This window comes from Phocoena sinus, chromosome 17 (genome assembly GCF_008692025.1).
Source record: "Phocoena sinus isolate mPhoSin1 chromosome 17, mPhoSin1.pri, whole genome shotgun sequence".
Taxonomy (NCBI): Eukaryota; Metazoa; Chordata; class Mammalia; order Artiodactyla; family Phocoenidae; genus Phocoena; species Phocoena sinus.
Window position 1 is genome coordinate 22,952,515 of NC_045779.1, and position 144,179 is coordinate 23,096,693.

General features: G+C 38.5%; 1 pseudogene; it reads right to left on the reverse strand.

The window, feature by feature from the left end:
- Positions 1-3,015: 3,015 nt before the first annotated feature.
- On the reverse strand, positions 3,016-77,424 carry LOC116742208 (annotated as a pseudogene).
- Between the last annotated feature and the right edge of the window lie 66,755 nt (positions 77,425-144,179).

Genomic DNA, 144,179 nt, shown 5'->3' on the forward strand with positions numbered 1-144,179 from the left:
TTAAACATCAGTAAAACCAGGCCACACTTCTAGAAGCTCAATGTCACTGAAACAAATTAATATGACATAATGGGATAAGTAGATTAGTAGAGTTTATCCAAGTAACAGTAGACTAGCAAAAGTAGATTAGTAGTAAGTAGATAAGTAAAAGTTTATCCACTAGCTAGCAAATGTCTTTAGGGAGCACTTGAAATACTGTTCATCCAAACTGAGATGTGCTCTTAGGTACTAAGCACATACTGGATCCCATAGATCTGCTAAGAAAAAAATGAATGAAAATATCTCATTAATAATTGTTATATCGATTACATGTTGAAATGGTAATATTTTTTATATTTAACAATTATTAAAATTAAAGTTACATGTTTCTTTTTTCCTTTTTTTTAATGCAGCTCTTAAACATTTTTATTACATATATTTTACATTTATGACTTTGATTATATTCCTATTGAATAGTGGTTATCCAACATTCTACAAAGGTACTTTTATACACCAACATCCAAAAAAAAAAAAGAAAAGGAAAGAAACACCTGAGGGTTCAGTCATCCCCAAAAGTCACCAAGATTGATCTCATCTTTCCATTTTCATGATTATTGCCCTAGAGAAAGCTTCTGTTATGTCCAACATGAATGAAGAAGCAGATCCCGAATGAACTCTCTGTCCACAAAATCCATGCACTCTATTGCTTCCTGAGTTGGTTTCCTTAAACAACAAACTTATGACTGCATCCTCTGTATATGAATACTGTATTGGCCACACAATAATGTCAACAATCTCCAATTCTCTTATTTCTAGACACTAACACTAATATAAATGTCCTGTGTCCTGCTGTAGCCTCACAAATCCAAATCCAGCCAGTTCAGATTACTCATCATTTTCCATAAACTTCTCCCCTACTATTATCCTTTTACTCTCCATTTTATTTGCTTGGAAAGCCCTCTCCACAAATTTACCTGTGACCCTCCTACTCAGACTAAAATAAATCACTCCAATTCTACCACCTTCTCCATGATCTCTGGGTCAGAAACTTTCTCAGCTCTAGGTCCCTATCAGTCTTTGTTAGCAACTTTTTGATGGCACTTACCACAGGATACCTTGTGCTACAGCTGATAGTGTGTATTTTCTGTCCCTTCCCAAACTATACGAACCTTGCAAGAAGAATAATTTATACAGCCTTCAAGACAAAACCTTACACTCAGTAAATATTTGAAAGTAGAATGCAATTTGAAGTTTGAAAGGCTATCAGAACAGAGAAATTCAGTTCTGTGATACTCACAGTTTGACCCAGAGTTCATAGCAATCTCAAATGACTTCTACACAACCAACTTTTCTGTAGCTAACCCACTTGCACGTGATGTGTGGTAAAGCATTAGGGAACTCGACAGAGCAGTCAATTTTCATCTCAGTTTTTTAGGTAAAATGATTCACAGGCTGGTCATGAGCAACACAGAAGCCATTAAAAAGATACTGACTGGCAGTGCAATCCCAACATCTCTCAAGGCCTGCTTGCTTATAGAGACTAGAATATGTCAAGTTGAAGAAGTGACCTATTTGGTACATACAACAGAGCAAATTGGAGCAAAGAAGTTATGGATTAGAAAACTAACCACCCCCCCAAAAAAAAACATTCTGGAAAAGCTAACTATAAAGAAGCTATCTTGAGGTCATGAATCACAGCTAATTTTATCACAGAGCCAGGATGAATTGTGTGTTTGTTTGTGCCTGTTGTGTCCTCAGTCAGATTATATACCCCGAGAGGACTGAAACTGTATAAGAGATGTCTTATACATCTCTTTGCTTACACATCACATTTATGGGTACATAGTAGGGTATATAATTATATTTCCATCCAGCTAGTGAGCATCTGAAATTACTTGAGACTTCACATCCGGGGTGGGGATGGGGGCTAAATAAATTTAGTTTAAATAAATTTTGGTTAGTTTAAATAAATTTTTGCCTTAATAGAGTGTGGAGAATGAACCACCATAACCCTAGAAATCTAAAAAAAAAAAAAAAAAAGGCAAAGATATTCTTTTCCTTGTTGTTCTTTGATGAGATATCAAAGGCCAACTATGAGGAGGTAGAAAATATGCAAATATCAAGACAGATTAATTTCTAAAAAGAGAGTCAACTCATCCAAATTACTGTCTCTATTGAGGAAATATGGTTTAGTTTACCTTTCCAAGGTCTCAATCTTACAGTGGAGGCAATTCTTCAAGAATCTGGTAGCCATGATAGGTAGATGAGAAAAATGGTCTTGGTTTCAGGGGAGTTATTTTCACCTGTTTTTTATGATATAAGCCAGTGGTTTCATCGATGAGGGAAAGGGAATAAAAAGGGCTTAACAAGGTATATGGGCTCAGTCAAGGAAAGTGAGATTTAAGCCAAGCTCCTGTCTCAGCAGGAGTTTGAAAACAAACAAGTAATGACACAAAACCCTTTCTTATGGCCTCAGTGAAAAGAGTGAGGGTTAGAACAGAATTATCCACCTCAATAGGCAAAGATAGAGAGAGGAAGGACATAATAAAATGCTCTCAAAAGGGCATCTTTTTGTGGGAACTCACAAAAGATGGAATAATTCTGAATGTGAGGATCAGAGAAATTTTCATAAAAGAAGCTCAGCAAGTATCCAGTACAGCAAAGCAGTCTTAATCTCAGCTCTAGACATTCGTCTGAGGGTAGCCTGGCACTCATTAGTGAAGGACAAATTCAGGGATTGGGTGAAGTCTTCAGAGCCTGCAGCCAGGGTAGGCCAGTACTCACGGTGGAGCTCCTCTTTGAAGGAGTAAGAAATCTGCACTCACAAATATGTGAGAAGAAGCAAATGACATGTGTCTTTCAATTCAAGTTGTTCATAGAAATTGCTTTTTCTCTTAAAGCAGTAAAAAACAAAAAAGGTTGAATTTCTTTCCAATCAACCAAGCTATATGAATAATGTCTAGATGGACATTGTCTTCCAGGAGTAGCCGTTATGAAAATGGTCTCGAATAGATTGTTTTGCCTTATGGAGCAAAATTACTCTTTCCCAAATAAAAGGTCTAAAGATTGGAAAAGAAGAAATACAATGGTCGCAGTCTCTGCACTCCCGCTCTGGAGCCCACAGCCTTCCACAGCCCATGCCAGTGACTCGGACCCCGCACCCTGAGAGTCTTTGTTAGTGGATGTGGTGGCCCAAGGCACCACAGGGGCGGGTTGAAAAGATCCGACGGTAGCACCACTTCGACCAGTTTCATCCTCAGACAGGAGGAAGACAAAATGTAAAAAGCCGGCATCTCTCCAGGTCAGCTGAGGGCCGGACACTGGGAAGGAGGTGCACCAGCCCCGAGTGACAGGCGGAACCCTGACAACGTTGAAACAGCCCCGGGCTGAGTGGAGGTGAGAAACAGGCTCAGGGAGATTTGGGCTGTGCCTGGGTTCCCCAACCAGCAAGAGACTGAGGCATCACTTCATCCAGTTCTTCTGACTTTAAACCCTTCTGTTCTCTCAAGTGTTAGGTGCATGCCACACCCATGTGGCTGACAGGATCTTGGTGTTCCCGCTGGGTGTCAGGCCTAAGTCTCTGAGATGGGAGAGCTGAGTTCAGGACATTGGACCACCAGAGACCTCCAGGCCCCACATAATATCAATTGGCAAGAGTTCTCCCAGAGATCTCCATCTCAACACTAAGACCCAGCTCCACTCAATGACCAGCAAGCTCCAGTGCTGGAAACCCCATGCCAAACAACTAACAAGACAAGAACACAACCCTACCCATTAGCAGAGAGGCTGCCTAAAATCATAATAAGTTCACATACACACCAAAACACACTACTGGATGTGGTCCTGCCAACCAGAAAGACAAGATTCAGTCTCATCCACCAAAACACAGGCACCAGTCCCCTCCAAAAGGAAGCCTACACAACCTACTGAACAAACCTTACCCACTGGGAGCAGACACCAAAAACAATGGGAACTATGCACCTGCAGCCTGTGAAAAGGAGACCCCAAACACAGTAAGTTAAGCAAAATGAGAAGACAGGGAAATACACAGCAGATGAAGGTAAAAACCCACCAGACCAAATAAATGAAGAGGAACTAGCAGTCTACCTGAAAAAGAATTCAGAGTAATGATAGTCAAGATGATCCAGAATCTTGGAAATAGAATGGAGAAAACAGAAGAAACATTTAAAAAGGACCTAGAAGAACTAAAGAGCAAGCAAACAAAGATGAACAAAAAAATAAATAAAATTAAAAATTCTCTTCAAGGAATCAATAGCAGAATAACTGAGGCAGAAGAACAGGTAAGTGACCTGGAAGATAAATACTGGAAATAGCTACCGTGAGCAGAATAAAGAAAAAAGAATGAAAAGAATTGAGGACAGTCTCAGAGACCTGTGGGACAACATTAAACGCACCAACATTTGAATTATAGGGGATTTTAGATCAATATTTTAGATCAAATATAGATCAATGGAACAGTATTTACACAATCATAGTAGGGGACTTTAACACCCCACTTTCACCAATGGACAGATCATCTAAAATTAAAATAAAAAAGGAAACACAAGCTTTAAATGACACATTAAACAAGATGGACTTAATTGATATTTATAGGACATTCCATCCAAAAACAACAGAATACACTTTCTTCTCAAGTGCTTATGGAACTTTCTCCAGGACAGATCATATCTTGGGTCACAAATCAAGCCTTGGTAAATTTAAGAAAACTGAAATTGTATCAAGTATCTCTTCCGACCACAACGTTATGAGACTAGATATCAATTACAGGAAAAATTCTGTAAAAAATACAAACACATAGGTTAAATAATACAGTACTAAATAACCAAGAGATCACTGAAGAAATCAAAGAGGAAATCAAAACAAAAACCTAGAAACAAATGAAAATGAAAACACGATGACCCAAAACCTATGGAATGCAGCAAAAGCAGTTCTAAGAGGGAAGTTTATAGCAGTACAATCCTACATCAAGAAACAAGAAAAATCTAAAATAAATAACCTAACCTTACACTTAAAGCAATTAGAGAAAGAAGAACAAAAAACCCCAAAATTATCAGAAGTAAAGAAATCATAAAGATCAGAGCAGAAAGAAATGAAAAACAAGTGAAGGAAATGATAGCAAAGATCAATAAAACTAAAAGCTGGTTCTTTGAGAAGATAATCAAAATTGATAAACCATTAACCAGACTCATCAAGAAAAAAAGGGAGAAGACTCAAATCAACAGAATTAGAAATGAAAAAGGAGAAGTAACAACTGACACTGCAGAAATAAAGAGGATCATAAGAGATTACTACAAGCAACTATATGCCAATAAAATGGAAAACTTGGAAGAAATGGACAATTTCTGAGAGAAGCACAACTTTCTGAGACTGAACCAGAAAGAAATAGAAAATATAAGCAGACCAATCACAAGCACTGAAATTGAGACTGCGATAAAAATCTTCCAACAAACAAAAGCCCAGGACCAGATGGCTTCACAGGTAAATTCCATTAAATATTTAGAGAAAAGCTAAGACCTATCCTTCTCAAACTCTTCCAAAATATAGCAGAGGGAGGAACATCCCAAACTCATTCTACAAGGCCACCATCACTCTGATACGAAAACCAGACAAAGATGTCACAAAAAAGAAAACCACAGACCAATATCACTGATGAACATACAGGCAAAAATTCTCAACAAAATACAAGCAAACAGAATCCAGCAACACATTAAAAGGATCATACACCATAATCAAGTGGGGTCTATCCCAGGAATGCAAGGATTCGTCAATATATGAAAATCAATCAATGCTGTACACCATATTAACAAACTGAAGGATAAAAACAATATGATCAACTCAGCAGATGCAAAAAAAGCTTTTGACAAAATTCAACGCACATTTCTGGTAAAAATCTCTAGAAAGTAGGCACAGAGGGAACTTACCTCAAGATAACAAAGGCCATATATGACAAACCCAGAGCCAACATTGTTTCAATGGTGCAAAACTGAAACCATTTCCTCTAATATCAGGAACAAGACAAGTGTGTGCACTCTCATCACTATTATTCAACATAGTTTTGGAAGTTTTAACCACAGCAATCAGAGAAGAAAAAGAAATAAAAGGAATCCAAATTGGAAAAGAAGAAGTAAAGCTGTAACTGTTTGCAGATGACAAAGTTTGATGATATTATACATAGAGAATAGTAAGGATGCTACCAGAAAATTACTAGAGCTAATCAATGAATCTGGTAAAGTAGCAGGGGTACAAAATTAATGCACAGGAATCTCTTGAATTCCTATACACTAATGAAAAATCTGAAAGAGAAATTAAGGAAACACTCCCATTTACCATTGCAACAAAAAGAATAAAATACCTAGGAATAAACCTACCTAAGGGGACAAAAGACCTGTATGCAGAAAACTATAAGATACTGATGAAAGAAATTAAAGAGGATACAAACAGATGGAGAGATATACCATGTTCTTGGATTTGAAGAATCAACATGTGAAAATGACTCTACCACCCAAAGCAATCTACAGGTTCAATGCCATACCTATCAAACTACCCATGACATTTTTTACAGAACTAGAACAAAATATCTTAAAATTTATATGGAGACACGAAAGACCCTGAATAGCCAAAGAAGTCTTGAGGGAAAAAAACCGAGCTGGAGAAATCAGACTCCCTGACTTCAGACTATACTACAAAGGTACAGTAATCAAGACAGTATGGTACTGGCACAAAAACAGAAGTATAGATCAATGGAACAGGATAGAAAGCCCAGAGATAAACCCATGCACCTATGGTCAACTAATCTATGACAAAGGAGGCAAGGATACACAATGGAGAAAAGACAGTCTCTTCAACAAGTGGTGCTGGGAAAACTGGACAGCTACATTTAAAAGAATGAAATTAGAACACTCCCTAACACCATACACAAAAATAAACTCAAAATGGATTAAAGACCTAAATGTAAGGCCAGACACTATAAAACTCTTATATGAAAACATAGACCAAACATTCTATGACATAAATCACAGCAAGATCCTTTTTGACCCACCTCCTAGAGAAATGGAAATAAAAACAAAAATAAACAAATGGGACCTAATTAAACTTAAGAGCTTTTGCACAGAAAAGGAAAACATAAACAGGACAAAAAGACAACCCTCAGAATGAGAGAATATATTTGCAAATGAAGCAACTGACAAAGGATTAATCTCCAAAATTTACAAACAGCCATGTAGCTCAATATCAAAATAACAAACAACCCAATCCAAAACTGGGCAGAAGACCTAAATAGACATTTCTCCAAAGAAGATATGCAGATTGCCAACAAACACATGATAGGATGTTCAACATCACTAATCATTAGAGAAATGCAAATCAAAACTACAGTGAGGTATCACCACAATCCAATCAGAATGGCCATCATACAAAAATCTACAAACAATAAATGCTGAGGGGGTGGGGAGAAAAGGGAACCCTCTTGCCCTATTGGTGGGAATGTAATTTGATACAGCCACTATGGAGAACAGTATGGAGGTTCCTTAAAAAACTACAAATAGAACTACCATATGACCCAGCAATCCCACTACTGGGCATATACCCTGAGAAAACCATAATTCAAAAAGGGTCATGTACCACAACGTTCAGTGCAGCTCTGTTTACAATTGCCAGGACATAGAAGCAACCTAAGTGTCCATCGATGGATGAATGGATAAAGAAGATGTGGCATATATATACAATGGAATATTAGCCATAAAAAGAAACAAAACTGAGTTATTTGTAGTGAGGTGGATGGACCTAGAGTCTTTCATACAGAGTGAAGTAAGTCAGAAAGAGAAAAACAAATACTTATGCTAACACATATATATGGGACATAAAAAAAAATTGTTCTGAAGAACCTAGGGGCAGGACAGAAATAAAGACACAGATGTAGAGAATGGACTTGAGGACACGGGGAGGGGGAAGGAAAGCTGTGACTAAGTGAGAGAGTGGCATGGACATATATACACTACCAGATGTAAAATAGGTAGTGGGAAGCAGCCACATAGCACAGGGAGATCAGCTCTGTGCTTTGTGTTCACCTAGAGGGGTGGGATAGGGAGGGTGGGAGGGATACGCAAGAGGAAGGGGATATGAGGATATATGTATACCTCTAGCTGATTCACTTTGTTAGACAGCAGAAACTAACACAACAATGTAAAGCAATTATGCTCCAATAAAGATGTTTTAAAAAAAGAAAAGAATAAAGAAAAAAAGAAAGAAAGCAAGCAAGCAAGAAAGAAAGAAAGAAAGAAAGAAAGAAAGAAAGAAAGGAAAGAAAGAAGGAAAGAAAGAAGGAAGGAAGGAAGGAAGGGGGAAATAAAAATGTCTTTGGCAGATGACATGATTGTCTATATAGAAAATACTTATGTATCTACAAAAGAAGGGAAAATAGCTCCTAAAATTAAGTAAGTTCATCAGGGTCACAGAATACAAAATCAACACACACATATCAATCATATTTCTATATGCAAGCAACAAATTTGTGGAGACCAAAATTTAAAATATAATGCCATTTACAAAAATCCCCCCAAATTAAATTCTTAAGTAAAGCCTAAAAACAAGAAAAATGTACCAGATCTGCAGGCTGAAAATTATAATATACTGATGCAAGAAATCAAAGATGATCTAAATAAATGGACATATTGTGTTCATAGGTTGGAAGATGTAAATTCTCCCCAAACTGATATATAGGTTTAATGCAAATTCTATAAAATCCCAAGATCTTTGTATGTATAAAAAATTTACTATAAAATTTATATGGAAAGGCAAAGGGACTAGAATAACTAAAACATTTTTGGAAAAGAATGAAGTTGGTGAAATCATTCTACCAGATGACTGACTTACATAGCTACAGTAGCCAAGACAGTGTGAAGAGGTGTAGATCAATGGAACAGAGCAGAAAACCCAGAAATAGACCCACACAAATATACCTAATTGAATTTGGACACAAGTTCAAGTAAATTCAGTGTAGGAAGGATACACCTTTTAGCAAATGGATGTGTAAAAAGAACTATGTTAGGAATGACTGAGACATGACCTGAGGACCTCCATGTTATGCTGCCCATACTGGACTTTTGCTGGACATTCTAAATTAAAACTGCAATTTAACAGTTGCTGAGTTGCTAAAAAGAAAGAACAAGGCTGACAACTGGAATTTTTCTGGACTAGAGAAAACATACCTTTCCCTAGCAGTAAATGAGATGCATTCCATAAGCCAATCGTATGGATAGAATAATTTTACCCTCCAATCCCATTCTTGGTAAACACTTGGTATAAGCCTGCATTAACTCCCCACTTTTTCCTATAAAAACCCCTGCTCATTTTCCTCCAGTGGAATACTATTCTGGGTTCCTCCAGAATCTGTGATCTTCGAATTGCAATTCAAAGATGAAATACACTGCCTTTTTTCCTCTTTAGAGTTTGTGGTCCTTTTGGTTGACAGGTGTTAAGAGGATGAGAAGTTAAGCTACAGACTGGAAGAAAACATTTGCAATCCACATATCTGACAAAAAAAAAAAAACAAAAAAAAACCCTTGTGTCTAGATTACATAAATGACTCTTAAAACTCAACATCAAAAAGATTTTTCAATTAGAAAACTGGGCAAAAGACATGAACAGACATTTTATCAAAAATGACAAGACAAATGGCAAATAAGCATGCAAAAAGATGTTCATCATCATTAGCCATTAGGAAAATGCAAAAATTAAAACCATAGTGAGAAATGACTATACACAAATTACGATGACTGAAATAAATGGTGGAGGTGGAGTGACATCAACAAGATGGAATTATAGGGATTTCTAGTGTGCATCTCCTCGCAGAAACATCAGTTTGAACAACTATCCACTCACAAAAATAACTTTATAAGAGCTAAGAATTTCAGCTGAAGGATTAGAACACCAGGGTGAAGCACAGAAGTAGGAAAAGACGCATTGAAGACGGTAGGAAAGGCAATTGCACATTACTGCCCTGTCACTCTTCTCCCAACACCAGGCAGCCCACAGAAACCCTCCCTGTGGAGGGAAGGAAAGTGAAGGGAGTACCAACCTTCATCAGGGACCCAGCACCAGGCCCACACCAGCCCTGACTGTCTCCCCCAGGGAGCCATTCCTGTGGTCCCAAGCTCAGGGCAGCTCCCACGAACCCAGGGTCCCCATCTCAGTATCACCAGGCTCCAGGCAGGCTCCCAAGGACCAAGGCTCCCGCCCCGCCCCAGTGCCAGGTGGTCCCTGCAGCCTCAGCCTCCAGGCCCATCTCAGTAGTCCCTGGCGACTGGCTAACTCCTGCCGACCCAGGATTCACGCTTGCCACGCCCACCATTCGGATTTCAGGTGAATGTTCCACCTAACAATTTATTGTTATGCTGACTTTCTTTGCCAAGTATTTCTCTCAGAGACCTGGTGAGGTGGCATCATTATATCCTGGGAAGAATTCATATACTTTGGGCTTCCCTGGTCATAACACCACCATAATAGCATTTTTATTTCAATGTTAACACAATCATGTGTCTTGTTTAAACCAATCTATTGTGAATTGTTCAAAACAGCAGTTTTGGGGTGGAACTTTCCCCTGAAATCCAAGAGAAGAGAACTCTGGCAAACTGGGCTGGGTACAGGCAGCAGCCAGTTTTCCTAAGTCATCTGGGTTATATTTCAGGGACTCCATCTCCTATATGACTCTCAAACTAGTATCTCTCCTCCTTGGAAAGAGGAATGAAAATAACAGAATGAGGAGCTTGATAGTATTTTTGCACTCAAGAAATTACAGAATTTTCTATTTGAGATTTTATTTAAAAAAGAGAGGAAAGTACTTACTTGAGTAGAATTAAGCTGCATTATGGATTGGACTGTCTTCATTTATTTTCTGTTCATCCATTGTAACTAGTCACCATCCACTACTAAATCTGAGCCTATATGTATCCTGGTTCCTTCTCACCACTCTTGTTCTGAGTCATTGTTTTGATCTGCTTTCCAGTCCTGTGCTGATCTATGTCCCAAGCTGACCCATGCTGGGTCCATTTAAGTGGATCAGAGCTGCTGTGCTTACTGCACTTTTTGTTTCTTCTTCCCCAGTTGCTCAGCATGCAGTCCTTAAATTGTCATGTCTTGATCTTCATTATTCTGGCTATATTTGTTAGGATCTATGCAATGCTGAATTGACAGAGGTACATCTGCATCACTTCATGTCCCCCTCTGGTAATGTCTACTACAAAATGCTATATAAGGGCGGGGTGGGGAGATTAAAGATTGTTAAGAATAAGCATATTTTGCGTGGAATTAAGAGGTCAGTCTTGTTAAATATGAGAGTTCTTCTTGATGAAAATGAAGGGGCTGGAAGATGGGTGGAGGTAGAGCTCCATGAATAGAGAGGTTACCATGAATTTAGAAGAAGGAGAGCCAAAAGATGAGGCTCTCGATTTTCTCAGTAAGGGGCAGGCAGGGCTGTATTTAGAGGTTTCTGGGTGTTGAGAACATGTGGAACATACATACCAGAACAGTTCCCTCCAATAAACTTTCTGCAAGGATGGAAATTTTCTGTATCTGAAAAGTACAATTTGGTAGCCACTAGTCACGTGTGGCTATTGAACACTTAAAGTGTTTTGTGTGACTGGGGTATTGAATTTTTAATTTAATTTTAATTAATGTAAAGAGCCACATGTGACCAGTGGCAATCATATCCAACTGCACAGTTCTAGAGAAAATAAACATTGCATGATTAATTGGGGCACTAGAAATTGCAGTTTATTTGATTTATATAGGCACCCAAGCCAGAGATTAAGACAGAATATTTACTTCTGTGGTTGGGAATTTTGTTTGGCAGGTAGTATGGTAAAAATATGTCTTCTAAAGCAGTTAATTTAAATACATTTCACTTCTTTTATCAGTACAATCCTGTCATCATTAAGAACACAAAACACTACCTTCTCTGCATTCTTTTATGAAAGTTGTTCTATGGTATCAGTTCTATTGATATTTAAAATACTACCTACTCAATAAAACACAAAGTTCTGTGTGGGCAGGAAAAAAAATGCTATATATACTGCTGGAGGGAAGAGTGGGGGATGGTTATGAGTTTCTAGATATGGGGAAAGTAAAATTACTTTGGATTCTACTTAGAAAACTTTCCATGGTCTTTGGAGGCAACTCCTTCCTTCCACTGACCCATTCTCCAGGTAGAAGCAAGGGAAGAAAATTAACCAAAATAACTGGTACCCATTTTTTTTTTATTTGAGACCCTCTTAGTTCTGTGTACTCCTTATGGTGTTAAGGACTGACTTCACCTTTTCTCATTTTCACCCTGGAAACTCTGGAGAAATATGAGCTGCTCTTAAGGTATCAGGTAACTCTGTACACATCCTCTGTTTACTCTGGCCCTGTGGTTGGCTAATGGTTGAAATTTACTAATAAGCTAAAGATATTATTAGTGATATTGAGAAAAAACTGAGATCCTGAATTTAACAAGGATAGAGGTCAAGTGAAAGGCAAAGACACTGCATACAAGACAGAGATGAATGACAACTATAGTCTTAAGAGTTTCAGAAAAGATTTTGTGTGACTTCTGACTCAGTCAACAGGAAATGTGACAGTTTGCATTTCATATCTGAGACAGAACAATCTGTCACTTAGAAATATTTGGGTCAATAATATTAGCTGAGAATAAAATCATGATGTGAACGTGAGAGTGATTCTAAATAAACTAGATAAACAGAAAGATTCCAAGGGCAGAAATTTTCCTTCTTTTTCTTCAAATTTATGTATAAATATGCTGCCACAATGAGACTGCTAGATAATATGTGGTTTATGAATTTCATCTGGATTAGAAAATCATTAGATTCTCTGCATCGTTACAATGTGATGACTTTTACTTTCAAACATTTAGAGCTGTTAGCAGGAACAAAAAAATGATCTCTTAAGGAAGCATACTGTGAGATGGAAAAAAGATGATTTGGGCATATACTGGTATAAAGAAAAAGAGAATAAACTGAAATATTTAATTTTTCAACAAAATGACTAAGAACTTAGATTCAAGCAATTTTCTATTTAAACTTATCTTTTAAAAAATAACATACTTTACAGACCTTTGGGCTCAGAAACAAAGGTTGTGGCTATGTACAAATATTCTGCGATAAAATAATTAAAATCACATACGTGTAAATATTTAAGGCAAAGTTGTCTCTGTTTACCATAAATCTTGGACCAAATTCATTTGTTCTAAAACGGATGTCACATTTCAATTTATTGTATACTCACAGTGTGGCTGACAGAGGTTTTTGCCCACGCCCAAAACTCTGCTGCACTGTCTAGGCAATGCTTTATTGTATCTTAAAGGGTTCCTTCTGCAGAAAAAAAAACTGAGCTGCCTCGTTCTGGCTCCTCTTGCAACTGTTCAGCTATCCTGCAGTTTTCTATTTGCACTCTCCAGCCTGGGAGGTTGCAACACAGCAAACAGCAAACAGTGCTACCCTGCTCAGAGATCTGCTATGTTTAAAGCTCCTTGCTCTGGATTTCCTGTTTAAAGATTAAGAGATTTGATAAAGATATATCGGTCAAGCTTTCATTTTAAATCTGTCCAAAGTCCTTGACAGAGTGGCCATTTTACTAACAGCACTCCATTTGTCTTAGGATCATAACATATGTTAGATTTCCAGTGTTATTCAATGATTATCCAGTCCAACACCCGCAGTTTACAGATGAAGAAACTGACGCTCAGAGAGCTGAAATGAAATGTTTAATTTCTGGGAAAATAAATTTCTTATATTCCTGAGAACCCAAACTCCAAGTATAAATTCTGCTGTCAAAAAAATCATCAGGGAGAGTGAGTTGCTGAGACCGTGTCGCCATTGGATAAAGGACTCTCTTGGGAATAAAAGTTCTTCTAAATAATCCTTCCTTTTTTTCTTGGTCTCAGATCAAGGAATGGATGAATGTTGGGGAAAAAATGCACATAACACATATGCATTTAAATTCATTTAAATTCAGAGTACCAAGTTTCTCTGAAGTTCACTGATAAATACTCTAGGTTAAGAATCCCTATTCTAAACTGTCTAGATGAATGTCAAGAACATTCATTATATTCTGAACTAATTATTGCTTTTTTCCTATTGATATTCATTGAGTTCTTACTATGTTCTAGGAGCTTTACATATATTTAGGTATTCAATCCTCTTAAAAATTCCACAGACCATTACTAATATAATACTCATTTTACAGATGATGACATTAAAACACAGAGACATTAAGTAACTTGACTAAGGCCACAGAGCCAATAAGTGGTAGTATCAACATATCAATTTGCTAATTTAGGTTGTCTGGCTCCATAACTGAAACATGCTTTTAACCACTAGGTAATATGATTTATCGAGTATAACATGTCAATCACTTTTGCTAACTATTTTAAGTTTTCCAAACCCTCTGAGGAGGTTGTCATTATTATTTCCATTTTTTAGATCAGGAAATTGAGGTTTATAGATATGAAGTCCAATGTTGATAAATCTAGTAAGTTATAGAACAGAGAACTGGGCACAGATCTTCTACCATATAGTGCAGTGTTATTTTCTCTGTAGCAATCCTGTCCAGTAGAACTTTCCACATTGATGGAAATGTCCAGTGTGATAGACACTATTCACATGTGGTTATTGACAACTTGCATTGTGACTAATGTTAACTGAAGAATTTATTTTAAATTGTATTTAATTTTAGTTTAAGTAGTCATACCTGGCTAAGGGCTGCCATACTGAACATCGGGGCTCCAGAGCCTTACTCCGCAGTGTGGTCCATGGGCCAGGACCATCAGCACCACCTGAGTGTTGTTAGAGATGCAGACTGCAAGCTTCATCACAGACCTATGGATTCAGAGTCTGAATTTTAATAAGACTTCCAGGTATTTTATACACACTCTAACATTTAAGAATTGTGGTTCTAGATCACTCCACCACTCATATTATTTGTCAAGGCCAAGAAAATAAACTATTTCATCTCAAGAGCCTTTTGCTCTCCAATTACTTTCCAAATTAAGGGTTTGTTACCTCTCTCCACTGCAATATGAATAAAAGCTTTAAAAGGAAAAAGAACATAGCAGATTAGGAGACTTCAGGCAAATTCATACCACCAAAGAGAAATCATAACAAGGAAATTAGTAATATTTGTAGCTGAAGATGTAGGTAAAAGTCAGATCACAAGAAGTCAAAAGTCAGATCATGAAGAGATGTATCACGTAGGAAAGTTGGACATTATCCTATTGGTAATAATCCCCTTTAAGGAGCATTAAGCTGAAGAGCTACGTGTTACATGTAGGTGATCCCAATGGCAGTGTGGAGAATAGATTGGTTTAAAGACCATCTCAAACCAGGTCAGAGGTGATGAGTGATGAGTGTTAAGAGTAATAAGAGATAAATAAGGTAGTGGTAGCTGGAATAGAGCATAGGGAACAAATTCAAGAAATACTTAGGAGAAAAAAATGGACAGGATTACATAATTGAATGTGAAAGATAAGAAAGAGAGAAGATAAAAACAAGGGTTTTAGCTTAGGTGACTACCTAGGTGATTGCCTCCAGGTGACATAGAGGATACAGAAGGTGGCCACAGATATAAGTTCAGTTCAGGAATACTGAAGTTTAAGTGACTTTTGGACAGGTAGGAGGATATATATACACGCAGCAATTAGGCAAGTTTAAATTTGATTAGACATATTTGGGGTATAAGATATAAATTTGGCGATCAACAAAGTTTAGGAGGAAATTGCAATGGATTAGTCAGGAAGAATATGCAAAGTGGAAAGAGTTTCCACAACATTTCTGAGGGACTGTGGAGGAGGAAGAGAAGTCTGCAAAGAGTAGCTACGTTATAAGGAGCACGTGGGATTTTACAAGCCAAGAGAGTAGTTTACAAGACAGTGTCAGTTGAAACAAAGATGCAGAGTAACAAAACACCAAAAATACCACTTTAGTTTGGTAATTACTTGGTCATTGGTGACCTTATGAGAACAGTTTCAATGGAGTGGCTGTGATGGAAACCAGATGTGAAAGAGTACAAAGTAAATGGGAGGTCAGGAAATCAGGGCAGTGAGTAGAGACTCTTCTTTGAAAACTTTTATGCAATTCTACACCAAGTATTACAGATCAAGGAGATTAAAGGAGACATGTAAAGAGTCTAATTAACCAACTTGTGTTATCTCCAAAGGGAAAACATTTTATTTGCCTGTGAATGGCCCTTGTACTGGCACTGCATAGAAAGGGAGATCAAAATGAAACCAAACCAAAAGCAACATGTTTTGAACAATGAAAAACAAAACTCTATTCTGAGCGATGGATATAAAGAGATGCAAGATGCAATCTGTGGTCCCCGAGGCTCATCATAATGTATAGGAATAACACCCCAAAAAATCAAGAATTAAGTGATCAGAGAGCAGCTGAGAGTCAGAGCTTAAACATGAATTAGGCACCAGTGAATGTTAACCACTTTGTTCGTGCAACCTAACTATTCCCACTTATCTCTCTGTTGGAGGAGGTCATCAAGAGGGTGTGACACCGGTTGAACCTCGAACTGGACCTGAACGATCAAAGGCTCCTTACTCCTTCCCCTGTACTTAGAATGTATGACTGGCCCACTGGCCCCATGCTAGGAGCCACTTAAGGACGCAGCCTTGAGAGAATGATGTGTTGAGGCCAGCTGAATTGGACAGTGATTGAACCCTGTTAATGGTCTCCATATAAACTATTACAGTTCTGCTGGGTAGGTGCAGAGATCTAATTACCTCATGATTGTCCCAGACAAGCCTCGAACTTCAGTTCCCTTGCTTATTAAAACTACCTCCTACCCATCTGGAGTGGCTTACCTCTTTCTTCAGTCTCTCTTGCCCTCCGTGTAGGGAGCCAGTGTCGGATTTCACCCAGGGAGCTCAGGTAGTGAGCCAACACTCTCCCTGTGAAAACCTGCCCCTCAACAACTAAACCTCCAGACACCTTCCCTTTCAGTCCCTAAACTACCAGGTAGAGTCTATACCATAAACCCTGGCTCCAGGGCTTTGAGGTCTCCCAGCTAAAGCCACTTAGCACTCCTCCAAGACCAGCTCATTCCCATTGCTGGGAACGTAAAGAACCTGAGGGCAATAGGATTGCATGTAGGTGATGAGGCTGCTCACCTGCTCTGACCTTATGCTCACATTTCACTATGTTGATTTCTATCTCCAGTAGATTATTTTTATTAAAAGTAAACTTCTGGTGGCCTATATGGGAAAAGAATCTTAAAAAGAGTGGATATATGTATATGTATGGCTGATTCACTTTGCTGTACACCTGAAACTAACACATTATAAATCAACTATACCCCAATAAAAATTAATTAAAAAAAATAAACTTATTATGTAGCAAGTATCTGTATGCAGAGTAGAAAGTTAAAGATAACAGATACCACAGTAAGAAGATTAGATGACTCTTTTCCTACAGTCAGGGATAACCACTAATACCTTATTGTAAGTTCTTCCACATTTTTTTATTCACAAATATAAATATATGCATGTTTACTGAGACAAGATCAAGCTGTAATGTTATTTTTCCCATAGATGATTAACTCTTTAAGAGACCAAATTTTACAATTCTATCACGGGAGTGTCTGGCTTGGTATCTGACTTAGAATAAGACCCACATGAAAGAAATTTAAAAGTGGCTTCTGTTTCTTGAAATTTACTGAAAAGATTTGCACCTCAAGAGCCATCTACGAGGTCCAAGACTCATGGGTCCCTCTTGACTAAAGAATTAATGCTCACTATGCAGACCTCTATCAAGATAATGTGATTGAGTTCAAACAAAAAAGAGAGATGGGTGATGGTCGAAGTTGGGACCAGGAGTTGGAGTAGCCATGAGTGTGCTCTTGCATCCCTCCCTGTAGATAAAATGACCACACCAAGAATGTCCACAAGCATGGGGGCATGGATGATATGGCCTAGCTGACCTTGAAGCCGATACCTAGCTTCAAGACCTTGCATATGTCAGAGATTCAAATTCTCTTCTGCTTCATGAAGAATATGGAATTATATCTCTTTCCATAAATCAAAACAATATGCATTGTAATCTTTCCATAAATCAAGAGATCAGTAGTGTGCATCCTTACTTTCCTAATGCTCAGTGATCCTTATCCTTTCTGCAGAGATATCTGTGCCTAAAAAGGTCTTCAGAAGAAGAATCTGTACATTATATGGAAAAGTAAAAGTACAAGAAAGTTTTAGATTCTATTACGGCTCAACATCACTAATTATTAAAGAAATGCAAATCAAAACTACAATGAGGGCTTCCCTGGTGGCGCAGTGGTTAAGAGTCCGCCTGCCGATGCAGGGGACACGGGTTCGTGCCCTGGTTCAGGAAGATCCCACATGCCGCGGAGCAGCTGGGCCCGTGAGCCATGGCCGCTGAGCCTGCGCGTCCGGAGCCTGTGCTCTGCAACGGGAGAGGTCACAGCAGTGAGAGGCCCACGTACCAAAAAAAAAAAAAAAAAAAAAACTACAATGAGATATCATCTCACACCAGTCACAATGGCCATCATCAAAAAGTCTGCAAATAATGAATACTGGAGAGGGTGTGGAGAAAAGGGAACTCTCCTACACCATTGGTGGGAATATAAATTGGTGCAGCCACTATGGAGAACAGTATGGAGGTTCCTCAAAAAACTAAAAATAGATTTATCATATGATCCAGCAATCCCACTCCTGGGCCTATATCCAGAAAAAATGGAAACTCTAACTTGAAAAGATACATGCACCCCAATGTTCATAGCAGCACAATTTACGTAAATCCATTGTGGTCTCAATGTTTCCATAATAAGGAAAACTCTCTTTAAATTAAGAAACTATCATAGCAACACTGTTTCCAATAGCCAAGACATGGAAGCAACCTAAATGTTTATTGACATATGAATGGATAAAGAAGATGTGGTATATATATACAATGGACTATTATTCAGCCATTAAAAAAATAATAATGCCATTTGCAGCAACGTGGGTGGACCTAGAGATTATCATAGTAAGTGAAGTAAGTCAGACAGAGAAAGACAAATATCATATATCACTTATATGAGGTATCTTAAAAAATGATACAAATGAGTTTATTTACAAAACAGAAATAGACTTGCAGACATTGAAAACAAACTTATGGTTACCAAAGGGAAGGGAGGGGAAAGGGATAAATTAGGAGTTTGGGATTAACAAATGCACACTACTATATATAAAAGATACATAATCAACAAGGACTTACTGTATAGCACAAGGAACTGTATTCAATATCTTGTAATAACCTATAATGGAAAAGAATCTGAAAAAGAATATATAAATATATGTATAACTGAAAAAACAATAATATATTATTTAACTTCTCTGTGCCTCAGTTTTTTACCTAAAAAGCAGAAATAATAAAAGCACCTACCTCATAGAGTTGTGGTAAAAATTAGTTGAGCATATGAAATACTGAAATATGTTTCATACACAAAGATATTTCTCTGAAGAAGATATACAAATGCCATCAAGCATATGAAAATATTCTCAACATCACTAATCATCAGAAAAGTGCAAATCAAAATCACAATGAGATATCAACTCATACCTGTCAGGATGACTATTATGAAAAAAGAAGGATTATAAATGGTGGCAATAATGTGGAGAAACGAACCCTTGTTCACTGTTCGTGGGAATGTAAAATGGTGCAGCCATTATGGAAAGTAATATGGAGGGTCCTAAAAAAATTAAAAATAGAATTACTGTATGATTCATCAATTTCACTTTGAGGTACATATCCAAAAGAATTGAAAACAGGATCTCAGAGATGTTTGCACACATAAGGTTATTAAAGCATTATTCACAAAAAGCAAAAGGTAGAAGAACCTAAATATCCATCAATGGATGAATGAAGAAAACATAGTGTATGCCTGCAATGGGTTATTATTCAACCTTAAAAAAGAAGGAAATCCTGTCATACGCTATGTGGACAAACCTGGAGGACATTATGCTAAGTGAAATAAGCCAGTCACAGAAGAACGAATACTGCATGATTCCACTTACATGAGGTATTTAAAGTAGTCAAACTTGTAGAAACAGAAAGCAGAAGGTGTACCAGGGACTGGGGGGAGGGGACAGATAAGGAGTAGCTGTGTGGTGGGTGTAGAGTTTCAGTCATGCAGGATGGTGGGCAGGGTGGCGCCCAGGGATCTGTTACACAACAATGTGCATATGGTTGACTATTGATCTGTACTCTTGGAAATTGTTGGAAAGGTGGATTTTACGCTTTTTTCAGCCACACTAGGAAAAAAAAAAAAAATGGAAGAAATAAACTCTGTGGCAGAGATTGACACTTGATTATATCTAAATCCCCAGAGCCTAGCCTGAGATTTGGCAAAGAGTAAGGGTTTAAAAAATTGTTTCTCAGAGGAGGAAAGCCTGAATGAATGCAAGAGTGAATTTGAGATTAAATTTTTAAAGGCATTCAGCTACTGAATATTCACTGGGGACCCTTGCCTCTCTCACCCTTGGGCTTGGTGTCTGTAGTGCTGATTGGAAGATTAATGGTCACCAGGGAATATCCTTGAGATGGTCAAAAAGATTGAAAAGTATCATTTTCACATAAGGAGCTCTTTGAGAAAAGTAGAAAATTCCAGGGTCACTGAATGCCCTTTTCTTCTAAGAAACTTTCTCTAAATTGTCCTACTTTCTGAGCCGTTATTGTCAGCAATTTTGCTTCTTCAATTCTTCATTTTTATTATCTTGGACTTCTGAAAAGTGATGTTTCCCTACACTAGGACAAGTTCCCCTCCTATTACATACTTAAGCTTAATTCTTAAGTTAAGAATTATAGGATTGGGAGATTGGGGTTGACATATATACACCAAATATGCATAAAATAGATAACTAATAAGAACCTGTTATATAAAAATAAAATAAAATTTTATAAAATATTTTTAAAAAAGAATTATAAAGTCTGCATATAGGTCACGCCTCTCATGTACTGCAAAAGCTAGAAGGATCTGAAGCAAAGGGGATCAGAAGCTGAATCATGCAAAGCTGGCCTCTTCGATGGAGAAAAACCTCCCCAGCAAGTTCACCCAGTGCTCCTGGACCAAGAGCACAGGGGGCTGCCCTCTTTTAAACCCATTCTAAGGAGAGCAAGAGGCAAAATATATTCATTCATTCAAAGACCTCGGCATTAGGCACTCGAGTGCTAGGACAGGATTCTCGCCCTAAATCTATCTAAGGTCTGGTCAGAGAGACAGACAAGAAAATCAGTGATTAATCCCAGAGGGATAAGTACAGGAGGGTAGATACAGGCTCTGAGATAACAGAAGAATTACCACTGTCTTAGCTAAAGATGGCTGAGGATAGCTCAGTTAATGCTCTCAATAACAGAACTAATTTTTAAAAGATTAACAGGGTTAGCCACTGACAGGGCTGGAGGTTGGGTGGGGACCAGGGAAGGAAGCAAGTATACTATAGAGGGAGGCAGCAGGTTGCTTATATCATTTATGTTCTAGGAGGATTGATACGGCTAGAGACAAGTGTCAAGATGGAGCGTGGCGGGAGATAGAAAGCAAGGGACTAATGCAAAACTCAGGTGCTAAAGTGCTTTCTGATATATTTGAAATTTATCTCGAAGATTAGTGGAAATGGAGTCATGAAGAGATGGGCTCTTCAGAAAGACAACTTAGTAGGAGTGTTCAGCATGGATTAGAGAGAAGGAGATAGAAATGGGGAGCCTAGTTACATGGCTATTGTGACTCTTCAGGAGAGACGTTATTAAATTCTGCACTCTGGAGGAGGTGGTAGGAATGAAAAAGATAGAAAAGATTCAGAAGTCTTTCATCAAGGAGACTGTAAAAGGCATCATTTAAGATTATCCTAGTGAGATATTATCCTGTTAATATCTGGTGCAGGATTTTTATCATAACGGTTTATAGAAAAGTCAAGTCCCTGATATTATACATAAACTTGTGGATGTATTTAGGTAAATTTTTTGCTAAGAAAAGTCTCTTTAATTTTCATCAGACTCTCAAACAGCCAATAGGTTAAAAGTCAAATTATTAAGCTAAGTATTGACAGTGGCCCACCGTACTACTAGGAAGAACCAAAGCTCTTAATTTCACAGCATATGTTGACAAGACATAGCCCACAAGACCAGGCTAGAAAAGCAAGTTGGTTTTTTAATGACATTTATCACCTTGGATTTTATGCAAGGCTACTCTTGCACTTCAGAATTGTTTATTGCTCTGAACTACACAGAATTTTGTCATGTAACAGGGAAACAATCTCTTATATTCTCAAAAATCTTTTTTAAAAGTAAAATCCACGACTTTCCTGCAAAACTTGAGTGAAACTTAGTCCATCTAAGGAGCCCAGAAGGGGCAGCTCAGTTACACATGGCTGTACACCCACCTAGAGAATATTTGGAGCACCTTTTCTATAAGCATTCACACATTTATCTATGTATCCTTGTAGTTTAAGAAATGGAAGCAAAGATGAATAAGATATAGTCTTTGTTACAAAATTATCAGTCATTTAATTTAATAAATGGACTACATAATAGTTATCCAAAGCAGGCCGCAATAAACTTTGTTATGGGATCAAGGAGTAGGAATATGGCCAAAGAGAGATGCCAAAGCAGCATCTCAAATACAGTGTAGGAGTTTGCCAGGCTGCAGGAGCATACGAGGCCAACTGCAGGAGAACTATCCCAAACTTAACGTGTTACCTTTGGCTTTATTTTGACCACGTCATATAAGTTTGTGTCTTTTTAATTGTAGGTCATGAAATCACTTTAGGGAGAAATATGTGGATATGCCACAGTATGTTTATCCCTTCACATATTGGTGGACATTAGGATGGTGTCCACTTTTGTCTATTACAAATAAAGCTGCTATGAATAGTTAGGTACAAGTTTTGAATGGTTGTATGAATTTCTCTCAGGTAAATACAGAGGTATGGAATGGCTGAGTGTATGTTCACTTTTTAAAAAACTGCCAACCTGTTTTCCAAAGCGGTTGTATCACTTTGTATTCCCATCAACATTGTATGAGAGTTCAAGTTGTTCCATATCCACCTCAACACTAGGTATTGCCAATCTTTTTAATTTTTAGATATTTTAATCAAAGTGTACTTGTAATTCCTTATGGTTTTAATCTGCATTTCCCTAATGAGTAAAGTTGAGCATTTTTAAGTGTTTATTATTATATATATATATATATATATATACACATCTCAGAGAATTTATATATATATATATATATATATATATATACTACAGAATAGATGTATATATTTATCATATATATAACATGTACACATATTCTACAGCAAAATGTTCAAATCTTTTTCTTTTTGTTTATCAAATCCTTCTGTTTATCAGGATGTTGATACTCATTAATAAGCAGTTATGTGTTCTTTGTATATTCTAAATAAGAGTCTTTGTTCCATTCTGTGATTTACCTTTTTATTTTCTTAACAGTGTCTTTTGAGAAGAAAACGTTTTAAACGTTGATGAAATCTAATTTGTGTGTGTGTGTGTGTGTGTGTGTGCGCACGCGTGTGTGTGTGTGAGCGTATGGGTATGTAAGTGCATGGGTTCTTTAGAGGTGAGTGGGAATGAGGCAGGTTAGATAATCCCTTCCCCAACCCAGGAGAGAAGGTTGCGAAATAGAAGGTAATAATGTATGATTCCATATAAGTATAAGGAGGAGAACTGAAAAAGCATGAATTATAGCCCAAATTGTCCCTGTGCAATAGTGTAATAGGATATGAAGTTGTGCTGCTATATAGGGGAGAGGGATGTGGGACAAAATTATAGCTATCTTAAGAATAGTGATAACTGGCATTTATGTACATTTATATGTATATATATATACATATATATTCCCTTGAAACTACTCTTCTGAGAAAATCAATCATTTTCAACAAATTATGTCTTTATAAGTTGGCAAGTAAAAATACTACCAAAAGTGCAAATCAAGGAACCAGAAAAGTCTAGGTTAAAAATCTAGGCCTCCCTGTGACCTTGAGAATTTCATTTCATATCTAATTGATTACAAAATGGTGAACTGAGCAATTGAAATGGAGTCTATAACAAAAAGTATTTCTTAGAAGTTTTTTGTTTTATTGAGGTATAACTGACATATGACATTATATTAGTTTCAGGTGTACAATATACTGATCCGATGTTTGTATATATTGTGAAACAATCACCACAATAAGTCTAGTTAATATCTGTCACCATACATTAGGGCTTTTTTTAAAGCATCTATGGATGCATACTTCCCCAGTCAAAATTCTGCAACGGGGCTTCCCTGGTGGCGCAGTGGTTGAGAGTCTGCCTGCCGATGCAGTGGGACACGGGTTCGTGCCCCGGTCCGGGAAGATCCCACATGCCGCAGAGCGGCTGGGCCCGTGAGCCATGGCCGCTGAGCCTGCACGTCCGGAGCCTGTGCTCCGCAACGGGAGAGGCCACAACAGTGAGAGGCCCGCCTACCGCAAAAAAAAAAAAAAAAAAAAAAATTCTGCAACGATTTTTTTTTAGAAATTGACTCTAAAATTTACATAAAAATGCAAAAGACTCGAAAAGCCAAACAACCTTAAAAAAAAAATTGAGGGCTTCCCTGGTGGCGCAGTGGTTGAGAATATGCCTGTTAATGCAGGGGACACGGGTTCAAGCCCTGGTCAGGGAAGATCCCACATGCCACGGAGCAACTAGGCCTGTGAGCCACAACTACTGAGCCTGCGCGTCCGGAGCCTGTGCTCTGCAACAAGAGAGGCCACGACAGTGAGAGGCCCGCGCACCGCGATGAAGAGTGGCCCCCGCTTGCCACAACTAGAGAGCGCCCTTGCACAGAAACGAAGACCCAACACAGCCAAAAATAAAAATAAATAAATTAAAAGAAGGCTCAACATTTAAAAAAATTTTTTTGATGAATTTAATACTACTAGATTCTAAGACATAGATATAAACCTACAGTAATCAAGTCAACGTTATATTTGAGTATAAAGACAGACAAATAAATCAATGGAACAGAATAGAGGGTTTAGAAATAGATTGACACGTAGAGAATCAATTGTTTTTCGTAATGCAATTCAATGATAGTAGAACAATTGGGTAAACAAATGAAGAGAAAAATGATTTTCTGCCACTCTCTCAAATAATGAAATTAACAATATAATAATTTGAGATGAATTGTAGATATAAATATAAAAGTTAAAACTATAAAGCTTTATTGACTTCCCTGGCTGTCCAGTGGTTAAGACTCTGAACTTCCAATGCAGGGGGGTGCAGGTTCGGTCCCTGGTCGGGGAACTAAGATCCCACATGCCACACGGTGCTATTGTACAATACAATAGCCATTAACCACATGTGACCATATAAAATTAAATTCAACTGCTTAAGATTAAGTGAAATTTAAAGTTTGATTTCTCAGCCACAGCAGCCATATTTCAAATGCTTAACAACCAAGGTAGCTAAAGGCTATGATATTGGATAAGGCAAATAGAAGTTCTAATGGAAAGTGTTATTCTAGAAGACAATATAGGAGAATGTCTTCACAAGCAGGAAAAGGTTTCTTAAATAGGGCACAGAAGTTGTCAACAAAAAAACTTAAACGTCAATAAATTGGACTTTCTCAAAACTTAATCACACATTCATTAAAAGACACTGTCAAGAAAATGAGTAGACAAAACACAGACTGGAAGAAAGTATTCACAACATATATATATGAAAGAGCGTTTTGCGGCTTCCCTGGTGGCGCAGTGGTTGAGAGTCCGCCTGCCAATGCAGGGGACACGGGTTCGTGCCCCGGTCCGGGAAGATCCCACATGCCGCGGAGCGGCTGGGCCCGTGAGCCATGGCCGCTGAGCCTGCACATCCGGAGCCTGTGCTCCGCAGCAGGAGAGGCCACAAAGTGTTCTGTATGCAGGATATGTAAAGAACCCTACAATTTTATTTTTAAAAAAACAAAGAAAAAGCCAATTAAATGGAGCAAAAAATTGAACAAAAACTGTATATCAACAGACGACTCACAAAGGAAAGCATGCAGATGACCAATAAGTACTCAAAAAAGTACTCAATATCATTGGTCATCAGAAAAATGCAAATGAAAGCCACAAAGACATCGCTAGACACCTGTAATTGCAGCTAAATTTAAAAGGAATGACAAACTTGATATTGATGAGGATGTGAAGCATTCAGAAGTCTCAAATGTTGCCATTGAGAATGTAACATAGTACAGTCATTTTGGAAAACTGTTTGGCAGTATCTTATGAAGTTAAACATGTAGTATAACATTTCTATGGCTTGGCAACTTCACTTGGGTGAAAGAGAAACCAAAGCACATTTCCACACATATATCAGCACACAAATGCCACTTAGCAACTTTATTAATGTTAAACCTCAAACTTGAAACAACCCAAATGTCCTTCATCAGAAGAGTAAATCATCAAATTTTGGTAGATCCATACAATGAAATACTACTCAGTAATTAAATGGGACAAACTGCTCACGTACAGAACAGCATAGATAAATCTCAAAACCTTTTGCTAAGATTAAAAAAAGGACTTCTAAAAAAATAAACTCTATATGAGTTCACTTAGATGGAGTTCTAGAAGAAGTAAAACTAATCTATGCCTCTGGAAGGAGGTCATTTACTGGAAAGGAGCATGAGCGAATTTTCTGGAACAAGGGAAAAGTTCTATATCTTGTTTGAGGTGATGAGTTCATGGGTAGAGGCATTTGTCAAAAATCCCCAAACTACACTTATCATATGTGCCTATCACTGTATGTATATTATCCCTTGATTAAAAATAAAAAGTTCTGGAGGGATTAAAGGAATTCTTGTATAAATGTGTAAATGTGTGTAGATGTGTATAAAGGTATATTCTAAATGCGCCTTTCCTCTCAGTATCTGCAGTGACTGCAGCTCTAGATACGAGTGCCCTCTGCTCACCCAAACCAAAGTGCCCTCAGAAGATATTCCTTATGGAATACCCCGTTATCAAGTACCAGTGCAGAAATAGAGACTTTACCTCTTGTGGTCTCCAAAGCCTCAGGTAGCAGAGCTCAGCCTCGTTCTTCATCCCTCTGCCTTTTGGTTTATTGACCATAACTCATCACAAAGAGTCTGACAAACTCAATATGTCATGGACAACTAGAGCTTTTCTTATTCCATCAGCAGCTGACTCAACTATTAGTCATCTCCGAGATCAAAAATCTATTTTCTCATCCTAGGCTTGTAAACCTGAGCCCAGACCTCTGCAGACATCTTAAAGCCTGCTGTCAATTGATTTTTTTTCTTTTATATTCTGTAAATCTAACAATAAATAAATAATAATGTTCAAACATCCACTTTGCATTTGCTTTATTTATCACATTTTTAGGCACATCTTTTGGTTTTCAAGTGACCTGAATATGCTCAAACATATATTGACATCAAGTAGGTTGCCATGGGAACTGAATGCAGCTGCACAAAGAGGTTTACAGGCAGGTAATTTAAAAAGCCCTGGAGCAAAGAATGAGTGCTTGATAGTGTCCTAGAACACCCCAGGGCATATCAAAATTAAATAAAGCACTAAGTCTTGAAGTAAGGGGTGGTTATTATACAGTAAACAGTAGCTGAAAGAAAAAAGCATTTTCCCCTAAATATGGTTTTCAGAATATGCATTATGATATTAACTTATTTGATGGGAAATATCAGGTCTGGGTTCTCTATATTTACTCACTAGATCAAAATACATAATAGTTTGAAAATCTTTGAGTATATGCTTTATTGATAATATTAGTGTCCTCAAAAATGGATCAATAGTGAATATATATAGAGAGAACCACAGACTCAGAATTAAAAGAATCCTTAAAAGCAACTCACAATTTAGGCTCCAGTGACCTCTTAATTCTGCGGAAGGGCCAAATCATGTATATTGTTAAGAGCCCCAGTTTGGAGACCACTGATATTGTCATTCTCCCTAAACAGCACAAGGCATCCATACCAAATCATGAAAAAGTGGTTTTCTGACCTCTTTATAAACACATGCCATTGGCGGCGTGAAGTTCACAGCCTCAAAAAGAATAGTTGTAAACTGTGACTTTTGTAAGAGACCTAAACATTGAGAGATTTGATCATCATTGTCATCTCTTCTGCAGATGAACAAAACTGAGGGAAAGTTGAATTTTATCCTCTCAACCTTCCTACCTAGTTATCAGCATGGCCATTTTCATAGTATTAGCTTAAAACACCCTCATTGTCAAAGTCAAAATTCTTTATGACGGTGTAGCTTCTCATACTCTGTGAAACGCTTCCTATAAGTTGTCCGATTTTCAAGCAAAATAGTGTTCAATTTTAAAATGTTCCATGGTATGAAAAATTTAATACCTTCTACAAGTAAATCCATAATTACATAGTATCTCAGAAAGAACACAGGATTTAGAGTAAAAAGAACTCACCTTTACTACTGAGTTGGTTACGTACCAACTGTTTGATATTAGACAAGACATTTAATTTCTCTAACTCTAAATTTCTTTCTTTGTAAAGTGATGATGATAATCATGCCGAGCTCCCAGAGTTGTTGGTTAGACTTTAAATGATAATGTGTGTAAAAACATTTTAAAATCATAAAATAATAGACAATTACAATGTTCAATAATTTAAAGCTGAAAATTTGTCACATGTTCCCCCTCTTTCTTCACTACCAATGGACAGTTATCTTGGATAACATAACAGTTAGGTGGGATTATAGAAATAAGGATTGCTATTCAGTGATGAGAGAAGGTTACACAGTTAACACAGCTCAAATGATAATAATGGCTATCATTTATTGAGTGCCAATCAAATGCCAAGAAGTCAACATAGTATCATTTATCAACACTATGAGGTAGAATTTAGCTCCGTTTTGGAGATATTAAAACCAGGTGTCGTGAGCATGTTGTTTTTATTCTAAAGCGTCACGTCCTTGCAGGAACAACCAGTCCTCATTTCATGATGCCTTAGTGAAACCTTCCATCACAGCTTCCTGACTTCCTCTGGCCATAGGAGTGAAAATATGCAAAATTGGACCAATAAGACATCTTTTTGTGGACTTCCACATGAACTTGGGGAAGAAATCCCTTTCTGAGTTGCTAAGAAAAGACTAGAGTCTGAAGCTGCTGGTGGTCACCTCACCTACTCTGCGTGACCAACCTCCGTGCAGAATAAAGTGGAGCAGAGAGGACAGGTACTAGGTGAGATGAAACCCCAGTAACATCACTGGAACCTGATCCAATCAAACCCAAGCCTGGATGGACCATTCTCTCACACGCAAGTTATAAGAGCAACGAATTCCTTTTAGATTACACTTATTTGAATTACTGTGAAAGGGTCACAGAAGGAAGTAGAATTTCCTGTGACAGAGTAACAGAGTTACTCATGCCTGAAGTTCTGCACAACTGATGAAGTAGCCACTGATCTCTTCTATCTAATACTTCACTGGCCTTTGCGATGTTCTATCATTCTGACATCATCTTTGAAATGACACCAGGCAGCTAATTGCTGTAGTGAGTCAGTCTCCTGACAACACTTGATGCAAGTGACAATTACATCATTCAATTTCACATTCCTTTGAGAGTGAAATGAAGGACCACTAAGTCCCCAAGTAGCTTGACATCTTTTGGGGACAAAAAGAGGAATGTATATGCAATGTGGGCTGAAGAAACCTTTAAAGAGCTCATTGAATATCAGAATAAGATGGGAAATACAATTATAAGAGGCTCAAACTGAATTCTGTGGCTGTCAAAATACATTTGAGTTTAAGATTGCTGGTGTAGAGCTTTAAAGTAAAGGATGCCTATTTTTGAGCTGAAGCATTACAATGTCAACTTACAGGCAGGTGTAGGCTCTGTGGTTTCAGAGAAATGAAGTATGGTCATAGTCATTCGTTTAATTCATACAACAAATATTTATTGAGCAAACATTATGTGCTAGGCTCTGTTCCAGGCAAATCTCAGACTTCATGAAGTTTACATTCTAGTGGGGAAGTCAGAACATAAACAAGATAAAGGTGCAAACTATATAGTATGTTAGATGCTGATACATGCTAAGGAGAAAATTAAAGCAAGGAGAAAATAATTAAAGAAAATTAAAGCAAGGGAAGAGGTGGGAAAATCACCTCAATTTTAGAAACAATGACCAAGGAAGTTGTCACTAAAATGGTGACATTTAAGCGAGGTGTAGATGAGAGAGTAAATTATGTGAATATTAGCAGGGAAAACACTTCAAACAAAGCAACAACTGCAAACATTCAGAGCCAAGAAAAGACCCTTTCAGGCAACTTTTAGAAAAATCTTATGACTAAGTATATCCACAAAGTAGCAAATAATCTCAAACAATTTTATACCAATACACACAGAATTCTGTATGTAATTTATTTGGAGACGCTAAACAGTATTAATACCACCACCACCACCACCCCCTCCACACACACACACAAACACACACACACACACATAAATACTACTTGGAAATTGCACAAATGTATTTGGTTTTCATCCAGTAGGCAAGAAGAGCTCTATACATATCAAATGGTAAAATTCATGGGTAAAAGGACACCAAAGGTTAATATATGACATGTGCTTCTGTCCTCATTATGGCACTTTGCAATTCAAAACAGTATAAACTAAGATACATCTTCTGAGGATTTGTGAGTCTTCATTCAAACCCTGTACAGACATCCACATGGGAATTCCATTTTCAGCAAGATGTCCTAGATGTACAGAGTGACAATAGTATAGAACACCAAAAAATGCTGGATAACATGCTTTTAAAAAAAAAATCTTTAAATCACAGTTGAGCTAGTAGTTGAGAAAAAAATTTGAGTTTGGAATGAGAAAGCAATTCTATAAGTATAGCTAGTCCTGGAAACTGCATTTGCCCTGGGGACATTGGATAACTGGAGAAAGAAAAACAGAGCTGGAGGAATCAGGCTTCCGGACTTCAGACACTACAAAGCTACAGTAATCAAGACAATATGGTACTGGCACAGAAACAGAAATATAGATCAATGAAACAGGATAGAAAGCCCAGAGATAAACCCACGCACACATGGTCACCTTAACTTTGATAAAGGAGGCAAGAATCTACAGTGGAGAAAAGACAGCCTCTTCGATAAGTGGTGCTGGGAAAACTGGACAGCTACATATAAAAGAATGAAATTAGAACACTCCCTAACACCATACACAAAAATAAGCTCAAAATGGATTAAAGACCTAAATGTAAGGCCAGACACCATCAAACTCTTAGAGGAAAACATAGGTAGAACACTCTATGACATAAATCACAGCAAGATCCTTTTTGACCCACCTCCTAGAGAAATGGAAATAAAAACAAAAATAAACAAATGGGACCTAATGAAACTTAAAAGCTTTTACACAGCAAAGGGAACCATAAACAAGACCAAAAGACAACCCTCAGAAGGGTAGAAAATATTTGCAAATGAAGCAACTGACAAAGGATTAACCTCCAAAATTTACAAGCAGCTCATGCAGCTCAATATAAAAAAAGAACAAACAACCCAATCCAAAAATGGGCAGAAGACCTAAACAGACATTTCTCCAAAGAAGATGTACAGATTGCCAACACACACATTAAAGAACACTCAACATCATTAATAATTAGAGAAATGCAAATCAAAACTACAATGAGATATCATCTCACACCGGTCAGAATGGCCATCATCAAAAAATCTAGAAACAATAAATGCTAGAGAGGGTGTGGAGCAAAGGGAACCCTCTTGCACTGTTGGTGGGAATGTAAATTGATATAGCCACTATGGAGAACAGTATGGAGGTTCCTTAAAAAACTAAAAATCGAACTACCATATGACCAAACAATCCCACTACTGGGCATATACCCTGAGAAAACCATAATTCAAAAAGAGTCATGTACCACAGTGTTCATTGCAGCTCTATTTACAATAGCCAGGACATGGAATCAACCTAAGTGTCCATCAAACAGATGAATGGATAAAGATGGGGCACATATATATACAATGGAATATTACTCAGCCGTAAAAAGAAACGAAACTGAGTCATTTGTACTGAGGTGGATGGACCTAAAGTCTGTCATACAGAGTGAAGTAAGTCAGAAAGAGAAAAACAAATACCATATGCTAACACATATATATGGAATCTAAAAAACAAACAAAAAAATGGTCTTCAAGAACCTAGGGGCAAGATGGGAATAAAGACGCAGATCTACCAGAGAATGGACTTGAGGATACGGGGAGGGGGAAGGGTAAGCTGTGACAAAGTGAGAGAGCGGCATGGACATATATACACTACCAAATGTAAAATAGATAGCTAGTGGGAAGCAGCCGCATAGCACAGGGAGATCAGTTCGGTGCTTTGTGACCACCTAGAATGGTGGGATAGGGAGGGTGGGAGGGAGGGAGACACAAGAGGGAAGAGATATGGGGATATATGTATATGTATAACTGATTCACTTCGTTATAAAGCAGAAACTAACACACCATTGTAAAGAAATTATACTCCAATAAAGATGTCAAAAAGAAAAAAAGAAATGGAGTTTTAAAAATAGGAAATGTGGGACATAAAGTACAAAATATGATTTCTGACATTAATCCAAATATTTCAGTAATTCCATTAAACGAAAATAGATTAAATTTTCTCTTTCTAAAGATTATCAGGATTTTTAAACACAATCCAGTTATATGCCAATTAGAAGAGATATAGCTAAAACATAAGAATATAGAAAATTTGAAAGAAAAGGGATAGAAAAAAAATTGAAAATAAAACTGGTTTAGCTATATAGCTAGTAGAAATGGACTCTTTCAAAAAAGATTAAGATGCTTAATTCACAGGGAATATATAAGAATATAAATCTGTAAATTAACATCTAACCCTACAAAGCAAAAACTCAGAGAATGACAAGAAAGAAAGAAATCTATCAAAATAGTGAAGATTTTAATCCAGCCCTGCCAGTATTTGATATACCATACAAACAAATAGCGGCAAAGATAATGAGGTTTAAAAAACTGAAAAAATTGTTCTCATAGACATATATAAGCATACTTCATTTTATTGCACTTTACTTAACTGCACTTCGCAAATAATGCAGTTTTTACAAGTTGAAGGTTTGTGGCAACCCTGTGTCAAAGAATTATATCAGTACAATTTTTTCAACAGCATTACTTTTAATTAAGAGGTGTACATTGTTTCTTTTAAGTATAATTCTATTCCACACTTAATAGACTACAGTATAGTGTAAACATAACTTTAATATGCACGAGGAACCCAAAACGTTCATGTGACTAGCTTTATTGCAGTGGTCTGGAACCAAACCCACAATGTATCTGAGGTATGCCTGTATAAAATAATAGACTGGGTCATAGATTGCATAATATTTATACAACAAAATAATATATAGCCATGGAAAATTAATCATAACAATAATCTAAAGAAGAAAAAAGTATAATACATAATTTAAAGAAAGCAAATTCCAGGAGAATAGACATATTATGATGCAATGTATGTAAAGTGTGTAAAAATGGACAAACATTTAGAGACATAAATACATGTGGTAAAATAAAAGAGAAAATGAATAGCATGTTTAACACAACTTCAGGAGAATGGCTCATTCTGGATGGGACAGACATGTATTCAGAAGGGAAACTGAAGAGCCTCAAAGGAACTGGTAATTTCCTTTTTTAAAATAAATGTGTCCAAATATTCATTTATTATTATTATTGCTGTTGCTGTTTAAACTGTGGTTTCATGTTATATATGTTCTTATGTGTAATATACAGCACATTAAGACATTGAAAAATATGTACATATAGAGTCTAATGGAAAAACTTTACTGAAAAGCATTAAGTGACTTTCTGGAAGCTACAAGCAAGTCTGTAGGACAGTTCTCACATCCAAATCAATGATTTTCTTGACTGTGCACAAATCAGCCTTATCCTACAGAAGATTACTCTTATCATGTCAGCCCTACATAAAATGAGGTCATTTTTGAAAGAGTTTGTTGATAAAATGACAGAATCAAAAACTCTAACGACTTTAAATGACTTTAAATTATTTCTCAAGTTTGAGACAGGTCATATTTCATGAATTTTATAAGCAGTTCTTACAACAGGCCATGCTTTGTCCTTATGTGGCAACATGTACCTAGACAAAAAGACTAGAAATGGAAACCCCATTGGAAATCCAGATTATACAAATGTTGGCATCTTCAAGAATTCTAGAAAAGACTTTCTTAAAAAAGACAAATTGGGAGATGTTCAAAGAGCATTAGAACCATGGCTGATCTGAGTAATCAAGGGCAGAATCCATGAATAAACTTCAGAGCTTAAGCAGGAACTTGGTGGGGGAAGGGAGAGTAGGCAGTAATTATTAAAATACATAAGACTATTCCAGTTTAAAAAACATTTTGATCCTCAAGTCTTCACAAATCAGTATAAATTTAGCCTTATTTTACAGAAGAGAAAATTTGTATTGAAATATACTGAAAAATTCTTAAAGCTGTTCAATGAAATGTTTATCCTTCAATGTTTATCATCAGCACTAACATGGATAAGAGTCACTGAACTACAAACAGCTAGGTTTCAAGCATTAAACATTTACTATCCTATTTTTATGCACACAATTTTTGCCCTAATTTCTAGATATAGTTGAGAAATTCATTTTAATTATCTCTGTTCTCCTTTCTGTTGTTCTCAGCCCCATGCTACTCTGCGGTGTGAAACTGATAATGAGCAGAAAGCTGATAAAACGTGGGAGCAGAAGCTGAAGACGGTGAACTCAAGATGGTGAACTCTTTCTGCAGACAAAATAACAATATAAATTTTAGCAAATTTGGGTTTATTTTTAAGATTTTTTAAAAATAAATTTCTGGAGGACCTTGAAGATGGCGGAAGAGTACGACGCGGAGATCGCCTTCCTCCCCACGGGTACACCAGAAATACATCCACAGGTGGAACAACTCCTACAGAACTCCTACTGAAGGCTGGCAGAAGACCTCAGACCTCCCAAAAGGCAAGAAACTCCCCACGTACCTGGGTAGGGCAAAAGAAAAAAAGAAAAAACAGAGACAAAAGAATAAGGACGGCACCTGCACCAGTGGGAGGGAGCTGTGAAGGAGGAAAAGTTTCCACACACTAGGAAGCCCCTCCGCGGGCGGAGACTGCGGGAGGCGGAGGGGGGAGTTTCGGGACCGCGGAGTAGTGCACAGCGACGGGTGCGGAGGGCAAAGTGGGGAGATTCCTGCACAGACGATCGGTGCTGACCGGCACTCACCAGCCCGAGTGGCTTGTCTGCTCACCCGCCGGGGCGGGCGGGGCTGCGAGCTGAGGCTCGGGTTTTGGTGTTGGACGGAGCTCAGGGAGAGGACTGGGGTTGGCGGCTTCAACATAGCCTGAAGGGGTTAGTGCACCACGACTAGCCGGGAGGGAGTTCGGGGAAAAGCCTGCACCTGCTGAAGAGGCAAGAGACTTTTTCTTCCCTCTTTGTTTCCTGGTGCGCGAGGAGAGGGGTTTAAGAGCGCTGCTTAAAGGATCTCCAGAGACGGGCGCGAGCCGCGGCTAAAAGCGCGAACCCCAGAGACGGGCGCGAGTCGCGGCTAAAAGCGCGAACCCCAGAGACGGGCGCGAGCCGCGGCTGAAAGCGCAAACCCCAGAGACGGGCGCGAGCCGCGGCTAAAACCTCGGACCCCAGAGACGGGCGGGAGACGCTAAGGCTGCTGCTGCCGCCACCAAGGGGCCTGTGTGCGAGCACAGGTCACTCTCCACACCCCTCTTCCGCGGAGCCTGTGCAGCCAGCCACTGCCAGGTTCCCGGGATCCAGGGACAACTTCCCCGGGACAACGCACGGCGGGCCTCAGGCTGGTGCAACGTCACGCCGGCCTCTGCCGCAACGTCACGCTGCCTCTGCCGCCGCAGGCCCGCCCCACACGCAGTGCCCCTCCTTCCCCCATCCCCCAACCCCCGGCCTGAGTGAGCCGGAGCCCCCGAATCAGCGGCTCCTTTAACCCCGTCCTGTCTGAGCAAAAAAACAGACGCCCTCCAGCGATCTGCGCGCAGGGGCAGGGCCGGGTACAAAGCTGAGCTCCTGTGAGCTGTGAGAACAAAGAAGAGAAAGGGAAATCTCTCCCAGCAGCCACAGAAGTAGCGGATTAAAGCTCCACAATCAACTTGATATACCCTGCATCTGTGGAATACCTGAATAGACAAGGAATGATCCCAAATTGAAGAGGGGGAATTTAGGAGCGAGGTCTATGGTTTTTTTCCCTTTTCCTCTTTTTGTGAATGTGTACGTGTATGCTTCTGTGTAAGATTCTGTCTGTATACTCTTGCTTCCACCATTTGTCCTAGGGCTCTATCCGTCCATGATTTTTTTTTTAAAATTCTTTTTCTTAATAAATTTAATTGTAGTAACTTTATTATACTTTACCTTCTTTCTTTCTTTCCTTCCTTCCTTCCCTCCTTTAGACAACGAATCACCCCAAATTGAGGAGGTGGTCTCTGAGAGCAAGATTTATGATTTTTCCCCCTTTACCTCTTTTTGTGAAGGTGTATGTGTATGCTTCTGTGTAAGATTTTCTCTGTATAGCTTTGCTTCCAACATTTGTCTTAAGGTTCTATCCGTCCCTTTTTTTTTTTCTAAATATTTTTAATTCAATAACTATATTATACTTTATTTTATTTTTACTGTATCATCTTTCTTTCTGTCTTTTTTCCTTCTTTCCCTCCTTCCTTCCTTCCTCCCTCCCTCCCTCCCTCCCTCCTTTCTTTCCTTCTTTGCTTCTTTCTTCCTTCCTTCCTTTCCTCCTTTCCTTCTTTCTTTACTCATACTTCTACTAATTCTCTCTACTTTTTCTCCCTTTTATTCTGAGCTGTGTGGATGAAAGGCTCTTGGTGCTCCAGCCAGGAGTCAGGGCTCTGCCTCTGAGGTAGGAGAGCCAACTTCAGGACACTGGTCAACAAGAGACCTCCCAGCTCCACATAATATTAAACGGTGGAAATCTCCCAGAGACCTCCATATTAACACCAGCACCCAGCTTCACTCAACGACCAGCAAGCCACAGTGCTGGACAACCTATGCCAAACAACTAGCAAAACAGGAACACAACCCCACCCATTAGCAGAGAGGCTGCCTAAAATCATAATAAGGCCACAGACACCCCAAAACACACCACCAGACGTGAACCTGCCCACTAGAGAGACAAGATCCAGCCTCATCCAGCACAACACAGGCACTAGTCCCCTCCACCAGGAAGCCTACACAACCCGCTGAAACAACCTTAGCCACTGGAGACAGACATCAAAAACAACGGGAACTACGAACGTGCAGCCTGCAAAAAGGAGACCCCAAACACAGTAAGATAAGCAAAATGAGAAGACAGAAAAACACACAGCAGATGAAGGAGCAAGATAAAAACCCACCAGACCTAACAAATGAAGAGGAAATAGGCAATCTACCTGAAAAAGAATTCAGAATAATGATAGTAAGGATGATCCGAAATCTTGGAAGTAGAATGGACAAAATGCAAGAAACAGTTAACAAGGACCTACAAGAACTAAAGATGAAACAAGCAACGATGAACAATGCAATAAATGAAATTAAAACCACTCTAGATAGGATCAATAGCAGAATATCTGAGGCAGAAGAACGGATAAGTGACCTGGAAGATAAAGTAGTGGAAATAACTACTGCAGAGCAGAATAAAGAAAAAAGAATGAAAAGAACTGAGGACAGTCTCAGAGAGCTCTGGGACAACATGAAACGCACCAACATTCGAATTATAGGGGTTCCAGAAGAAGAAGAAAGAAAGAAAGGGACTGAGAAAATATTTGAAGAGATTATAGTTGAAAACTTCCCTAATATGGGAAAGGAAATAGTTAATCAAGTCCAGGAAGCACAGAGAGTCCCATACAGGATAAATACAAGGAGAAACACGCCAAGACACATATTAATCAAACTGTCAAAAATTAAATACAAAGAAAGCATATTAAAAGCAGCAAGGGAAAAACAACAAATAACACACAAGGGAATCCCCATAAGGTTAACAGCTGATCTCTCAGCAGAAACCCTACAAGCCAGAAGGGAGTGGCAGGACATACTGAAAGTGATGAAGGAGAAAAGCCTGCAACCAAGACTACTCTACCCAGCAAGGATCTCATTCAGATTTGATGGAGAAATTAAAACCTTTACAGACAAGCAAAAGCTGAGAGAGTTCAGCACCACCAAACCAGCTTTACAACAAATGCTAAAGGAACTTCTCTAGACACGAAACACAAGAGAAGGAAACGACCTATAGTAGCGAACCCAAAACAATATAGAAAATGGGAATAGGAACATACATATCGATAATTACCTTAAATGTAAATGGACTAAATGCTCCCACCAAAAGACACAGATTGGCTGAATGGATACAAAAACAAGACCCTTATATATGCTGTCTACAAGAGACCCACTTCAGAACTAGAGACACATACAGACTGAAAGTAAGGGGATGGAAAAAGATATTCCATGCAAATGGAAACCAGAAGAAAGCTGGAGTAGCAATTCTCATATCAGACAAAATAGACTTTAAAATAAGGACTATTAAAAGGGACAAAGAAGGACACTACATAATGATCAAGGGATCGATCCAAGAAGAAGATATAACAATTGTAAATATTTATGCACCCAACATAGGAGCACCTCAATACATAAGGCAAATACTAACAACCATAAAAGGGGAGATCAACAGTAACACATTCATAGTAGGGGACTTTAACACCCCACTTTCACCCATGGACAGATCATCCAAAATGAAAATAAATAAGGAAACACAAGCTTTAAATGATACATTAAACAAGATGGACTTAATTGATATTTATAGGACATTCCATCCAAAAACAACAGAATACACATTTTTCTCAAGTGCTCATGGAACATTCTCCAGGATAGATCATATCTTGGGTCACAAATCAAGCCTTGGTAAATTTAAGAAAACTGAAATTGTATCAAGTATCTTTTCTGACCACAACGCCATGAGACTAGATATCAATTACAGGAAAAGATCTGTAAAAAATACAAACACATGGAGGCTAAACAATACACTACTTAATAATGAAGTGATCACTGAAGAAATCAAAGAGGAAATAAAAAAATACCTAGAAACAAATGACAATGGAGACACAACGGCCCAAAACCTATGGGATGCAGCAAAAGCAGTTTTAAAGGGGAAGTTTATAGCAATACAAGCCCACCTTAAGAAGCAGGAAACATCTGGAATAAACAACCTAACCTTGCACCTCAAGCAATTAGAGAAAGAAGAACAAAAAAACCCCAAAGCTAGCAGAAGGAAAGAAATCATAAAAATCAGATCAGAAATAAATGAAAAAGAAATGAAGGAGACGATAACAAAGATCAATAAAACTAAAAGCTGGTTCTTTGAGAAGATAAACAAAATAGATAAACCGCTAGCCAGACTCATCAAGAAAAAAAGGGAGAAGACTCAAATCAATAGAATTAGAAATGAAAAAGGAGAAGTAACAACTGACACTGCAGAAATAAAAAAAAATCATGAGAGATTACTACAAGCAACTCTATGCCAATAAAATGGACAATCTGGAAGAAATGGACAAATTCTTAGAAATGCACAACCTGCCAAGACTGAATCAGGAAGAAATAGAAAATATGAACAGACCAATCACAAGCACTGAAATTGAAACTGTGATTAAAAACCTTCCAACAAACAAAAGCCCAGGACCAGATGGCTTCACAGGTGAATTCTATCAAACGTTTAGAGAAGAGCTAACACCTATCCTTCTCAAACTCTTCCAAAATATAGCAGAGGGAGGAACACTCCCAAATTCCTTCTACGAGGCCACCATCACCTTGATACCAAAACCAGACAAGGATGTCACAAAGAAAGAAAACTACAGGCCAATATCACTGATGAACATAGATGCAAAAATCCTCAACAAAATACTAGCAAACAGAATCCAACAGCACATTAAAAGGATCATAGACCATGATCAAGTGGGGTTTATTCCAGGAATGCAAGGATTCTTCAATATACGCAAATCTATCAATGTGATAAACCATATTAACAAATTGAAGGAGAAAAACCATATGATCATCTCAATAGATGCAGAGAAAGCTTTCGACAAAATTCAACACCCATTTATGATAAAAACCCTCCAGAAAGTAGGCATAGAGGGAACTTTCCTCAACATAATAAAGGCCATATATGACAAGCCCACAGCAAACATCATCCTCAATGGTGAAAAACTGAAAGCATTTCCACTAAGATCAGGAACAAGACAAGGTTGCCCACTCTCACCACTCTTATTCAACATAGTTTTGGAAGTTTTAGCCACAGCAATCAGAGAAGAAAAGGAAATAAAAGGAATCCAAATCGGAAAAGAAGAAGTAAAGCTGTCACTCTTTGCAGATGACATGATACTATACATAGAGAATCCTAAAGACGCTACCAGAAAACTACTAGAGCTAATCAATGAATTTGGTAAAGTAGCAGGATACAAAATTAATGCACAGGAATCTCTGGCATTCCTGTATACTAATGATGAAAAATCTGAAAGTGAAATCAAGAAAGCACTCCATTTACCATTGCAACAAAAAGAATAAAATATCTAGGAATAAACCTACCTAAGGAGACGAAAGACCTGTATGCAGAAAATTATAAGACACTGATGAAAGAAATTAAAGATGATACAAATAGATGGAGAGATATACCATGTTCTTGGATGGGAAGAATCAACACTGTGAAAATGACTCTACTACCCAAAGCAATCTACAGATTCAATGCAATCCCTATCAAACTACCACTGGCATTTTTCACAGAACTAGAACAAAAAATTTCGCAATTTGTATGGAAACACAAAAGACCCCGAATAGCCAAAGCAATCTTGAGAACGAAAAAAGGAGCTGGAGGAATCAGGCTCCCTGACTTCAGACTATACTACAAAGCAACAGTAATCAAGACAGTATGGTACTGGCACAAAAACAGAAAGATAGATCAGTGGAACAGGATAGAAAGCCCAGAGATAAACCCACGCACATATGGACACCTTATCTTTGATAAAGGAGGCAGGAATGTACAGTGGAGAAAGGACAGCCTCTTCAATAAATGGTGCTGGGAAAACTGGACAGGTACATGTAAAAGTATGAGATTAGATCACTCCCTAACACCATCCACAAAACATAAGCTCAAAATGGATTAAAGACCTAAATGTAAGGCCAGAAACTATCAAACTCTTAGAAGAAAACATAGGAAGAACACTCTATGACATAAATCACAGCAAGATCCTTTCTGACCCACCTCCTAGAGTAATGGAAATAAAAACAAAAATAAACAAATGGGACCTAATGAAACTTCAAAGCTTTTGCACAGCAAAGGAAACCATAACCAAGACCAAAAGACAACCCTCAGAATGGGAGAAAACATTTGCAAATGAAGCAACTGACAAAGGATTAATCTCCAAAATTTACAAGCAGCTCATGCAGCTCAATAACAAAAAAACAAACAACCCCATCCAGAAATGGGCAGAAGACCTAAATAGACATTTCTCCAAAGAAGATATACAGAATGCCAACAAACACATGAAAGAATGCTCAACATCATTAATCATTAGAGAAATGCAAATCAAAACTACAATGAGATATCATCTCACACCAGTCAGAATGGCCATCATCAAAAATCTATAAACAATAAATGCTGGAGAGGGTGTGGAGAAAAGGGGACACTCTTGCACTGCTGGTGGGAATGTGAAATGGTTCAGCCACTATGGAGAACAGTATGGAGGTTCCTTAAAAAACTACAAATAGAATTACCATATGACCCAGCAATCCCACTACTGGGCATATACCCTGAGAAAACCAAAATTCAAAAAGAGTCATGTACCAAAATGTTCATTGCAGCTCTATTTACAATAGCCCGGAGATGGAAACAACCTAAGCGCCCATCATCGGATGAATGGATAAAGAAGATGTGGCACATATACACAATGGAATATTACTCAGCCTTAAAAAGAAATGAAATTGAGCTATTTGTAATGAGATGGATAGACCTAGAGTCTGTCATACAGAGTGAAGTAAGTCAGAAAGAAAAAGACAAATACCGTATGCTAACACATATATATGGAATTTAAGGGAAAAAAATGTCATGAAGAACCTAGGGGTAAGACAGGAATAAAGACGCAGACCTACTGGAGAATGGACTTGAGGATATGGGGAGGGGGAAGGGTGAGTTTTGACAGGGCGAGAGAGAGTCATGGACATATACACACTAACAAACGTAGTAAGGTAGATAGCTGGGGGGAAGCAGCCGCAAGGCACAGGGATATTAGCTCGGTGCTTTGTGACAGCCTGGAAGGGTGGGATGGGGAGAGTGGGAGGGAGGGAGACGCAAGAGGGAAGACATATGGGAACATATGTATATGTATAGCTGATTCACTTTGTTATAAAGCAGAAACTAACACACCATTGTAAAGCAATTATACCCCAATAAAGATGTTTAAAAAATAAATAAATAAATAAATTTCTGTTCACGTTAGAACCAAAACACAGAACCATAATGAGATAACAGTCAAAGCTGAACCAACAAGTGTTGCAGTTCAATGGGAGTCAATAAATATGGCATCTTGCTTCCCCTACCTGGTTACCATGGTAGGTTGTGCCTAAAATTGCCTGGAAAGATGTGCTGTCTTACACAAATTTGAAACAAAATCTTCTAGACAACTTAACCCCCAAATATAAGCATCATCTTTACGTCAAGTTCACGATTTCTCTTGGGCACATTTTTTTTCAGTTTCTGTTTAAGCCCAGACTCTAGAAATTGACGAAACTAAGGGCTGGATTCCACCCCTGAGGCATATGATAAAAAGCTCTCCTGGAAGAGGAGAAAGGCTTAACATGAATTATTCTGGGGGTCCTCCAGAGTCTGCCACAGTTCAACAATCCAAATATGTGTGTGGCAGGATCATTTTTTTTTTATATTAACATATCTTCCAAGTATATTTCCCCTATTTGACTTTCAAACTATCCCACACACTCCACACACTTTCAAGCAGTTAGGTTACTTCTGCATGACAGTCTTAGTCCGTCCAGGCTACTATAATAGAATACCATAGACTGGGTGGCTTGTAAACAACAATCCAGTATTTCACAACTCTGGAGGCTGAGAAGTTCAAGATCAAGGCACCAGCAGATTTGGTGTCTTGGGAAGGCCTGCTTCCTGGCTTACAGGTGGTCATCTTCTCACTGTGTGCTCAAAGAGCAGAAGAGATGAGGGAACCCTTTGGGGTCCCTTTAATAAGGGCACTAATGCTATTCGTGACACCTCCATCTTCATGAGCTAATCACCTCCTAATAGCCCCACCTCTTAATACCATCACACTGGGGATTAGGATTTCAACATATGAATTTTGGAGGGAGATAAACATTCAGTCCATTGCAATGATTGTCTCAGAAGCAAAGTATGTCAAGGCAGAAAGTCTGAGCAAGTCTTCCTGGTTTTGATTTCCAAAAGGAAAATGGAGAGAACTTGGGACTTAGGCCAAACTTTTGAGAAAAATTGAAGATTAGAGACAGTGAAACTTACCTTTAAGTCTCCACAATATTTGCCCAGGCTGGGAAGGGAATTGGGAGAAAGCAACAGGAAGAGAGGTAATAGAAATAAATATAGTAGAGAGATTGGAGGATGGAGAAATCACTAAAGCAAAGGAGTACTCAGAAAGGCATATTCAACAACCAGGAGTTGTGCAGGACAAGTAAGTCATCATATCCATATCTTCAGTTTCTACATGACTGAGTGTGAATGTAACAGATAACTGACCTTCTCATTGGCCTTCTGATGGGAAGTCCCTCTGGTAACAGCCAGTATTTCACCAGCAGGAGCAACACCATCCATGCCTTGAGAGTCGCCCAGTTTCTATCCAACTTATTCCACATGAACTAAACACTAAATATGTGCTTTGGTATAGACCAGAACAGAGTAAATCAGAGAGAAAGAAGGAGGGTGGTGTCCTAGATACATAATGATCTGGTGAAGGGACTGTTATAGAAAATACCATTAGATACTTGTCTGGTAGGAACAGGGTCTAGAAAGAATAAGCTCCATTCTCCCTAGACTAGGATCCCTGACAACACTACTTGTCCTCTCAAACCATTCCTATCCCCTCTCCCCTCCCTGCCTTTGCTTACCTGTTGTGCAAGAAAAAATGTTATAACAACCAACATTTATTATGCTTTATAGTATACAAAAGGCTCTCTCACATGTAACTTCATTCACCTTCAAACAGTTCTGTGAGATTGGCAGGTCAATTCCCATTGTTATCTGCAATTTACTGATGAGTGAAACTGAGGCTCTGAGAGGTTATGTAAGTTACCCAAGAGCACACAGGCACTAGAAGGTGGCAATAGTCCCAGTCTGTTCATTATCTGTGGTTCTATTGTTCCTTCACTACCATTTTGGCCCTGCTCCGAGGTAGAGCAAGCTGCTCCCTACAGTTTAAGGGGCCCTGAAGCCCTTCCCTCATGAAATGTTTCTTCCCAGACCTTCTTAAGTTCCAGAATACCCTGCCTTAGAGACATTACTCTAAGTTTAGGCAAGGTCTCTAGGAGGCCATTGGTAAAATGAGACATTCAACCTGGGCTCCCTTAACTGAGACGTCTATGGGCCAGAACTAATGTTTAAGAAACTTAAGTGAAAGAACAGCCAAGTGACTATCATGGAGTAAAGGCTCAATAAAGAGTGGGTTTCTTTTTTCTAGTTAAAAAAATTTTCGGGAACTTTTTAACGCCCATGACATAATTCCTCTGCTTTCCAAGTAAACAAATAAATAACATAGCCACGAATAATATAACTTCATGTAATTCCAATGGTAAAATAAAATCTCAGAAAGTTTTTTTTTTAAATCTCAACGAATCTTTCTGAAAATAATGAGCCCCCAAAATCATCGTCCCGAAGGAAAACAGTTTGCTTACCTTAACTCTACTCTGAGTCGTAAAATACTCAAAATTATTTTCACAAAAATTACTGAATTTATCAGTTCCCCTAGCTCTGTGACATACGAGCATAAAGAATAATACACCCTGGGGCTATGTAAAAGCCTAGATTAATATTGAATGAACAGCTAAGGATAAACAGGACTCTCTGCTCTGCTCTCACTGAAGACAAACACAAACAGTAAGCAGAGAATCAGGCACGGATCAAGCCCATGAACACACGCATTGGTTACTGCAATACCAACAGGGCTTTTAAAATGTCAAAGGAAAAATATACTTTAATAAAAATACATGAAAACTGTGTTGAAAAATTAATGTAGCACACTGTGTGCGAATAAACCCCTACATGAATAGAAAGTTGAGATTATCTCCATGCATCAGTAAACCTCAGGTGACAAATCACTGGTGACAATTTCTCCCCCCCTTTCAAATACGGTTAGGGGTCTTTGGGGGATTGTCGATGCATAACTGGGGTCAAAGATTTTAACTCAAACAACCTGAATATGCAGAGAAAATTTTTTTTGCTGTTGTTTACGGTTTTCCACATGAGCCCCCATCCTCTGGTTAGAGCTAAAAATTTTAAATGAATATCTAACCCAGTTTAGACCTAGACTGATTTGACAGCTTAAATGGTCCTTTCAGGCAATATTCTCCCTAGGAGTGGGGAGGGAAGTCGCTCAGATTTCTTCTGCCTCTCTCTACTCATCTCTGAAAGAAGGCAGTTGGGTGTATATGTGGGGAGAGAAGGAGAGGAGTGTGAAATGGGGAGATGAGTGACCTTGAGGGTGGTGTTCTGGTCTTCTAGTTGGTGTTGTCTTAATGCTGCCTTGGCATTCATGGCTGGAGTCTGTAACTGATCTCATTCTCCCAATTTGGTCATAACCCAGTTCATTCTCTGGCCAATTCGGTCTCACTTGGGCACCTCCTGACTCCAAAACCCCGAGATTCCCTGCCAGCCTCCAAGGCCAACTTTGAGGTCAGCCCCCCATCTCCTTGGGAACTGATGGTGGTTCAGGAAAGCTAACCCTAGGAGGTTCTGGCTCCCCAACAACACCACACAACCAAAGGGATGGAGGTGTGTTCGGTGCTGGAAAAGTTAGAAAAGGTCTCTCTTCACAGAGCCCAAAAAGGGAGTCAGGGCCTATAGCCTTCTCCCTTCACCTCCTCGCAGCCCACACCCTGAATCTACCCTCACCGTCCGTCGAGGGGAAGCGGGGGCACACATCCAATCAATGTGCTCCTTCCTTCTCTTCCTCTCTGGCCTCTCCCCGATCCTCTTCTTCCAGAGTTGGGAATGAGGTGGGGTTTGCACTTTCTTCTACATTCTGTATCCATTAGGCACAGGGCTTTGCTATCATGGATGGAGGGGTACCTTCTCTGCGGGGGATCTTCCCAGTTTAGTACCTGATATGTTAGATACGTTAGACAGAAAAATAAAGCGATGTGGAAAAGGGTCTCTCAAGATCATAGTCTGGGTTATAATGCTTTTATTTCACTTTGTCCCTGTTTTTCATGTCAGAAGCTCTATATTATTCAATTTTCCTCTTCATCATTCTTTACAATAAATTCACTTCCCCTATCAGGCAGATGGTTGCTCAGATTGACTTGGGCAAAATCATGGACAACATTAGTAATTTCTAAAATCTTACCACTCACTCCCTTGTGCATATATATATGGTCCACTGTTCCTATACATTATATGTTTAAATCAGTGTAGGTGAGTGTGCAAAGCTATCCCTTCACATAAACATTCTGTTACATGGCACTTATCAAAACACATTTATTTTTGTTATTTGTTTGTTTGTCTCTAACATAAAATATCTACTGGGGATTATTTCGATGACCATTATTTCTGTGGCATTACCACATAGAAAGATAAATTCCTAACTTTATGGCAAACGTGATAAATCATGTGTTAACAAACATTTGTTTTACAGATAATTGGAGTAAATAGAATCATTTATCCTGATGTAGCAAATGTTGGGGCTGGAAGAATATATATAAGGGAACAACATAGCTGTTGCCTTCAGATACATAGTGGTTTAGAAGTGGAAACCAAGTCTGATCCATATGACTCCAACGGACAAAATTAAGATTATGGAAAGAGTTAATGGGAAAGGTAATTTGGTTTAGCTTTCTAATAATCAAAGCTGTCTAAATATGGAGTAGGTTGACACCTCGAGATTCAATGATTATATCCTAACTGGGTTTATTCAAGCTGGGCCACGTGACCACTTAATAAGGATGTCATGTTGATTATTTAAAGGTGTTAAGCATGCTGAGTTTCTATACTTCTTAAAGTCTTTAAGCTGAAGGTTTCAGAAATTCAAGTACCTGATAAAAGATAAAGAACCATAGTAACATAGTAGTGCTGGCAAGAAAATCGTCCATGACCATTTTTTGATGTTAATCACTGAGCTATTAAATAGGAAAAATTCAAATTACCTATCTGTCATATAATCAGAGTTGAAAGCACAGTTTATGACAAAACTGGTGAAAATAAGGCCATAGGAGGGAGACCAGAAAGTTTTGGCAAAGGATGCTTCAAAGAATTAGAGGGAAATAAAGACCACTCTGGTCTGGTTAAGTAAGAGAGAAAATCATCATTACAGTGATTCTATAAATAGGAGAAAAAAAGATATAAGGTATAAATGCTGAAATGGTGGTGGTGGTGGTGTTAAACTTAAGATGATGACATTTTTGAAGATTTAAATTATTTAGTGAGTCCCAAGCAACCTCAGATTATATCTTTATTGATTCTTTCCTTCCCTTCTTTAGCATTTTGCCAAGAGTGGTAACAGGAGACAGTATGGCTGGGTACTGATTAACTGTTAACAGGCAATTAATAACAGGTATAGGAAAGAAAGGAGGAAGCAGAGAACACTTAAAAGGATGCAGATAGGGGCTGCATCACTGGTCATCCTTGTCATAATGTCATAACCCACAAACACATATTCATTAAGGAGATGGCAGGGAAAAGGATAGAGTCAAACTAGACAAAAGGGGGTATGCAGTGCCTGGAAAGTCAGTGCAGGATGAAGCAGACATGTCTCTGGGAATGGAAGTCAGAAGAAAGGAGGTATATAGGCATTAAATGTGTACCAGGTGCCAGCCACTACCATACACACTTCATATCCTGTTAACTCATTCATTCTTCACTTCTACCCTCATAGGAAAGTATTCATAATCTCTTTTCACATTTAATGAAAATGAAAATGAGACTCAAATAGATTGCATACCCCAGGTCACACAGCCAGTTACGGGTTGCTGGGATTTTAAATCCCAAAGCTTATGGTCTTTCCACTATATCACACTAGCAAAATGTGCTCAGGCATGAGCAGATAAAGATAAGTGACAAGTGATGCCAGAGACTGGAGCCAGGTGGCAAAAATAAATCAAGCAGGAATGGATACATCAAGCAGATGGGGGGAGGGGCTTGGGGAATGCATGGGGAAGTCTGGGGGTGTCTAAGATTCACAGCCAGACTGTCCATTTGAATAAGCCAGAAATCCAGGAGCTAGAAAGATATCAAACACAGAAGAGGACAAGGGCATTCTCAAGAAAACACCCCAGACAAAATGTTCCAAAACCTTTGGGTACTCTTACTACAATCTTGTCTTTTATTATTCTTTCTTCTTTATTAGGGTTTTCCATCTCCTGAACAGAGGGGAAGAGGGAACTTTTGCTTTCCTCATTTCATTCTTCATTCTTACTTCACCAATGCTATAACCTGTGATTATGAGCCAGCCAAGGTAAAGCTGCATCAAGAGGTAAAGACTGAACTGAAAAGACTCAAGAGAGATTTTAGAAAGAAGTCACCACTCTGTTTCTTGTTGTCAAATTTTTGGGGATTCATTTTTCCATAGAATCCATGAACCTCCTTACCATGTGTGATCCACGAGTCATCAATATCATCAGAACAAGTATAAAGGGAGAAAGAAGACAAAGTGAGCAAGGGGATTAAGCCTGCCACTTTACAGACTGCAGCTTGCATGGTCAGATTTAGCAATTTTTAATCAACTGAAAGCCCATTTTGCATTTGGACAAAAGCCCTATTTTAGTAATTTTCCAAGTGAAAGCATGAAAAAAAATGTCTTGCAACTAAACAAGTGAAAGGATATACTATGTAAGACACTCTCAAAGAATACAGTAATTACCACAAATATAATGTATAGAAATATAAGTGTGTTCTCAGAAATAGATCTATTCAAAGAAGGCTTTCATATGTGTGATTATGCATGACAGCCTAATGAAGCAGACATCAGCAAGGTTTGTCAATATGCAAATACTATTTCTACCGGTCCATTCTGATATGGTTTATCAAATGGCATTAAACATCTCAAAAGAAATAGACTACTTGGGGTTTCCCTGGTGGCGCAGTGGTTGCGAGTCCGCCTACTGATGCAGGGAACACGGGTTCGCGCCCCGGTCCAGGAGGATCCCACATGCCGCGGAGCGGCTGGGCCCGTGAGCCATGGCCGCTGACCCTGCGCGTCTGGGTCACAGCGGGAGAGGCCACAACAGTGAGAGGCCTGCATACAGAAAACAAAAAAACAGAAAGACACAGACTTCTTTTATTTCCCTAACACATAGCAAACACCTCTCTTTCCATACGTGTGAAGTAGTCTCTTCATCTATTGTAACACATTGCTCCCAATAATTAGACTTATGTTCTTTGGATTCTGTTAAGGGTGAAATTTTTCACAGTTACTGTACCTTATTATAATCTAGGTAAAACTCATTTAAATGATTTGTGTTACTGAGAGAATAATAACACCCATTAGAAACTGTTTTGCTTGCCCAGGGAGTTAAAATACAATATAATCTCAGATGTGCAATCAACATGCTCCTTGCCTTTTTAAGGCCACAATAACTCCTGAAATGAAAACATCTAGGTAAATGTGTATGTGCAAATACACACATACATCCACACCCACACATTTTCTCTCTCAGGAAATCCAGAGCATCTTTTACTAGGTTTCATTATAACTGAATGGCATATGATTGAAATATAAAGTTACCATTGAAAAGACCTCTCACAGACAACCTTCTAAGCTCCAGGATAAGGGTCCTGTGGCATATTTGTGCAGATCTACTCTGCTGGCTTTTCACAAATGGCTCTGTCAAAGCATAACATGTGACTTCCATAATTGAATGTTATTTACATCAGAATGAAAAGAGACTGCGTAACTATTAGTGTGAGGTTCATGATTTTGGCGCTACAGACTGGAGAAATATCTTCTGTTTCCAGGAAAATCGTTTCCTAATTTGTCCTACATTTGGTTAGTAATCTTACTCAGAGGCAGAGCGAGTCAGAGAGCCTTCGCTGCGCCCAGGCACGTTCAGCACTTAGCAAGCCCGGGAAGAAAAAAGACTGGGGCTTGGGCCTTGACGACTTCAGCCTCCCACTCTCAACACGGAGGGGCAGGGACCGCACTGAGAGAGCTCTCAAGGTGAGACCCCTGCACAGGGCCAGGAATAGGAGAATAGGATCTTTGAAGCAGCATGGCGTCATATGGTGACTGCTTGTCAATGGGCACAAAAGAAAATTTCATCTGGAGGCTGTAGACTCCCACCTCCCAGATTTCCAGACTCAACTTGAGCACACAGGGCCGACACAAGAGGAAAGCTCATTTAAAAAAAAAAAAAGAAAGAAAACCAACCTGAAGAATCTTAAAGGAACGACTCCCTCAAGTTCACAGGGGACCTCAAGATCTTCTAGGGGGAGCTCAAGTTGCCCAGAATCTGGAATATTACTCAAAGACAGGAACTGCAGCTTCTTGGTAGTCGTTAGTATGCCGCAACAAATTAGAAAGTATGTGTTTGTTTCAGAACCTCACTGGAGCATCCTCCTTTGCATTATCCACTATACCTCTCTCTGTCTGCCTCCCAGTTTAATTCAACAAGTGTTTGTGAAACACCTACTATGTTCATGTCTCTGTGCTTGTTATTACAAGAACATGCCAGATGAAAAAAAAAATCTAGTCTCTGGCTTCGAAGAGTAGGTGGCCTGGTAAGAGAGACAGTCCTGCAAAGAACCTGTCTATCCAGTCTAGTAAAAGAGAGAGAGATTGTACAGCTACTTATAGTAGAATAAGAAGCAGCTTGATTGACAGGCAATAGACAATGGAAATAGACCTCAGATTCCTGGCTCCATCACTGATGTGTTATTAGGGAAAATCACTAATATTTCTGGATTGTTTCTTTTTCTCTGAAATAGGAATGATCACACCTACCTTTCCCTTCCCAGTGTTGCCTTTGGAATCAAATGAAATTTATGGACAGAGCCTTTAGAGACTGGATGGTGATTCGTAGGTCTAACAGCTAGTAAGAGCTAATATTAATTAAATAGTCTGTGCCAAGCACTGTGTTAAGTCATTTAAATATTTTCTTTTTTAATCCTCATAACAACCCTGGAAGGTTAGGGGACATGTCTGAGATCACAGACTGACTCCTCACTACACTGTCATACTGTTAATTCTCTGCCACTTACAAGCTCAGTGACTTTGGACAAGTCCTTTAATCCCTTTTGATCCTCCATGTTTTCATCAGTAAAATTAAGGCGGTCTCAATGAAATTTGTTTAATTGTGGTAACATACAACACGAGATCTATTCCCTTGACATATTTTTAAGTGCAAGATACAGAATTGTTCACTAAAGACACAATGTGGTACAGCAGGTCTCTAGAACTTTTTCATCTGCCCGTTGATCATCAACTCCCCATTGTCCCCTCTCTGCAGTCCCTGGCCGCCATCATTCCACTCTGATTCTATGAATTTGACTATTTTAGAGACCTCATATAAGTGGAATCATGCAGTATTTGTCCTTCTGTGACTGGTTAACTTCACTTAGCATAAGGTTCACTCTTGTTATGCATAGGGCAGGATTTCCTTTCTTAAGCCTGAATAATATTCCATTGTGTATATATAGCACACTTTCAATGAAATGTCTTGGACCAAACAGTCCAAAATGCTATAACAGAAGTATGAACACTTTCGAGAGCACAGAGGAGAAGTCATTAATCCCTATTAGTCAGGAATTTATTGATGTGGAATAAGCCCCAACACATTACCCAACTTCCGGTGTGCCTGCTTCATCAGGTCAACTTTTTGTATTTTTATTCATACAAACTCTTAGTCCTACTGGCAACTGAGGTTTATTCATTTTTATCATCTTTCTGAGACCCTTACAAATGTTTGTAGAAATGACTGGATGGATGAGTGGATGGACGGCTCTTATCTGATAAGCTGGGCCAATTTTGGTCTTCATTATCTTCCATCTTCTGATCACTTTCTTAGGTCCCCAAACTTCTGGACCAGGTCAAATCTCAATCCTACGTATCCCCATAACTTCCTCTACATTATTGTGATTGCCTGTGGATGTCTGCCTTCCCCATCAGGTTTTCAGTTTACTGCAGTGAACACTATTTGTCTTGTTCACCACTGTGCCTCCAATTCCTAGCTCATAGCAGGTGACCATTAAATATTTAAAGAACGGTGAATGACTGAATGAGTTTACTAAAGCCTCTGTTTGTCAATGACCTAGTTTTGGGCCATCCAAAGATAAATTCTGCTCCTAAGAAACCTTACTGACCTGGCATTGCTGCTCTATTTAAGTTAAAACACTCAGTGTATTTGATTCAATAGTTGTAAATAGCAAAACACTAGGTATGTATTATCCTTTTAATATATATTCATAAGATAACAGACAAGCATACACACGCGCACACACACAGCCTGATAAAAGGATGGTTTTTAAAAACTGCCTCAAAGCTGCCTCCAGAATAGAAATAATATTTAGTTATTCCATCTATAAATTCTGTTTTAATATCAAGGTCCTTGATACCCTGAGAAATACTACAAGAATCTAAAGCATCAAAAAGAGTAAACAAATTTAGTCTTACTAATGTAGGAGAAGAGAAAGAGATATTTCAGAAAGATTTCTAAAGATTTGAGTGTTTTCTGGTTACCCTTGAGTTAGGCAGAATGAATCTGGACTTACTTCAGTATTCATCAAGCTTTATGCTTTGACTAAAGAAACCCAAGTAGCATTAAATATTTGAATCATACAACCAATTTCCCTTTATCTCATTCCCTGCCTGCTCTAGCATTCAAGATTCATCCAGGAAAACAGAAGACAGTACAAAGTACCTCATGGAGAAAATTGGTTATACAGATGTTGATGGGGAAAATACAGGGATTAGCAACATCAGGAAGCTACAAACACCACTGGGCTAGAAGGACAAGGGGAAGAGGGAGTGTTACTGGAGCCTACGGGTCCAGGGCACTTGATGGAAACTAGAACTAGGCAGAAGACTCAGCCACCACCAAAGAAGTCACCTAAGGCAGAGATGGATGAGGAAACATACACCACATTTCTTTCCTTCTGTCCTCAAATCTGAGGAGCACAGATGACAGGAATTAGCTCCCTTGTGATACAGAGAAAATGAAGGGAAGGAAAGGAACCGATGTGAAGTGTGAGAGCACACAGGCCCAGCATCAGTATACCTACCTACCAGCCTACTGATCTGCCTACCCACGTAGCTTCAGGGTCACTGAAGCAAGTATCTGACTGTTTCGAAAGAGTCACAGATGTAGAAAACAAACTTATGGTAACCAGGGGGGAGAAAGTGGAGGGGAGGGATAAATTGGGAGACTGGGATTGACATATACACACTACTATATATAAAATAGATAACTAATAAGGACCTACTGTATATATAGCACAGGGAACTCTACTCAATACTCTGTAGTGACCTATATGGGAAAAGAATCTAAAAAAGAGTAGTTATATGTGTATGTATAACTGACTCACTTTGCTGTACACCTGAAACTAACACAATATTGTAAATCAACTATACTCCAATAAAAATTTTTTTTAAGTATCTGACTGTTTTGAAAGCTTATTTCTTATTGGATGTTAATAAATTGATGTTCTGATTTAAAATATTTTATTGTTTTAAAAAAACCTCTTCTAAAGTTGCTGTTCTTAGGTTCTACTATTTTATATTCATTTCACATTTAAAGTTTCTGTTTCAAAAGATAACACTAACCAGTATGTTATTATTATGTAAAAGACATGTTATAAAAAAAATAAATACTCAGTGTTAAGGATTATTCAAAATAATAGTTAACAGCCAAGGAATTAGTGTTGCTTGTCATTTCGCTTCTTCAAAGTGGGAAGTGTGGGCAAAACTGAGATCTAAGGGAAGAATAAACAAAGGAGATGCATAATAAGACTCAAATGGTAGAATGCTAAAAAATTTTCTGATGAATCTCTGATGTCAAATAAGAATCCTTTTGGAAAACAATTTTTTTTTAAGCATGCCTAAAATCACTGTTGTCAGAAAAGTCTTACAGGAATTTAAATCACTTGATTTTTCAGAAAATATATCTTGGAATATACAACATGCACAGAACCTGCCCAGCTCTCATGAAATATTCATTTTCATTGACCAACTCAGTCACTCCACTACAAAGCCCTGACTTGCCCAGGGCATTATTTCTTTGGTCCGTGACCTCATCAGATGGTGCAGGCCAAATAACCTCCAGGTGTGACCATTATTGTTTGGATGGAGCCTTTTCTACCTGTGGTAAATAATGGAATAGGAATTTGATACTACAGTAGGTATGAGACAAACAGATGTGGTTTTCATGCTTTGTCCTTCCCCACTATAGCTGATCCTTCCAATATCAGGGGTCATTTTTTTTTCAAAACATCAGGCAGCCTATGTTGTCATTAAAATCACCAAGAAGCCCTCTTAGGCATGCCTGGTACTGACTCTCTGCTGAGACAAGCCCAGTCTTGTGAGGCATGTGAAATTCAGAGTTCTAACCGCTAGTGCCCATTAAGGATCCTCCAGCAATTTTCATATGATTAGAAACAGCCAAAGTGTAATGGGGAAAAGTACATTCCTACAGCCTCCACACCCCCTGCAGTTTTAAATACATTCGATCTCTCCTGCTTTTCCTGCTTTAGAAAGGTAAATTAAGTAGTGCAGTTGGGCACTACTAACCAGCTACCGTGTTCCTTCCCAGGAGGGCAGACTTGAGGGGGAAGAGTCTCATTAATACAGCACAATCTTTAGACATGAATTGTCCCTAAACTAACCCAACAAACCAAGGAACAATGTTTACCTCCTTAGGAATATTTAACTCATTCTCCAGAAATTTTGAATACGTAGATGAGGTCAGGGACAAATCAATTTTTCTCTAAGGTGTCTTATAATGCCTCTCACAGTCTTGCTACTTAGTATATTTTTAAACAGAAGAAGTGAGAAATGGATACTGTGGGATGGAAAGTACTCAAGTATAATAAAATTTCAACCTTGAGACTAGTTTTAAAATGCCAACCCGGGCAGATGAGGAAGAGAAAATAGAATTGGAAGGAAGAATTAAATACTTTATTCTAGAAATAAATATAGATGTGCCTATCAGATGTCTTTATCTCTACTAGTTTCTGAATAATCCCTAAAATTTTCCACAAAACTGCTCCCATTTTTCTACTTTGGAAAAAAAAAAAGACTTAAAATTTGAACTTACTTCATGGTTACAAATGATATCTCATTTGTGGTATCAAACAACATTAAATTGCTTGAAACTAAGGTAGTTTCAAAAGAGCCAAAACTCAGGGTATAAAATGGAGAAACCCTCAGATCTCATACATTTTTAGTTCTTATGCTACCTGAAATGTCATTGACCAACAATTCTTTGCCCTAAGTTCTCGATTAGAAACGTCCCAAATTGCATCATCATACATTTTTCTCTATTTTAAGTGTCAATTCTAACATTTCCTGACTTAGCTATATATATTTATAACTATGTCCTTAGACACATAAACATTTTTTAAATATTACATTGATGCCATCCTTTGTATATACCAAGCCATAGCACAATACAGACTTATTTTTAATTGTTTAAAATCTAAATGTACATTTATTAAAGGTTCCACTTCTCCTTAGGATGTAGAAAACCACAAGACAGCATCACTCCTGACCTAAAACATAAAAAAGCTGAAAAATCTACAAGATTATAACTTTTCCTAAACCCATCAGATGGTTGAGGTTGAAAGGCAAATATAGTAAATTTATTCAATGGACTACATTAATAATTACAAAGAGGGGGAAAACTCTGATATACATAACATGGAAAAATCTGAAAATCATTATGCTGAGTGAAAAAAGTCAGACGTAGAAGAATACATGCAGTATTTTTTTTTTACATTTACATAACCTTCTAGAAAGTTGTGAACTAATCCAGAGAGGCAAAAATAGATCAGTGTTTGCCTGGGGTCTGTGTGAAGGGAAAGACGGACTGCAAAGGGGCACAAAAATCTAGAGTGATGGAAATGTTCTGTGTCATAATTGCAACAATTACCTCACATGTATATACATCTGTAAAAGCTCATCAAATTGTAAATTTTAAATGGATTTATTTTACATAAATTGTACCTCAACAAAAATGACTTTTATGAAACCTAATTTTCATAGGAGGCTTAAGTCAATGCAATTAACTCAAAGTCTCCCAAGAAGTTTCTGAGCTTTCATTCTAATCAGATTTATCTTTCCTCAGTAGGGAGGACATCACAGGATCAACACCCCAAAAGCTAATAATCCAACTGCTATTTACATAAAGGATTCACTAACAAAGAGCAATAGCTCTTAATGAAAGCAATAGTCACTTCTGCTGGAGCAGGAGAACAAAAGCAGCAGGAAAGTCTAGTAGCATATCTTCTGATGGTCCTGACAGGGCAGCAACCCTCAAGAACTCCCAGGAGCACCTGAAATTGTCCCTGAGTCCCTCAGCTCAGCGTTGCTACTATATATATATATATATATATATATATATACACACACACACGCACACACATATATATATTCTTCTTCAGATTCTCTTCCCTTGTAAGGTTATCACAAAATATTGAGTATAGCTCCCTACTGTGCTATACAATAGGTCCTTATTGGTTATCTATTTTATATATAGTCGTGTGTATATGTTACTCCCAAGCTCCTAATTTATCCCTCCCCTCACTCTTTTTTGATACAGGACTATCTCTCAAACACACAAACAGCCCAGCCTAGAATTGCAGTATACTGCCATCATTTCACTTTGGAATGGTTTAAATAGAAGAACTGGAAAAAGTCCAAAATGTATCTTCTAAAATACCCACCAAGTCAATTCCTAGATATTTTCTTGGGCCTCACAGATTCACCATACTTATATTCAAATTAACTAATCTCTTTTTAGATGAAAAATCACAAAAGAAAATTTAGTGCAGAGGTATCCTCAAAGTTTTCTTTTTCACTGAAATGAGGATGACATTTTTTAAAAAACAGCTTTTTTTTTTTATTTTTTTAAATCATTTCATGTTTTTTTTTTTAATGAAACTGTTGGATTATATTGAAGTCTGTGTGTGTGTTGGGGGGTGTGGATGTATGTGGAGAGGGTGGTATTTAAGTACACTGTTGTTTTATGGCTACCCATTTGTGATACAGTTTGCTGATAGACTATAAAAAAGACCAAAAGAAATTCAACCTCACCTTGAAAACAGTGCATGCTTCTTTTTTTCTAGAGAGTTTATGTTAGTATTATTTTGCTGGATCTGTTTGTCATTTAAAACATGATATTCATGTAAAGTTTTATTGCTAGTGGCCTACTGTCAGCTCTCACAAAACTGGATGTATTGTGCTATCGCAAGCCTTGTATAGGTGAGAACTTTACAAAAGTAATTAACAAAGCACACTGAGTATAATAATCAATGCTAACAACAGTCATGTAGATAAAATTATTTGCATAAACAAAATATCCTAATTAGTATGAATTCTTTCTTGATGAAGCATGAGAACTATAGATGATAACCTTTTCAATATCTTTAATTCTCTGAAGCACTTCTAGTTCTGGTAATAGTTTCAGAAATGTCATAGCAACTACTTTGGGAGATTAACATCTCTAATGCCTTCTTTGTACTGGTAATATTAAGTTTTCAATAACCATCTTTTGGATGGTTGCCACTTAACTCTATACTGCATGTAAATTTTAGTCAGTGTCTTTTAGATTGTTAATTCATTCAAAAAATATGAATGCATACTATATGTATCTACACATCAGAGATATAGCAGTGGGTTTTTTTTTGTTTTTCTTACTGTGCATAGTTTATTTTTATATATGCATTAGCAATATTTTAAAAACTGCTTTTAAAAGTGAACTGCCTACCTTTGGAGAAGAAACTATGAAATTTAGCTTTTTCATCTTCATGGCCTTTACAGAACCAAAACACCCTAATAGGGAATGAAGGAATTAGTTATTCAACTACTGACACAAAACTTCTAGATTTTTTCCCAAATATCCCAAATTCTGTTATCCTAAAAGAGGAAGAATCTTTTAAATGATTTATTTTCACTTTAAGAAAAAAGTGATTTATTTTCCCTTTAAAAGCAGCTTTAGGATATTATGGATTTCATCATGGAGCAAGATATGGCCTTAGTGAAATGCTCCATGTTTTAGAGCTTCTTCCTCCAGGATGTAACCTACAGTGTGGTTGGTTTTTCTAATTGCTCTGTCTGTCATAGTGATAACTCTCTCCTTCACTGCTTCCAAATGTGGCCACCAGCGTGGCTGAAATAACAATGGGTTTGAAACAGTCTATGGTATGCAGGAGCCCATGTTGAAAATTTCATAATTCGTCTAAATTTTAGGTTAAATAAAAATGATTTCAGGGCTTCCCTGGTGGCGCAGTGGTTGAGAATCCGCCTGCCAACGCAGGGGACACGGGTTTGAGCCCTGGTCTGGGAAGCTCCCACATGTCGCAGAGCAACGAAGCCCGTGCACTACAACTACTGAGCCTGCGCTCTAGAGCCCGTGAGCCACAACTACTGAGCCCGTGAGCCACAACTACTGAAGCCCGAGCGCCTAGAGCCCGTGCTCCACAACAAGAGAAGCCACCGCAATGAGAGAAGCCCACACACAGCAAAGAAGAGTAGCCCCTGCTCACCACAACTAGGGAAAGCCCGCACACAGCAACAAAGACCCAACGCAGCCAAAAATAAATAAATTAATAAAATTGATTCTTAAAAAAAAAAGAAATGACTTAAACCTTGAAATGGTTTTCTTCATAACTGTTTGAGGCTCAAACTCTAATAGACTATAAAATAATTAAGGAAAAAAATGCTAAAGGAAGCACACATTTTCTAAGAGGGAGAAAGGTGGAGAGATTGGATTGTACACACCAACAGGATCAAGGAAGGATGCTAAGTGATGGTGATGAATCTGCATGCCTTATTCCTGCTTCCAAAGAAATTAAGTGTAAAAGGAAAGGGTTTCAATTAGAAATTCACGTGATATCACCTAAGAAGACTTAAGACAAGGTATCCTTATCATACCAAAAAAATGGAAAAAAGAATATAAAAGTCTATTAAATGAAAATGATTTGACAGACAGAGAGCAAGAAATGGTGCTTTTGCAATTCCAGAATGTTTGAATTATTCATCTTCTCCTTGAAAATGTGTCAATTGTAATAAAGTTTGCCAGAGCTTTCCACACGAAAATAATTTATGGGGCATTACACTGAGAACAAAAAGCAAAATAATATCCTTTATACAAAAGTAATTTTCCTTTAAATTGCTTTAAAAAACCAAAAATTATGCTTTCTAAATTAATAATTCTAACTTCTTTAACAACTTAGGCGCCGATATAGCTAAGAATTATCACTCTATCAGCAGTTTTTTAATAAAACATGGAAGTGAACATGCTGTCTAATAACAAACTGATAAGAATCTAAGTGGAAAAGCATCAACTAGACTGCAAATGAATAGCATAAATCTAAACATGTCCCCCTGAAAAATTCAGAAACTGGCAAAACATCTGTTGGGCTGGCTGGCAGTCATCCTAAGTGATGATGCATACCTTTTACTTCCTGAAGAAATAATTAAGCAGTAAGTTTAACAGTTTCTTCCAGCTGCTTCAAGGATTGGAAGTGCCAAGGACTCAGAAGTTTATTATCAAAAAGATTTTAACCTGGGACCTTGGGTATCCAGGCTGCTCAGAACCAAAGCAAGGCAGAGATGTGGGCATGGTATAGAGCCCTGCTCAGTGAGTTAGGGCTCCCGTTTTGGTGTTTTGGTTGTCACAAAGCCACCCTGAGTCCTGCAAAGATGACCCAGCATGCCAGGCTTCTCTCCAGCCTCTCAACTTCTCTCCTCCAAAGGGATTTGGATGAAGCAGAGACCTGGATGTACCAGTGCTGACTCTGTGAGGTCCAGTTCCCTCTATGAATACATGTATTCCTCTATGAATACAAAACATGTATTCAAACTACATGAGCTGAAGAAGTAAGAAGAGAGCATTTGTCTCTTTTGCTTAGATTGCCCTAATTGACAAGACAAAACACACCTAAATAGCTCTAGTTCATGAGGAAGGCAAAGGAAAGGAATGGCACTTTTCTATGGTACCAAATCAAGTTTTTTAGTGGATAAATAGATAAAGTATCCTATCTCTGCTAGGCACTAATATATTGGGCAGGGGGACACTCCATTAATGCACAATGTAAAAACAGAATTAAACCTATTAAGTGAAGGATTTATTCTACATTATCATTTAATTACCAACATGTCTCTATATTCAATTACAGTACTATGGTTTCGTTAGGCACTTCCACTGAGATTTTCTAATTAAAACCCTCCCAGGTAACTGATGCTCAGTAGATTTGATTAGCATTTTTATCTTTCTTTTTCTCATTGAAAGTAAAATAATCTATCTTTGCACTTACGTCAAAAATAGCAGCCTCCTCCCTAGGTCTCCTTTGCACAGGCACTAGTCACAATTTCCTGCCAGATGCCTCAGGGGAGAATTTCACCTTGCACAATTCTACTGGAAGATGCTATGGCTTCCTATTGAACAGAATATTGAGTCTCCCTGCACTGATACAGTTTAGGAATTAAAAGACTTTGGAGTCATTAACCTGGTTTCAAACTTCGGCTCCTCTACTAACTAGTTGCACCTCTGGCAAATTACTTGACCTCTGTGAGTATTCCGCATTCGAAAACAGGGACTGTTATGAGGCATAAATGACAAAATGAGTGAAGTGTTTAGCACAGCATCTGGCACGTAGTAAGTGGTAATTGTTACTGTCACTATTGTCATCTTTGCTGTTGCTGTTACAGGGTGTGGATAAGGAAAATATTTAATTAAGGTATGTGTTCCCAGGCAATTTAGTTACTGGAGGCTGTATCATAAGCATTGTGCTCCAGAGACTGGTCGGCATCCATCCTTTAATATTAAGGTTTGAACATGTTTCTTATTCTGTTTATTCTCTGATTGTACTGCCCATTCTGTTCTCTGCCCTTCCAAGTTCAGTTTTGTGTCGTGACGGACTGTCGCACACAGACTATCATCTGTGCTCTCCCGTTCTCTGGCTTCTGGTTGGACTTAGCCAATGGGCGCCATCACCAGGAAATCTGAGCATGAGAGAAGACAGGTCAGGAATATCTCCCTCACTACCACTTGCTTTGGGGCCATAATTCTGGCAGTGGTCAGATGTCTCTGCAGCTACCCTGGAAGTCCCTTCACACCTCCAGCTTTCACTGGACTCTGTTAACAAGTCTATTTTCTCCCCTCATCCCTTCAGGCCTAGGAGTGGCATTAGCTTCCTTTGCTGGTAGCTAGAGCCTGAACATCCTTCATTGGTTTGCTTAACCATACTTTGTAAATAGTCCCTTCTCTAACTACTCATCAGAATTTCATCTAAGTGCATCTCTGTTTCTCATTGGGACCATGAGTAATGTACCCCTTCAGATCAATATGTTTCCCTGTAGCCAACTGGGTTAATGTTCGTTTTACAATTTTTATTAAGTCCTTACTATGCACTAAACACTGGACTAAGTGCAAAGTGCAAGGGAAAAAAATTATATATATATGTATTTAAATACGTATACACGCCCTTCTCTTCAAAGATGTCAGTCTTTCAGTGTGACCTCAAATAAGAGGAGAAATTTAAGAGGCAGAAATGTAAGGAAGTGGCATTTCAAGCATAGAAGAGAATGTTTAAAAGTCATGATGACCTGAAGATACACAGTATATTTACTGAACAGCAAAGTCATTCGGGGTAAGGAGAACATAACGCTAAGATTAGAATGGTGATGAGATGGGAGGATGCCATCATGAGGTATCGTTAAGTGGCTGGAGATTGGCCAGGTTTGGAAGGACATTACTGGAACTTGTGTAAAAGGGTTCATCCTGTGGAATGATTTTATACTAACTCAATTTTGACAGGTATTTATGGCAGCAACAATATTAGGGTGACCAGTTCAATGGATTGCAAGAATACAGAAGAAATACAAAAACAGTTGTTATTGGAGTTGAAAGCAGGGGGCATACTCAACAAATATTTCATGGAGAATTATCAAGACTTCAAGACTTTTGAATATAGGAGTTGGAGGAGTATTAACTATGGGTTCAATTTGAGGTGTCTGTTTATACTACATCATAAATGGTGACTCTGTTAACTGAAACAGGAAATAGAGGGAAAGGAGCAGATCAGGTAGGGGTAGATGAATTCCTTTTCGAAAAAAAACATCTGACCTGTGGGTGTTACAATAATTGGCTTAAAAAGAACTGATCATCATTTTGAGAAAAGAGGAAATAATCTCACGATTAAAAAAAATAAAAGTCATGCTAGAACAGCACCAGATGATTAAAATTAGTGAGGTCCCTTAAATGTAAGAAATTTCAAAAGTAAATGCTTCAGAAGTTTCAAGTTGGACATTCGTATCTACTTTTGTGTCCTCCCTATATCACCAAGCACAGTTAGTGTCTGCCTATATTGCATTTCCACAGCATCACCTCTCTATAGTCTTGTTCATTACCTGTCTCTGTCTCCCTAACTTACTTTGACATATATCCATAATGACCTATGCAGTGCTTGGCATGTGATACGTGTACTTAATAATCAGTTTTTAGTATCATAAATTGGTGAAATGCCAAAATTATGAGACCACTTCTCTGCTTCAATATTCGATTCCAAAATAACAGGAGATGTGTTACTTTTTTTCTCATCAACTGTTTTAGTCATTGTTTTTTTTTTTTTTTTTTTTTTTTTTTGCGGTTCGCGGACCTCTCACTGCTGTGGCCTCTCCCGTTGCAGAGCACAGGCTCCGGACGCGCAGGCTCAGCGGCCATGGCTCACGGGCTCAGCCACTCTGCGGCATGTGGGATCTTCCCGGACCAGGGCACGAACCCGCGTCCCCTGCATCGGCAGGCGGACTCTCAACCACTGCGCCACCAGGGAAGCCCAGTCATTGTTTTTTTAACCTGCAAGGATGCTTCCTCTCACTCATCACAAAAATAATTCAGATATCAGACAGATACTGTACTCAAGTATAATCAAGCTTTTATTTTTTACATCTTTATTGTAGTATAATTGCTTTACAATTGTGTGTTTGTTTCTGCTTTACAACAAAGTGAATCAGTTATACATATACATATATTCCCATATCTCTTCCCTCTTGTGTCTCCCTCCCTCCCACCCTCCCTATCCCACCCCTCTAGGTGGTCACAAAGGACCGAGCTGAACTCCCTGTGCTATGCGGCTGCTTCCCACTAGCTATCTATTTTACGTTTGGTAGTGTATATATGTCCATGCCACTCTCTCACTTTGTCCCAGCTTACCCTTCCCCCTCCTCGTGTCCTCAAGCCCATTCATTTTCTACATCTGTGTCTTTATTCCTGTCCTGCCCCTAGGTTCTTCAGAACCTTTTTTTTAGATTCCAGATATATGTGTTAGTGTACGGTATTTGTTTTTCTCTTTCTGACTTACTTCACTCTGTATGACAGACTCTAGGTCCATCCACCTTAGTACAAATAATGCAATTTCGTTTCTTTTTATGACTGAGTAATATTCCATTGTATATATGTGCCACATCTTCTTTATCCATTCATCTGTCAATGGACACTTAGGTTGCTCCCATGTCCTGGTTATTGTAAATAGTGCTGCAATGAACATTGTGTTACATGACTCTTTTTGAATTATGGTTTTCTCAGGGTATATGCCCAGTAGGGGATTGCTGGGTTGTATGGTAGTTCTATTTTTAGTTTTCTGAGGAACCTTCATACTGTTCTCTTTAGTGGCTGTATCAATTTACATTCCCACCAACAGTGGAAGAGGACTCCCTTTTCTCTTCACCCTTTCCTCCATTTATTGTTTGTAGATTTTCTGGTGATGCCCCTTCTGTCTGGTGTGAGGTGATACCTCATTGTAGTTTTGATTTGCATTTCTCTAATGATTAGTGATGTTGAGCATCCTTTCATGTGTTTGTTGGCAATCTGTATATCTTCCTTGGAGAAATGTCAATTTAGGTCTTCTGCCCATTTTTGGATTGGGTTGTTTGTTTTTTTGATATGGAGCTGCAAGGGCTGCTTGTGTATTTTGGAGATGAATCCTTTGTCAGTTGCTTCATTTGCAAATATTTTCTCCCATTCTGAAGGTTGTCTTTTGGTCTTGTTTATGGTTTCCTTTGCTATGCAAAAGCATTTAAGTTTCCTTAGGTCCCATTTGTTTATTTTTGCTTTTATTTCCACTTCTCTAGGAGGTGGGTCAAAAAGGATCTTGCTGTGATTTATGTTATAGAATGTTCTGCCTATGTTTTCCTCGAAGAGTTTTATAGTGTCTGCCCTTACATTTAGGTCTTTAATCCATTTTGAGTTTATTTTTGTGTATGGTGTTAGGGAGTGTTCTAATTTCATGCTTTTACATTTCCCAGCACCACTTATTGAAGAGGCTGCCTTTTCTCGATTGTATATTCTTGCCTCCTTTATCAAAGTTAAGGTTACCATATGTGCGTGGGTTTATTTCTGGGCTTTCTATCCTGTTCCATTGATCTATATTTCTGTTTTTGTGCCAGTACCATACTGTCTTGATTACTGTAGCTTTGTAGTGTCTGAAGTCCGGAAGCCTGATTCCTCCAGCTCCGTTTTTCGTTCTCAAGATTGCTTTGGCTATTCAGGATCTTTTGTGTTTCCATACAAATTGTGAAATTTTTTATTCTAGTTCTGTGAAAAATGCCATTGGTAGTTTGATAAGGATTGCATTGAATCTGTAGATTGCTTTGGGTAGTATAGTCATTTTCACAATATTGATTCTTCCAAACCAAGAACATGGTATATCTCTCCATCTGTTTGTATCATATTTAATTACTTTCAACAGTGTCTTATAGTTTTCTTCATACACGTCTTTTGTCTCCTTAGGTAGGTTTATTCCTAGGTATTTTATTCTTTTTTTTGCAATGGTAAATGTGAGTGGTTCCTTAATTTCTATTCCAGATTTCTTATCTTTATTGTATAGGAATGCAAGAGATTTCTATGCATCAATTTTGTATCCTGCTACTTTACCAAATTCATTGATTAGCTCTAGTAGTTTTCTGGGAGCATCTTTAGGATTGTCTATGTATAGTATCATGTCATCTGCAAACAGTGACAGATTTACTTCTTCTTTTCCGAGTTGGATTTCTTCTCTGGTTGATGTGGCTAAAACTTCCAAAACTATGTTGAATAACAATGGTGAGAATGGACAACCTTGTCTTCTACCTGATCTTAGAGTAAATGGTTTCAGTCTTTCACCATTGAGAACAATGTTGGCTGTGGATTTGTCATATATGGCCTTTATTATGTTGAGGTAAGTTCCCTCTATGCCTACTTTCTGGAGAGTTTTTATCATAAATAGGTGTTGAATTTTATTGAAAGCTTTTTCTGCATCTATTGAGATGATCATATGGTTTTTATCCTTCAGTTTGTTAATATGATTAATCACATTGATTGATTTGCATATATTAAAGAATCCTTGCATTCCTGGAATAAACTCCACTTGATCATGGTGTATGATCCTTTTAATGTGCTGTTGGATTCTGTCTGCTAGTTCATCAGTGATATTGGCCTGTAGTTTTCTTTCTTTGTGACATCTTTGTCTGGTTTTTGTATCAGGGTCATGGTGGCATCGTAGAATGGGTTTTGGAGTGTTCCTCCCTCTGCTATATTTTGGAAGAGTTTGAGAAGGATAAGTGTTAACTCTTCTTTAAATATTTGATAGAATTCACCTGTGACCCATCTGGTCCTGGGCTTTTGTTTGTTGGAAGATTTTTAATCACAGTTTCAATTTCAGTGCTTGTGATTGGTCTGTATATATTTTCTATTTTTACCTTGTTCAATCTCAGAAGGTTGTGTTTTTCTAAGAATTTGTCCATTTCTTCCAGGTTGTCCATTTTATTGGCATAGAGTTTCTTCTAGTAATCTCTCATGATCCTTTGTATTTCTGCAGTATCAGCTGTTACTTCTCCTTTTCAATTTCTAATTCTCTTGATTTGCATCTTCTCCCGTTTTTGCTTAATGAGTCTGACTAGTGGTTTATCAATTTTGTTTATCTTCTCAAAGAACCAGCTATTAGTCTTATTGATCTTTGCTTTTGTTTCCTTCATTTCTTTTTCATTTATTTCTGATCTGATCTTTATGATTTCTTTCCTTCTGCTAACTTTGGGGTTTTTTTTGTTCTTCTTTCTCTAATTGCTTTAGATGTAAGGTTAGGTTGTTTATTTGAGAGGTTTCTTGTTTCTTGAGGTAGGATCGTATTGCTATAAACTTCCCTCTTAGAACTGCTTTTGCTGCATCCAATAGGTTTTGGGTCATCATGTTTTCATTGGCATTTGTTTCTAGGTATTTTTTTGATTTTCTCTTTGATTTCTTCAGTGATCACTTCGTTATTAAGTAGTGTATTGTTTAGCCTCCACGTGTTTGTATTTTTAACAGATTTTTTCCTCCAATTGATATCTAGTCTCATAGCACTGTTGTCGGAAAAGATACTTGATACAATTTCAATTTTCTTAAATCTCTTCAGGCTTGATTTGTGACCCAAGATATGATCTATCCTGGAGAATGATCCATGAACACTTGAGAAGAAAGTATATTCTGTTGTTTTGGGATGGAATGTCCTATAAATAACAATTAAGTCCATCTTGTTTAATGTAGCATTTAAGGCTTGTGTTTCCTTGTTTGTTTTCATTTTGGATGATCTATCTATTGGTGCGAATGAGTTTAAAGTCCTCTACTATGATTGTGTTACTGTGAATTTCCCCTTTTATAGGTGTTAACATTTGTGTTATGTATTGAGGTGCTCCTATGTTGAGTGCATAAATATTTACAATTGTTATATCTTCTTCTTAGATTGATCCCTTGATCATTATGTAGTGTCCTTCTCTGTCTCTTATAATAGTCTTTATTTTAAAGTCTATTTTGTCTGATATGAGAATTGCTACTCCAGCTTTCTTCTGATTTCCATTTGCATGGAATATATTTTTCTATCCCATCACTTTCAGTCTGTATATGTACGTAGGTCTGAAGTGGGTCTCTTGTAGACAGCATATATACAGGTCTTGTTTTTGTATCCATTTAGCCAGTCTATATCTTTTGGTTGGAGCATTTAATCCATTTACATTTAAGGTAGTTATCAATATGTATGTTCCTTTTACCATTTTTTTAATTGTTTTGGGTTTGTTTATGTAGGTCTTTTCCTTCTCTTGTGTTTTTCCTACTTAGAGAAGTTCCTTTAGCACTTGTTGTAAAGCTGGTTTGGGGGTGCTGAATTCTCATAGCTTTTGCTTGTCTGTAAAGTTTTAATTTCTCCATCAAATCTGAATGAGATTCTTGCTGGGTAGAGTAATCTTGGTTTTAGGTTTTTCCCCTTCATCACTTTAAATATGTCCTGCCACTTCCTTCTGGCTTGCAGAGTTTCTGCTGAAAGATCAGCTGTTAACCTTATGGGGATTCCCTTGTATGTTATTTGTTGTTTTTCCCTTGCAGCTTTTAATATTTTTTCTTTGTATTTAATTTTTGATAGTTTGTTTAATATGTGTCTTGGCATGTTTCTCCTTGGATTTTTCTTGTATGGGACTCTCTGTGCTTCATGGAGTTTATTAACTATTTCCTTTCTCATATTAGGGAAGTTTTCAACTATAATCTCTTCAAATATTTTCTCCATCCCTTTCTTTTTCTCTTCTTCTTCTGGGACCCCTATAATTCGAATGTTGGTGCATTTAATGTTGTCCCAGAGGTCTCTGAGACTGTCCTCAACTATTTTCATTCTTTTTTCTTTATTCTGCTCTGTGGTAATTATTTCCACTATTTGTCTTCCAGGTCACTTACCCGTTCTTCTGCCTCAATTATTCTGCTATTTATTCCTTCTAGAGAATTTTTAATTTCATTTATTGTGCTGTTCATCATTGTTTGTTTGCTCTTTAGTTCTTCTAGGTCCTTTTTAAACATTTCTTGTATTTTCTCCATTCTATATCCAAGATTATTTTGGATCATCTTTTCTATCATTCTTTTTCAGGTAGACTGCCTATTTCCTCTTCATTTGTTTGGTCTGGTGGGCTTTTACCTTGCTCCTTCATCTGCTGTTTCTTCAGCAGCTTGCAGTTCTGCTTGTTGTGTTTGCCCTGCAGGACGAGCTTCTCAAAGTACACATAAGCCACCGGCACTGTCACAGGCTCCAAAACACACTCCTGGGACAAGTTCTGCATCTCTCATTTTCAACTCCTAATCTTGCTCAGCATCACCTTGATGTGCGGGAACTTCTCCCAGAAGGTTTCCTTCATGTCCTTCTTGAGGTGGGAGAGCTTCACATACTCTATCACTGTGGTCATGTAGGATGCAAAGATGAGGACATACTTGTGCTTGCCGCAGGGTCACTGAAGGTCAGCCAGGAGGTTGGGATTGTACTACAGGGAATCCCCCGCATCGGTCCTTAGTTCTGAGCCAGCTAGCGCCACCCTGGGCAGGACAGGTTTGAATCTGGACCCCAGCAGAGCACAGGGCACTCTGAGTCAGGGCTGAGGCAGTGGGCCAGCTTGAGCGTGACCAGGATGTTGGTGGGGTACAGAATCTTGGTAAGACACAACCTTGCCATCCGCCCCCAGCTCAACGTCTTCCAACAGGAAGACCATCTCAGAAGATATGGAAACGTCGCCGGACGGATGCCTCTGCTTCTGGCTGTCCACCCTCAGGTCACTGACGCACAGGTCTTCTCCACAGGGCAAGACAGAGAAGGCTGAACACACGGACTGCTTGGCTCAGATGAGCATGATCCTGCTGTTCCTGGAGCCGTACTGCCTCATATTATTGATGAAGTGAGTCTTCTTCGGGCCTTTGTGTCTTGGGGATCCAGATGTATGTTTGGTTCTTTGAAGGGAGGCACATCCCACCGTTTCTTCCAGAAACTCGAGGGAAGCCCATCCAGGGAGATGTTGTTGAGGAAGAAGAGCACAGCCTGGCGGCACAGCGAGTCCCCTCACCTCCGCAGTGGCTGCGATGCAGCCCAGACAGCAGTGCCAGGGGACTGGCCCAGGGATCCACCTGCCGTGGCTGCGGCCATCCTCTGACTGAGCCCAACGGCCACCCGCCACCCACAATCAAGCTTTTAAAAACCGGATCACTTATGACAAAAATGCTCAACCAGCAAACCCAACATTTTGCTCAAATAGTTCCTGAGTAAAATTCTTTGCAGCTACAACTGTCAGACGTTAGGATCTCCACACATTATAATTATTGTTTTCTCCCCTCAGATTACCATGTTAAGAAATATCTTTGAATTTTTGAGACTGACAACATGAACGTTAAACCTCACTGTATTCTAATGAATAGTGGTGAAGAATGTGTATACACACACACACACACACACACACCCACACACACACACACACATACACACACTCTCCAATATATTCCAACATAGCAACCACATCACCATGCTTTGGATCTTACACAGATATCCAGGGCTTTACTGCCAGGTGTCAGAAGGGTGTTATCACTAATAAATCTTAATTCTTCTAGTGCTTTCAAACACAATCAGACCTAGTCAAGGGATCTACACGATGGAAATTTTGATTGCTAAATCAGGATAATACATCACTTCTCTAAGGGGATCTATAGAAGACAAAAAAAGCTAAGTGGACTCAGTAGGCTTGGTTCTTCTTAGTCTTTTAATTAAAACAAAAACAAAATTATTCTTGACCCATTTTTGCCATTAAATTCCTTCACAGGTTTACCTTCTTATTTTCCTATTTAAAAGAGTCTAAACATTCTGTTTTTGTGACATCTTACTGAAGGAATTGAATTTGGTGTTCAAAGACCTACATTCACTTGAAAAAGAAGAGCAACAGTGAGGCAAGGGGATTGCTGGCCCAATTAGATATATAAGCATATCCTAAGGTCTCTATAATCAACACAGTGTGATGTTGGCATATGAGTAGCCAGGAAAGTCAATAAGAAAGAGTAGAGAATCCAGAAATATATGCAATTTCTGGTAGTATTCAACAAAGGTGAAGTCACAAATCAAGTGGGAAATATGGGCATTTTAATAAATGGTGCTGGGATAACTGGATAAGTACATGAAAATAATAGAAATTGAATTCATTTCTGACACCAGAAATCAGTGAAAATTCTAAAGGAATTTAAATATAAAAAATGAAATTACACAAGTACAAACATTTCTGAATATCCTTATAACTGAGAGGCAAGAAAAATTCTCTTCCCGCTCAAAATATTGAAGCAGTAGGGAAAATCATTCATAAATTTGACTACATAAAGATTAAACATGCATGGCAGGGACTTCCCTGGTGGTCCAGTGGTTAGGACTCTGCACTTCCACTGTGGGGGGCAAGGGTTCGACCCCTGGTAGAGGAACTAAGATCCCACATGCTGCATGGTGGCACAGCCAAAGAAAAAAAAGCATAGCAAACACAACTTCATAAGCAAAATTAAAATAAAAACAGTGCTATTTAAAAAGCAGGCCAGACAGGACATGGAAGCAAACTAAGTGTCCATCGACAGATGAACGGATAAAGAAGATGTGGCACATATATACAATGGGATATTACTCAGCCATAAAAAAAAAATGAAATTGAGTTATCTGTAGTGAGGTGGATGGACCTAGAGTCTGTCATACAGAGTGAAGTCAGAAAGAGAAAAACAAATACTGTACGCTAACATGTATATATGGAATCTAAAAAAAAAAAAAAAAAAAGGTTCTGAAGAACCTAGGGGCAGGACAGGAATAAAGATGCAGATGTAGAGAATGGACTTGAGGACACAGAGAGGGGGAAGGGTAAGCTGGGACGAAGTGAGAGAGTGGCATGGACATATATACACTACCAAATGTAAAATAGATAGCTAGTGGGAAGCAGCCGCATAGCACAGGGAGATCAGCTCAGTGCTTTGTGACCACCTAGAGGGGTGGGATAGGGAGGGAGACGCAAGAAGGGGGAGATATGGGGATATATGTATATGTATAGCTGATTCACCTTGTTATAAAGCAGAAACTAACACACCATTGTAAAGCAATTATACTCCAATAAAGATGTTAAAAAAAAAAGAAAAACAGGCTAGAGACGTGAGTAGAAAAGGCAATACAGGCAATGCAGTTTCTCATACGTTTAGGACTCTATATGTCTCATAATTTAAAAAATAGTTCATAATAAGAGAAATACAAATTAATATTACACAGATATATCTTATTTATCACACTGACAAAAAATCAAGAGTGTGATCCCACATTTAGTTGGTAAGACTAAGAAGAAACAGGCACATATGTGTTTCTAAAAAGAATGCAAAATGTTATGAACCCAATGGAGGGCAATTTGGCATTATTTAATGATTTTACATATGTTTTTCCCTTCTCTAGGAATCTATCTAAAAGATAAACATGAAAATATGTATACACATGGATATTTACTGCATGATTTAAAAAGGTAAAAACCAGAAACAACCTAAATGTCCATTAATACATGATGAATTGAACTAACTCTGAGATACTTACTATGGAGCACCATACAGCTGGTTAAAAAAAAAAAAAAAGAGTGCTTTCTAATATGCAATCTCCAGGATATATTGTTAAATGAAAACAACAAGTAGTATAAGCAACATGTATACTATATATCGTATTACCATTTATCTGAAAAAGGGAGTCTCTGTGTGTATATGTGTGTGTGTATATATGCACATACAATGGGAGATTAAGCTATATTTAAATAAAATTATTACTTATATGTGATGAGAGGTAACATGTAAAGGAGACAGATATAAAAGTCAGGGGCAGGCAATTTACAAGATGAATCTTAGTATTTTGTCATTCCAGAAAGCAAGGAAGTTATCAAAAATTATTGGAATAGTGTCAAAAGGACTCATGAAACATCTTAAAGTGGCTCCCACTGCACAAAGATGAGTCATCCTCAGCACCAATAAGAGTAAAAACATCAGTGGGTTGAAATCAATAAAATACGTTAAAAATCCAGGAATTCCAATGATCATGATTTAAAAAAAGATCACCTTTGGAGGATGCTAGGAAACCAACTCCTTGTTCTAAAAACTGATAAATAAAGGGAAACAATCATACAGATTACTTGTTTTTATAGTAAAAACTATACCTCAGGGTATTCAAAAGTTGATGAGAAAAAATTCTGTCTATGGAAGTATTCCAACTAACATATAAAGATGTAATTACATAATTGGAATATTACCATTTTGCAAACCCCAAAGTAAACTCTGGACCTGGGAAATGATCCTCAGTGGCACCTAACGCCACAGCAGTAGATAACTGGACATTATGCCTCTCGATGGAAGTTTAGAACACCATTTATGAAGTAGTCTTGCCAAAAGTGTAACCTAAGTATGGATCCAGACTCTTGATCTAACCACCAGTACAGGAAATACACGGGGAATAGAGGAAGAGGTTTTCTATAAAAAATGAGAGTACAATCAGCGATATCCAGAAAGCAGGAAAGGTCACAAGACAAATTGCTCAATTTTTTCAACAGGTCAATCTCAAAATTTTTTTAATATAAGTTAAGGTAGCCTATGAAATTAAAATATCCATGAGATGTACTAACAGAATGCAGTGGTGCACCCTGTTGGAATCCCAGTTAGAACAAACCAGCAACATAATGTCTATAAACAAACAAAAATAAAATAAAACACATATGAGAAAATAGTGACCAGATATTTGATGATGTAAGACATAACTAGGTTTTCTTATGTATGAAAATGGCACCATGACTGGGTTCATCAACAAGAGTTTTTTTCTTTCAGAGACACATACTCAAATACTTATGCATGAAATATTATGTATGGGATTTGCTTCAAAACAATTCGATAGGCAGAGATGTAAAGGAAGTTTGATTAAATGCAAGTGTGGCTGTGAGCTAACGAGTGTTGGGGCTGAATAATGGGTCCATGCAGATGCATTGTACTTTCCTGTCTACCATGAGTGCTTAAAATTACCCACAATACACTACTGGTGGGAATGTAAAATGGTGCGGCTGCTATGGAAAATAGTATGAAATTTCCTCAAAAAAATTTAGAAATAAAACTACCATATGATCCAGCAATCCCATTTCTGGGATTTAACCAAAATAATTAAAATCAAGATCTCAAAGATATATATGCGCTCCCATGTTCATTTCAGCATTATTCATAATAGCCAAAATGTGGAAGTAACCTAAAGGTCTATCTATGGATAAATGGATAAAGAAAATGTGGCATATACATACAATGGAATATTATTCAACCTTAAAGGAGAAGGAAATCCTGCCACATGCAGCAATATGGATGAAACTGGAGGACATTGTGCTAATTGAAACAAGCTAGTCACAGAAGGACATGCATGATCCCCCTCGTATGAGGTCGCTAAAATTGTCAAATTCCTGGAATCAAAGTAGAATGGTGGTGACCAGGGACTGCAGAGAGGGGGCAGTGGGGAATTGATCATCAACAGGCATAAAATTTCAGTTAAGCAAGATACAAAAGTTCTAGATACCTGCTGTACAACATTGTGCCCATAGTTAACAATACTGTATTATGCACTTAAAAATTTGTCAACAGGGTAGATCTCATGTTAAGTGTTTATAACACAACCTTTTAAAAAAAGAAAAGCAAATATATATATATATCCATAATAAAGAGGTTAAAAAAAGACCAACATACAAATTCTGGATCCACCATTTGTTTGCTTAATACCAAGCAAGTCACGTAACACATTTTAAGTCCCCATTTTCTCATATGTGAAAGGGATATAATAATAACAATTTTATAGGTTGGTTTGCCATCTCTATTTTTGGACCCTGATAATGGTTAGTTGAAAAGAGAAAGAGGTTTTGGAATTATTCTTACCAACAGTGTATATGTATAATTATGTATAATTTTAAACACACATGGCAGAGAGAAAAGTACAATGCACCTGTTTGTACTCGTTATTTAGCCTCAACTCCCTTTTAAATATCTGGCTTAATTTTATGATACTAGGCAAGTACTTAACTTTTCTAGGTTCATTTTCTTTCATGTAAAATGGGGATCATACCATTGTTATGTGGACTACGTAAAGTTGGAACTTTATAAACAACGCTTTCTCTCCTCCGTGAAGCCATTTTGATTCCTAGTTGGAAATAGTCATTCTTCTGTTAGATTTACTTTGATTACTATTATACTAATAATCTCCCTTGAATTATTATTTAAATATTTTTTTATGAAAAGACTCTGGGTCCTTTGAAAACAGATTATTCATATCCTCTACCTCATGGAAGGCGTATGGCACATAGTTGGAGATCAATACATTTTGATGAATTAAATTCCTTGAATAGATTAGATGCTACCTCCAAAACTGATCAATCTTCCGCAAGTACTGACACTGAATGCTCTGGCCATATATTACTTAAATCTTTTAAAATGCACGTAAGATCCCTGGGAAAATGTCAGATTGTTTCCTGGACAAACAGTAAATGAGTTTGTCATATGTCAAGAAATCACCCAGGTCATTGTGTTGATAAACCTGGCCTGCAAATCTGACTCTGCTTTTTACCTATCACATTTATGGTTTGTCCAGGTTTGTTCCTACAAACATGTCACAGATTCTTCAATAGAAAATTGTTTCTAGCATAAGGTTTCAGCTTTATTACAAAAAGCGTGTGCCTATGAAGAACCACCTAGCACATATCCATGATGCTCCAAAGATAAGCAGTGATAATGGAAGGGTAGATTTCCATATATTGCCATTCCCCTTAAATCAGGTCAAAAACTAGCAGGAAAAATGAATGGAGTCTCCAAAAGATAATGGTCCGGAAAACTATTTGAAGCGACAAACAAACCAACCTTAAATGTAGTTCAAAATATTTCCACTTGAGATAAAACTCAGTTTCAGCATTCTGAACATGGTGACAGCATAGTTTTTACTTCTGAGTATTGTAAGGCCCTTTTCTCATAAAACCTGGAGAAAGTCAAAAGCAGTTCAATTAAAGTGTCTAAATGTGGTCATCTTTTATCTATAGCTCAGTGGAACAGCTCAGCTAGAGCCTATAGAGTTCAGCTATGCACTCTTCCCAGAATATTCCCTAATGCTTCTCTGAAGCTATTCATTGTACAGGTCACTGTAGTAAAACTCACACCTCAGCACTCTCCCTGGACGCCAACAAGCAAACACTAGAGTGCAGTGCAGAGTAAAGAAAGGGTTTGCCTCTGAGTAAAAGGAAGATCATGAGCTGTAATTTCAAAGTCCATCAAACAGAGTCCTATAAGAAAACATATGAGTTATGCATGAAGTTATAGGATCTATATCCAAAAAAAATGAGAGACAAAAAATTAAGTCAAGCTCCTTCCAAAGTAAGGCATTTGAAAGGAGATCATTGCAACATCATAAGTTCACCATAAAGTGATGCATTCATATTTTACAAGACAAGAACTGTACTAAAATCTTTAAAGTCTCTACACAATTGTGTTTGTCAAAACATATTTGGTGCCATAACTCACAAGTTTATTGACATTCTTGGTTTACATCAAATATTTTACTTATTGTGATACTGGAATTTTATTTCACTTCTTAGAAAATTTTATGCTTAAAAAGGGAGCAATCATAATATATTCCATAGAGTTTTCTCCAATTTACACCATCATATTCTGAAGTAAACTGAAATAAGCCAAGGCTTTGTGTAACTAAATCTTTCTATTATTTTCATGGCTCGGAACGAGAAGGGGAATGAAGAATAAATCTGTAAGAGAACAAAACGTAAATTCATTGTGCTCACAATGTTGCATTAATCAGGAAACCTCTCTGTAAAATTGATTAAGAGGGAATCTGAACAAATGGCTGCATGCATTCAAAAGAGGCTGCACTCACTAAAATAAACTAGAGTTTCATTTCTCCTTTAAAAAAAAATCTATTAAAAGTCTAGATCAGGTTCTTCATCTGTGAAACAGATATCATAATTAATTCCTACCATATCTATCATAGAAAAATTATGTGAGGTTTAAAAATGAGCTAATGTATGGTGGGGGGGAGGTTTGTAAAAAGCAAAGGAGTTTAAAAATGTGAGTGATAATCAGGATGATTATTACCTGCTTATAGATAAAAATAGATAGCATTACACCCAGCATGCAACAAAGCACTTAGCACATACTAAGTGTTTACTATATGTTTTAACTAAAATATTAATAGGTATTAGACAGTCACATTGTCAAAAGTACTGATTTAAGCAAAATTAAACACAAAATAAACCCGGAGCATCTTGTAATGCCAGAATGTAAGGAAGTATTGTACTCAAACAAACAAACAAAACACGATGATGAGGGAACGTCAAAGGAACAAAGGACCCAAATGAAAGAACTCCCAGGGGCCAAAAATGGAAAAATCTAAGCATCAAGATCAATGAAATAGAATTGGCTTACAACCCATAGTACAGAATAAATAGCTATAAGTCCACAGTGAAATTATTTAATTAATCAATTTGAGAATCAGTGGGGGAGGGACTTCCCTGGTGGCGCAGTGGTTAAGAATCTGCCTGCCATTGCAGGGGACACGGGTTTGAGCCCCGGTCCGGGAAGATCTCGCATGCCGCAGAACAACTAAACCCGTGTGCAACAACTACTGAGCCTGCGCTCTAGAGCCCACGTGCCACAACTACTGAAGCCCGTGCACCTGGAGGCTGTGCTCCGCAACAAGAGAAGCCACCGCAACGGAGAGTAGCCCCCCTTCACCGCAACTAGAGAAAGCCTGCGCACAGCAACGAAGACCCAACGCAGCCAAAAAAAAAAAAGAATCAGTGGGGGAGAATAAACAAATTTCCTCTGTAGAAGGATTCCAAATAATTTACGTAGATATTTCAACCTCAAGGAGGATGCTGTGCACAACTTCATTTCGAGAAGTACAAGCAGGAAAGCAATAGGAGGAACTTTACAGTGGAGAAATCTGACAACAATAACTCAGCCAGGTGATCAAGGTCAACAGCAACAGCAATAAGTCATGTTGATAGTGTAGATTCTTGATATGATGTGATAAGAATGGCATTTTACCTCTGCGGTTTTCCTCTGCAAAATCCATAGCCCCAGTCTAATTATGAGAAAATTACCGGACAAATTCCAATTAAGGGATATAATGCAAAATATCTAAACAGTACTCGACAAAATTGTCAAAGTGATTGGAAACAAAGAAAATATGGGAAACTATCACAATCAAGAGAAGCCTGAGGAGATATAACAATGAAATGTAATGTGTTATACTGATCCTGAAACCGAAAAAGGACATTAGGTTAATACTAAGGAAATTTGAATAAATGATGGATGTTAGTTAATAATAATGTATCGAGATTGGTTCGTTAACTGTAGCAAGTGTACCACACTAATGCAAGTCATTAATAACAAGGAGAACAAGATGTGGGGATGGAGGGGCAGGGAGTATTGGGGAATTCTCTGTTCTATCTGCTCATGTTTTCTGTAAATCTAAAACTTAAATTGAAAAAGAAAGAGGCTTACCAAATATGCCTTTTCTTTTTTCTTTATAGGTAGTGCAAGGTACAGCAACTTGTCCTCCACCTTCGAGGAGATGTCGCAACACACTCCTGCCCATTGGGTTTCTAAAAACTTCACTAAGATGGCGGTCTTCTGAAATTCTGTGGGGCTTATCTCCCACCCTCTGGTTCACATAGGTCTTACTCAGACATGAAAAATACCCGTTACTCTGTGCATATTATATTCAGTCAGCATAATGTCCTCAATGTAGTGGATCATTATAACATTTTGTCAAATGTCAGTGCAATCATGGCCTCTGGAGACCCTATTGTGGCAGAGAAAGCAGGAGGGTTGACACAGGCAGGCAATTTGGTGATGGTATATTGTTGTCTCTGCCAGGTAAAAGCAAACAGCTTCTGGTGGTCCTTAAGATACAGAGAAAAAAGTCTTGACCAGGTCATAACTGCATATCAAGTGCCAGGTGATATGCTAATTTTCTTCAGTAAAAATACTACATACTGTAGATCTCCACCTGGTAAGGTTTACAAGGATCCACAGCCATTCTCCAAAATCCACTGAACCTCTGCATAGGACGAGCAGGCAAGTTAAGGAATGATATGATATGATACATATCACCACCTCTCATTTTTTAAGTCTTTGACAGTGTCACTAATATCTGAAAATTCCCCTAGAGATATGACATTGCTACTGGTTTACTACCTTGGTAAGGAGCAGAAAAATTCAGAAGTTTCCATTTGCCCCTCCCACCATAATGGCTCTTACCCCATGGCCCCAAGGCAAGTGTGGGGATTCTTCCAGGTGCCAAGTATTTCTAATCCAATTATACATCGAGATACTAGTGAAACAACACAGTGTGCCTATGAACTAACTGGGTACTCTGTGAGTCACATCTGCATTGTGAAGTACATCCATGTATATCACCTGGCCACAGCCACCATGGTATCTTGGGTCATCGGAATTAGCAACAATCCAGAAGCAGTATTTAATAATTCCCAAAGGTCTGGGTATTTTTCCCTAGTGCACTTCCACTCTGCTAAATTTATGCAGGCTTGAAGATAGATTCACAGTATATACTTATGACAATACTGCAGGTTTCTTCCTCAGGTGAACTTGACCGTCCCTTCAAGGATACCTGACCTTCCCTTTTCCTTCAGTAAACCCAAGATACTCTGGGACTATGAACATGCTTAGTTTCAAGCAGTGTTCTTACAGACTTCCCATCTATTTTATTCCTAGGGACACTGTGATCAGTTAGCTACAGTCAGTGGTCCCTATGGACCAAAGTGTTCGGATTACTATTATGTCCCTACTGGCCTTTCTAGGAAATGTGCCTACTCTGTCCTTGTCAGTTGGCCACTTGGCCTCTGATACTCTGGCATCCCATTATCTCTGTTAAAATCAGGGAACTCATATAAAGAGTGGTGCTAGCCACAGTCATACCTGGCTACAAAGGAGAGCAACCCCAGACCTTTTCAAGGATGCAGGTGGTCCCCTCAGTGTATGCATCAATATATCCCCCAGTGAAGAGATTGAATTCTGGGCCTTTTAATTCTTTCTCCACATCATGCCACACAAGCACTGGATCTCAGCCTCATTAAAATAGGCCATTACTGACTTCAAGGTTTGGTTAACCAACCAAATAACTTGTTAGAGTCACCACCAACTCCATGAGCTAGCACATTAAATCCAGAATGTTCAGTAACTGCACCCATATCAATGCATTTGGCCCAGCTTTTCTAGTGTTATTTCCATGTTCCTTGGTCTAACTCCCTTAGAATCCATTTCCACATACATTATGGATAATATATATCAGCAAATTTTGCAATTTTATTTCCTCATTCTCCATACCTGATTCCTGAAGCATACTGAGATTTGGCCCTAAGAAGATCGACTGAACTTCAGAGGTATGTGTCTTCATTTCAAAAGGTATGAAACCCAGACCTATGGACTTTCTGGATTCTGTTACTTTTCTCAGAAAAAAACAGAATAAAATAAAATAATAATAATGTTTGTTGGTTGGTTTATCTGTTTTAGCAGATAGTTTAATTGGACTAAAACCCCCAAATTTGTCTTTCCTTTAACGGGTGGAAGCTGAAATCTTCGTTTAGGTTTTTTAGCCTTAGCTGGGTTGCTTGGCAGCCACATGCATAGTTCAGAGGTGAGCCAGAGGTCAGAAAAGGGTTCATATGCAGAATGTAGGTCTTTAGCTCTCCAGCTCTCCTCCTTTTGGGGTTGAAATCCCCACTCTATCTGCTGTGGTCAATACAAATTCTGTCCTCTGGTTTTTCAAGCCAGTAAGACCACATATTTCTATCAGAGTGTCAGTCATCCTGCATGGTGATAACAGGAGTCTGCACTCAGGCAAAGGGCCAACCAGTGTCATTCCCTTCTTGAAATGGTTGCTTTTTTTTTTACTTTTAACTATTTAACTTTTATAACTGTTACCTGTAGGAAGGTTGGGGCAATAGGAATTGCTTTGCTATTCCTGGATATAAAACTTTTTCCCAACTGAGATTTTAAAAGGCTCAGCAAAAAATAGTATATGTCAAATCTATTTTTCATAGCACTTATGTGACAGATTGTGTTTTCCTAAGTGACCACAACAACATCGCCCCCATCCCTTTTGGTTCTTTCCAAATTGGCTTTAGCACTTCTCCATCAAGAGTTGTCATTTATGTTTCTTATCCTCTTGAGTCTAGGTGAGGCTTGTGCCCTCTCTGACCAATAAAGTGCAGTGGATGTGATGTCATATGACTTCAAGGCTAGGTCAACAAGAGGATATGCATCCACAAGGCTTCTCTTCTTGGATGGTAGCTCTTGGGGACTGAGCCAGCCAAAAACCAGCACCTACCACCAAACAATTGGGTGAAAGAGCATTTTGATGATACCAGATTCCAGCCTTCAAGTCTTCCAGCTGAGACCTCAGACATCATGCAGCAAAGACAAGCTGGTCTCATTGTGCCTTCTCCAAATTACTGACACATAGAATCTATGGTTGGCTTTTGCTACTGAGCTTTGGGGTAATTTGTTAAACAACAATAAATGGCCACAACAAGTTAGATGTTAGGATTATCCAGCTATGACATCTGTAACAATAATGGTTTCCAGTTTATTGGGGTTGATATAGATGCTCCCTTTCTCTCTCACAATTCCCTCCTAAAGTGACAAGTTAAAAAAGGAAGTCAAATTTCCCATATAGAAGAGGACAGTTAAATGTGTTCCCTCATTAGGACCTCGTGTCCCTTGGAAATTTGAAGGGACTAGTAGTTATTTAAACTTGAATTTTTTGTCTCCAAGAATCAGTACTTTAATTTTTATTTGGAGTATTTATGAGTTAATTATATTGCTTCCTGGAGTCACATATATGTAAGGTCAACTCTTCACTATACAAGCCAGCATTTCTTGAATTTTAAACAGGAGACTAATGCTCTTAGTACAGATTCAATAAAGGGAGAATTAAGCAAATTCTGTCCACCTTTTTCAAATAATAAATAAAGCATGTATTAGGTAAACAGCTGCAAATAATAATAAAGGATAAGTGCACAGCTCCATACCCAGGAGTGGGAGGAGGGAGGGGAAGCTAAGTTATAGCTATAAACTTCCTTCTGAAGAAGACAATTTGAGAAGGGATTCAACATCAAGGGGAATTACATAGGACCTGTTATATAAAGGTAGACATGTATTTAAAGATAAAACTTCCATGCTATATTTCTTTTGAGTTGTTTGTATTTTCTTCAAAAGTCATTGATACACATGAGCTTTTCAAAGATAAATATGGTCTAAAATCTATCACTTACGATTACAGAAGAAAACAAGAGAGGTAGATAAAGATAATGGCAAATTAATGCCAGTGTAGTTAAGGTCAAACTCATTCATCACTAATGGCAATATAAATTGGTACAACGCTTTTGGAGAGCCACTTGGCAATGCCTATCAAGAGAAATAAAAATGTTCATATCCGATCACTCAGTGATCCCGTTGTTGGGAATTTTTCCTAAGAATTACATTAAAAGCATAAAAGAGCTATAAGTATGAAGGTTTTTATTTCATAAATTTTTTAGACTCACTAAAAAACTGGAAACAATCTAAAGGATGAACAATTAGAGAATGGTTTTGAAAAGCCAGTGAACTCTTATGTAGTTATTAAAAATAATAATTTTAAAGGCTATGTAACACCCTGAAAAATATGCTAGTTTTGTGATATAATATTAAATGATAATAGAACAATACAAATAGAAAATGCTACTATACTAAGTAAAAAAATAAAATGTGTGCAAGTACTGGATGGGAACACATAAAAATGTGTCTTTTTTAGGAGTTGTGAGCATCTTCAATTAAATTTACCTTTTTAACTGTTGATATCCTTTAATTTGTAAACAATGCTGATTGTACAAAAAATGATAATAGACCCATAATCCTTAAGACATTGTTGCTATTTATTTAGATGTCTGTCATCTCAGCGCATTAGTAAAAAGTTATGCTAGCCATTCTAACAGGTGTGAGGTGATATCTCATGGTTTTAATTTCCATTTCCCTGATGATTAGTGATATTGAGCATATTTTCATGTACCTGCTGGCCATTTGTATGTCTTCTTTGGAAAAACATCTATTCAGTTCCTTTGCCCCATTTTTAACTGGATTGTTTGGGGGTAGGACAGGGGTTGTCAATGAGTTGTATGAGTTCTTTATGTATTTTGGATATTAACCCATTATCAGATATGATTTGCAAACATTTCTCCTGTTCTGTAACTTAACTTCTCATTCTGTTTATTGTTTCTTTTGCTGTGCAGAGGCTTTTTAGCTCCGTGTAGTCCATGTTAGAATACCTATCATCAAAAAGATAAAGGATAACAAGTGTTGGTGAAGATGTGGAGAATAGGAAACCCTTGTGCACCATCGGTGGGAATGTAAATTAGTAAAGCCACTATGGAAAACAGTATGGAGCTTCCTCAAAAAATTAAAAGTACAACTGCCATATTATCCAGCAATCCCACCTCGGGGTATATATCCAAAGGATATCGAAAAGGTATTTGCATTCCCATGTTTTTTGCAACAATATTCACAATAACTGAGATTTGGAAATAAACTAAGCATCTGTCAATGGATAAATGGACAAAGAAGATGTGGTATATATACACAGTGGAATATTTAACTGGGCTGGGGTAGCTGGGGAAATGTTGGTCAAAGGGACAAACTTCCAATTAGAAAATGAATATGTTTTGGGAAACTTGTATATAAAATTTAAATAGATAGGTCTGGCTCTTCTTCCCAAATAGTCCTCATCTGGTCAAAAAAGGGGAAAAATATATACATAGGACTCCATAATATTCCTTTTTGTTTAATTTCATTCTTTCATCCCAAATGCACACACACACATACACATACATGGAAACATTTTAAGAGAGAAAGATATCCAATTGGCTTTTACATTTGCAAAATATTCTATATGACTGACTAAACACATACCAACATTATCTATGGAAAATAGTGGGAGTTTACCTGGTAAGTCCCGGCGGCTGTTATGTTACTCCCCAGATCATCTCTCTGTCCTAGGTTATCAGGATTCCCAGCTGGATCAGAGTGAAGTCAGCAGCATCGTCACCTGCCCTTCATCTCGTTCTCTCACCTCCTCTGATCATGCTTTTCCAGTCAATTGGCTTTTTGATATCTCAAATTTTATATGTCTTAAAAATAAGTCTTCTGGGGAATTCCCTGGAGGTCCAGTGGTTAGGAGTCCACGCTTTCACTGCTGAGGGTCCAGGTTGGGGACTTAACCCCACAAGCCACACTGCAAGGCCAAAAAAATAAATAAGGCTTCAGAAAGAAAAAAACTGAGGGTTGACAGTTCTGACTAATAAAAACAACTTAGTCAAAGTAATCTATTTTTTAAATTTCATAATTACCAAGCAAAACCAACCAAATTAACTTGGGGAAACCTTGGAGACTTATGTTTTTCCGGGTCCCCCATTCTCTCCATGGGTGTTTTATGTTGAGAATTCTGAATATTCTCATTCCTAAAGAAAATTTTAGAAAACTCAAAACACATAATGGGTTTAGCTTTGAAGAAATATAAAAAGGTTGGTGTCACTTTATCAGACAATGGGGAGCTATGTGCACCTTGAAACCTAAAATAAGAAAATTTTGAAAGATCAATAAAATATTGATTCAAACATATTTTATAACATTGAGAGTCATAAAGGAGACGTCATTACATTTTTTGTAGATTCTGAGTTAAATGAGCTCATCAGCACAACCCTGCAATGAAGTTAAACTAGTTCAAAACATTCTTTTTTCTGTCTCAGTAAAAATATCAGTCTGGCCAAAGTTGTCCCAAAACTGCTAAATATATGTTGCAGATGATACTCATAATGGCAGTGGAGTGTGGTATACATTTGGAGTAAAAAAAAAGTATTTTGCCATTTAAATTATAACCTTCCACATTCCTAAGGTGTCACTTGGAGAATCAAAGAAATAGATTAAGGATTGGGAAGTATAGAGAATAATTACTTTTGCTGACTCTCGGTAACAAATTTCAAGAGACTTTCTGTGTTTGGGTCGTTATTTGGAAAATATTTAGAAAAAAATTTTAAAGCATGAAAATGGAGTCACCAGCAAAGAATTTTCCATCCCGAATTCCTCACAAATATTTCTTGCATTGGTGTGACAACTCTAGAGTATATTATAAATTCTAGTCAAGAAAAAGTCTTGAAAAGTTAAATGCATTTTTAACATTAGAGTTCTATAAAATTACCTCAATTTTTTTTAACATCGCTATTGGAGTATAATTTCTTTACAATGGTGTGTTAGTTTCTGCTTTATAACAAAGTGAATCAGTTATACATATACATATGTTCCCATATCGCTTCCCTCTTGCATCTCCCTCCCTCCCACCCTCCTTATCCCACCCCTCTAGGTGGTCACAAAGCACCGAGCTGATCTCCCTGTGCTATGAGGTTGCTTCCCACTAGCTATCTATTTTAAGTTTGGTAGTGTATATATGTCCATGCCACTCTCTCACTTTGTCACAGCTTACACTTCCGCCTCCCCATATCCTCAAGTCCATTCTCTAGTAGGTCTGTGTTTTATTTCCGTCTTACCCCTAGGTTCTTCATGACATTTTTTTTCTTAGATTCCATATGTATGTGTTAGCATACAGTTTGTCTTTCTCTTTCTGACTTACTTCACTCTGTATGACAGACTCTAGGTCCATCCACCTCACTACAAATAACTCAATTTCATTTCTTTTTATGGCTGAGTAATATTTCATTGTATATATGTGCCACATCTTCTTTATCCATCCATCCGATGATGGACACAGGTTGCTTCCATCTCCTGGCTATTGTAAATAGAGCTGCAATGAACACTTTGGTACATGACTCTTTTTGAATTATGGTTTTCTCAGGGTATATGCCCAGTAGTGGGATTGCTGGGTCATATGGTAGTTCTATTTGTAGTTTTTTAAGGAACCTCCATACTGTTCTCCATAGTGACTCTACCAATTCACATTCCCACCAGCAGTGCAAGAGTGTTCCCTTTTCTCCACACCCTCTCCAGGATTTATTGTTTCTAGATTTTTTGATGATGGCCATTCTGACCAGTGTGAGATGATATCTCATTGTAGTTTTGATTTGCATTTCTCTGATGATTATTGATGTTGAGCATTCTTTCAGGTGTTTGTTGGCAATCTGTACATCTTCTTTGGAGAAATGTCTATTTAGGTCTTCTGCCCATTTTTGGATTGGGTTGTTTGTTTTTTTGTTATTGAGCTGCATGAGCTGCTTATAAATTTTGGATATGAATCCTTTGTCAGTTGTTTCATTTGCAAATATTTTCTCCCATTCTGAGGGTTGTCTTTTGGTCTTGTTTATGGTTTCCTTTGCTGGGCAAAAGCTTTTAAGTTTCATTAGGTCCCATTTGTTTATTTTTGTTTTTATTTCCATTTCTCTAGGAGATGGGTCAAAAAGGATCTTACTGTGATTTATGTCATAGAGTGTTGAGTGCCATGCAGATGTCTGTAATTAGCAAAGCTGTAAAATATTCTGAAAGCCAACAAGAGGTTGAGCACATGAATGAAAGTTCTGTGTCCTTCCTGACTTACGACAACATGGTTATCTTGAAAATGCAAACTTTGGCTGTTACACTTCCAAAGATGTCTGGAACTAAACTGTGAAAACATAGGCAAACAGGTTCAAATTGGAATAGGCTGACCAAATGTTAACTATACTATCAGGCTTGCCAGGTATGCTTTCACCTTTTTATAAGAAATAAGTTTTCTTTTAAGCTAATGGAACCAACTTCTCAACTGCACCTACCCAAATACACCACAATTCTCAGAATTTCTTATAGCTGAATAATTCTTCTGGTCTTTTTCATAGCCACTGTTTTGCAATCAATGTGTTGGGACATTTAATTAAAAAGCAGACCTTAGTATGTTCTAAATGGAGAACAAAGGAATGACATGTGTGTTTACAAAGGGTTACATCTAAAGAGCAGGACAAATGAGTTAAAGTCTTATCAGCTAGTTTGTGTATTTCACAAGAATAGCCCTTCTAACTTAACCTTGTTTAAATTACTTAATTTCTTTGTGCCTCAAATTACTTAATTTCTTTGTGCCTCAAGTTCTTTATGAATAAAAGGCAGATATATCTTGTAAGGTTTCTGTGAGGATTTAATGAGCTAATATATGCACAAAACTTAGGCCAGGGACTAGCTCTTGGCAAGCTCTCAATAAGTATTAGATACTGGGCTTCCCTGGTGGTGCAGTGGTTGACAGTCCGCCTGCCGATGCAGGGGACACGGGTTCGTGCCTCGGTCCGGGAAGATCCCACCTGCCGCGGAGCGGCTAGGCCCCGTGAGCCATGGCCGCTGAGCCTGCGCATCCGGAGCCTGTGCTCCGCAACGAGAGAGGCCGCAACAGTGAGAGGCCCGCGTACCGCAAAATAAATAAATAAATAAATATTAGTTACTAATTTCAACACTTTAACTAGATAAACCTAGATTGCAAGTATTTAGGTCCCATGGGACTACTGTGGTTTAACTAAACATTAACCATTACAAAGAACTTCAACCTACAATAAAATATTAGCCAAATATTAAAAATTCTTTAACAGAACTATAAAATAAGTAGGGGAAATAATGTGAATAAATGTATGAGTCCATGGATGGATGGTGTGGAGGGGAAAATTGTTTCAAATTAATATAGTTTCCAGATTAGAATTCTGGGTTAGACAATTAGGATCTCTATCTGCATGGGGGTTTTGTTTGCTTGTTTTAATCTCCAAAAGCTTTCTGAACCAAAAAGCTTGTAAAGGCATATGTATATTAATTATATTTAATTCTCCAAACAGTTGTCTGATGCTTTGAGTGATTATATAAATTCGACCTTATATAAATCCTTTCTTTACAATTTTCCAGCATCTCAAGATATTAAAATAAAAATTAGAAAGCAATTTAAGAACATAAAACATCCCACCTACAAAGATTCAGATGCTACCTTTAGCAGTAAGTACTAGTAGAGTAATTTATAAATCTGCTTTCTCAATGTACTAGTATCATTCTGAGTGATGGTTGTATAACTATATCTTTTTGAGCCCCAGGGTTCCTTGGGGATAACTCAAGGGCAACATCAGGGGTGGGGAGAGTGGGCAGGTTTCTGGGTCTCCCATAATGTGTCCCTTTCCCATTCCCATTCAACCACAGTTCCAGTTTTATCGATTTTATGTGTGACGATAATTTTCCTTAAGAGAAAAAAATGGTTTTACTCCTATTAAATATTTGAAAGTTCTAAATATTACCATGAAATTCATCTACAACAGCTAGAATTCAAAAGACATCATTAAAGCCTTCAACCAAAATAGCAAAAGCATAAATATTTATCATTGTACAGAAGAGTACTAAGAATGAAAAATTAGCTAAAATAAGGTGGTGGAGGAAAGGATAAAAGAAAAGAAATACACTAGTTTTATGATTGCTTATAGCAAGAAAGTAAAAGATAATGTCTAATGTATTAAATAATTAAGAAAATTATATAAACTAATCATTCTAAAATAGCCACTGGAACACAAAGGTAAACCTTCTTAAATACCACATTATCTAGGAATTGTACAGTAGAAGTAAAGTTAAAAATATAAACTAAATGTGATTTTTGAAAACAGCAAAAACATAAAGTATAATTAATTTCAAAGAACAAGATTCAAATATACCTGTCAGAAAAATATAAATGTGTTAAACTTATATCTTTAAGAAAGGAAAGAAAGTAAAAACATGAACAAAGGTATACAAGGCAAATACAGAAAAAGAAGGAAGTCAGGGGAAAGGGGAGGGAGAAAGGAGGAAGGTAAAGAGAGGAGAGAAGAAGGAGAATGAAAGAAGGGAGGGGGAAAGGGAGAAAAGAAGGAAGAACGAAGGGAGGAAAAGAACAGGTTGTAGCCTGAATATCAGGCCATGTTGAATTCATGTTATAAAACATTAAATGAGACAAAAGGTCACTATATAATGTTAAAAATAGACATTCACAGTGAAGGTTTTTTTTAAAGTCAAGATTGGCAACGCACCAAAAGATATAGCATTGATATTCACAAAGCAAAAACTATAGGAATTATAAAGAAAAACACAAAGCGGTAGAATTTTACTCACCTCTCTTAGTCTTTGACAGATCAAGAAGGAAAAAAGTAAGAAATAATAAAGAAGACTTAAATGACATAATAAAGTAGTAGTAATTAATATAGATCAAGTTCTGTTCCCTGAAATAAAAACTACAACTTATTTTTATATAGAACCATCATAAAAATGGCCATTATATTAGGCTATAATGAAAATCATAACTAATTCCAAACTATTAAAGGAATACAGGTAACATTATCTGATCACAATGCAATAAAACTAGAAATTAATAATAAAACTGAAAATAAAAATACATTTATTGATTGGGTGACTTTGTACAAGTTGTCTACCTTTTTTATTGCATCAACTGCAAAGTTAAAATAATACTTAAATCACAGGCTCATTGTGAAAATTTTATAAACTTTGAAACATTACACAAGTGTAAAACGTTATCCAAAAAGAATTATCTTCCTCCTCACACATGAGAAGTGATTTAATTTGGAAGCGCCAAAGATTTGAACTTAGTCTATACTGTTTACAAGTGGCTATTCAAATTAACTAAATTAAATTAAATTAAATTAAAAATTTAGTTCTTCAACATTAGCCTTATTTAAAGTACCCACTAGTTACATGTGGCTAGTGGCTACCATCTTGGACATCAGAATATTTCCATCATTACAAACATTCCATTATTCTATTGGATAGTCCTAGCTCTTACTGGGGAAATCAACCGAATATCTAGAGGTTCATGAGAATTATTTAAGTTTTACTTCAGCAAATTAACAGGGTCCTTCTAGTGAGAGTCTCAGATGATTTTTTTCCCACTTCACTTCCTAATTATACTAAAAGATCATCCTCTCACTTAATATAATCCAAATACATTAAGGTGCTAATTGAATATGATGAGTAAGCTGTGCATACTAATTGTCACTAATAAGTTTAATGCTGATTGCTTAAGCCTATAATAGCTACTCACCTACAGAGTGGTTCAAGTCAACTTGATGTCCCTCATTCTTCATTAGGAAAATGTGTTTATTAAGTTGACATCATTATATGTGAGCCCAGAGGATTTTCCCCGTGGGTAGTCATTTCAATGTTGAAAAGTATACCACATGTGAACCCTGAACAAATTGCTCGTGCAGCTGAAGGTGACTCTGACAGCCACCCATTTTTCAGTGATGCTTAGAGCATTCCATTTTGGTAAGCCTGAATCAATAATAAGTATCTCTACGTCTACTACGTTTCTTCATTCATTTAGTATATTTTAAAATTCCTAGTCTCACTTACTAGTCTTGTGATCCTGGGCAGCTCACTTATCTTCTCTGGGCTTCAGAGTCTCCTTCCTTGAGTTGGGGAGTGAGAGGGGATGAGAAATGGCAGCCTAATCACAAGTTTATTTCCCCTTTTCCCTCCCAGTTGAGGAAACTCTACTTAAAAAATACTACAGCCTAGATCTAAATTGTCCTCACCACAGAAAGATATAATAATTATATGAAATGACAGAAGTGTAAGCTAACACTACAGCAATAATCATATTGCAATACATAAATGTATCAAATTAATAGGTACACCTTCAACTTATACAATGTTATATGTCAATTACATCTCAATTAAAAAAAATTAGGGCTTACTTGGGGAACTTGGAGAGGTCACAGATATACCTAAGAATTGATTTTTTTTAAATATCAAACCAATTAGCACTGACCAAGACATTTAGTATAAAAATAAGGAGGTAAAACCTTAATTCATGGCTCAAAAATTATAACCAAGGGTAAACAAAGTCAAAATAACCTATATTTTTAAAAATCATAATATTTTATCAAAGGATAGAGTGTAAAACATGAGTAAATAAGGCAAAATAAAAAAAAAATTCTTCCCAAAATAACATATAAATTTAATGCAATTATAAGCAAAAATCCCATTAGTTTTTTTTTAACTAGATGAAATATATCTAACATTTGTATGGAAAAATAAAGGTATGAAGTCTGTCAAGAAATTATCAATAATGAAGATAGTGACTGGGTGTATATATTACTATCAAAACTTACTATGAAGCTATAGTGTGACAAAAGCACAGGAATAGACAAATACATCAGTAGAACAAATTCAAAAGCCAAGAAACAAATACAAGTGTATGAAAAAACCTCATTTATGATAAAGGTAGCAAGTCAATTCATTGCGAGAAAAATAAATTATCCAACAAACAGTGCTGGAAAAATTGGCTCTCCAACTATTTACAATAGCTAGGACATGGAAGCAACCTAAATGTCTATCAACAGAGGAATGGATAAAGATGTGGTACATATATGCAATGGAATACTACTCAGTCATAAAAAAGAACAAAATAATGCCATTTGCAGCAACATGGCTGGACCTAGAGATTGTCATACTGAGTGAAGTAAGTCAGACACAGAAAGACAAATATCATATGACATCGCTTATATGTGTAATCTAAAAAAAGGGTACAAATAAACATTTAAAAAACAGAAGTTGAGTCACAGATGTAGAAAACAAACATAGTTACCAGGGGATGGGGTGGGGGATGGATAAATTGAGAGATTGGGATTGACATATACACACTACTATATATAAAATAGATAACTAATAAGAGCCTGGTGTATAGCACAGCAATACTCTGTAATGACCTACATGGGAAATGAATCTTACAGAAAAGAGTGTTTATATGTATATGTATAACTGATTCTCTTTGCTGTTCACCTGAAACTAACACAACATTGTAAATCAACTATACTCCAATGAAATTTTTTTAAAAATTAGTTATCCATATGGAAGAAAATAATCATATAAAACACCATAAATAATCCTCAACTTCTGTTCAAATATATAAAAGTAAAATAAAATATTAGAAGAAAATATTGGAGAATAATTTTATAATATTATGACAAAGATGACCATCCAAAACAACATATGAAATGCATAGGTATAAAGAAAAAATTGACAGATTTGATTATATAAATATTTTTAAAACTTCAGTATTGAAGGGAAAAAACCTGAACAAATCCAAAAGATAACAATTTTAGTTATGATGGGGTAAGATCTTATATGTTGTTAAGAAAAGAACAATCAACATAATTTTTAAAAGGATAAATTATATAAGTAAGCAATTCACCAAAGAGAAAATATGAAAAACTATACATTAAAAAAGATGTTCTAGGTCACTAAAAATCAGAGACTAGTAGCATAACATTTTCAGCCATCATTTGGCAAAATTTTAAATAACTGATAACATCCAGAATATTAAGAACATAATTTAAAGAATATTTGCTTACATTGTTGATAAAAGTAATCTGGTTAAAGAAATCAATATTTTAATGTATATACCATTTGACCCAACAATCCTACATTTATGAATGTATACTACTGAAATAAAAGCATTAATACATAATGCAACATTGATTTGTGACATCAACAACTTAAATGTTAGTCATCCAGGTGATGCCTTTTATATTATATAATATGTTATATTTTATAAGTGTCTATATATGTTTGTATTCAAATACATGTAATATGACATTCTGTATGGCTCCTGCATCAATTCCTTTCCCAAGCAGCTCTAGTCTACTTACACTGTCTCCATCTCCAAAGAAGGGAGAGTCAGGAGCAGATCCACCTTTCCACGTTTAGAGCTTATAGAATTTTGGAGGCTCCAGTTACAGAAAAAAAACAAAACAAAAATTCCAAATACAAATTTAGATATTGATATTACTTTGTCAACAAATATGCATAGGAGTTTTGTCACTGGAACACTTGTTCCTTTAGGCCATTTTGCTGAGTGTGGTTTCATCTAGAACTGCCAGGCTTCATCTGGAAAAGATACATGAATACACTTAAGACTCAGTCCAATGCATCAGGATGCATGAGACATGCAACTTTATACACTGTTGTCATACAAGTTTGTGCCTTAGGAACAAGAATTCTGGTAGAGTCTACTTCACATGATTCCTGTCAAAGAAAGACCTGCAGAAATAAAAGATACTTTATACAGATAAAATTGCTGACGAGTGGGTTTCCGTTTTTCCTAGGCATATCTGAGCACTAAACCCTCCACCTCTAATTGTATACATCTGATGATCAGAAGACATTTTTCTAGACTAACTTCTAGCCCCATATATTTCAAACCTTATTTCTCCTCTAAACATCCCATTCCCAGACACAGCAGGGAATGCATCACATATCACAGATCGTGATGCAACTTCTGGTCCCACAGTTTCTGATGATCCAGGTGAATTGGCCCAAAAGGTCCTGGGAGTACTCCTGGAAGTTGCACCAAACCAGAAAACTTACTGATAACTGTTGCACGTGGAGAAGAATGAAAACCACCAAAATAATCCCACTAAACTCAAATCTATAGCCCACTAAATTTCTCAATAGATCCCCAAAATGCTTTGGCCATTCTACTTCCACCCATCATAAGGGGAGGCAGACCTGAAGGGAAGTTTAGTGGAACTGGACAGCAGCTCTCTTTGTGATTAAAATAGAATACTTTTGCAAATGAAGAAAGCACATACAATTATATACCACATTGCTAGGACTCCTCCCAGGATCTTGGAAACAAGTGAGGGTCTTAGAGACTGAGCTTAGTAAGCTTCACAGTGAATCCGACCCTGGGGAGAAGATAATATATTTTCACATTGTCAAATTTGTCCATTCATAAATCTGCTTATTATCCACTCTTTATCCTTAGATTCATGTCCCATTATTAACAGCTCAAATGCCCAATTACCGACTAGCAATTGGTTGATATATCAACTAAGAGTTTCATACTCCCTGAAAGGAAGCCAAAGTCTTTAGAGTTTGATTTCGTTTTTATTCCACACAGTATTTCTAAGAGGCAAGAGATAATTCAAACAAAAACAAGGATCCAGACCTAGAAGGAGATAAGGGCAGGGTCTCCTGGTTTGAGGCTTGTTGGAAGGAGGGAGGACAGTGTCCCCAAGGGGGTCAGCTGAGTGGGGACAAGGACAAAGGGACGGGTGATGGCAACAGGTCGCAGTGGGCAGGAAAGGATAAAAGCAGCCACGTAAGGTGGTTTAGGCAGAGTTGGAGGTTCCGGAGGGAGATAAGCAGTTTCAGGTTTGCAGTTGTCTGCTCACCCTGTGAGATCAGAATGCAGAAACAGTAGTGAGCAGGTGTGTGCATCCCCCAGGGTAGGGCAGTCCCCAGCCCACCCCGTCTCACACCCTGGGCACACCACTTCTGGGTCCAGGCAACCAGAGTGTCCCTGGCACAAAAAGCTGAGTGGTTTGTAATTGGGGTCCCCCAACCTGTCTTTAGTCACTCTGGGTCACCTCTCCCACCTGGGGGCTCCTGAGGCAGAAAGAGGACCTGCAGAAAGACCAGCAATGGCAGTACGCCAGTACCCAGGCCATCCCATCTGGGGACATAGTGGACATACCTGTGTTTGAGGCAGAGGCACCTAGCAGTTATCTCAAGAACTGGAGAGGAGATCATCTAAGACTGGTTCAGAGTCTTCCAAGAGCCCCAGAAGACCCTCAAAGCCCATTTAACCACATTATCCCCAGGTTCTGAAAATAGGAAACTCAGGGGATTGGCTTTTTATTAGAGAACATCAGAGCTGCCATACTGTATATGAGTCAGAGGTGGACATCATGTCTAAGATTGTGGAAGCAGCACAGAGGTCACATGCAGCCAACAGAGCATGACAAGGGACAGAGATGGCTGGTACCATATAACTGAGGCCAAGAAGACAGTAAACTTTGAGGCCCATCAGGAGGAACCAGAGCATGGGGACCAAGCTATTTCCAGCTCAGCTTTTTTAGTTTGAAATAAATCAAGCCATACAGCCTCAGAATGAAACGCTCGTTTTTTAAATGTACATATTCCATAGCACAGTGGTAATCTCACAGAGGGTTCTGTGATATCACCTGTGTTGCAACCTGACACGCTTCTCCAGGAAAGCAGAGACCCACCTCACACCCATGGTCCACAGAGCTGCCTCAACCACTGTTGGCCTTTGTTTCCCCTAGGCCATGACTGAAAGTCATCTTGTGGGCTAGGAGGCATCACCACTTCCTTCTTCAATTCCTCTTCTTCCCTCTGAATGTGCCCAAACATAAAATTAAATCCAGTCCAACAATTAAGTAAAAGTAGGATTCATGTCCTCTCTGGATATTCAGGGATGGGAGGAGGGGGCATGACAGCATTTGTTGGCAATCAGAAAGGCCACCGTCTAGATGCAGCAATTTCACTTTTAGGTATATACCCTGGAGGATAAAGTATAGTTTTAGGAATATATAATACTGATTCTCACACATGCTCTTTAGGAGACAACTGTAAGAATGTTTGTAGCCAAATAACTTATAAGAGCAAAACACTGGAAATAACATCAACTGTCCATCAACTGTAAAATTGATGAATTATAACATATAGTGGGGTACCATACAATAATGGCAGCTACACTGGCATGGATGAATCTCACTGTGGAGTACTAAAAGCAAGTCATGTAAGAACACGTGTTATAGAATAGTTCAAAAGCAAGACCAAATTATTTACAGTATATACTTGCCAAAATTAAAGGAACACAATTATCTCTAGAAAGGAGGGAGATGTCCTCAGAATTGTGTACACAAATGTTTTAATAGTGTTGGGAATTGTTCTCCCTCATAGACAAGGTGGCAGGTATTCAAATATTTTTAAGTATTGTCACGTTTTGACAATTCTGAAATCAGGGGGATCTTAAGAGATGTAGTTGTCATTTCATAGAAATCTTAACCAGTTTCTTCTAGCAATACCTTACTTTTTCTGTATTTAAAGTATGTCAAAATTAGAAGTCTGAGAAAAATTTGTAATAAATACAAAATAAAAATTCAGAAGGACAAGAAAAGATGCGTCCATAGGTCATGGTGTTAGATTTTCATTTCCATGGAAACATCTGCATTTATTCCACTGAACATGACACATCTCACATCAAAAGGGGTCACCAAAAGTGTTTCCCTAGTTGTTTATAGCCTTGGATAGAGGCTTGGGGGCAATCTTCAAAGACATTTTTGAGTATTCTTTTGGCATAAGTAGATAAATAAGCAGTTGAAGTATTGCTCTTTGTTCTGTCAGACTTCCTAAAAATCTAAGCTTAATAAAAGAATTCTGAACATAGTGATCAAGTATTCACTAGAAAAATGCAAACCTGGTGACATCCAGCTGAAGGTCAGTTTTTTCAGAGCTTCACACACTGCCTATGCGGTATGAGTGAATTTCTGTGTTCCTAAGAACCTTCATTTCCCTGGCCACTATCCCCTATTACCATAAAGTTCTCCAATAAAATGTGAATAAAACTATTTCATCCAAGGATTCTTCTGCACACCAGGGTTAAAGAAAAAGAAAAAACAGAAGGACTTGTTTTCTTTAGCTCCAATGTGTTACTTAATGTCAACAAGATAAGCTAAAATCCCATTCCATTTAATACCAATTCAAGTATAAAGACTCATTTCCTGGTATATTTAGGTCTGGTTTTCATTTATGGGAAAGATTCCTGGAGGAGTGGAAAGTAATTCTTTATACATTATAGTAAAAAAAAAAAAAAAGCATAAAGAGAGGTATAGATTTGGTGAAGAGGGATACAACTGGGAAAGTACAAATGGGAGAATTAGTTTTGCTTTTTATAAAAGAATTGTTGATTTTCATTCAGAAATAATCGGGACATAAATCTGATACTTTCATTCACATGACCCACATCCCTGCACTCCCTAAATACAGTTATAGCAAGTAAGTATAAAGATGAGCTGCCGGGCTTCCCTGGTGGCGCAGTGGTTGAGAGTCCGCCTACCGATGCAGGGGACACGGGTTCGTGCCTCAGTCTGGAAAGATCCCACATGCCGCGAAGTGGCTGGGCCCGTGAGCCATGGCCGCTGAGCCTGCGCGTCCGGAGCCTGTGCTCCGCAACGGGAGAGGCCACAACAGTGAGAGGCCCGCGTACCGCAAAAGAAAAAAAAAAAGAAAGAAAAAAAGGTGAGCTGCCAAATTTCAAAACTAACCTGTTTTCAAAGTCATTGGGGGGATAATTGTGGAAAAAAGTGTTAGGTTCTGTTTATAAGAAGTAGAGTGCTTACCTGCAGCAAGCAGTAACATCACATGGAAATAATACAGAAAGGCCAGTCACATAGCCAGCCTTATGTTAGCATTGAAAAGTCTGACCACCTGATCTTTTTTCTTTTTTTTTTTCATTGAAGTAAAGTTAATTTACAATGTTGTGCTAGTTTCTGGTGTAGAGCAAAGTGATTCAGTTATACATGTGTATGTCTATATTCTTTTTCAGATTTTTTTCCATTAAAGTTTATTATAAGATATTGAATATAGCTCCCTGTGCTATTCAGTAAATCCTTGTTGTTTATCTATTTTATATATGGTAATTTGTATCTGCTAATCCTAAACTCCCGATTTATCCCTCCCCCTCCTTTCTCCTTTGGTAACCATAGGTTTGTTTTCTCTGTCTGTGAATCTGTTTCTGTTCTGTATATAAGTTCATTCGTGTCACATTTTAGATTCCACGTATGAGTGATATTGTATGATATTTGTCTTTCTCAGTCTGACTTACTTCACTTAGTATGATAATCTCTAGGTCCATTTATGTTGCTGCAGATCTGACCACCAGATTTTATACAAAGAACCAGACCCCATTGTAGGAAGTGAACAGTTACTCAGAATCTAACACAGCTGCAGCAAAAGGGTTATCCTACCAGAAAGAAGAAAGTATTTATTGATCCTTTTTACCATAGATCATAGCAGTGAATAAGACTGAACTGCTCTCTCCGTCTCTGTTCTTCCAGCTCCTGCGACTATGCACTTCCTTCCTCTCTCTCTTAGCTGGCTTGCCCTCCTTCACAGTTTCTACTAGGACCTCTCATCTGATTTTGTGCTGTCTCCTTTTCAGATATCAAGCTCAGAGACTTCCAAGCAGTGGTGGAGGGAGCTGGGAATATAAATGGATTCCAGGACTCTTCTCTTTGGGTCTTCAGGTAGTACTAATCAGTACATCTGTATGAGGTCTGTGGAAGGAAGAACCTCTGTGACTCACCCAAGGTGAGATGCTATATGCTCTCACCACCTAGGGTAGAAAACTTCATAGTACATGATGCAGTAGGTAGGAGAGTCAGAAGCAATTGTCCCAATACTTAAAAAAAAAACATAAAATAAAAGCTGCATGGCTTCATCTAAAAAAAATGTAAATGCAAGACTTAAAAGGATCAAACTGTTTCCAAGGAACTTCATTTTGTCCCAGAAAGCTCAAAGGTATTCATGGGCTACAAAACTATGTAGCATATAACAAGGTAAAATTTACATTCAATGAAAGGCACATTCTGACATTTAATATAAAAATGACAAGGCATACAAAGAAGCCACACAATATGATTCTTCAATTGATCTAGAAATAAAACAGATGATGAAATTAACAGGAAAGGACCTTAAAACAATTATAACTGTATCCCATGCATTCAAAGAAACAGAGGAATGATTGACCATGTTAAATAGGGAAATAGATGATCTAATAATGACCCATATCAAACTTGTGAAGATGAAAAATATGCCTGAGATAAAAATTACAGTGGATGGATTAACAGCATATTAAGAAAAGATCAGTGAACCTGAAAACACAGCAATAAAAACAATTCAAAATGAAACACAGAGAGAAAAAATAAATAAACAAAGCTCCAGAGATGTGGACCACTTCAAATTAAGGGAAACAAATGATGTGAGCCCTATGATTACCTCAGCTGACTGAGGTATTTGAAGAAATAATGACTGATGATTTTTTTTTTGTAATTTGATGAAAATTATAAACTCACATATCCAAGAATCTAAAGCATGAATAAAACTACAAGGGACATCGAAATCAAAACACTTAAAATTACGACAAAGAGAAACATCTTAAAAGCAGCCAGAGGAAAGAAAGACACCGTTACCTACAATGAACAAAGGATAATCACAGACTTTTCAGAAACTATGCAAGCCAGCAGATGTGGAGAAATATTTTTAAAGTACTGAATTCTGAAAATAACATTAAAAGAAAGCAACACTTATAGAGATGGAGAAAAGATTAATGTTTCACTGGGGCTAAGGACAGGACAGATCAGAGGCATGTGTGTGGCTATAAAGGGATAACAAGAGGGGTATTTGAGGTTACAGGGGATACATGTGATAAAACTGCATTGAATAATACACTCACACAGGTGCATGCAAAACTAGTGAAAACATTAATAAGGTATATGGATTGTATCAATGCCAAGTTCCTGATTTTAATATTGTACTATAGTTATGTACAATGTTGTCTTTAAGTGAACCTGGGTGAAGGGTATATGGAACCGCTTTGTACTATTCTTTGCAACTTTCTGCAGTTTGTAGTTATTTCAAAATAAAAATGTTTTTAAAAATAAGAGAATATACAAAAACTAAAAGAATTCAAAATCAACAGAAATACACTATCAAGCAAAGAAAATCATTTAACAGAAAGAAAACCATACTAGATGGAAATCTAGATCTGCACAAAGGAATGACGAGCCCCAGAAATAGAATATGTGTCCATTTTAGATGTATTTCTTATATTTGCATATCTTTAAATAACTGACTGCCTAAAGGAAAAATAATAACAATCTATTGTGAGATATGTGACATGAGTTGCATATCAAATGTACATTTAAAAATCCCAAAGACTAGAAAGGAGGAAATGGGAATGTATTGTTTTAAGCTCTATACCACACATGACATAATATAATATTACTTAAAGACAGCTTGTGTTAAATTAAAGAAGTATACTGTAATAGATAAAAATCAATTTTTTAAAAAAGGTTAGTAAAAATATGCCAAAAAGGAAAATAAAAAATGCTTAGCTCAAAATAAGGCAAAAGTAAAGGAAATAAGGAAAAAAGAACAGATGGGAGAAATAGAAGAATGTTAGATTTTAAACCCCAAAATAGTAACATTAATATTAAATGTACATGGGCAAAAACGTCTACAGCTATATCAAAGTTCTAACCCCCGGCAGTGCAGAAGGTGAACTTATCTGGAAATATGATCACTGCCAATGTAATTAGTAGTCAAGATGAGGTCATACTGAAGTAGATTGAGCCCTTAATCCAACATGACTAATATCCTTATAAGAAGGAGGAAGATGAAGTGAAGATGCAGACACACAAGTAGAAAGTCATGTAAAGACAGTGGCAGAGACTGCAGTTATGCAGGCACAAGCTAAGGAATACCTGGGGTTACCAGAAGCTGGAGGAGGCAAAGAAGGATCCTCCTGCAGAGACAGAAGATGGATCACGGCCCTGATAATATCTTGATTTCGGACTTCTACTCTCCAGACTGTGAGAGAATAAATTTCTGTGGTTGTAAGCCACCAAGATTGTGCCACATTGTTATGGCATCCCTAGAAAACTAATACAGCAACTCAATTATAAAACATAGAATGCTAAATTGATTAAAAAAAAAAAAAGCAAGTTCCAACTACATGTTACCTACAAAAGACCCACTTTAAATATAAAAATGCAAAAAGTTAAACATAGAATTAACATACGACCCAGCAATTCCATTTCTAGCTATATACCCAGAAGTATTCAAAGCAGGGACTCAAATAGATACTTGTACACCAGTGTTCATAGCAGCATTATTCACAATAGTAAACAGGTGGAAACAATCCAAGTGTCCGTTAACAGATAAATGGACACAAAAAAATTATGCCAGTAAAAGGTTTGAATGGACTCTTCACCAAAGAAAATACAAGATGACAAATAAGCATATGAAAGTATGCTCAGCCTTACTTGTCATTAGGAAAATGTAGATTCAACCATGGTGAGGTACCGCTACAAAGCTATTAAAATGGCTAAAATAAATTTTTAAATGACAATATCAAGCGCTCGTGGAAATGCAGAGCAGCTGGAACTCTCGTGTAGTGCTGATGGGAATGTAAAATGGCACTGTTGCTTTAGAAAACACTTGGCATTTCTTTAAAAATTAAACGTACACACCAGGAAAGGCTCTCTTCCATGTCTCTCTCCTAGCTTCTGCTGGTCCCTTGGCTTGTGGCAGCATAATTTAAATCCTCACGTTGTGTTCTCACTTTGTGTGAACCTCTATGCCAAAATTTCCGCTATTTATAAAGATATAAGTCATACTAGATTAGGTGCCCATACTACTTCAATATGACCTCATCTTAATAATTACATCTAGAGGGCTTCCCTGGTGGCGCAGTGGTTGAGAGTCTGCCTGCCGATGCAGGGGACACGGGTTCATGCCCCGGTCCGGGAAGATCCCGCATGCCGCGGAGCGGCTGGGCCCGTGAGCCATGGCCGCGGAGCCTGTGCTCCGCAACGGGAGAGGCCACAACAGTGAGAGGCCCGCGTAACGCAAAAAAAAAAAAAAAAAAAATGACATCTATAACAACCCTATTTCCAAATAAGGTCACATTCTGAGCTACTTAGGACTTTGGTAGGAAGAAACAATTCAATCCATAACAGTACCTATTAGAATAGCCAAAATCCTCTGTTCTCCTAGACATCTTGTTTTTTTAAATTAATAAAGAGTAAAAGGACTTTTCTGACATTTTTGCTTAGAGGACTGGATTAAGAAGTATGCCATTTACATTTGGTACATTTAATTAAATGTTTGGCATGAGTTTATAAGGAACTTTTATTTATTTTAGTCAGTCCAGATTGCAATAGATGATTAAAAATTCCAGTAGTGATAACTGTTGACATGATGATTTTTAAAAGTATATCTAATCGTATAAAGCCTCTCTGTTACCAAATTTTCAACTCTTCTTTGATATATCTTTTTAGTTGATGAATGTTTAAATCTCATCATCTCTTAGTAGCTTCCCAATTTTGGAGTTTATGACTCAGATAATTCTGTTTAATCAGTGGGTGAGACTAATAAACACAAGCTCATTCTCACTAAAAAATAAAGACCAACATTAAAAACAACTGACTACGCCAAGTGCTGGAGAGTGTGGGGAATGATTGGAATTCTCATACACTGTTGCTGGGAATGTAAATTGTACAACAACTTGGGAAAACAGATAGGAAGTTTCTTTAAAAGTTACACATGTTTCTACCATATGACCTAGCTATTCCTTCACTAGGTATTTACTCAAAACACATGACAACATGTGCCCATGCAAAGATGTACAAAAAATATTCACTATAGCTTTAGTCATACTAGTAAAACTAGAAACAATTCATGTCCAACAACGGCTAAATGGATAAAACACTGTGGTATATCCATACAATGGAATACTACTCAGCTATAGAAGGAAATTCCTACTGATACATGACAACTTGAACGGGTATCAAAATAGTCATGCTGAGTAAAAGAAGCGATACAAAAAGTAGTGCAGACTATGTTATCTCATTTGTGTACAATTCTAAAAAATGCCAACTAGTCTACGGGGGGACAACCCAAATCAGTGGCTGACTGAGGACAGGAGGAAGAGGGACGGAAGAAGGATTACAAAAGGAGGCAAGGAAACTTTTGAAGGTGATGAACATTGTTCATTATCTGGATTGTGGTGATAATTTTGTATGTATGCATCTATGTAAAACTTTATCAAAATGAACACTTTAAAGAAGTTCAGTCTATTTCATGTCACCTATACCTCAATAAAGCTATAAAAGAAAATCCTCTGACTCACTTGAAACAGCATTATATTTTTCATATATCTACAAAGTACCTAGCACAAAGCCAGATACACAGAAAGTACTCACTGTAAACTTGATGACTGAAAAGAATCCTAATTAAATACTATGAGGAAATATTTTAACTACCCTCAAAAATCATGCATTTATTAAGCATTTACTAGTCTGTACAGATACATAGTATAAAGGAAAGTATAAGACAATATAACTTCAGTTTCCAAAAGCACCACTTACACAAAAATTACCTGATAAATATAATTGATTTGTATCTGTTTATTAAAATAGTTTCTCTAAAGAGTCCTACTAGGTGACATTGCTAATATAATTTGATTTATTTAACATTTTAAAAATACATCTCTATAATCCATAACCTGCATTATATGCTTAGTTGCTTTATTGTTATTATCACTGTTATTACTATTCTTTTAAACTAGATGCTCTTTTTCCCTGAGGAAATCAAAATTTATATAGCTCCTTCTCTGTCAAATGAACATTTAACAAGTCCGTTTCTAAAAATTTTACTTCTTACAGTTTAGCCTTATTCCACTAACCCAAAATGAATACTTTCTTCTCTTCCCCCCCCACTTATCCCCAGCCCCCATTCCAGTATTTCTTTAACATATACATTAGCAACAGAGTATCAATTTCAATTGGTCATCTTAAAATCCTTCTGAAGTTTCAGTGAAACCTCATCCTTTATTTTATTCGAATAGCCTATCATTTTTAAAAAATTAAAGCCACACTTCCTTCCCTGAGCATCTATTAATAAGCCAAAAGATTTTATAAATCAGCTAGTGTCCATATACTAGCTGTCATCTTATTACAGTTATACTTATTCAAGCCTAGTTTCTTTATTAAAAAATAATTTTAGTAAGTTGTACCTTGGGTCCTCCCATTTGATTTCTATGGTAGATTTTACGATAGCAATCTTACCAAATCTCAATTTACAAAATCTCTGGAATGTGATGTAGTATAATAAAACTTTGACTTGAGATATTAACTAGGTGATAAATGTGCTACATAAGATTCATTTGTAATGTGTAAACTGCTAGTTCTAACTTAATGCCCTGTAATTAGAGGGAAGAATAATACTCATGCTTATGTCTTGAAGAAAAGAAAAAGGCAAAAGAACCAAGAAATTTGCCTTTTCATTATTCCAGAAGCCTGAGTAGGAAGACCGAGAGATGATGATCTAAGTAGAAATCAACACCAAACTGTCACTCCCACTGGGGTATAGGAAGAGCCCCTATTCCTCTGTCAGGACCCACAATCCTAGGAAAATATAAAAGATCCCAACAACTCTTACATCAGATAGGGATCTGACACAAAATACTTGTAAATTTTCCATCTGTAACTGCCCCTTTCCTTGTCAGCTCTTGCCCAGTACCCCTTTGCTGCCACTTTTTAAAGGATGTTTGTTTATTGTGACACTGACCTAAGCTCTTTTAAATACTGGCGGCAGCAGCAGCTTTCTTTAAAAGAGAAACGCCAAAGAGAATGTTACTTTCTTAAAGAAAAGTGAAATGATGCAAATTTTGTGTGCAATCCTTCCATTTTTTTCCTACAATGCAGAAGCTGTCTTGCAGAGGAGATTTACATTGTCAAACTTTTGATGACCCACTCACCAGGAACAATTTACACCCTGCGGCGAGCCGCTTCTGACCAGCAGAATGACGAGTCACCACACGCTAGATTCTTCTCGTATCACACTTTATTGGAGTACAGCTTGGTTTCAGACAGATGGAAGGAAGACCCCGAGCCTTGTTTACACTGGCTTTTATAATGCACTATAACCTGTGGCAACCTGTGGTTGGCTGGTTAACTCAACAAGATATGTGCTGTTCACAATTTATTGGTTGCAATTCTGATCCTTCATTAGCATATTGGCTCGTCGTGGCGCATGTGTGGCACATAGCCTTTGGGCTACTCCCTGATAACTGTTATCTGCGACATGGCAGAACACCGGCTTCCCGTTATCTGCGACAGGCAGAACAACGGCTTCCCACATCTCCCCCTTTTTGTTTTCTTAGACCCAGGAGCTGAACTCGAACAATGCCCGCACAAGCGCGCACCCCATGGGATGCTCGCTGAGCAAGAGTTGGTTCGAGAAGCTGGCTCATCACCCTCCCCGTCGTGCAATGTCCACACAGACCGCGGAGTGCAGGGGCTGATGTGCCTCGTGATTCCCATCAAAAGTGCAATGGTCATAAACCTTTTTGTGCAAGGGCAATCACTACGGGTCGTTCAAGATGGAGAGCCAGGCGCCAGGGGAGTCGCCTTTACTAAGGGCCACCAATGCCTGCGTGAACAACATCTTATCTCGCTTTGTCCGAGTTCGCAAACGACATATCAACCACAGGCACACCACAAGTCCTGCCATGCAACACACTGCAAACATCCCTACACCGACCCACTCCTTAAAGAAGGCAAAGGTAGAGGACAGCCAGGTAGTAAAGTCCCCAAGCGTAACGGGGTATAGCCTAGTAGCATTTAAAGTCTTAATCTGTATCTTCTGGTTTAACAGCATCAATTCAGCCTCTCGGGACCAATTGCCTCTCAGGAAATTGCCAATCTCCCTGCTCCGGTTCAGGGCATCTGAAACAGGAAGAGGCGTGATACAGAAATGTTCCAGCTTTTGTACACATCCTACTTGTAGGATGCTGTAAACATCCTCCACGGTTTCTTCCAGCAAGTCTACTCGCTGATTAAGTGATAAAATCCCATTCATCAGATGGTTATTAAATTTATTTTGATCCTCCAAGATCCGGGAGGTTTTGGAGACTATAGTATTTACCGCCTGTGCAGTTTGTACTTGATTAGCCATGGTCACTCCAGCGGTGACCGCTGCAGCAGCAGATATCGCGACTGCGGTGACTATGGCTGTTATGCCAAAGTCTCGCTTTTCGCGCAGTAAATTCAAAAGAGGAAAGTTATTAGGGTCTGCCTGGACTGGGATGGGCACAAAGGTAGGTACCCTGACCAATAAGGCAGTCTGCGCCACAGAGCCATTCCAACATTGTGATAGCCAGCATACACTGTCGTTACCACAGCCCTGACTATCATTAGTTAATAAAAACATAAATGGCGACTGTACACAAACCGAAGCTGCGGCTCTGGAATAATTATATAACCCAGATGCATAAGAGGTCACATTAAGCTTGTATCGTGTCCCATTGGACATTTTTGCCACTCCACTAACATTAAAAAGGGTGCCATTACTATCTCGTAACATAGCAAAAGGGGAAATGTCTGTACTTGCCCCTACTTGATTTCTCAATAGCCAAGAAAAGAAAGGCCACCCTTCATAGTACCAGACCTTCCCTTTTCTCCCTACATAAGACTTTAAACCTGGGAAAAACTGAAATCCAGAGGTAAGCTGACACGTAGCATAAGTTTGTGCCTGGCAAGGGGTAAAAATTGGAGGCGTATTGACAATGGCAGTGCAGTAAGGAGCAATCCTAGTCCGGTTAGACTCAGTGCAATTTTTTGTATTGTTCAGTAGGGGGATCACGCCCTCATGTTTCAAAAGTAAGGTGGTAACATTCACTGCATCCTGGCTAGAATTCCCTGTACCAGAGCCAGAACGTTGACCCTGTGATATTTTGGTCAAGGCTTCATTTAGCATAGACAGAGGAACCTGATTTCCCGTAAGTGGGTTATTCCAGGCAGTCAAGGTTTTTCGAGCTAAACGAATGCAGCCCACAGAGGCATTCCAACTAAAACAAAAGGTATTATTTAAAACAAAATTTGTAGCATTATATTGCACCCATTCATCGTCTAACGATACAGTGCAGGCTGTATTCATCTCACAACTGGTGGAATAAAATATTGGAAGCACTCTGCTATGGGAATGGACCGGTAGAGGAACTGGCCAGGACCGGCTAATTCCCCAAAACATCTTGTCCTCCGCCTTGAGTAGGGAAAGGCCCGTCAACACCATCCAGCTCAGCATCATCCCTTGAGCGCCCTGCATTGCCCTTGGGATCCTCTTCCACGACTCTTGTCAATCTTGTCGGGACCCAAATTGGATCTTGATCCTGCGGAAAAACACAAAGAGATCCCCTGGACCGCGCAACAACGCGATCCGGGCCGTTCCATCGATTGGTCAATACATCTTTCCACATCACTATACCATGTTCCTTTTGTTCATGTATAGTATGGTGTTCAGCAGAAGTTTCTTTCTCATCATGTAAATTCAAAAAATTAATAGTAAATAAGGCAAGCGACAATTTCTGCTTCGGGGTGCAATTCTCCGCTATTCCCCCTTTTTGTTTTAAAAGCAATTCTTTAAGTGTGCGATTAGTTCGCTCTATTATACCTTGGCCTTGTGGATTGTAAGGCAGGCCTGTAACATGTTCTATTTGCATTTTGTGACAAAAGAGAGCAAAGCTCTTGGAACTATAAGCTGGGCCGTTATCTGTCTTTAGTTTAGCAGGCTTGCCCCAGGCTGCCCAGGCTTCAAGGCAATGAGTAATAACATGTTGAACCCGTTCTCCAGAGAGAGGGGTAGCATGTACCACCCCGGAATAGGTATCCACAGACACATGAACATACTGGAACGTCCCAAAGGAGGGAACATGAGTGACATCCATCTGCCACAGCTCGTTTGGGGACAAACCTCTGGGATTTACACCAGTCTTTTGGGCCGGCAAAAATTGGGCACAAGTGGAACAAGACTTTACAATATGTCTGGCCTCGGCTCTAGTAATGAAAAACTTCTTTCTCAACACTGCAGATGATACATGATATAGCTCATGAAATTCTTGTGCTTGTTGCTTTGGATCCAAGGATAAGAAAACACGTGTTGCCATATCAACTTGTTCATTGGCTTTTGCCATTGGACCAGGCAACAGGGAATGAGCCCGTATATGGGTAACGTAAAAGGGGTGTTGGCGGCGCAATATCTGAAACCTTATCCCGGCCAACAAGGATGCCACTGTGCTGGATGATCGAATATGGGGGGTCACTTCAAGATGTTTCACTGCATTAACCACATACAATGAATCAGAGATCAAATTAAAGGGTTCTTGAAATCGTTGAAAAACTTCCAAAACCACATGACATTCCACCACTTGAGGAGCATCAGGTCGATAGTCTATAAGGACAGGATGCTGACCCTGAACCATATAAGCCCCTTTTCCGGATTTTGATCCGTCCGTATAAATGGTCAGGGCATCATTTAGTGGTCGCTCTACAGTGACCCTTGGAAAAATGACAGGTTGCTGGATAATGAATTTCAAAATTTCACTCTTGGGCAAATGGTTATCAATAGTTCCAGAAAAGGTATAAATAAGTACAGACCACTCAGAGGTGGTAGCAGTTAATATTTCTATTTGATCTTTAGTATAGGGAACTACAAGTTTTTCCGGCAACATTGCAAAGGCGGAAACGCATTGTTTAATACCCAAGAAGGCAACCTCAGCAACCATAGATGGATAGTGAGACAGTGTCTTCATCCCCAGGGACTTGGTATGGATCCAAAGCAAGGGCCCATCTTGCCAAAGAACACCTGTTGGAAATCCTAAGGTTGGAAGAACACACATCCAAATAGGCAAGGTACTGTCATAACGCTGTAATTGTGCTTTCATAAGAGCCTGTTCCACCTTCTGAAGAGCTGTTTGGGCCTCGGGGGTCATCTGACGTGGGGAATTAAGATCAGGATTACCTTCCAATACAGCAAACAAAGGTTGTAATTCAAAGCGAGTCAGACTCAAATACGGTCGAAGCCAATTAATATCCCCAAGCAATTTCTGAAAATCATTCAAAGTTGTTAAATGATTAGTTCTAATTTCAATTTTTTGAGGCACTATTTTGGTCTTATTTATAACAGCTCCTAAAAAGTTAATGGCATCTCCCTTTTGAATTTTTTCAGGGGCCAAATATAAACCTCTAGTCTCCAAATGCATTGACAAATCTCCTAAAACCTGCTCAAGCAGTGTCATGCTAGGGGCTGACAGCAAAACATCATCCATGTAATGAATGATTTTAACATCCGGGAACTTATCCCGTACTGGCTGTAAGGCAGTGTCAACATAAAGCTGGCACATGGTGGGGCTATTGGCCATACCCTGAGGAAGCACGACCCATTGATACCTTTTATCAGGCCTTTCATGATTAATTGAGGGTAATGTAAAGGCAAACCTCTCCTTGTCTTTCTTATTCAATGGGATAGAGAAAAAACAATCTTTTATATCAACAGCTATAACAGGCCACCCTTGCGGGATGGCTGTCAAGGCCGGTAGACCGCGCTGTATGGGTCCCATAACTTGCATTTGTTGATTTATTGCTCTCAAATCATGGAGCAAGCGCCACTTCCCCGACTTCTTTTTAATAACAAAAATAGGAGTATTCCAGGGTGATTGAGAGGGTTCCAAGTGTCCCAATTGTAATTGTTCCTCCACAAGTTGTGACGCTGCTTCCAATTTCTCCTTAGACAACGGCCACTGAGGAATCCACACGGGCATCGTGGTCTTCCATGTAATAGGAATCATAAACTCAGTGACCCCTGAGAAAAACCCAACCCCCTGCGATTGGGGTTTCCCTGAGCTTCTATAGGAGTAGCAATACCTTGTAAATTTTTCCCTATCCCTCTGCCCGGTATAAAACCAGACCTAAGCAGCATTTGCTGTGCAGCCTCGGAATAATCATTAGTAAGTTTCAATTTCATCTGGCTCTGCACATCCCTTCCCCACAGATTAAGCGGCAATCCCTCAACCACAAAGGGTTGAAATTTCCCCTTCTGATTCTCAAAATGCCAAGTCAGTGTTTTAGAGCTAATTTGGGGTGCTTTGGCATACCCTAAACCCTGTAAGGTCTGAGAGGAGGTCTGTAAAGGCCAGGATTTTGGCCAGTAGGTGGCAGTAATAATACTGCGATCAGCTCCGGTATCAACCAGACAGGAAAATACCTTTCCCTCTATAATTAAATCCATCATAGGACGATCATCAAGAGACAATGATAAACAGGCCAGATCAACCCCAGTAGATCCAAATCCGCGATCTCCTCGGTCCTCGGAGCGAGCAGGGTATTTTTCATGAAGAGATGGCAACACCAACAATTGGGCAATTCGATCACCGGGATTTATAATAGCTACTCCTTTTGGGGATTGGCACATGACCTTAATTATTCCAGTATAATCAGAATCAATTACCCCGGGTAAAACTATGAGCCCTTTTAGAGCAGAGGAGGATCGGCCCAACACCAATCCGACCGTCCCTTTAGGTAGTGGTCCTTTCATATCGGTCTCCACAGGCTGTACACCCATAGTCATTGTTAGTACCATTCTGGAGGCGGCACGGAGGTCCAACCCTGCGGATCCTGACGTGGCTCGCCTCGGGGTTTGGGTGGTTGAAAACTCACAATCTCGTGGGCCCCAAAAATGTTCGGGCCCTGAGACCGGGGGCCCTTCATCCCGTTTTTTGAACTGGAGGCATAAGCATTCCCTGAGTCTGCAAACGCTGTAGCGGATGGGATGGGTTGTCCATTAATATCCTTAACGGATCTACATTCATTTGCCCAATGCTTCCCTTTTTTACATCTAGGACAGGTTCCTGGAGTCTTTTGAGGTGGCATATTTGGTTTTTTGCTCATTTCTCTACATTGTCTCTTAATGTGTCCAGGCCTCCCGCACTGGAAACAAACCCCTGATTTTCCAGAGGGCTTTGCATTATTGGTGGCAGCCATTACTGCTGCCGCTAACCCAGCATTAGATAAAGGCCCTCCAATTTCTCTACACATCTTCATCCATGCTTCCAAAGACTTTCCTTTAATAGGCGTTATTGCCCTGCGGCACTCCTTTGTGCTTTGTTCGTAAAGTAACTGTTTTACTAGAGGCAAAGCATCATCTACACTTCCAAAAATCCTGCCCGCAGCTTCCATCATCCTAGCTACAAAATCAGAAAATGGCTCGGTGCTTCCCTGTATAATCTTAGTCAAATTCCCTGTAACTTCTCCTTTATTTGGGAGGGCACGCCATGCTTGCATGCCAATCTGGTTTATTTGGCCATAAACCTCTGTCGGAAACACCGTCTGATTATTTAACCACTGGCCCTGTCCTAGCAGCATCTCGGCATTCCAGGCAGGTTGCCCATTGGCGGCATTCTCTCTCGCCTGGCTGTACGCCAAGTCAGCCACAATTGATTTCCAATCTAAATATTGCCCCATGGACAGGCAAGCACGAGCAATATCATGCCAATCTGTGGGCGTCAATGCATTTCGCGTAAGGCGCTGCAATAACATCAAGGTATAATTAGCAGTAATCCCATATCCCCTGGCAGCCTCTGCAAGATCCTTAAGTATTTTATGATCCACCATCTCATAATGTCTTTGACACGTGGCTGGGTCTTCAAACACCGGAAAAGCTGTGGGTACCTGAGACCAGACTTCTCTGGGTATGAATGTACACTCTGGCGGTTCCCGAACCGCAGCGCCAGGGGAGGCGCTAGCAATAAAAGCGGAAGTCTGAGTACATGTTAAAGCTTTTGATTTAGCAGAAGCACAAAATGGCGGACGAGCACCCGCAGAGGCACAAAATGGCGGACGTCCTCTTTCATATTCGGCAGCTGCTTCTTCCAGATCCGCCTCCTCCTTGGGATTCAACTCATCTTGAGACAAATAAAGAGCTTTAAATTCATCTAAAAGTGGATACAATCCTGGCGTTGCATCCGATTTTTCTATTTGTTTTTCTCTCTTTTTCCTAGGATTCTTAGGCCTATCTACCGTAGTCCCTATATTTTCACTTTCTGACGCACTATCTTGATATATGCTAAGAGCTTTACGGCCCATCTGTACAATATCTTCGCATTTCCCTTCTCTTAAGCACGAATGTATCATTCTCCATAACGGAAACGTGCCTCGAGAGAGTTCCCCCATTTTCTGACGATCAGCTAAGTCCTTCCCCAATTTTTCCCAAGATGGAACAGTCAGGCTTCCAGACACCGCAAACCATGGGGCGGCACCATCAATATCCTGCAATAACTTACTAATAGCTTTGTGCGAAAGCTTAAGTCCTCGGCTGTTCAAAAGAGCTTGAATGGGTTCATGAAATCCAGCAGACGGTTCCATAGATAAACTGTTCCCCATAGTTCACTCTCCTAAACAAACAACTTACCAAAGTGGGAAAGTCTCTGATCTATCCAATGGCCAGGGGAGACACACTCGGTCAGGCCGATGGACCCGCAGCTACACGCAGACAAAAAATGCGAGAACCACAAAAGGACAATAAAAATCTTGAGCGTCATGGGATCAAAACATACCTGGACTACTCACCGACGGTCCACTCCGTGTGTCGAGTTCTGAATCGGTCTCCCACGCGGGGTGCGAAGTTCCCCGGGTTTCGGCACCACTTGCGGCGAGCCGCTTCTGACCAGCAGAATGACGAGTCACCACACGCTAGATTCTTCTCGTATCACACTTTATTGGAGTACAGCTTGGTTTCAGACAGATGGAAGGAAGACACCGAGCCTTGTTTACACTGGCTTTTATAATGCACTATAACCTGTGGCAACCTGTGGTTGGCTGGTTAACTCAACAAGATATGTGCTGTTCACAATTTATTGGTTGCAATTCTGATCCTTCATTAGCATATTGGCTCGTCGTGGCGCATGTGTGGCACATAGCCTTTGGGCTACTCCCTGATAACTGTTATCTGCGACATGGCAGAACACCGGCTTCCCGTTATCTGCGACAGGCAGAACAACGGCTTCCCACAACACCCCACTGAAAAGTCCCTACTCTCTTTCCTTAAGCAAACTTGTAAGTTGAATTACAGTCTTCCCTTTATTTTACTAGCCTGGAAAATCTCCCTTTCCTATTCCTTCAGTTTCTGTGCCATGCTGTGAACATGAGTAATACTCAAAAATAAGAACTAGACTCCAAGTTATATTTTTCCATGTATGGATTATCTTGAAATGAGTCATTCACCAATGTAATACAGAGTATTTGATAACTTGGTATAATTGAAAAATATCAAGATGCTCTCTAGACAACTGGATGGAGTCTGTCATTTATTGCTTGCTAAAACCAGTGAATACAGTTCGCTCAACTAAGTTCTAATGGTGAGAGTTTCAGCAAAAGCAGTCCACACAAAGGAGAAACTATACTTCTAAAAAGCTGGGGCTCTGTGCTTTTATTTCACTATTTATAAATGGACACTAGAACCCCCCAGACTATTTTCCATAGGTACCGGAAAGAATGACTCGTTATAAATTAGGGAGTTGGGGAGATAAGCAGCTGGAAACACTAATATGCATTCAAGAACCAAATTCTCTAAGAGCTCTTCCCTAAGGATCAGTCCATTTCAAAATGGAACTAGGACTTTTCCACTGGCTTATTGAATTGAATGTCCTACACATTTTAAAGGAGAGGAAGCATTCAAAAAATCATCTTAAAACAAAGTTGAAAGACAAGAGACTAATGAAAAGCAAATTCACAATATATGTGATTGAGAAAGGCTAAATATCCATAATACATAAAGAGTACAGACACATTAAGCAAAAGATAAACACTCCTATATTAAAATAGGTAATGTATATGGACAATCAACCTCAAAAGAAAAAACAATGATACTAAAAAGAAATTTAATCACAACAATAAAGAATTAAAATTGAAATGATAATAATAATGTGCTTTTCTCACTTATCGAAGTGGAAAATATTTTCCAATGATATTAATAATACCCAATTTTGTAAGGGTTTAGGAAGCAAAGCATTCTCATATGTTGCTGGTCACAATTAAATTGCTCTTCTTAGAAGACAATATATATTTATATGACATATATATATCAGTTTATATATATATATGTAAAGATATATATTTTAAAAGGTATATGTGTTACATACATATTTAAAGACATGCATATATTTATAGCATGCAGATAAATGTACGTTATATATTATTTATTATTTACATATGTATTTTAAAGAATAAACATTAAAACCATATTTATTTATTGTGTATACATAATATTTTTATTATATATATGAGTTTGCATATTACCTGGTTATTTTTAAAGGCATATTTCTATTCTGCTACTATTTCCTAACAAACTAATTGAAGATATGTTAATTCGAGATTTTGGCTCTCCTAAAGTGGAGGACTTTCATGGCACGTACACTTCTTTGGGATTCTTCTCAGAATCTCTGATGCCATGTATGCTAATGGAGAATGACTAATGGAGCCTGAAGTGCGGACAGCATTCTTCAACAAATCAATAAAACCAGACGCATTGTCAAACATTACAAACACTCCCTCTATAGGCAGAGTAGATGACATTCTCTTTTTTAATTCATTCTCAATTGAATTTTTTCTTAGCAAAGTAATTTTAACCATTTTAAAGTCAACTTTGCAATTTCCAAAAAATAAACCCACAAAATGATATCAGCACATGCATATGTGAAAATCCAAAAATGAGGTCACTAAGACATCTGTAGTTTCACCCAACTGCGTGTTGAAAGAAAATGTCATCACCTTCATTAGCCATTTCAGATTATTAGAATAATGTCAGCAATTCTGAAGTATATGACATCATTTAAAGAGACTAATTCTGTTCTCATTCTGCTCCAAATTACAAATAAACTCCACCATTTCCAAGACAAATGGATTCACCGAAGTCATCCACTATGTAAGGCTTTTTTACTTATTATAAAAAGCAATTTTGTAGGATGGATCAAGAAGACTGTGGATTGGAGAAAACTTTAGTCTTGGTAAAATTCCAGGCTTTAAATTGAGGCCTCTTCAAAACACATTTTATATCTGTGTTTTCGACTGACCAGTATAAAGGCCTCATTGGTTCCAAAGGCTTTATGTTTCCCTTGCATGAGTCTTTCCATAAAAGAAGTACTTTAGCTTTTGTGTCTCATCATAGGCAGTGATAAAAGTAAAACCAATGAATTCATCAGCTAAATTATACATTCTTTGCTTTGACACTTTCAGCATCACCTTAAGCCCCATACAAATACAGATATGTCTCTATAATGTAATCTCCAAATTACAAATTATGCTTTTTAGAATAGTATCAATGAGAAACAATCATAGACATCATAACTTAGCAAACTTGATGACTAATGGTTCTTGATCATGTACTGAAGAATTCAAAAACATATTTGTTTAGAGTTAAATTATAACTTCAGTAAGATAATATATCATTAAAAACAATTTAACAAAGAAAATATTATTCCAGAAGAGAATTAAAAATATTTTCACCTAGCTTATTGTGTGAACTTATCCTGGGACCCAATAGGAGTCAATAAAGCCTGTAGACTGAGGTCTAAACTCCTCATCATTTTACAATGACCCAAATTATCAAACATTTTATTGAACACCTACTATGTACCTGTGGTTACAAAATTGAATGAGATACACCCTTTACCCTTTAAAACTTTATAGTCCAGTAGGAGATATAAGTATCTAAAGAGATAATTTTAATATAATATTGTAACCACTAGGATAAAAGTAAATAAAAATAACTTAGAAGAGAAATATTTATCCCGCAAGGAAAATATCCTTGAAGAGATGATGCCTCACCTAAGTCTAAAAAATGAAAAAACTCATCCAGGAGGAAAAAAATGTGAGGAAGGCATTCCAGCTAGAGAAAACATAAAGAGCATAAGCACAGAGGTAGGAAATAGCACACTATATTCAAGAAATAATTAGGACCTCAAAGAAAAGTAGGGAGAATGTTACAGATGCGAAGTATTTGAAATCTAAAATCTGTAGAGCTTGAAAATTGATTGGATACAGGCATGAAGAGAGAGGAAAGAGTCTAAAAGTCTAAGACAGGATTCTGTCTTAACTAAGCCTAATGCCATTAAGTGAGATTAGAATCAACCACACTTGCTTTATCTCCCATTGACAACCCCCCAATGCATCTGTGCATGCACAAACACACACACACACACACACACACACACACACACACACACACACAAAGAGAAAACCTAATCTTTAGTGAAATGTAGATTTGTAGACAGAGTATGCTCACCTTGGCATACCAGAACTACTACTTTCCATCTATCCGAGTGGTACCCATTTTTCAGGGCCCAGCTTATGTCTTGACTTTTTCATTGAAGGCTTTCCTGACCATCACCACTTCTAAGACTTCTTTGATCTCTCCTTACCCTGACCAAACCAATTACCTGATGGCTAAATCCACACATTTCACAGGTTAGTCACAGATTACTCTTTCATAATCTTTTGCCAATATTTTGTGTTTTAGAATATAAAAGCTTTATTATTATGTTTGATTTGGTTCTTTAAAGTTACTTTTTATGAATTAAATTCTTCAAATATGAAGCATATAAAGAAAAAATGAAAAATTACCCAAAATACGATCACCATACACAATCATTATTTTAGAGTTTACTATGTGTATTTTCATACATATTGCAAGGCATATATAATGTTACATAAACAGGAAAAAACTCTAAAACCCTTACAAGCTGCATCCTTCCACGACATAGCATATCAGGTATATACAATTTTACAATGCACCATAATTTATGCATTTATATTGCTGTTTTTCTGTAGTGTCTCAGGTTTTGGTAACTGACACTTAATAGCTTTTATTCTCTAATATATGCATTTACGGCCTCACATTTTCCTTTAAGTACCACTTTAGCAGCATCACAAATTTTGAAACGTTGTGTTTTCTTTTATCAGTCCAAAATATTTTGCAAAATCCATTGTGATTTCTTCTTTGACCTATCGTTTATTTAGAAGTGTATTGATTAAATTCCAAATAAAGGAGATTTTCTAAATTATCTTTTGTTATGTATTTCTAGTTAATTCCACTGAGGTACAATAACATGTTCTGTATAAGTAAAAATTTTTGAAATTTGTTATAACTTGCTTTGTGGACAGCATGTAAATTTTTGGTTAATTGTTTCATATGTACTTGAAGAGAATATGTATATGTCAGTTGGTGAATGCAATGTTCAATTAGCATTTAAGGTTATTAAACCTGAGCTTTAGTCACCCTGGGTGCTCTTCTATCAAGGTTTTCACTTACTTCTAAGGAAGACTCCTTCTGATTCTCAACCCAAAACCTGGTGTGTTCACCAAATCTTCCTTCACAGGCCCTGAGCTCCAATTTTTGCCCCTCACTGAAGGGGAGAATGGCCCAAATACATACCCACTCTTCTAGGTTTCTTTCTTCTCCTAGTTTTTGGCCCTATAATTTTTCATTACCTTCGTAGGTCTTCCATGACTTCAAATATGTAAGATTTGTATATTTTTCTCCAACTTTTCTAGCTGTTCTCAGGGGAAATGTTGGTGAAAAATATCTGGTCTATCATTACAGCAAATGGAAACAATAATTTTTAGCCAATCTCTTAATAATAACAGCCTACATTTTTGAGTGCTTACAAAGTCCCAGACTCTGTTTTAAGAGCCTTAATTGTATTATACTATTTACAACTCTCGCAAAATATACTTTTGATATCTCCATTTTGTAAATGGTAAAACTGATACCAAGAGAGCTTAAATAATTTGTCTAATGTCACTCAGAAGTCATGGAGCCAGAATTCAAATTCATGCAATTTGACTAAAATGTTGACAGTGTTAACAACTCTTCACTACCTCTTGTTGGGTTTTTTTCCCAATTGTAAATAATACTGCCACAAGCCTTTTCTGTATATATATTTTATATACAATTATATGTATATTATATATAAAAATATAATTATTCATTTTAAGAACTTATTAAGAAAATATTCCCACAAGTGAACTCGCTGAGTCAGAAGCATACATATTTGAAATATTGATACATATTAACATATTAACATACTGCCTTTCATTAGTTTAAATGAATTTGTCACACTCTAAATATCCATTAATATCTTAAATATTTGTTCAGAGTTTCCAATCTAAGAAGTTAAAAATAACATTCTACTGTTTCTATTTGCTTCTTTGCTTACTTGTTAGGTTGAACATCTTTATATATACTTATATGCCATTTATATTTTTTTTCTTTTCTACCTTACCTAATCATATGATTTTATTTCTAACAGTATACTCATCTTTTTCTTTTATTTATGAACTTTGCTGTTTGTTAAAAATATTAAATTTTTGTCATAGATGATACAAATATTTTCTATCTTGTCTTTAGTTTCAGTGGGTTTTGCTCTGTGTGTGTGTGTGTGTGTGTGTGTGTGTGTACATGCACATACACGGGGCAGAGCTCTATTCAGTCTGTCCTAACATACCCTATAATTTTTTTTCCAATTCTTCCATATTTTCTTTTAATATTTTTATCATTTCACTATTTTAATTTTATGTCTTAGTTCACCTGTAATTTATTGTGCATAGTTAAAAGGAGAACAAATTTGTCCTTCCTTTTCCAAATAATTAATTTGTACCCCAACATAAGTTAATAGCAAAAGCCCATTTTTTCTTAGGGGTTGAGACTTCAACTTATTCTATACTAAATTATCTGACATATTTTTTTCTACTTCTGTAGCCTATTTAGCTCTATTGGTCTATCTCCTCCTGTGTCATCACCACACTATTTTAATTAATAGAATCTGGCAGGATTGCATCCTAATTGTTTCAGTCGTATATACCCTTTATGCCCAACCAGATTCTCACCTCCTTGAAATCAAAGACTAGAACTTATATTTGTGCCTGTTTGTGTGTGTATCCTCAAAACCCTCAAAACAATCTTACACATTAATGGAACTAAATTGTATTTGTCTGAACTTGGTCTCAGAATTTCATAAGAATCTATGTTTATGAAGAAGCTTTCAGATGTTTGCTGCATGTTGAACCCTGGAAATATCTCTGGAACCACCTCAGCTAATCATAGAGTTAGAAGATCTATTGTCCTTTGTTCTGTTCTCATAATGGCCCAAGAATCAGAAGTATTAGTTGCTCTGTTGAAGTGTGTGGGCTTTATGAATCTGACTGCTTTCATTTAAAGTTACAATTACTAGGGATTAAGGATAATTCTATTACTGTACAATGGAAACAAGCAAAATATTTTTACTTTGGAGCATGTGCTTAGGGTTTTGGAAAAACTGTCATTTTGTGGTATAGCAAACATGGGCTTTGGTGTATGAGATTTACTACAAATTTTTATTTTGTCACCTACTGGCTCTGTGCTTGATATGTAATAGACATGCATTAAGTATTTTGATTAATAAAGAATTAGTGAAGAAAAAAATATTTAAGTTTTTCTAATCATAATATGTGTTACTAATGGCAACAACATCTCAGCATGTGGGCCATTTTCAGTGCCAATATATTCCTTGATGTCAGATTCATTAAAAGCAACTGTTTCATGGAGAACTCTCAGATGATGAAAGCAAAAGACTCCTTTAAACCATCTTAAAATCAAGTATTCAGAACTTGAAAAGTGAATTTTGTATCCAAATACCGCCTTCCTTCACTCATCCCATGATTTTCACATCCAACATATACATTTGGAAACTAACTATTCCATGCTTCTCATTCCTTGGAAGAATGCTTTCCCTCCTTTAAGCAAAGCAAGTTGTTTTCTCGGGAAGATTTACACAATAGGTCTAATGTTTTGTAAAAGCATTGGTGATTTTTCCATATTTCCATGCAATAATGGAGGCTGAGCAGTGCATTTAATATTTGGGTCCAGGGACTTCCCTGGAGGTGCAGTGGTTAAGAATCCGCCTGCCAATGCAGGGAACACGGGTTTGAGCCCTGGTCCAGAAAGATCCCACATGACGTGGAGCAACTAAGCCCGTGCGCCACAACTACTGAGCCTGAGCTCTAGAGCCTGTGAACCACAACTACTGAGCCCACGTGCCACGACTACTGAAGCCCGTGCACCTAGAGCCCGTGCTCCACAACAAGAGGAGCTACCGCAATGAGAAGCCCATGCCTCGCAAGGAACAGTAGCACTACAACTAGAGAAAGCCCGCACGCAGTAATGAAGACCCAATGCAGCCAAAAATAAATAAATAAATTAATTAATTAAAAAAAAAATATTACTGGTCTGCCAAAAAAAAAGAAAAATTTGGGCCCAGGGTAGGGTATGTTGCTCAGCGGCCTGGCTCTGGTGGAAAGTCCAGGTTGAGAGAAATGTGCAGGGCAACCTGGATAAAAAATAGCTAGAACTCTCAGAGGACACTCAGACTGAGGTTACGAGAACTGACCCAGGGCAACTGCACATCACAAATTCTAATGAGGAGAAAAATATGAGATAAAATAGGATTTGGTAAGTAATTGAATGTACAAATAATTAACAGGCAAAGGACTCAAATTTGCCTCTATGATTCACCTTGGAAGGAATAGTAATGATACTCCATTAATTAAAAATAGAGGCCTCACAGATACTAAGTCCAGTTAAAAGACATAAGTCTAATTCGTGAGATGAGTTGGCCTGAGTGAAGAAGGAGGGTGACACTGGGAGGCTAGAGAAAGAAAGATGACAGGGATTCCCTGGTGGTGCAGTGGTTGAGAGTCCACCTGCCGATGCAGGGGACACGGGTTCGTGCCCCGGTCCGGGAAGATCCCACGTGCCGCGGAGCGGCTGGGCCCATGAGCCATGGCCACTGAGCCTGCGCGTCTGGAGCCTGTGCTCCACAGCGGGAGAGGCCACAACAGTGAGAGACCTGCATACCACAAGAAAACACACACACACACACACACACACACAAAAAGAAAGATGACAGCCCAGGGAGAGTGATCTATGAAACAAACAAGAGAAGAAAGGAGTACTGGTAAAAGTCCAGTTTAAATTAAATACCATGAATCTTCAGTGTAATAAATCATTTCATTTTAAATGACTTTTTCAGCAACATTCTGTGATCCAGATGCAAAAGCAAGTAAAACAGAAGGTGTACTACTGAGAAATGGTACCACAGAAATGGCAAAGAGGTAAATAAATCTGTGCCCAAATGTTTTACAAATAGCACCTCAATTAACACTTGCTAAAGACTGTATAGTAGACCCTGGTCAGACTTACATTAGTCAGACCTCCTAAAACTTTCCATACACAATTTGTTTGCAACATCCTCAGGAGTTTTCAGGTCATCAGCTGAAGTCTGCCCCTGTACATGGAGAGCAGAGAGAAACCAAAGAGCGAGGCAGGTCACTCCATATTGGTAGGTGGCAGATTTTATAAGCAAGGGACCTTCGTTGTGCAGTTTGCCTTGGGCAACCTCAAAACAAGATTTCCACACTCCCCACCAAATCTTGTAAGTTTATATAGCGGCTTTAAGGGTTTAGTCATATACACCGTCTAAATGTTTACAATACCACATTACTATCTCAAAACTGTATCCTTGGGTAGCTTCTAGGGAGGGGAAGGTAAGTGGAGTACACATTCCAAGGTCAGGGGAGGGGGTGAGCAGCCTTCCAGCTTACAGGTCAAACCAGTGGTCACGTCTTCTTGATGACCTTTCCTAACACATGCCTACAAACATGTCATCATTTTTTAGTTACAATATGATTGGGCATGCTTGATGACTACTCATTATGGTATTTTGTTAAAAATGTTTCTTTTGTTCTTATAACAGCAAACAATAGCTTCAAGAAGATTTACATGTTCAATATTCTTCAACTCAGTCCTTCAAGAATTCACTTCAGGGGCTTCCCTGGTGGCGCAGTGGTTGAGAATCTGCCTGCCGATGCAGGGGACATGGGTTCGAGCCCTGGTCTGGGAAGATCCCACATGCCACGGAGCAACTGAGCCCGTGAGCCACAACTACTGAGCCTGCGTGTCTGGAGCCTGTGCTATGCAACAAGAGTGTCCACAATAGTGAGAGGCCCGCGCACCGCGATGAAGAGTGGCCCCCACTTGCCGCAGCTGGAGAAAGCCCTCACACAGAAACGAAGACACAACACAGCCAAATATAAATAAATAAATAAATAAATAAATAAATAAATAAATAAAAATTAAAAAAAAAAAAAAATCATTTGACCATGTATATGTGGGCTTAATTAAAAAAAAAAAAACAAAAAAAAAAAAAAAAAAAAAAAAAAAAAAAAAAGAATTCACTTCATCTTATTTTATTTCCATTGTACAAAAAAGAAGCTCCTCCGTACAAAAAAAAGAAACTGAAATCCAAAGTTAGCTAAGGTCATTCAGGTATCACATGGTGGAAGAAGATTGAGACTCAGACCTTCTGCCTCTTACTCTTTCTACTGCACCAACTTATGCAAAGTGTGCAAAGAAGGAGAGAGAAATGCTTATTCATAAAAAAAAAAGTAAGGGTAAGATTTAGTGAATGTTAAGAAATGTTAGCTAAGTGTCAGATAAAAACAAGTCAGCAATCTGTGAGATGGAGCTGGGTTGGTAATGGCAAAATCCAGGATATGAGAGCAATAATAATAGTGTTAGGAAGTGGAAGTTAAGGTCACTGGTAGTATGAGTAAGGAACTTTGATTCAGCATCTTATATTCAATGTGGATATTAAAGTCACTAATTATTTAGTGGGAGATGAGAAACACGAAGAGAGTAATGTGAGCAGTAGCACAGACACAATGTCCAAGTGAAGCAATGGCAGGGAAGAGTTGAAATGCAAAAGTTGCTGAAATGCAGAGAACGGGTTGAGCCTTTCTGAGTTCACAAGAATCACAAAAGAAGGCAACAGTCTATCTATCATCTATATACATATCTATATCTATTTCTATATCTATAGTGTTATTTGAGGAAACCGCATTTCCACTGAAGGAATAAAGAGTGAAGATGACGGAAAGTTTCTAGCAATGAACTAAAGCTCACATAAAAAAGCACGGGAGATGATAGTTAAGGGACAGACATGGATAGCCCATGAGTGGAATTAAAGGATAAGCTGAACTGAAATGAGTTTTGAGGTGTAAAAGCAAGAAAAAGGAAGATAAACTAGAGGGACAGAAATGGGTGATGTCAGAGCCTGGGAACTGTAGAGATAAAAAAGGAGTATTTTTGCAGTATTTTCATTCCAAAATAAGTAGACTATCACAAGAGTAGAGTTAGGCAGAGATTCCCATAAAATTTCACATAAGGTGTTTTTTTGACTTTAATGAGCTCTCTTTGGTCATGTACTTTGTACTTTATAGCAAGATCAAGCATTTTCCCCTGCCTGTCTTGTTCTTAAATACATCTCAAATTAGAAGCAAGGTGTGTGTGCTTACCAGAAACATGGGATACATCAAACCCAGTCCATGAATTTTTTATAGGCAGAGAAGAATTAAAAGATCATTAAATTCAGAGCGATAACTGAAACCCTGCTCAGAATGAATGTGCCTCATTACTTGAATGAAGTTTTCAAGAGTAAACACTGTTCATTTCATAGTCAGAGCACTGAACTGATGACATATTTCTAGTTTACTCAGACAATGCACTCACACTTTAATATGATATTTCATATTTATGGTAAAATATTCTAGGATGGAAATTATGTTTGGTCATTTATGCAAACTTTCATTTTGTGCAAATTAACACAATTAATGACCTGGTATGCCTCAGGGATTAAATATTTAAATGATGTTTAATATAATCTTTCCCAATAGATAAAATCATTTTGGGAAAAAAAAGCAAGATTTGAATGATATTAAGAAAATGTTTTACTTAAATCTATATTTGCTTAATGCTTAGAATAAATGCTTCAATTTATTTTATAACCTTCTACTCTGTTCCTCTGTGTTATTTTTCTTTTATTCTTAGGTTATTTGTCATTTGGATTTCTCTGTGTTTTAAATAATCATATACCAGTTTTTTCTATCTGTTGTGGGTCATTTGCAAAGATTGCCATGCACTATCAAGAGGTAGTTTTTTTCTCCACACTTTGAATCTAAGCTTGGCCATTTGACTTGCTTTGGCCAATGAGATACTAGCAAGCATGAGATAAACAAAGACTAAAAAGTACTTGCACATCAGGGCTCGCTCTCATTCAACTCCAGTTGGGACCTTAAGACGACAATATGAATGATCCTGAACTGGCCTACTGAATAGACCCCTTGGAGTAGAGCAGAGCACCCCAGCTGGACAGTCTACCGAACACTTCGCTGGTGAGTGAGGCCATCTTAGACAATCCAGTCCCAGTTAAGCCACTAGAAGTCTACGGCCAAGTGAATGGCCCAGGAAAGACAATGAGAACAACACAGCCGAGCTCAAAAACTGCCCAAATTGACAACTCGTGGAATCATTAGCAAATAAAATTGTTGCTGTTTTAAGCTAATAAATTTTTTAGAATTTGTTACACAGCGATAGATAATGACATGCTAAGACCTATTATCCTCTGAAATAGGCAACATCCATTTAGAGAGATTGGTAAAGAAGAGTGCTGGTAAGCAAAGCAATGCTTTAATTGGAAGAAAATGAGGAAATTAAAGTATGAGAGTTATGTTAATTCTCAGTCTCATCCAATTGCAATTTATATCACCACTAACCCTGTCTAATTCTAGTCTTCTAAATTGGCTTACAGTGTTCTAAAATTATAGAAATATGTAACTTCCAAATGGTTTCAATTCAAACTATTCTACTATCCAAGTAATCCATATAGCAAACCCCATCTCCTAACTTGTTAATAGTGGATGCTGGGAAGCAGTCTCAGTATTAGATTAGTTCATGACTGCATGACTAGATTGATCACAAGATACCTGCCCCACTATCATTCACTTTATACCACGAATAGGAAAGGCTGCCAGGAAACATGGTTCCATCATGAGTTAGACTGAGGTTGGGCCAAGATTGCCACCAAGACCAGAAATATAAGACGAGCCAAAAATTAATTACTGGTCAGGATCTGGGCTAATGGTTTTTAACCTGGAACAGGCATAATAATCACCAGTGGACTTTTTTAAACTACAATTTATCCCCCACCTACTGGAAATTTAATTCATTCAGTCTGAGATGGAGTGCCAACATCTGCTTTGTTTTAACATCACAAGAAATTGCCTATACACTGCTAAATAAGAATAACCAGTAAAAGCAAAGGAGTACATTAACAATGTGATGTGATTTGAGGGGTAACAAGATAATTTTTTTTAATAATACAACCCCCCACTGGTCAAATATAGTGCCTGAAGTTACACTGTCTCTTCTTTGGCTGAAAATGTATTATCCATGGTCAGGGAACTTAACAGTAGAAGGGAAAGGCCTAGAATCAAGAGACCTAGGTTCTCTCCTAATTACTCACCTAACTTTGAGGAAGTCATTCAACCTCTCAGTTTCTTCCTCTGCAACACAGGGAAAGAAATCTATGCTCCCTAGGCTTCTATGAATGTCAAATGAGATGCAGGGGAACATATTTGGCAAACTTTAAAACGCCACCTAAAATAAAGAATTACTACCCTTCTGTAGGAAAAAGCCATTAACTTCTCTGAACAAACTTACTTGAATTGCTAGCCTATTACCTAATAAAATGATGAGGAAAAGAGACTAGGCACAAGTAACTTTGGATTGGGAGAGAGGAAACTCTGATGTGAGATAGTTCTGGGAAGGGAGAACCAACTGTTTCGCCTCAATGGGGGACCCTCCCCAAGTGGCCTGAGGACAATACAGATGAATGGGACAGAGTAAGGTGGCTCAAAAAGGACGCTAAGTGCAAGCATTGCCTACTTCCTAATTTAGCCTGAAATCAGCTCAACAAATGGCCCTAAATCAAAATAGTTCAATGGGCTCATTTTATTCTTAAATAATGGGACCGGTTAGAGAGAGAAAGAATAAAATAAGATATACCTCGGAATAAAGTGCTTGGTTGGATGTTTGATTTTTGTAGGCTTCTCTTTACCGTTTTCCATTTGAAAACCAAGTTATCGCCATTTCTCATATTTGAAAGCATACACCTCTAATAACAGAGGCAGAGGAGGAATTTTGCAGATACAATAAAAGTGAATTGCTCTTCAAATTGCCTTGCAGACTTAGCTTATATGAATAATTATTCATAATCTTTTTTGATTCTGTAGTGCAATAAGAGGGTTTTTTCTTTTGATGGCAATAAAATAGGTTCATTTATTGAGGCTATAATGATCAAAATGAGAACTTGAAAAGTGATGGGCTCATGCACTAGAAGTAAAAAGAGTTTGAATATGTAAAACACTGAACCACAAAAGCAAAGTTTTTCTCACTTCAAGCTTTTGAAAATGTTATATGAAGGTGAACCCTGTGCACTTGGATTGTTTTTTTTAATTTTGATAATATATTTTATTTAACTCAATATATTCAAAATATCATTTCAATGTGCAGTCAATAGAAAAATTATTGAGATATTTTACATTCCTTTTTCATATTTGACCTTTGAAATTCAGTATGTATACACTTGTGGCTGAGCCACATTTCAAGTGCTCAAAAGCTACACAGCTATGTATAAGTGATATCATACAGTATTTGTCTTTCTCTGTATGACATTTCACTTAGCATAATGTCCTCCAAGTCCATCCATGTTTCTGCAAATGGCAAAATTTCATCATTTTTTATGTCTGAGTAATATTCCATTTTGTGTGTGTGTTTGTGTGTGTGTGTACCCCACATCTTCTCTATCCATTCATCTGTTGATGGACACTTAGGTTGCTTCCATGTCTTGGCAGTTGTAAATATTTTTAAATATTTAAGTTTGCGTGAACTTTATTCTTTGTCAAGAACACTGCTCTAGATCTGAGCCACAAGGGTGAAGACTTTAAAAAATTAACAAATATTTTAAAGAGGAGGGTTTTTAGTCAAAGGGCTGTGGGTGGGAAGATAAAATCCCTAATCCATCCCTCTTTTCACTTCCATAGAGCATAGCTGTGAACACTTCCTGCTGCCTTCTCCACGATCACCCACTCCCCTCCATCCAGTGGGTGGGGATCTGACACCCAATGGGTCTCTCGCTTCTGGTGGAAGGGTCAGATGTTAAAAGCCACTGGCCCAAGCTTTCTTTCCTCCGAGCTGTCAGCCACAGCACAGGCTCTCTCTTTGTGCTCACCAGACCCTTGCACACCCTAGCCCACATGATAATGAACATATAGTTTCAATACAATACAGTAAGTAACTGCTTTAATGGAACTTTGGTCAAAGAAGCACTAGAGCAGATAGGAAGGAGTACATGCTTCATAATCAATGATACTCTTTCACTATTCACATCAATTTATATAACATTTTGTCATTCAACATTACTATGGAAATGTTATTTTCTTCCAGCTTTACTGAGATATACTTGACATTATAACATTATATTAAAACATTGTATGTTTAACGTCTATAACATAATGATTTGATATATTTATATACTGCAAAATGATTGCCACAAAAAGATTAGTTAACAGATTCAGCACCTTACAGAGTTACAAAATTTTGTGTGTGGTGAAAACTTTAAATCTTCTCTCTTAGCAACTTTCAAATATACAATACACTATAGTTAACTAGAGTCACCATGCTGTACATTACATCCCCAGAACTTGCTCATCTTATAACTGGGAGTTTTTATCCTTTGACTATCTTACCCTTTTCCCCTCTCACTTCTCACTCCCAGCCCCTGGCAACCACTAATCTGTTCTGATTTTATGAGCTCAGTTTTTTTGATTCCAGGTATAAGGGAGATCATATAGTATTTTTCTTTCTCCACCTGGCTTATTTCATTTAGCATAATGTCCTCAAGGTTCATCCATGTTATTACAAATGGCAGGATTTCCTTCCTTTCTATGGCTGAATAATATTGTATTCTTTATTTTCTTTCCATTCACGTTTTCTCTATCCATTCCTCTGTCAAGGGACACAAGTTGTTTTCATGACTTGCATATTGTAAATAATGCTGCAATCAACCTGGAGGTGTAGATATCTCTTCAAGACAGTGATTTTATTTCCTTGGGATATATACTCCAGTGGAATTACTGAATCATATGGTAGTTCTATTTTTAATTTTTTGAGGAACCTCCATACTGTTGCCTGTAGTGGCTGCACCAATTTAGATTCCCACCAGCAGTGCACAAGGGTTCCCTTTTCTCCACGTCCGCCCCAGCACTTGTTACTGCTTGTCTTTTTGATAGTAGCCATTCTAACAGGTACAGTGCTGGTTGCTATAAGCCCTGCCACCCTGCTCCATTTCTATCTGATTCTTAGTGATCAAGCCCCAGAGATTTCCCCAGCGATCCCTGTGAGGATACCTAAGTGGGCTTCTTGGGAAGCGCCAAGCAATGATGAGGAAGCTGGATGTCCACCTTGGGCTCTTTTTCCCTCCACTGGAGAAACCATAGACCCAGAGGGGCCTCTTAGTGTGTTGCTATGCGGTCCTGGGTGAGGGGCAATGTAGCCACTCCCTTTACACTTCTAATTCGGTCCTTCAGGATCTCTGTGGTCCATGGGAATGCTTCGGCCTCACCCGTGGGTTTCTGGGATTTTCACAATGGTGCTTTGCCTATGGATAGTGGCTAGCTGGTCTTCTTGTGAGGGAGGCTGAAGTTGGAAATCACATACGTCACCATCTTAATCTGTGAATTTGGTTTAAATTTTTAAAATGAGATGTTGATTTGGGGAAAATATGATAATTCTGTATTTTCTTAATATAAAAGACAAAGATTATATTTTTTCTTCCAAGAACTTCATAGCAATTCTAAACACTTTTCAAATAAATAAAAGTTGTTTACTAATTTTGTGAAGATGTATTTTTTTCTCCATACATTTCTTTGCCCTGTAAACCACCAAAATATACCTTTTTATCATCTCTCTCTTTTCCTACAAATGGACACAATGGCATAAATTCATTTTCTCATGTGATGCTCTTGTGGGCAATAGTAAAAGACACCTGATAGCATTCCAGCTCTTCTTAGTTAGATAAAGACTGAGATTTCGAGATGTCACCTAGCCCAGTCATTTTCTTCCCTTTTGGACATGTTCTACAAATGTGCATTGTTTTTTATGCCTTGTTTCTTTGCCTAGGTGTTTGTACCTAACCTGGGATCATTAAACCAAGCACAATAAACAAAGTTAACCATCAATAACAATGTAATTTGATAGATACTGTAGCAAAAGTGTTATAAAAGTGAAACAATATCATAACACATCATGAAAGCAGTCAGAGACCTGTTGTATACTATGTCCAATGAAGGAGGAGCACATTAAAACACCTATTAATTATCTCATCGTTCTACGTGTCAAAGTCCTGGTTTGACTTAGCTGGGTCCTCTGCCCAGTGTCTTACCAGGGTGAAATCCAGGTACAGACTGAACTGCATTCTCATCTAGAGCTCAGAATGCTCTTCCAAGCTCATGTGACTGTTGGCAGGATCAGTTCCTTGCAGCTGTAGGACTGACGTCCCTGCTTTCCTCCTGGCCGTCAGTTCCTAGAGGCCACCCATGGTTCTTTGCCACATAGCCCTCTCACAAGCCTTCTCACACATGGCAGTTTGTTTCTCCAAGGCCAGCAAAAGAATCTGTCTCTCCAGTCTGCTAAGACAGAGTCTTATATAACTTAAGGTAACCCCAGGAGTAACCATCCCATTACCTCTGTCCTCTTTTATTGGCTAGAAGAAAATCACAAGTTCTGCCTGCACTTAAAAGGAAAAAATTATATGAAAACTCATTTGGGAGTCACCTTAGGGTGCATCTACCACAAGATGACACAAAAAAATTCATAAATATGTTGTCTGAGATAAGCTTTGGAGGTTGCCTTTTATTGGACAGCTGAAGTGGGGAGTGGGGAAAGAGATGAGGCAAAGACATTCCAACCAAGGAGAAAAGCATGAGCAACAGAACAGAGGGAGAAAGTACAAAACACATTCTGAAAGAGTACTTAGTCCACACAATGAAGTAAAAGGACCTCTGTTCTCTCCACCTTATGTGAATTTCTAGGAATTCCCCAAAAGAAGGCAGATCTTCTGCTAACTCAGATGGAAGTTTTTGTGTGAGTTAGATAGAGACAACCTTCCTGCCAGTATGTACACCATCACAAATAGAGCATAGCTCTGTAGATGGCGTGCAGGCTGGATTTCATGTCCCACTCCTTCAGCCAGTGCCCTTGTCCAGGAATAGAATAGAACAGAATAGGAATAGAAGAGGCTACAGTGAACAGGCTACACAATAATTGTATGCAGTGGCCTTGAAGGAAGGACTGTAGACGAATTTGGGTAGGGGGTAGCATGGTGCTAGGTCTCTCATGTATAATCTGCCCCAACTGCCTGACCATAGACCCCTCTGGAACTTTAATGCAGCTCCTTCTAAGCTTTCTGCAGTCACCCATGTGATGGCATTGGTCTGCTCTGAGCCTGAGCTGATGCTAGGGCAGATTTCAAATCTGGCAGATCTAATCAGAGAAGAAGATGGCAAAGGAGATGCAGAAAGTGAATACAAATAGAAGGAAAGTGAACTGAAAATTAAATTATAGAAGATGATTATAGTGATGTCTAGAAGAAATACAGATGTAAAGAGAAAATAATCCAAGTTCAAGGATAATGGGATTTTACCAAAAAAGGAGTTTTGCATTGGAAAAATCCAAAATAGAATAAAGAAAACTAATCTATATATCAATACAGTGAGAGACTCACATGAAGTAGACTTCAAAACGTTCAGAGAATAAAAGAGAGAGAGAGAGAGAGAGAGAGAGAGAGAGCTGGGGAAAAAGTCCTTTTTCTGAAGATTATTTTGCTTTTTTTATAAAGTAGAAATTTTCCTCAGACCTTCATGGTTCTAAACATTATTGTTTTATATCAAAACCAAGTTAGAGGGGCTTCCCTGGTGGCACAGTGGTTAAGAATCCACCTGCCAATGCAGGGGACATGGGTTCAAGCTCTGGTCCGGGAAGATCCCACATGCCAGGGAGCAACCAAGCCCATGCACTGCAACTACTGAGCCTGCACTCTAGAGCCCGTGAGCCACAACTACTGAGCCCATGTGCCACAACTACTGAAGCCCACATGTCTAGAGCCCATGCTCCCCAACCAGAGAAGCCACCACAATGAGAAGACCGTGCGCCGCAACTAGAGAAAGCCCGCGCACAGCAACGAAGACCCAATGCAGGCAAAACTTAATTAATTAATTAATTAATTAAAAGTTAGATATAATGTATTTCAATATTCATTAACTCAAATGACTTTAGATCTAACTCTGTACATGGTGTTAAGCACTAAATATATTTTATATTTTTCCAAAATAATAATTACCTCTCAAGTACATACTATAGTCTACGCCATGAGTTTTACAAACATTGTCTCAGTTAATCCTTCCAGCCCTGAAAAGTAATAATTAATATGAATATTTTATAGATAAGGAGATGAAGATGTCAGGATACAAGATCAAGCTCCAAGGGGCTCCATTCCATTGCATTCTTTGTGAATCATTCTTCCCAGGAGCTGTACAAACTGGCTGTGTGAAGTAACTTGCCCACGTCCACCCATCTAACCAGAAGAGGAAGCCCCGGGGCCCCCACTCTTTTGTACCACACCAAAAAGTAAATTTCCATTGCTTCAAAATTTTAGGAAATTTTACAACTGTGACTTGAGTAGCAGTTTACGGAGTTACATAGTTATTAGGTATTTACTGAGCCCTCCCTATGTACAAAGCACAGTATTTGGTGTTCTGCGCGTCATGTCCACTTAATCTTCACAGCTTTCTGATGTAGGTTCTAGCATTATCCTCATTTCGCACACAAGGATACTGAGATGGCAGGTGAATAACCCTGCTCACAATACTCAGGCAGGAATTGATGGATTCAAGATTAAACCCAGGTATCCCTGACTCGTTGAGCAAAGGCAATCTGAGGCTCGACTGGGGGTACCACACACTCCTCAGGCTGACTTACCTACCATGGTTAATCTGAAAGTAACTTCACATTGATCTCTTTCCATATAAACTGTCATGCTACTTTACAATGATCTATCATCACACATAAGATTTTATAGTCACCTCCATACAAATCTGTGGTTGATTAATTAACTAAAATTGGAAGACATTTTGATGATGAAAAGTGCTAAGTATTCCGATGAATAATAATTAGTGTGGGACTCCAACTAAATTATGTGTGTCAGTATTGGGAATCAATCGGAGAGGGGGGGTGAGAGCTCAGACATCCAGAATTAGATGAGATGGATTAGTCAGGTCAACATAGATGACTAGAGCAGATATTAGCAGCAAAAGAACAAACAACTTTTTAGACACCTAGTATGTGCCAGGCACCATTTGGGACCCTAGAGATATAATACTGAACAAGATAGAAACAATCTCTGCCCTCATGGGTCTTACAGTCCAGAACATGGCAGACTTCAGAGGTGGCCCCTGCACGGTGGAGCACGGTGCCAAGGAAATCTTGCAGTCAGCAAGCCGACCGGTAGAAAGCAAGTACATGGCCAAGCTGGTTGTGATTCAGGGCCTGCACTCCAATCCCTGGGAGGGTTGAGATGGCCTGAGGCAAGGCTGCAGTATTAGAAGAGAACCAGGATAGATGGGGCTATGACTGGGATTTGCTTACTGAAATAAGGCAGTGACCTGTCCACAGGAAGTAGGCAAAAGCGTGGTTACTGGGAACAAATCAGGGAGGGCCTGCGCATCGGGAAGGTGAAAGTAAAGTTTGTCTTCAGCTCAAGAATTTCGTAAAGTCCCCCTCCCACCCCCCCACACCCTACTGGAAGCAGAAATGACCCCAGAGGCTAAGGTACTCGTGAGCCCACACCACTTGGAACCAGAGGTAGACGATGCCGACTCCCACCTACCTCACCACCTACCAATCAGAAGAATGACCACAAGTTGATCACGCCCTCTTTGAACCATTACTATAAAACTTCTCACTACCCCCTCCAGGTGGGGACACAGTTTTGAGGGCATTACCGCTGTGGCCCCCTTTGCCTGGCAAAGTAATAAAGCTATTCTTTTCTTCTTCACCCAAAACACTCTGTCTCCGAGATTTAGTCCAGAGTTGGGGTACAGAGGCCAGATTCAGCTTCAATCTTTGTTCTAAGCGATGAACTTGCTTTAAAAATGAAGCAGTCTTGCCCACCCAGGCCTTACAATTTCCGCATGTGAAGCGTTGGAAGATGGCCTCGGACCCACCGCCCACAGAAGGTACCTGCTTGCGGCACAGATGTGTCCGCACAGCGCTGGGTAGCCACACAGCATCAGCACAGGGCCAGGGCCCAGGCACACCGTGAACACCAGTCCCCAGCGGTCAAAGAACTACAAGCAGCCGGTGCTCAGTGCATCCCGGTCTGGGCTCCTGACCACCAGCCACCGAGGCCCCAGAGCCCCGCCCCCAGCTCCCTTCTCCTTCAGACCCAGGCATCCACACCCCTGCCCCCACTACCTGCCTTCCCTCCAGATCTAGAAGGCCAGGTCCCCAGCCTGCTGCACCTTCAGAACTAGGTGTCTGGGCCCTCAGTGCCTCCCCTCCTTGAGCTAGAACAGACCTCTCTGCTCCCCTTTCCTTGGAAGCAGACTGCTCCACCCCCCACCAGGGTCCTCCTCCCTCGGGACCCAGGAGCTGGGGAGAAGGGGGTGGCAGGGCGACTCTGCCCTGAACCAGGAGCTCGGGCCCACCACCCCTTTTCCCTCCAGATCTGATTTCCCACCCCAGTCTCCTCTTCCCTCGCCACCAAATGTCCTGAACGGAATCATCCCACCCACTGTCTCCTTCTTTCCTGGAAGGCAGGACCCCAGGCCCATCAGCCTCTCTCAGGATGCATGGGTGCCGAGCCATCAGCTCCGTCTACATTCAGAGAACCAGGAATTACAGGCCCACCTCCACGAATCCAGAATTCCGTCCGCCCCCCGCCCCCTGACCCATTGTCGGGGCTACCGCCACAAGTGCATGGTCCAGGCGTCCAGACTAGCTGCCACAAGTTCCCCAGAAGCGGGAGCAGAGCGGGTCCGCGGGGTGGGCGTGCGGGGCTGGTGTCTGGGTACCCAGTGCACCCCAAGCCCGCCTGGTTAGCACCAGTAGCAGGACGAGCAATAGCAGCGCTGCAATGCCGGGAATCTGATCATGCCCTCGATCCTTGATGCCTGTGCCCTTTCACGTCTGTTTGATTCCCTTGGGGTCTTGGGTGGAGACAGAGTGGGAGGAGTAGGCACCAGCGGGATGCTCATTCTGTAATTCCTCAACCCAGAGTCCCCAACCCTATCATTGCTCCTCCTGGCTGCCCCCACCCCCGCCTTTTCCTTGTGCCTGCCTCAGCCTGTCCTCTTTGACAGCCTTAATGCACTAGCATTTTTGTGTCAGCACACCTGGTCAACAGGTGCACCCTCCTGAACCCTTAGCACCTTTGGGTCCATCTTACTTGGCCTGTAGCTGTGCATTCCTGAATCCCCTGGACACCTCTGGGCCCAAGACCACTGAATGCTGTACCCTGTACTGATCCCTAAATACATCCTGACTCCTAAATACACTTCTTAAAACACACACACACAAAAAAAAAAGAAGTGAAGTGCACAGCCGGATGTGTGCTGTCTTGTTTTGGGGGCCTCTCCTAAGACCTACTCAGTTCTCTGACTTGACTTCTTATCAAGGAGTCAGTTTCTTCAAAGGCTCCTTTAGATTCTCCTCCAATTCTGTGATTAGTCCTCTTTTCTACTGCAGAGGAAACAGCCTTTCTTTGCTTTGACCTCACTCTCATTTGTTTTTCAGGTATCATAAGGGTGTCATTTTCCTTTAATGATGCTATACATATGCCTATAGGCTATAACCCCTGATGGTGAAAGGCACAAATTACATTTATTTGATCCAACAAATTAGAGCTATTGTCTTTTGCAGAGAGATGCAGTGTTTTTCCAAAGGATAAGATTTTAAAACAGGATGCTTCTGGTGTCACTTATCCCATTTTCTTTAAAGACCTTTCTTTTCAAGAGAGTAATGGCAAACTCTAAACTCATTTGCATCTAAGCCTGGAGCTATACATTGCCAAAGCTGTCAAATATTTTACAATAAGTATTTGTAAATATTTCCATTTCAGGTATATATTAAAAGGCTAAGTGACTCTTCTGTGAGTACATGGTAAATATTCAAGAGTCAAATAACCTACGTAACTCTGGATGACTTAGCCAATAACTTGTGAGGTATTTTTCATATTTCAAATTATTTTATGCTTGAAACAGAGCAGTTATGATGCCCATTAGGCAGTGACAAGCTCATGTCAGACACAGGGAGTGACTATAGTCAGAGTGACTATAGCTCAGATCTCCTGACCCTGAGTTCAATGTTCCTCGCTCAAGTGTCCCATGCTCAAAACTTGTTATCTGCTTTATTTTTCAGTATGTTTCTATCCTCTGAGGAAACTATGTTATATTCTGAATTCTTTTAATCTTTTGCTATGGAAGCTTTATTCAAAAAAGAAAAGCTGACTTCCAAGGGACAGCTGAGTTGGCGCTTACAGTAAGGACGCAATTTATAGTCTGTCTTAGTTTTTTCAGGCTGCTATAACAGAATACCACAGACTGGGTGGCTTATAAACAATAGAAATTTATTATCACAGTTCTGGAGGCTGGGAAGTCCCCGATCAAGGCACCAGCATGATCACATTGTGCTGAAGGTTCTCTCCCTGGTTCTTACACATAGCACCTTCTCAGTGCATCCTCACTGGGTGGAAGGGGAGAGGGTTCTTTCTGAAGCTTGCACTGACTCCATTCATAAGGGCTCCACCTCATGACTTAATCACCTCCCCAAAGTGCCACCTCCTAATATCTTGGCCTTTGGGTGCTAGGATTCAACATATAAATTCGGGGGTGGAGGGTCAGGAGACACATTCAAACCACTTCATAGTCCTTTGTAATCTTCTTGCTAGGCTTTTTAATGTCTATCGCGTGTGGACCTCCTTATTACCATAAAAGAATTTCAGAGACATCCAGATTTATAGGCATGGGTAAAGTGCAGATTGGTATAGAAGTTACTTATATTAAAATAGGGAAAGAGCATGGAGGTGAGATAAATTGCTGCTATCCTTAGAGTGGCTGAGAAAATTGAGGTTATCTCTGGGTAAAACTGGTCTTGAAAATACTGAATCCTTTTCAAGAATGTTCAGTTGGTTACCTCTTCTCTAAGTTGGAAATTTTTATATCAAAATACATTCTTGAGGACACACAAAAGTCGGCTGAAACTCTTTTTTTTCCCCCTCAACTAGTCTTCCTGAAGTCCTTCAGATTGGGGAGACTCAGCACCAAGGGCTCCTTCCCACAGAAGTTGACCAGAAGAATACAAAGCTGACCAAACCCCTCAGGCAGAGCTGGTGAAAAATCAGATAGTGTGTGTATAGAGGCCATGGAATATCATGGGAGAAACAACAGCCCAGTCTATGCCTTTCTGTATTATATTATGAAGGATGGAGAAGTAAAGTTGTCTGTTAAATGATAATAATAACTAAATATCTACCAAGTAGTTATGAATATCAGGTACTACACCTCTATGAGTTCTACTCTGAATTATCACATTTAATTCTCACCCCTTGAGATAGGTACTATTATCCCAATTTTGTAGATGACAAAACTGGGCACAAAGTGGTTAGGAAGGTGGCTCAAAGTCACAGTTAATATGTGATGTTGGCTGGACGTGAACCAAGTAGGTATAGCTCCAGAGGCCAGACTCCTAACCACTAGACCATCCTACTCCTCATTGTATAAGGCAACACACACACACACACACACACACACACACACACACACACACAATGTGATTTCCACATGCCAATCACTGCAGTGAGGACTTTTACATGTTAGCTCACTGTGTCGCCTTAATTAGCGTGGCATAATTTCATTATTTCCGTGTCCTATTTCTGTATCTAAATTTCCTAATTTCAGAAATACAAGTTTGAGATGTTTTAAACTCCCACTTTGCTAGTAGATGAGATGGATTATATAAATTGGGTAAATAATTAGGCATTTTTAAAGAGTTAAAAGTGAAATTGCCCAAAGGAATAAAAATAGATGAGAATATACACCTCACAGTGAAGGAACTTTCATACATCCCAAGTCACTAGATGAGAGGAATTCAAGACACTGGAAAGAGGAAGCTATGGAGGCAGTTTCTAATAGGAGATTAAGGAATAAATAGACAACACTGCAAAAGGTTTTGCCATAAACTTCAGAGAAAATAAATCGATAATTTCATTTTCATGCTCTAAAGTATGAATATTTGGAAGAAGACTGCTGAATTTCTATTAAAAATCAAATAGAGACAACCTCAGATGATGAGTGATCATAAATAGAAGCCTCAACTTTGCAATTTTGAACAGTGATTGTAAAAAAATCATTTCTCTCTCCCTCTCTTTCTCTTTCCCATGCGCACGCGCGGGCACACACACACATTTTCTCCTATGTGCACAAGTGAATCAATCTGCTAAGAGAGAGAGAAATGAGGGTACCCAGGGAGAGAAAGAGAAAGAGCAGAGATACCCAAGGGAGGGAGACAGAGAACGAGGCTGCAGTGGATCTGGAGGGCTTTCCACTTCCGGCCTAGCTCTCTGTGGTGTCTGACTTCACTTCCTCTTATTGGATCACTGTATCTTTTTAACATATTTCCATTTTTGCTTAAAATAATTTGAGTCGGTTTTGGTAAGCAACAAATGATCACTGATTACAACAGAAATATATTACAAAATAAAGGCTGGCTAAGAAAACTTAAGAGAAACCCCAAGACCCACGTTCTAATTCATGTACTTCAGAAGAAACCACAAGAGTAACTTTAGATACAAGTTGATCTTATGAAGCTCTATGCAGAAATGGTTCGACTTTGACAGCCATTGTGAGTATGCTTTAGTACTTTGAGATTTACACCTGTGAACTTTCTTATGGCTTTCTGGAATATTTTTCTGTAAGCAGTGCTACTGTAAGGCACGAAGTTGTATCTTGGTGGAGTGAAAGGATTAAAAAGCTTTCTTTTTCAACAAGATTTTTTGCTAAGAAGTGACTTCAGGATTGGCCAGAATAGAGAATTCTAACAAAAACTGCAATACCTAGATATTGTTGACACAACAGTAGTCAGCGTTAACATAAATTTCAGAGAACTCAGGTCTTCTGGGAAATACATGTGGACTGGGAAAGAAATCAAATACCTTTCACTTCTTCCAGAGTTGCTAATAGGTTTTGGTCTCAATAAATTACTGATAATGCAAAAAGAAATGTGAGCTTACCTCCAAGCACTTCCATGCGGGTATTCTGTTTGTCTCTGTGGACATTTTTTGCCTCACAAACCATCATTGGCTTGCAAGGAGCTCTTCTCAAGAAATATGAATGAATCAAAAGTGGTCTAAGAGCTACATTTTCCTCAGTTTTATGCTAAATGCAGTTGCCTGACTTCCAAATCCTGTCCGTCTAGTGTAGCTGAATCTCCCGTCTCTTTTGAAGATTGCTCCTTATGAATGGTTTAGGATGTGAAGTTTGAATGTACATGCTTGTGCCATGGCTACAAAATGACTCATTTCTATTATGAATCTACAATAAAAATTATATTTTCCCATCACACACACACACACACACACACACACACACATCCTGATACACACAATGCTTCCATGCTGAGGGTCACCCCAGCCAGGCGACAGGAGAAATTCTTCTTTCTACCTCACCATCAGTGAAGATTTTCCTTCCTCACTTCCTGCCACACACTAACCTGTTCTCACATCCCCACCACACCCTCATACACCTCTTCATTATCCTCTTCCTCGTGCTTTCATCCTAAAACAGTGATTCCAGGCCTGCTGGAGATGTCTTCCCAAACAGTGAAAAATAAATTAGTAACCTGATGAAGGGTCTCCATTCGTACCTTTGTGTATTCAGGAAAGGAGGGAAGAGAGGTAAATTACTGACATCCCAAGTTAGAATTCTGAATGTATCCTCCAGTGGAACCAGTAATATAAATAACAATTACATCTTTAATGGGATTAGTAGTATTCTTCAGCTTCTTTCACTCATTTATTCAACAAAATATTGCTTTATTGTCTACTATATTCCAGGCACCATTCATGAGTCTGGGGATGTTACTACAAAAAACAAACAAAATCATGGACCTTTCTATGGATTGGTCTTAATACATAAGCATAATGAATAACATCAATGCCACAGGAAATTGTGTGCTAAGTTCCTGATAACCAATTTACAGCATGCAACAATCCCATCAGTCAATTAAGGAATCTCTATATATGTCAGTAACCGTGCATATATAAGTATTAATCTCTCAGTCAAACACTTAATACCCCATTTATTCATTCATACACACATAGCTAAATAAGTATAGATGGTTAGAATTCACATACTATACCACAGAAACTGGTGTTCAGACTCAAATCCTTGGTCATGATCTCGTCTCATTATTCCACAAGATATTACATCAGATTTCTGACATATATTTTAAATCTAAAGTAAAGTTCTAAATCCAAAATACTTTTTAGGTTTCCATAAAGATAAATCATAGTTACTAAGGACATGTGCTCTGGAATCAGATAGATCTGAGTCTAAATCTTAGTAGTTTTGTTACTTTGCACAAATTATTAAACTCTCTTAGCCCTTAGATTCCACATCTCTAAAATGAGGATAATAGTATCTATCGTATAGGGTTGACATGAGGATTAAATCAAATTAAGTAATGTATAGATTAAGCCCATCATGTCTAGTACAAGGTGAGTACTCAGAAACTTATTACTATGAAATGGTTATATTTTATCTATTTAATGAGCAAAACATCAAAAAGAATTAGTTGACCTGGAAGCCATTGAGAAACAATAGGCTTCTGTGTCCTCTTCTGTGGAGGGTATATTGGAAGGTGAAAGTACACAAGTCCTATTTTGTAGCTAGGTGGTCAATTTCATTTTTCTTTTCATCTCTAATTCTCATGATTTTATTATGTTCCATGGTATGTGTTCAAATATTCTCCTCTACCATGCTTTAAGAAAGCAAATGCAGTAATTCCCTGAATACAAATACAACCTCAGCCTGGGAGATCAACCAAACTGCAAAGGAGCAGTTGAAGGTGATATTTTAAAAATTAAATCTCTAAATCCATCTGAACAAACCTAGGGGACAGATATGGATCCACATGATATAAGAATTGCCAGATAACCACTCCCCATAAATAATCTCCTTGCAGGACTTGGAAATGACTTTGATTGAGAAATGGCACGCTATTTCTCACAGAAGGCTATTAGCTAAGACACCTCTTTAACATTCCTTTCATTCTCCTCTCTCCCCAGGGCAGCATTTCAATATACAATACTAGTCTGGAATTGACATTTGTTCTGAAAGGGAAATTCACTTACCTGCAGCTCTTCCTGAACAGGGTCTCGAGTGAGGAAGCAGGCACATATGCCTTTTATCCAGGAATCCATGCTTCAGTTAGCTTCCTCAGCATCTGAAAGATAAGGGAAATTTTTCCAATCACTCAGATGCCAAGCATGAAGGAATAAAATTCATCTTTAATTGACCTTCTTAGTGGAAAATTAGAACTCCCTTTCCCAATAATGAAAGTCCTTCTTAAACTTTCAAAAAGGGAGGGGGGAGTCAATTAAAACTTTAAAAACCTCAGGCAGAAAGCAAGTCCAGGTGACCACATGGTTGCAAAGTATTCCATCTAATCCAGTGTTGCTGGCCCTGGGGATGACAATTCACCAAACGGAAGAAACCTCTGCTTGGGCTTCCCTGGTGGTGCACTGGTTGAGGGTCCGCCTGCCGGTGCAGAGGACATGGGTTCGTGCCCAGGTCCGGGAGGATCCCGCGTGCCGCGGAGCGGCTGGGCCTGTGAGCCATGGCCACTGGGCCTGCCTGTGCTCCGCGGTGGAAGAGGCCACAACAGTGAGAGGCCCACATACCGCAAAAAAAGAAACCTCTGCCTAAGTGGGAAAACATTCAAATACGAAGAGAATTCAAAGTTTCCCTGTTTTCATAAAGATCCCTGGCCTTAAATATAAAATGCAGAGTTTCTTCTTCACCAGAACCCAAAAAATTTATCAGCCCTGTGTTCTGCCTTTCACACCACTAATTTTTTTTCCTTATTTGCATATTATTCTTAATCTGCTCAGCTTGATTTGCTAGTCTTCTAGGGCTACTTTGAAAATAGGAATTAGAACAAACAAGGCCAATAATAATCAGGAAGTAGACATAAAATAAATACAATTGTTTTGCCTTCATCGTTTCTTTATATCTTGTTTTTGAACAATCCAAGTCCACATATATATCTTTGCAAATGCTTTATATTGAAAAATATACTGCAATAGTCTTTTTGCATATCCATCTCTCATTTAACTATAAGCTCCTACTTACAAAGTCTATGCCTTATACGTCTTTGTATGGCATAGAATATTGTCTTGGAAATTTTGCTTCTGTTTTAAATCAATTTGCATTTAAATAAGACCTGGCATAAAATATCTATAGCCAAATTCAAGGATGAGTTTGAGTTGACATTATTTGAGATGATACCAGAAATATTTGCATAAACTTTTGAGCCTTAAAATTATATTATTTGAGGGGCTTCCCTGGTGGCGCAGTGGTTAAGAATCCGCCTGCCAATGCAGGGGACACATGTTCAAGCCCTGATCTGGGAAGATCCTACAGGCCGAGGAGCAACTAAGCCTGTGCACCACAGCTAATGAGCCTGCACTCTAGAGCCCGTGTGCCACAACTACTGAGCCCGCATGCCTAGAGAATTTAGTTGTTTTTCTGGGTTTTTATCTTGTTCCTTCATCTGGTACATGTCCCTCTGCCTTTTCATCTTGTATATCTTTCTGTTAATGTGGTTTTTGTTCCACAGGCTGTAGGATTGTAGCTCTTCTTGCTTCTGCTGTCTGTCCTCTGGTGAATGAGGCTATCTAAGAGGCTTGTGCATGTTCCCTGATGGGAGGGACTGGTGGTGGGTAGAGCTGACTTGCTCTGGTGAACAGAGCTCAATCAAACTTAATCTGCTTGATTGCTGATGGGTGGGGCTGGGTTCCCTCCCTGTTGGTTGTTTGGCCTGAGGCGACCCAACACTGAAGCCTGCCTGGGCTCTTTGGTGGGGTTAATGGCAGGCTCTGGGAGGGCTCATGCCAAGGAGTACTTCCCAGAACCTCTGCTGCCAGTGTCCTTGTCCCCACAGTGAGACACAGCCACCCCCCGCCTCTGCAGGAGATCCTCCAACACTAGCAGGTAGGTCTGGTTCAGTCTCCTGTGGGGTTACTGCTCCTTCCCCTGGGTCCCGACGCGTACAATACTTTGTGTGTGCCCTCCAAGAGTGGAGTCTCTGTTTCCCCCAGTCCTGTCAAAGTCCTGCAATCAAATCCCACTAGCCTTCAAAATTTGATTCTCTAGGAATTCCTCCTCCCATTGCCAGACCCCCAGGTTGGGAACCTGATGTGTGGCTCAGAACCTTCACTCCAGTGGGTGAACTTCTGTGGTATAAGTGTTCTCCAGTCTGTGAGTCACCCACCCAGCAGTTATGGGATTTGATTTTACTGTGATTGCACCCCTCCTACCGTCTCATTGTGGCTTCTCCTTTGTCTTTGGATGTGGGGTATCACTTTTGGTGAGTTCCAGTGTCTTCCTGTCAATGACTGTCCAGCAGCTAGTTGTGAATCTGGTGTTCTTTCAAGATGGAGTGAGAGCATGTCCTTCTGCTCTTCCATCTTGGTTCCTAATCTGTATTGGCATTTTTCTTGATCATCGTGTTTAGATGTGGGCATGGCAGTGGCTTTACGAGTTAAAGTCACAACAAAGAGTGTTCTGGCCTGGCCTGTCCCACTATAAACTTTTAATAGATTGCAAGCCTCATTACTCCAAATTAATACCCAGCACTTCTCAACCAGCTTTATTACCACCTACAAAATTCTACCTTGTCTGATTCCCATAGAATAGTCAAATGCTGTTCCAGTCCAAACCCAGCTACCTTACTTTCCCTTCCTGGTAAAGATGAATTCCATGACTATTTAACCATTGTCCAATACTTTATTATATACTCGAAAGTTGCTAAGAGAGTAGATGTTAAATGTCCTCACCACTGTAGAACAAAACGAAAATGACAAACACTCATGTCAAGGACAAAATGGAGACAGTCAACACAGGAACATAAAGGAATATTAACCAAACTTTACAGAAATTTAGAGTTCTTCTCAGAAATCATCAGAGGACACCAACCAATCCCCAAACACCAAATCTGTTCACACCAATCTCAGAACTTCTTTGTTCCCATGACTCAGCAACACTGATCCAAATAGGGAAGAAAATCAGCTGAAAAAGCCAAATAACTTTTACATTTACCTCACAAAAAACCCTGCATCTGTGAGCAACTTGAAACTCATTGGTACCACAGCCTTGAGTTTCCTGGCTTGCAGGTCAAAAGCCTTGCAATAAACTCATCTTTCTGAAACCAAAAGTGGGGTTCTGCTGCTCACCACTCAAAAGCCAATGAAGAGGCCAGGTTGGTGGAAAGTTTCCTTTGTTTTGGATGCCAACAACAGTGGGGGAGGGGCAGGCTTCTGTCCAAATGCCAACTCCCCACATTGTCAATCAGTGGGCAAGAGCTTTTGTAGAAGGAGGTAGGGGGCTCCGTGCAGAAACGGCACAGTCAGCTCTGACCGTCATCTTGAAGTTGGTCATCGGGGGTCTAATCAGCAACATCTTGATCGTTTTAAGTACAATTAATCTTCAGTTCCAGGGTCAGTTTGTTTCCATTTCCTTGAGGCCAGTTCTTGGAATTGTGGCAGCTAATGTCATGGCTATAATCTGGGCAACATGTGGTTAACTTCTTCCATGTGGTGGGGATTTCATTACCTATAAGACAGCTCACAGGATATGGCCCAGAATATTAGTCAAGCAGCTAAAGGTCTTTGACTTTGCTTAATGACTAAACTATTATTATTTAGTCTTGTTGGACTGCTTTCCTGTGTTTCTGCATTTTCTAACTTCTCTGATTAAAATTACTTTTGGCTAAAGTTTTCCCACAGACAAAAGGCAGGTGGAGGACATGGGAGGCAAGGACCATAGGATCCTGCTCCCTTTCATTTCCACTTTATTTTAGTCAGTATGCAGAGTTTGGTTTTTGACACCACAAAAAAGAAATGGTTATTAAATTTTGTGTTGTGATGGAGGTGTTCCCTAACACTATGGTGGTAATCATTTTGTAATATATAAGTGTATCAAATCATCACGTTGTACACTTTAAAATTACACAGTTTTATACGTCAATTATATCTCAACAAAGCTGGGGGAAAATAATAAATCAAAATTAGCAGTTGTCTATAATGCCCCATCCTGACTCAATTAATGTTCTCCTAGAAGCCCCATTGGTTGATGACACATATCACAAAAATAATCAATATATATTTTGTGCTGGACATTCTCTTTACAGAACCTATTTATTTAAAGTTTTAAGTGAACATCTTTGCTGATAATAGATATGACTTAGAAATTGGTCATGACTGCAGCTTTGTTGAGTTCCAAGAAACAACATCTAAGACTGAAATTTGTTTGTGTAGAGCAGTTATTAGGGTGTATACTTGGGCTCAACACCTTTGAAGCAGAATTGGACAGAGAATAAGGTTGGGCTGTGGTACAGTCTCAACCAAGGGCTCTGGTGACTCTATACAGACTCTAAAGCTGGAACGGCCTGTCAGAATTGTCTTCCATTACATCAAGAAGGTAGGGCATTTTACTCTGAATCAATCAGTCACTGGATGTAGACCTCCCCTGAGGAGAGAGCATAAACTTGGGTGAAACAGTTGGAGAGAAAAATTTCCAAGAAGAGCTGATGACTGGGAGACCAAGTCCATCAGTCCTGAAGGGGATGCAGGCATCATGTCAATTTCCACTACAGGCATGGTGTGAAAACAGAGAAGTTTTTTAACTTCCTGAGATGCCCCAACATGAGGAAGAAACAAATAATGTTTTAGAGGCAGTCCAACATACAAAGGGAATCCTAGTTATGCACTTCTGAAGCTAAAGGGGGTTACTCCATCCAGAAACCACTATGCACAAAAGTACCCTTTATTGATTTTGTTACTCTTGGTGTCAAAAGAAAGTTTCCCCTATGGTTTCATGAATCCATACTTAAATAAGAAGTACTTATTCAATTATAATAATCTGTCCCTATAGGAAAGAAAAGGTATCTCAGCACTGTCTCAACACAGCAAGGGATCTGTACATTCCCAGGATGTTTACTCAGTGGCACCCAAGTGAATGTCCAGCACTTTAGTGCACATGCTACATAAATCACCCGTAGCAACAAAGGCAAACTGGTCCAAACTGTTCAAAAATATTAGCA